The sequence below is a fragment of the Myxocyprinus asiaticus genome, chromosome 6 (genome assembly GCF_019703515.2).
Source record: "Myxocyprinus asiaticus isolate MX2 ecotype Aquarium Trade chromosome 6, UBuf_Myxa_2, whole genome shotgun sequence".
NCBI classification, from domain to species: domain Eukaryota; kingdom Metazoa; phylum Chordata; class Actinopteri; order Cypriniformes; family Catostomidae; genus Myxocyprinus; species Myxocyprinus asiaticus.
The window spans coordinates 22,936,731-23,079,664 of NC_059349.1; the positions used below are offsets into that span (position 1 = coordinate 22,936,731).

Below are 142,934 nucleotides of genomic sequence, written 5' to 3' on the forward strand. Positions count from 1 at the left end.
ATGTTAGACTGTAACACATTGTACAATGGTCTCCCTCAAACTGCATTATTCTACCTACAGCTGGTTCAAAATGCGGCAGCCAGACTCTTAACAGGGTCAAAAAAGAGGGATCACATTTCCCCTGTATTAGCGTCTCTACACTGGCTTCCCGTGAAAATTAGGGTTGATTTTAAAAATCTGATTTATGTCAACAAGTCACTATCTGGTCTCACGCCCCAATATATTAGTGACCTTCTCCTCCCGTACTCCCTCACTAGAGCGCTCAGGTCTTACAAATGACGTCAAACACCAGTCATGAAGGTAACATTGCCTCTTAAAAATAGTAGGCTAATAAACCTGTTTCCACTGGGTGTACGGAGTAGCCTACACAAATGTATGAAGCAAGTTTTATTTTAATGAAGCTGCATTTCTTGCAGAGAATCCCAACCCACCTTTAGCACCGCGGGCAGCTCCGAAAAACATGGCAACTGAACCTGCTCGAAAGACAAGAGATCCAAATCTCCAATCTGTGTTACTGGAGAAAGAAATTATGAGAGTAGAGATGGAGACGGAGAAGTTAAGGGTGGAAAAGTAGAAGCTTAAGCTCAAGAAACGGAAACTTGCCTTAGAAATCCAGCTATTACATAATAATCCCATACACCCCATTAATCTAAATAAATATACTGTAAATCCCTGAATAAACATAATTAAATCAATCATTAATTCTAACAATTCAGCCCTGCTAAAACAAAATCTTCAATGAGCTTTCTATCCCCATTTATAAACAGAGGATTGGTGCGGTCTCTCATTATTCTTTCACGCCTGAAAGCCCGCTGATCGAGTAGCCTGTATATTAGTCGCGCCATTCAATCAATGTTTTTATGTAGTTTTTGTTTTCACTGGAAACAAATCAAGACTTTTCACTTTACACCTACCTTTGATTAGGCATAAGATTTAGTCTCAGACGTAGCACTACACCTAGATGGTGCAACAGGTATAAATTCTAAGAAAGACTCAAGCCGCATTTTACATCCAACCTAACATTACAACCGGATGTACATCCAACTGGTGAAATCGGCCCCTGATCAACTTCTTTTGAGGGTTCCTCATTGCTGCTGTAGACCTAAGGGTGATCGTGCCTTTTCTGTGGTAGGTACTAATCTCTGGAACAGTCTCCCTTTCCATATGAGATCAGCTTCTTCATTAGCCATTTTTTAAATCTTCTTTGAAAACGTATTTTTATTCTTTATCTTTTGAATAGGTTGAAATATGTAATACATGATGCTGTATTTAAAGGTATTTACTGTATTTATTTATTATTATGTTATATATAGTATCTATATCTATATATATTTTTCATTGTATATTTATTTGTTTGATCTGTAAAGCACTTTGGGTCAACTTCTGTTGTTTTTAAATGTGCTCTGTAAATAAAGGTTGACTAAAGGTTGACAACTTTGAGATTGTGAGGTCAGTCTTCTCATGGGCTAGATTTGACTGTCCTTTTTGTTAAACTCACTTTTGACATCTGAGGACAATAGCTGACCATCTCTGGCATAACTTATGCAGAAAATGGTACAGTACTAAAAGTTTACTAAATAATTTGAAGTAGCAAATTATTATATGTAATAGTCATAATGAAAAAACTGAAATTAAACAAACCTCTCTTTTCATCTTGCACAACAAGCAGTTATTCCTCCATGACGCTTCGAGTTGATGAATGAGGAAACTGTGCTTGTCTTGTGGAAAACAATGCCTCTGAAACTTCTCAGTCTTTGTAAAAGTTCCACAAGAGTTTTTCATGATATAAATGAATAATTACCTTTGAATACTCTATGTAGATTCTGTTTAGAATGATAAATGATTCCTAGTTTGTTTGTATTACACTTCATTAGCTGTCTTTTTGGCAACCTGGCCAGCTGTCTTGTTGACAAATGAGCAGTAGTTTTACTTTTGAAATTTTAAATACTTGAAGTTGGTGTTTGAATTTTGAATTGTGTTTGGGGGGAAAATAATGAAACATCAAAAATATTCTTAATGGGTAGCTAAAACAGAGAGGGAAAACTTTTACAAAGCTTGTTATTCAGGCACAGTAAACTTACTAATGGCAACACACTCCGATCTAACCTTTTGTGTTGTGAGTTTTTGATTGTAACATCTGCTGACTTCATAACAACAGTATGCTATTTTACACTGTGCAAACTGACTGTGTCCTCATATGCCACTTTGAATGCCATTCTGTAGTTCTTTAGGCCTGATTCTAGTTCTGTAGACATAAAGTTGTTTTGCAGCTAAATTGTCTTCAGTCAATTAAATTTTAAAATTTATAGGGTGGCAATTCATTACTGGATTCAAGGTGAATAATTATATTGATCACATTGACAGAAATTAACAAAATGTGTCTATTCTTTAACATTTTTAAATCTTGTTATTTGTAACTTCTGTATCTTTCATATCATTAAAGGAGTTTTTGGGGGGCAGTGTCAGAGATTTTCAACAGATCTTTGATCTGCCTGTAGATAGATAGATAGATAGATAGATAGATATTTTTAAATACAATTATTACTGTTTCTTTCTGCTTAAAAGTTTAGCAACGAGCAAAACATTCAGCACTATGTGCTTGAACCCCTAAATATAGTTGCAAGCAGTAATTAACGGGTTCAAGCAACATAGGCCTTTAAGTGCATGTGCTAAAGATTTTAATAATTATTCTGATAGCCATTAAACACCTAAAATAGAGATAAAGCAATACAATTTTCTGCAATCTCAGTTAAATAACCATAGAGATATAGTGTTTTTAACATGTCTGACTGTTATAGCGCCACCTATTGTCCGATCCACACCAACTTTTGCATGCTTCTTTAGAATCACGTTTCATTTCATTTATTTCAATCGGAGCCTTTGTTTAGGGATTATTGGCTTTTGGGTAAACTGAGCCATACCCAAATGTTTAAATTACCCTATTATAGCCATTCTAAATAAATACAAATTTCTACGTTTTCTTTTTATATATATAATTATTGATCTAGGGAGTCCAGAGAATTGTACTACACTGGTTTTGTCAAGGTTGAGTGGAAAAACCTAGGACTAGTTTACAAAAATATTTTTTTTATATAATAATCTCAAATATTTAATGAACAATTATATTGACACCTATGATTCTTGAGGCAAAGTTGTTCAGAATGAAGAGATCTATCATATTATATGAATATCATGTGTCTGTGTGAAACACTGCAGAATATACAACAATTCACAAGCATGTTCTGAACGCGATAGCGCAAACATTCATAACTGGTATAGTGCCACCTTTTGTCTGATCTCCACCAAATTTCTTCAAAATGATATCTTGCATGTGTGTGCTAAATTTGTGAAGTTATTGGCTTTTGTACAACCTAGGCCATACCCATATGTTTAAATGACCCTGTTATAACCATGCAAAATAAAAAGTTCAACTTTTTTTATATATATTTATTGATTTAGGCTGTCCAAAGTTTCTTCCTGTACAGGTTTTATTGATAACACATAAAAAAACTAGGACTAGTTAGCAAAAGTAGGTTTTTTTAAATAATCTCAAATATTTAAACAATTTGATTGACACAATGGTCCTTGAGGCAGAGTTGTTCAGAAAGTGGAGATCTATCATATGGTATGTCTAACGTATCTGTGTGACACACCGCATAACATTCAGCAATTTACATGCATGTAAAACGCGATAGCGCCTCCCGGTGGCCTTTTTTTTTTTTTTTTTTTTTTTTTACATTTTGCGAAGAGTGAAATATGCCCACCACATGTCGTTCCGATCGGTGTTTGTTATCTTTGTCAAAAAGCTGCTTTAAGTTGATTGGTCGATGGTGGCCATGTTTTTCGAGATATGCTTATGTCCTCATATACCTTGATGGCATCTTGGACAAAGACAGTGCGTGCAAATTTACAGGTTGATCGGACCAATGGCTCTGTAGTTAGAACCATTTTTAGGTTTTTCATTTTTATAGCGCCACCAAATGACCGAGGTGTGCAATTTCATGTGTCCTCAGAATGACCCCATACATAATTGTACCAAATTTGGTGATAATATCTCATTCTGTTCATGTGTTATAACCAATTTAGTAAAAGTGGCCACGCCCACTACATAAGTTTTGGCATACCTTTGCGACAATGAATCGAAAGTTCATACTTTTTTTTTTTTGGATAACTTTTCATATCGGGACTCTGCTAAATCTTTCTGCACTGGTTTGGTTCTGATTGTGCAAAGGCCTAGGACCTAGCGGGAAAATGAAAGGGTGGAGCAAATTTTTGACATCTGAATCTTTTTGGTATTACAAAAGATTCGTCATGAAGGAATCACAGGAAATTTTTCTAGGTTTCTAGGCCTTACGGTTCATTTATTATATATACGGCCCAAAATGTGATATTTTTTGTTATGTTTTGTTCACTGTAGCGCCCTCCATTGGCCGATCGGGCCAGAGTACTATCATCCCCCAAAGTTTCAAGTCTCTAGTCTAGGCCTTACGGTTTGGTCTGCATGATACGTTTTAGGGGAGAAAAAAATAAAAATAATAATCCTTACAATTTCAGCACTTCGGGCTTTAACCCCTAATAAAAATCTTAGCAAAAACAAGAGTTTTCAGCCCTTCAGGCTTGAACCCCTAATTACTGAGTGCACATTTAAGAGATAAAACGTTTGCTTTCTGCCATTTCCATTTAATATTTTAATACACATTCTTTCCAACAGATGGAGGCAAATGCATAGATGAAGTAGAAAGCAGTTCCACAATGTACTCTTAAGGTTTCTAAAGAGGTGAAGTGTTAAATTATATGCCTCATAAATCCTAGTCATGCACCCTCAAGGGGACATAATTATACCCTTAGGACCTATTGTGTACCTTTTAAAGGTACATTTATGTTTTTTTCCCCCTCTGGGAACAAAAACATGTTCCTTTATGTCTCCTCAAGGGTACAAATATGTTCCCAAAACAAGGGTACCAGCCTAGTGACAGTATGTACCTCAAATGGTACCTTTTTTCCTATGAGTGTGGGCCAGAAAAAATTTACACACACTTTATGCATATGCAAACTTCTCATAATTATAATTCTCCCTGAATTGCACAGGGATTGTGATTTATAAATGTTTAATGTTCAGCTTTCTACTTAAACCCTTCTCTGATTTTTATTTTGCACATTTATTTCAGAGCTGGCCGTGATGATATACAGGTTCCATATATATATATATATATATATATATATATATATATATATATATATATATATATATATATATATAAAATGTACTGTGCAAAAGTTTTAGGCACTTGTAAAAAATGTTGCATAGTGTGGATGTCCTCAAAAATAATGACATAAATAGTTTTTATTTATCACTTAATGTCATACAAAGTCCAGTAAACATAAAAAAGCTGAATCAATATTTGGTGTGACCACCTTTGCCTTTAAAACAGCACCAATTCTCCTTGCTACTCCTGGACACAGTTTTTCTTGATTGTTGGCAGATAGGATGTTCCAAGCTTCTTGGAGAATTCGCCACAGTTCTTCTATCTATTTAGGCTGTCCCAATTGCTTCTGTCTCAAATGTAATCTCAGACAGACACGATGTTCAGTGGGGGGCTTTGTGTGGGCCATGACATCTGTTGCAGGGCTCCCTGTTCATCTATTCTAATTTTTTCTATTTGCAAAAGTAATGCTTGTGAGTCTAACATTTATATTTCCTATTGACACACTAAAGCCGAAGATATAAATAATCATCTTAAGACAAACGCTTTTGTGAAACATCTAATGTGCCTAATACTTTTGCACAGTACTGTGTACAGTATACACACACACACACACACACACACACACAAACACACACACGGTCAAAAGTTTTGAAACACTTATGCTTTATTATAATTATTTTTCTGTACATTTTAGAATAGTAAAGTCATTAAAACTATGGAATAACATAAATGGAACAATGGGAATTATGTTGTGACTAAACAAAATCCAAAATAAATCAAAACTGTGTTATATTTTAGCATCTTCAAAGTAGTCACCTTTTGCCTAGAATTTGCAGACATGTACTCTTGACATTTTCTCAACCAACTTCTTGAGGTATCACCCTGGGATACTTTTTAAACAGTATTGAAGGAGTTCCCATCTATATGCTGGGCACTTAGTGGCTGTTTTTCTTTATTATTTGGTCAAAGTCATCAATTTCAAAAACTTTTTTTTTTTTTATTACATTTTAGTTTTATAATTAAATAAATTAATATAGTGGCACAATTATATTTTTGTCTACAAAACTAATTTCAAACATTTAAGCTTACGCCTTCAGATCAAAAGATTTTTAAGATCATGAGAAACATTTCAGTCAAGTGTTTCAAAACTTTTGACCGGTAGTGTGTATACATGTATGTATGTATATATATAAATATATATATATATATATATATATATATATATATATATATATATATATATATATATATATATATATATTGTCATAAGCACAGCAGTGAAATTAAGCATGTGCAACTTCTTGAATTTACTCACATTCTTTTCAAAATTCAGCTTTGATAAATGCATGTAATTAGGCATTTAGGGAGGTGTCATTGTTAAGCTGCATGTGCTTCTGACAGCAGGCTCAGTCACTGTGGATGAAAAGTTGAAAGGAGTCTCAATTGGAAAGAAAAGTGTAACAGTGTCTAATCAATCAGTATGCCCAACCAGTCAACCATAAGGCCCTGCCTATTCGCCCTGCATGCTAGCCAATGGTTGCTGACAGAATGAATTATGGACCTGAAACCCAGCATATAAACTGCAAGGTCCTGCTTTCCTCCTGAGGCTATGCTGACGTCATCATCTCAGCTGTGATCAGTGGAGTGATGAACTTCAGCCTGAGGAGTCAACAGACCACAGCATACTCTTATTACACACAGTTTAGTATTCTTAAACACACACACATAAAAAAAAATAAAAAAAAACAGACATTTGTTTTGTCATGTCAATGGTTGACTTAATTTTACCCTCATAAGCAAAAGCCATCTCATATATACAAAAAAAAGTAGATACAGAAAATGCAAAAAAAATATCAATATCTCTATATCAAGTGAAAGATCTGTTTGGAATCCAAGGCCGTTTTAAAGGGGACCTGTCATGCTTTTTATTTATTTTTTTTTTGATTATTTTCCTTGAGGTTCACTTCTAATGTTAGTAAAGGGTTTTGGACAACAAAAACACATAATATGGTATCAAATTACCTTTTTCCACCCTGTCTCTGGCCCTCTGTTTGAAACGCACGGTTTTCTGTGCTGTGCCCTTTAAGACTTTAATATACAAGCCCAATGTTTTATGACTGGCTAACATCTTTGAAGAGCGTCACCCTCCACCAATATTCGTGGAGTTGTTTTCATTTGTTAACATTAGTTAACATGAACTAACAATGAACAATACTTTTACAGCATTTATTAATCTTGGTTAATGTTAGTTTCAACATATTGTAATACATTTTAAAAATACATTTTTAAAATCGAAAGTCATATATGTTATCATTATTTAATGCACTATGAACTAAAATGAACCAACAATGAACAATTGTATTTTTATGAACTAATATTAACAAAGATTAATAAACGCTGTAGAAAAAAATATATTGTTAATTGTTAGTTCATGATACCTAATTCAAGGACACTTCTTCATTATGATTTTGAAACACACATTTTGGCATAATCAAGGTAAGTGAACCACTTAGTTCGGCAGCTTTCCCTTTTGCAGGTTGAACTTCAGGACTCACAGGTAAGTTATTTCCCATGGCAGACTCTTTGACAAGTATTTCCTCAGCAACAGACTCAGGTATGTATAAGTCATCAACAACTGCAGACTCTTGGTTCACTGTCATATTAGTCTCATGTAATGGAATAGCTACATCCGTGTTATCTAGCTGTCACACTAGAAGTGAAGGGTACAAAGGATTCACCTACAACATCAAATGTAGGTCTTAGACAATAAACTTCCTCCTCTTCAGAATCGTGAATTTCTTCCTCCCCTTCAGGAATTTACTTACTACTACTTAAACTACTCCTTCCCACTTGTCTGCCAGCTTGTTTTTTCCTTGCAGTTGAACATTCCTGAATAGGACTCTGTCTCCCTCTTGCAACTGTGACACCGTTACACGTTTATCATAACGGGATTTATTCCTTTATGCCATTTTCCTCTATTTTCTGTTGCAATTCTGAAAATTTCCTCAAGATTTGATTTGAGACTCTTCACATATTGGGAATGTGATACTTCCTCCTTGTCCCTCAGAGTTAATCCAAAAGCTAAGTCCACTGGAAGCCTAGGTCGTCGTCCAAACATCAACACATAAGGGCTAAATCCAGTGGTTTTTTTCCGAGTTGTAAGCATGAGTAAGGGGCTTTACAAATTCCTTGCAACAGCTCTTTTTCTTAGTTTCCAGAATTCTAAGCATATTTAAGAGAGTCCTGTTGAACTGCTCAACAGGGTTCCCTCTCGGATGGTACGGTATTGTCCTGACCTTTTGCACTCCAGATACTACAACAGTTCTTTGATTAGACGGGACTCGAAATTAGGCCCTTGATCACTGTGAAGATGCCTGGGGTAACCGTAATGGCAGATGAAATGTTCCCACAGACACTTCACAACTGTTTTGCCTTTTGGTTCGGTGTAGGAATAGCTAGCACGTATTTAGTGAAATGGTCAGTGATCACTAACACATCCTTGGTGTTACTGCGATCAGGTTCCAGAGTTAGGAAATCCATGCACACCAGTTGCAAGGGACGAGCAGGTTGAGATATTTACAAGCGGTGCAGCTTTTTCAGGTAAGATTTTACTTCTTATACACCAACCACATGTCCTAATCTTGTGCTCAATGTCAGAGGCCATTTTGGGCCAATAGAACCTGCTTCGAACTAGGTCTAAGGTGCGATCAATGCCCATATGTCCAAGACCATCATGCAGATGTTTGAGGACATCGGAATGAAAACTTTCTGGTAAGACAAGCTGGTACATAGTCTTTTCAGCAGTGTTCCTTCTCCTGTATAGAATTCCAGACAGTCTTCCTCTCTGAGGAGGTAAGGTAATCTGGGAAGTGCATTTCTAACTGTGGTAGTTGGAGATTCCCCAGTTTGAATTTGTGCGATGACCTCTTGAATGCAAGGTTGCCTTCTGAGCTATGGATTTCAGAATGAGACAGCTGGGGAATGATTTGTAATCCTCCACACTAATCTTTCTGTGCATAAGCATCAGGTATGGCCATACCTTGCATCGCCAAAGAACTGACAAAAGCAATGGGTAAGTTATTAGAAAACTCTGGCTTTTGGATGAGACGACTGTCACAGATGGCCTGCACTACATCATTACAAACTTCTTGCTCACCATAATTTGTCATATGCTTTTCAACAAACTTGGAAATACGGTCTTGTTCCTTCTAGGTGATTTAATCAGTTAAGTGTTAAGGACGAGACAACCCGTCTGCGTCCTTATTCTGATTCCCGGACCTATACTGCAACTTGAAAATTTAAGTTGAAAGTGCAGCTCACCACATCTAAAGTCGCATCAAGCTTAGCAGTGGAAAGTACATAAGTTAGGGGGTTGCTGTCCGTTACCACCATGAATGAGCTACCATAGAGATAATCATTAAATTTTTAGACCACCGCCCACTTCAAAGCAAGGAACTCCAATTTGTGAGCAGGGTACTTTGATTCACTGCACGAAAGTCATCGGCTTGCATACGCAATAACCCTGGCCTGCCCATCCTGATCCTGATAAAGGGCTGTGCCGAAACCCAACATGCTAACATCAGTATGCAGAATGTAAGGTAACCTCGGGTTAGCAAAAGCCAATACTGGCACAGTCTTGAGTTCTGCAATGATTAGATAACACGCTTCCTAACAACCGGTGGTCCATCTGTCACAAAAAGGGTCCTTTGGATTTCTGTTCCTGACATCACTCTTGAAGTTAAAGATCCTCCAAGTAGGAGGGTATCCAGAAGTTAACTCATTAAGCGGCCTAACTTTCTTAGAAAAATCTTTCCGGTAGTCTATGCACAACCGAATATTGCCACTCTTTTTCCTAACCACAACGATTGGCGAGGAGAAAGGGGATATAGATTCTCGAAAAACTCCTGTGCTGAGCAACTCCTAAAGATGCTTTTTAACGGCCTCCCGATCTTCAGGATGTATGGGTCTGGCCCGATGTTTGAAAGGTGTTTTATCCGCAAGATTGATTCTGTGCTTGACCTTATCGATACATCCAAAATCCTGGAAATGCATAGAGAAGACTTCAGGCATGCTTTGCAGCCTTTTGGCAAGTCTTTCCCTCCACTTAGGTTGGATAGGCGAGTTGCCAAAATTGAATTTAGGAATAGTTTGGGTGACAGATTCTGCTACAGTCACAGGATTAGACTGTTCGTTGGGAAGTACAGACTGTACAGCCTTCAGTTCAGCTACAACACATTTAGGAGGGATTGTGATGTCATGAGCGGTAGGGTTGGCGATTACAACGTGTAAGTGACAATTTTGTTTCTCTCCAAGCCTGACCACACAAGTTTTAACAATCAGCACTCCCAGCAGAGGGGAAATTGAAGGATGTTCAACAATCACCCATTTATCAGAATGTGACTCTTTGACAGCTACAGTCCCACACAGGATTGCACATTGGCCAGCTGGAATCACCTGAGAGTGTTTTGCAGGTAAGTGCACCAACCCAAAATTCCCTTCTGTACCCTGCATTTGTCACAATTGTAATGTCTTTAGTACTTTTTTGTACATAGAAGAGAAGTAACGAGCTTGCTGCCTCAAAAATCTTTGCATAACTCATCCATTGTATTAGTACCGACTAACACTGACAGTTGAGAATTGGAATGAAGGTCGGAAATGATCAAAATCAAAGTGAGTACCTCTGTATCAACTCCCACGAAGTCCCTCAGAAAAGTGATGGTCACCTCAACAGCTGAGGTAAGGAACACTTTGACTGTTGGCTCCCTCAATCTCCAACAGGCTATTCAGAGAAATAATCTGTTGGTCAGACAAGTTCTCATTGTAAAAGGACAGAGTAATGTTGGTGAATTGGGAACCTGTCGAGTAAACAGTCACACTTTATTCGTGCGATGTCTATTTGAGCAGTGCATTTAGCTCCAATTAGTCCTCTGGGTAAAGCAGAACATCGTGGCTTGATTTGGGCTTGAACCATCAACACTTTACAGGGTTTGGGATGTCCTAATTTAACTCCAGTGCCTGTTTGTTCCGCAACAGGAACTGCGTCTTGTTTAAATGGAGCTTGGGGGTGCTATCTCGCAACTCCCACTCGCTCTGACGCCTCGCAAGCTGTTTCCTCCTTTCTGACACTAGTGCAGGGTTTGGGTCATTGGAACAAGAACTGGCAATATGCCCATCTTGATCGTACCTGAAACAATAGGCTGGTTTGGGGCTAGCCAGTTGCGGCTTGTCTGGGGTCTTTGACCTTTCTTTGGCAATTCTAGGGCCTTGTTCATTTGGGGTCTTAATGGCATATGCTCTAGGGTTTGGCTTGTCCTTCAGCTGTTTTGAAGTCAGAGAGGCAAGTTGACTGAAGCTCAGCTACTTGACAGGCCAATTGAGTGGTAACAGAACTGAGTTGAACTACATTATCTGCTACGGCTGTTTGCGACTGCATTACAGCACGCTGTTTAGCAATTCCCAGGTGCTGCTTCATCCGCTCACTCTTGGAAGCATGCCTATTTTCCTCAGTTTGCAACAGCATCATTAATTCTGCAAAGGATGGGGGTGAAAGCTTCCTCTGCTTAAGCTGCAATTTTAGAATCAGAGGATTTTCACAGCATCCTCTACAGAAATCTTTTAGCAGGTGTTTGTCTACTTCTGAATCGAGAACTCCCCCTCGACTTACGGCTGACTGCAGTGCTACATGTAACCTTTGCAGGTAACTAGAGGGCTTTTCACCTGGGTTCTGGTAAATGTTCATGAATTTGGCGAATAACTCATCACCGTCTTCGACTGGAGCAAAAGCTGAATCAAGAAGTTGAATGTAAGTAATGGGAGTGGCTACATGGCTAACAGACTTGACAATCTCAGCCGCTGGGGGAAGAAGTCTCTCACAAAAAAAGAGACCGTTGGGTCTTGGAAAAGCAGTTCAGCACTAGTGCGGCAAGTTTCATAATAGACTTCACTAGGTGGATGAGGAATTCGCCCAGAAAAGGTTCTGAGTCTTAATGGTGAATTCCCGTGGGCCGCCAAATCACTGCTGCGCACAAGGTGTTCCACTTCAACCCTCTGAATGTCAGGGGGATTTGGGTCACTGGCAGAAAGCAACAGGGTTAGTGGGGTTGCAGCGGCCGGCATCCACAGAACAAAGAATCTTTGCACTGCAGCTACTGTTAACTGAGGCTGCTTAAGTTTGAGATCAGCCAATGTCTGGACTACTGGTTCAGCAGGCCAAGTGTCACAGGTTTCAGTAATGACTGGCTCGGGACATTGCATAGGGGTCAGGGTTTCACTGATATGTGCTAGTATGTCCTTGAAGATTTCTGCGTAATCCTCTCCACTTTAAGCTCTTCAAGGTAGGTCTGAGTTGGATCTCTTCCAAGCCTTTGAGCATAAACACTCGGTAAGGCTGCTACATGGATGGAAACACTAGGATTACTCCTTGCCTGCAGAACATACGGCAACAACGGTTGGAGATTTTTCACTGCCTGGCCAGAGTTGAATTCCACAATTAGGGATTTCTCCAAGCTAGGGTCACTGAATGGAATGATCCTAGTAATTGATCCGTAACCTTTTGCAAAGTCTAATATTTCCTCATAAAGTTCAGTTTCTGTTATGCTACTAATCAGTATTGTATTAGGGATTTTTACGCCTTTTCCTCTATGATTTCCATTTGGCTTCTGTTTAGGTTTTCTTTTCCCTACACTTAATCAGTTTCGGATTCAATGCTTTTTTTATTTTAAGAGGGACATTTTCTAGAGTATGAGGTTATCTTTTGTGCATTTCTGCCTCCTGGCTGGCTCGCCAGATTATGTAACACCCGTGTGTCACCAAAGTTACACACAGTGTAAAGAGAAACAGTTAACCCTCTGGGGTCGACAGACGCGCTGGCACGTCCTGCTGGATTTTTTCCTCATAACAGCGGAAACAACTTAAAATACTCTGCCATTTTTGGGGATACAGATAAGTGTAAGACATCATTAGAAACTATAAAGGGTTTACTTTCTTTTGTGTACACTCACAATAACAACAAAACCTTGTTTTTTTAAAACAAAGAAAATAAACAGGGTGCGCTTTCAGCCGTCTCTGTCTCCGCGAGCATCTTTCTGAATTACGTCACAAAAATGAATTGAAACTCCACCAATACTTATCACACAAACATGAAACATATGTCTAAAGAAAGCTTAACATGTCTACTTTTAAATAAAACAATTCAAATTTAAAACAAATATTATCCTGCAATGTAATCTGTATGAAACAAAGCAATGTACAGTTTCTCCTGGCTCAGCTAATTATCGCTAATGTGATCACACCCACCAGCAGAGCGTGCTATTCATACAGTAATGTGCTGAGGCGATCAATGCAAAGGGTAAACGCCCCCAACAATGCCTTAAAAAACATCGTTCATTCACTTTTCTGCGTGTTTGGAAGATGGCACGCTACACAGGTGAGGAAGCTCCTGAATAGTGATGAAGAGTTCACATTTTCATCAGAAGAAGAGCGGGACTCTGACGATGAACGTTTGAAGATCGACTTGATCCAGCTGAGGATACAATTTCGGATGAGTAAGTCATTTAGTTTTACTTACATTAGTTGACATGCTATTTTATATAAACATGTACATATTTTACTAGTTGGACTATTTCCAGACTAACCAGCCAGTATTTAGTATTCTTTTTTGAAATATGTCCTAAAGGGTTTTAGTTACATTTAAATGTTGTTTTGGCTAAAGCAGGTATGTAAATTGTATGCTGTATGATATAAATATGATATGTAATATGATAGAAAAATAATATGAATGTTTAGATTATATTTTAACTAGTGTTTATGCTGCCTCATTATCATCAACGAAGCTTGTGCTTGCAAATATCTGTTCAGGTGTAAATGTGTAAAATGTGCTGTAAATATGCCCATATTAGAAAATCAGCATATTAAAATGATTTCTGAAGGATCATGTGACACTGAAGACTGCAGTAATGATGCTGAAAATTCAGCTTTGATCACAGGAATAAATTGCATTTTACAATATATTCAAATAGAAAACAGTTATTTTAAATTGTAAAAATATTTCACAATATCAAAGTTTTTGCTGTATTTTGGATCAAATAAATGCAGCCTTGGTGAGCAGAAGAGACTTCTTCAAAAAACATTAAAAAATCTTACAGATCTAAAACTTTTAAATGGTAGTGTAGGTCTAAAGTTAAGTCTTTATGTAAAGAAAATGTATAGTCAGATTACTTCTTTTAACTTAAACTTGATTTTGTGAATAAGCTACAAACAATACATTCAATCATTAAGTCTCCTCACATTCATTCTCTCTCAGGGGAGGGTCCTCAGGTGTGAATTACATCAATATTCATGATCATCCATGCCTCCTCGCATATGGCCTTTCTAACACTAAAAGTGTCTTATAAAAGTTAAATGACTATATTGTTTTGTATGAATGAGCGATCAGGATGGTTTTTATTTTGTAACAAAAACTCTAGGCTACAAGATCCAGTTCTCAAGTCTTGTGAACAAATGCTTAGTATGTTTATATGGTCTTATTTCAGTGACGTAAAAATTTTGTTTTTTCAAAAAACACGTTATTTTCTCAAAAATACAAATACATACGTACATGTTGTTCACATATTATTGTAGCCCAGTTTGTGCTGAATACAGTGTTATCAGACTTTAGCCATGTATATGTTTTTGAGCAACTGAAAAAAGCACAAATGCATGTCAAAACTTCTCCAGGGCCCAAAACACCCTCAGTTTGAGGGTTAAACAACATTACTCTGAGCAATAGTATTGGGCCATCAGAAGACTCAAGTTTGCAGAAGGCAGAGGAGCACACATCTTGAATGGGGTAACTCAAACATTTGTTTATGTAAAGAAGTATTGGGAAGAGACAAACAAAACAAATCTGACAAAACCATACAGTTAGTGTGCTTACAAGTACTAGGTGATTTCAAATGGTATTCTATCGGTTGGACTTCAATGAAATAAACAATGAAATTAAATTTACATAAAACAGTAAAACTCTAAACTTAATTTGGTTAGATCAAATCTTCAGATGTCAATTTCCCTCTGGTTTTTAGAGGTTTGTTACATTTATTCTAGTTTAAATCCTATTTTTAGAATTTCTATTTAGTTAACGCCTAATTAGGGTAAATTCTAATAATAATTAGTTTACGGTTCCTGGGTTTATCCTAATTTAGTCTAACCTTTTATTTGGAAACCCACACTCTGACCAGGTAAATATCATACAACCACATGAACACAACCCGACAATACTCCTTATTAAAAAAAATTATAATAATAATAAAAAAAAATAAAAATAAAAATTTTGCCACAGCGGATTAGGTTTCAGCTCAGTTAACATTATAACCCAATCAGAAAAATAAAGGCCCTCACTCTTTTGTAAATTTTCGTATCAGTTTAGAAAACACTCTAAATCTTAGACTTTGAAGGAAAGGAACCTTATAAGTTTATCCAGCCAGGTGAACGGTGGAAATCCTGGAAATTACACTCCATGCTCCGTCTCGTGGGGGGCTCGCCATCTTCTTTTTCTCACTTGTGGTTTGAATTTGTTGATTCACACCAAGCGAACGACATCCAAAGTAGAATCCGTGTTATAAACAACATTAATAACCTGGCCTGCACACAACAGGACAATACTCTCAGTTCCCTTACAATAAATCATCATGAGCTTGAAAATTGTACTAACTCAATCAACATTATTCACCATTACACAATCCACAATCTCTGGGTTAGTTTTGTTAGCTAACAGCATGCACACAGCATACATCACATATAATGTGAAATATATCAACTTTTCGATTTATACATCAGTTCAACACATACAGTATTTAACATTTTTCAAATTTAAACATTGAACTCACCGATTCCCAAATTCCAACAACAGTTAATCTTGTTGATTTCTTCTCTGCGTTCAACACGGTTGAAACAGTATTCAGCTCAAACTCCTCACTCATCTCTAATTTTATGTTTAACATTTAAAACAATCAGCCAAATGGTAAGTTTAACAATGATACATTTTTTTAGACAGTTTAGTTTTGATTTAAAGTGGTTTACCTACCTAGTTCTCTTCTTTATCCTTTGCTGGTTTTTTTCTCCGATGCTGCTCTCATCAAATCTGCGAAAATTCTGGCTCCGTCTGCTAATCAGGGTGGAGTCACCGGTAGTGCAGGTTTAACCTAGGTGGTCAGCTCACCTCTGTAGTGACATTCCGATTTCCTATTGGACAAGCTTTGCCGCCATGTGTTTCCAAATTAATTTTATATGAATAAAATTTACATTTATTCAAAATTTCAGAGGTTTGACTCTTTATTTCACTCACAGTTTTTTCTCTGTTATATATTTATATTAAGATATAAAGGTATTCATTACACCTTAATTAATGTTAATGAATGGAACCTTATTGCAAAGTGTTACCAAGTCGATCTCAAGAGAGCATGAGGATTAACATATGGCAAAGATATATTAATTCACATACTGTAGTTTTGGCCAATGCTGTAAATGATCAGAACAGCCTACAATTCGCTCTTCAGGCCATTAATCAATCTCAATATCTTGAATGGCCTCACACATTGGCCTCATACAAGTAGTCCTTGATAGAAAAGAACCCTGTGTGCTGAAGCACATCAAATGGCTAAATCAAGTTGTGAAAAAAGTGCCTTGAGAAATTTTAATGTCATTGACCATTACCAACACAAGTTCATTTTTGATGGCTGTATTTTTAGACAGGGTTACATTTCTACTCCGGTTTCTCAAATTTGTTCCCAGTTGAAGTAAAAGTGGCAGCATCAACAGATGCTTTCCAAACCACTGAAGAGAATCGGATGTTGAGATTTGGAACAACAACACAAGAGTACTTCATTAAACACTGCCAGACAACAAACATGGTGCTTCTTCTAGCTGCATCTCAAGACTCTTTAGATCTCTCCATACAATAAATTCTTGAAAAAGCTCTTTCATCAACAGCTAACTGACTCGGGAAATAGGACAGAATCCAATACTCTGAACTGCCTTGCTGATACTATTTGGTGAAATTATTGCATTGGTTTATGTATTTCTTTAAAGCAAAATGAAACAAATATAGAGTGATTCTGTATACTTGAAAGTTTGAATGTGCATAATTTACCATTACATTTGTACCGAATTAGCATTTACATAAACAAGAACTGAAGAAGGTGCAAAGAAGGATGCAGCTGAGAGCAGTCAAGAACATCTAAAGTCAATAATATGGAAATTAAAGGCCACACACACAGATACTTGTTTAACTGAGATGTAAGATGTGGAAATATTGCATAACCTCCGCATCTTCTTAAACACATGGGCCAACATATGAGAAATCTCACCCACACTCCCAGTGCATTAATTATTGTTTCTCGCATACATCAGAGGCTGACATTCAGTATGTCCTTTAAGTTAGCATATAAAGTTATATTTTCTTCCCTATGCTTTCCGTAGTGCTTTGACCTTGCTTTCAATATAAAAATAACAGTGTGTTGTACATTAAGAATAACTGCCCTTGTCTGTATTCAGAGGGAGTGTTAACACACAGTTCAATATATGTGTCCCAGCAGCTTCACCAGCAGCTGTGTGAATTACTGCTAATGTGTGGTAATTAGCACTGATTCTGGGGTCCTGCACACAGTAGTTGCACAGTGTGTGTGTGTGTGTGAGTGAGTGAGTGAGAGAGAGAAAGAGAGCAAGAGAGAGAGAGAGCTCTGTGCCATCCTTTGGCATGCCCTCAGTTCAGTCCACTCCACTCTCTCTTTCTCTCTTTCTCTCTTTCTCTCTCTCTCTCTCTCTCTCTCTCTCTCTCTCTCTCTCTCTCTCTCACTCACTCACACACACACACACACACACACACGCGCTGTGGTTGACTATGTTAATTGGTCTCCTGATTTTATTTTATGGATCAATAATGTATTATGTATGTAGGCATGTATCTACTTACTTACCTACCTATATACATATACTGTATATCTGTTTGTCTGTGTTTGTCAGATAACTGTAGATAATGTGTTTGAGGGCTGTGTCAATGATCTGATAGATATGGTGTTACCGAGGGCCTCTGACTGTCAGCTGAGGTCCAGCTGAGAACCATGGAGAACAGACACCTGGAAACAAGCCACTGTAGATTTTATATAAATACACAAACAATGCTTGAATGTAAAATAAATAAAGACATGAAAAATTTTATTGCTTCCTGGCCCATCCTCAACAATAACAATGCCCTCTGAATACACTATTGCTGTTTTGATGTTGTAGTTTTGGTACATTATTGTCTTAAGATATATATTGCATCCATGGTGTGTTCATTTTCATAACTGCAAATTTGATACTTTAAAGAAATGTTTTGGGTTCAACACAAGTTAAGCTCAATCGACAGCACTTGTGGCATAATGTTGATTACCACAAAATGTAATTTCAACTTGTTTCTCCTTTTCTTAAAAAAAAAAAAAGTTACAGTGAGGCACTTACAATGGAAGTGAATGGGGCCAATCCGTAAACATTGAAAAACGTCTTGGTTACTGGTGTAACCTCTGTTCCCTGATGGAGGGAACGAGACGTTGTGTCGATGTAGTAACACTAGGGGTTCGCTCTTGAGAGCCCCAATCGCCTTTGCTTTATTCAGAAAAGGCCAATGAAAATTGGCGAGTGGAATTTGCATGCCACTCTCCGCCCCGGACATACGGGTATAAAAGGAGATGGCGTGCACCACTCATTCAGAGTTGTGCTGAGGAGCCGAGAGAGAGTCCCGGCCATGTCAGCGGTCGGTTCAGCGCCGCGGCAGGAGGGACACAACGTCTCGTTCCCTCCATCAGGGAACAGAGATTACACCAGTAACCAAAACGTTCCCTGTCTGTCACTCACTCAACGCTGTGTCGATGTAGTGACACTAGGGGTTCCTATACGAAACGCCGCAGGCGCTGAACCATGTCGCGAGGTACGGAGGAGTGGACACGGGTAGGCTTCTGTGTGCCTCGCAGCGAGCGCTTGACCACGTCGTGACCTTCCAGCAAGTTAGGTAAGGCATCTCCCAGGTCCCAACAAGGGTGGGAGGAGGCACTTACCCGAGGAAGCTACAGGTGGTAGCCTTTCCTGATTTTTGTATTAAGTCATTTCCCGCCGAGCACCTGGTAGAATAGCGCTGGGGAAGTGCTCTTCCCTCTCCAGGAGGGAAAGCACTATGGAGACCACATCCTACCGGAGGGAGGATAACATGTGGAGAATACCTCACACGGACATACCGATGAGGTAGTTCACATATGGAATGAGGGTACACAGCAACAGTGGCCAAGGCAGAGCAGAACTCTGATGAGGGGAGACACAGGGTTCACCTGAGGGGAAACCGAACAGTGGAAATGCATCATACGGGATTACCGAGGGGGGAATCACCATGTATGGAGCACTGAGCCCAAGTACACGGGCTCACCTGAAAAGGGGCATACCACGAGTACTGGGCCTAGCAACATCACTCCTCTGCCAAGTTCGCCAAAGAATAGTGCTTAAGGAATTAAAGAGGTGTCCAGTGTTCACCAGTTAAGGGGAACTGTTGTGGACAAGATAGCGCACATTATCACCTCAAGAGGGGAAAGGCGCAATGCAAGCAATACATCCGACCAGCCGCCTGGCCTACCTGTTGTTAGCCCGTAACACTCGGGTCAAAACTGGTTCTATGCGCAGGTTTTATAACCTCACAAAGGTATTGGGTGTAGCCCAACCCGCTGCTCTGCATATGTCTGATAGAGAGGCGCCCCTCGCCAGTGCCCAGGAGGATGCAACACCTCTGGTGGAGTGCGCCCAGACTCCCAAAGGGCACATTAGGTCTTGTGATTGGTAAGTCAGAGAAATAGCATCCAATCCAATTGGACAACTTCTGTTTGGAGACAGCTCTCCCCTTCTGCTGCCCTCCAAAGCAGACAAAGAGCTGCTCCGAGCATCTAAAGCTCTGCGTGTGGTCCAGATAGACGCGAAGGGCGCGAACTGGACACAGCAATGACAAGGCCGGGTCTTCCTCCTCTGAAGGGAGTGCTTGCAAGTTCACCACCTGATCCCGGAAGGGAGTGGTGGGAACTTTGGGCACGTAACCGGGCCGGGGTCTCAAGATCACATGAGAGTGTGACGGCCCAAACTCCAGGAATTTGCTGGTGACAAAGAGTGCCTGCAGGTCCCCCACCCTCTTGATAGAAGTGAGCGCCACCAGGAGGGCCATCTTCAGGGACAAAGTGCTGAGCTCGACCTGCTCCAGGGGCTCAAAGGGGGCTCTCTGTAAGGCAGGTAGGACCACAGAGAGATCCCAAGAGGGAATCAGGCGCGGTCGTCGAGATAATTGAGAATGCAAATGCCCTTCTCCCTCAGTGGGTCCAGGGCAGCCTCTGCAACCTTGGTAAAGACGCAAGGAGACAGGGACAGACCAAAAGGGAGGACCTTGTACTTGTATGCTTGTCCCTCGAAGGCAAACTGAAGAAAGGGTCTGTGTCGGGGAAGGATCGATATGTGAAAGTACGCATCCTTCAGGTCGATGACTGTGAACCAGTCCTGATGTCGTACAGATGAGTCAACATCTTGAACGAAAGCCTGTGTAAGGCTCTGTTCAAGGCACGCAGATCCAGGATTGGGCCGCACCAGTAGCACAAAGGCGAAAGGACATCTTTAAAAAGATGGCAATCGTTTGTGCAAGCTCTTTTAGAGAAATTATACTCCTTTGGAATATACTCTTTTAACACCTGTGGACTCAGCCGCCGAAGCGCCCAGGGGAAGCACAACACTCGATCATGTGAGGGCGACTGCTGATATGTGCCGTAAATTCCAACAGCAAGGAATAAGGTGATGGGATGAACACGCACACACATGCGCTCGGCTCCGAAGAACAAGACTGAATGAGTGGTGCACGGCATCTCCTTTTATACCTGTATGTCCAGTGTGGAGAGTGGCATGCAAATTCCACTCGCCAATTTTCATTGGCCTTTTCTGAATAAAGCAAAGGTGATTGGGGCTCTCAAGAGCGAACCCCTAGTGTCACTACATCGACACAACGTCAGGTGAGTGACAGACAGGGAACTCACTGTTTCAAAAGCAAAGCCACAAGACGTAAACAATATGCGTGTTAAAATTATTTTAGTTAACAAAATCGCTTACTAATCTTTACTGTGTAAAGTTAACACAGAACAGAAAACACCAAAACAACCATAAAAAATTACAGTTTAAACAGCTGTACAGCTCAAATAATACACAAGTTTTAACAGAAGAATTAATGTAAGTGCTTTTATAAAATTATAAGACTCAAATTTTTGCTTTAAACCCTCCAAAATTTGGCCCCATTCTCTTCCATTGTAAGTGTAACTGTTTTTTTGTTTTTTTTTTAAGAAAAGTAGGGAAGAGTCAGAAATATTTTTTTGTGGTGATCAACAATATGCCACAAATGCTGTTGATTCAGTTTAACTTGAATCAGTATTGAAACAGAATATTACTTTAAATTCATCAACTGCAACTTTATTTCTCATATTTGTGATGGAATTCCTTTGTTTTTTAGACATTACAACTGCAGCAAGAGGGGGCCTCCAAAATAAGCTGGTGCCCTGGGGCCTCACAGGACCATAAGCTGCTATTTGAAGATGCAAACTTTGTGCAGGTTTTTTTGACCAGACTTTGGTAAATAATGCTTTATCCTTCAGTGCACTGGAAAAGTATCTAGAAAAAGGGGGAAACTTGATTCAGTAAGGTCAGTTAAGGCCACAGGAGACATTAGCAGTGAAGACATCTGTCCATAAATAGCTCTAAGCAGTGACAGGCTGTTTGTGGCCCTATGTGTTCTCTTTTGGGGTGTTTTTTAGTCTCGGGCTTCAGCCTCAGATTGCATAATTATGGACTGCCCACAGTCTGTTTGCTGACCGTCTGATGTACACTCACTGAGAACTTTATTAGGAACACTATGGTCCTAATAAAGTGCCTGACATGCAGGGTTGGGAGGGTTACTTTTAAAATGTATTCCACTACAGATTACAGAATACATGCTGTAAAATGTAATTTGTAACATATTCCATTAGATTACTCATCGTCAGTAACGTAATATACACTACCAGTCAAAGGTTTTGAAACACTTGACCGAAATGTTTCTCATGATCTTAAAAATCTTTTGATCTGAAGGCATATGCTTTTGTAGACAAAAATATAATTGTGCCACCATATTAATTTATTATATGTAATAAAAAAAATTTTTTTTGAAATTGATGACTTGGACCAAATAATAAAGAAAATCAGTCAATAAGTGCCCAGCATATAGACGGGAACTCCTTCAATACTGTTTAAAAAGTATCCCAGGGTGATACCTCAAGATGTCGGTTGAGAAAATGTCAAGAGTACATTTCTGAAAATTCTAGGCAAAGGGTGACTACTTTGAAGATGCTAAAATATAACACAGTTTTGATTTATTTTGGATTTTGTTTAGTCACAACATAATTCCCATAGTTCCATTTATGTTATTCCATAGTTTTAATGACTTTACGATTATTCTAAAATGTGAAAAAAAAAATAAAAAAAAAAAATATTATAATAAAGAATGAGTAAGTGTTTCAAAACTTTTGATCGGTAGTGTATATACTTTGGATTATTTCTTCAGCCAAGGCAGATTTTTTTCAATTGTTTTTACTTCAAACAAGTGAAAAATGTGGAAAAAAATTTGACAGTTCAGTAAAACAAAATACACTTATATAAAAAATGTATGCTCTGAAAAACCTTAATATCTTACGTGTGCAGTGTAGCTTCTCAAGTAAATGTCACGTTTATGTGTTTTGTTCTTGTTTTCATGTCTTTTATTTTAAAGTTTAGTTCCTGTTCCTGTTCAGGTCATGTGGTGTCATGTCATGTGATTTCCTGTTCCCTCATGTGATCTTGTCATATGTTTCCTCTGTTCATGTGTCTTGTTTTCATTGGTTCATTGTTTTATTACCTTGTTATCAGTCTTGTCTTTTCATTGGTTAAAGTTAATTTAGTCTTGTTATCTTGTTTATAGTTTAGCCTTGTGATTGGTTGGCTTGTTTACCTGTTACCCATGTCCTTGTATTAAAGCCCTCATGTTTGCCATTGTGGATTGTCAGGTATTGTTTGTGAATGTATCATTGTTGGTTCTCTAGTCTAGTCTAGTCTAGTCTAGTCTAGTCTAGTCTAGTCTAGTCTAGTCTAGTCTAGTCTAGTCTAGTCTAGTCTAGTCTAGTCTATGTTTTGTTTCATAGTCTACCAAGTAATGTCAAGTTTAGTTAAGTCAAGTTCATGTTTAGAGTTAGGGTTTCTGGATATCACGATTTATAATAAACTGCACTTGGGTTCATCACACATCATTGTCATCATCGTCTTTGTCATTGCCAGTGTCAGCAACGTTACAGTAAATTTATTTGAAGGATTTATACGTTTTTTGTTTTTTTTTTTATACAGGAAAAAAATTCTTATTAAGAGTGATATTTTTGCAGTACATCTCTGCACTAATATCAAAGGTCTTACTAAAGGAAAAAAAAATATCTTATGTGGATTTTCTTAGAATTCATTCAAAAATATAATCGGTAACAGGTGCATCAAATGGCTAGAAATACCATTTTACCTTGACATAATGCTTGATGTTCACGTGGCAATTTACACAAGGAACTATTCCTGATGCTCCAAACTTACTTTAAAACCCCACAGAGTGTACACAACAACAACTTCTTCCAATCGTTTGATGATTCTGTTGATAGAATGAGGCAGAAAATGTATAATTTGTAGCTTTTCTACATGATGCTTCAAACTACATTGGTTTGTAGGATATTTCTCATATAAGCATCCATTATTCTTGTAAAAATACCCAAACCTTACTAAATACATTTAGAAACCAAATAGCCTTTTAATCGTGTATTTATTGGATTTAGATTTCATCTGTCATAGCGTTTCTAACACTTTTTTTGTTTCTATAGATCCTCTATTGCTTCAGATCCACCTTTTCACTCATAATAATGTGAGAGCGAACTCTGTCTGTTCGTTTGAATGTTAACACATTCCACTTTACCCGCTGTTCAAACGCTCCTCAGATCGCGTCATTTAAAAGCATACATTTTCCAAATGAATAGACTAAATATAAAATGAAACAAATGACAATAAAATGCAAAGTATTCTCTATATTTACCAAAATTCTTTTTGAAAGTAACTATTCTGATTACCAACAATTTAAATTGTAACTGTAGTGGAATACAGTTACTCATGTTTAGTATTTTAAATACTTAAAGCCATTACATGTATTCCGTTATTCCCCAACCCTGCCGACGTGGTCTTCTGCTGTTGTAGCCCATCCGCCTCAAGGTTCGACGTGTTGTGCCTTATGAGATGCTATTCTGAGTTATCTGAGTTACCGTAGCATTTCTGTCAGCTCCAATCAGTCTGGTCATTCTCCATTGACCTCTCTCATCAACTGGATGTTTTTTGTTTTTGGCTCCATTCTGAGTAAACTCTAGAGACTGCATGAAAATCCCAGGAGATCACCTATTACAGAAATACTCAAACCACCCGTCTGGAACCAACAATCATGCCACGGTCGAAATCACTGTGATTACATTTTTTCCCATTTCTGATGGTTGATGTGAACATTAAGTTAAGCTCCTGACCTGTATCTGAATGATTTTTTTTTTTTTTTGCATTGCACTGCTGCCACACGATTGGCTGATTAGATAATCGCATGAATAGGTAGGTGTACATGTGTTCCTAATAAAGTGCTCAGTGAGTGTATATTGCACAACCTCTGGAAAGTACTTTCTCAATCTGACAAGCTCTAATCTGATTGGTGGACTTTACGCAAGTTCCTGGAAACAAAGTTGTGTTTGCATTTTGCAAAGAACCGGATTGAAACAACAAGTGCTTATGAGGATCAAATAATTATTGTATATGCCAACTGATTATTTTACTTGTTTTCTTTGAGGCACTTAAGCAAGAGGCTTTTAGCAAGTTAGATATCCACAAGCAAAATGTAATTTTCCGTTTTATTAATTAATTTTTTTAAATGTCATTGAAATAGTCTGTACTTATTACTTTTTGATCACAGAGTCTATATGCATTTTCTTCTATTTTTTTATGCTGCTGTGTTTTCTGTAAAAACATTCATAGAAACTGCCTCACCATTATTTGAAATGAGTTTTTCATGCTGGTCTTTTGTTGGTTGCTTTACATTTGAGTTATTCAGACAGGAAATAACTTGGACAGTGAGTTAGTCTTGGGTGGAATGAGCTGCAAAATGAACCAGACCTTTTGCTATTTAGTCAATAGTTGGAGTTTAGGTCTATCTATTCAAACATTATGTATGTTTTATGAGTGGGTTTAAACTAATGCAGCATCTTAGGGTCTCTGGAATATGACTTCTCATCTGGACATTTATTATTTAAATATACTGAAACATTGTTTTTATTACTTTTCACCTCCTTGTTCTTCTGCTCAGTTATGGATTGACATATTTGAATCTTTGTCACATTGACCTGAAAAGATACAAAGAGGATTTAAGATAATTACTTTTATTATTCACAGGGCTAAAGATTATATTTTCAACAGTTTACCTCATACTTTGGTGTCATCTAATGTTATTGCTATGGTGATACCATGGCAACCTGAACATTGCCAAAAATAAAGAACCTCCATTCCAATTAACTATAATGAAATATTAGAAGTCTTCACTGCCCCGGGAGAATCTATAAAACTTCGGAAATGTTAATTCCTTAATAACAATGTTTCTATCATAGCCTTATAATTTTGACCTTTTTATAATGCTTCACTCAGTTTATTCACTACTGTTACAATTGTACAGTTAGGTTACTGTAAGTATCCAAAAATGGAAAGGATTTAGTGTCAGATTAGTTATAACCACATGTGAGAGGTGTTGTGCCCTGAGGGCTACACTTGATTGTGCATGCTAGCTCAGACAGGGGCAGAGCACATCAGATGAATACGTTCTTCTTCCTTGTACTGAAGACACAAAATAATGCTGCAACAAACATGACTCTCAAAAACAGAATTCCTTTTGTCACTGACACTGACACTAGGGGTCCCTATACAAAACGCCACAACTATCTGAACTGTGTGTGACGGGCAGACCGCTGTGTGCCTCGTAGCCAGAGAACCAGGCCGTCACGTAACCTCCCCTAACACTCTTATGAGAGTCGAACGGTCCTTCAGGAACAAGTCGACTGCCTAACAATAGGGACAGGCTAGCCCAGCCGAGACCTCTTTTCCTCTCTTTTCTCCCCAAAAAGAGTGGAATTTGTTAACCGACTGGGAGCCATAAGTGTCTCCCAAGGAAGACGCAGTTTACCGACAGGGAAAAGATTTTGCGGAAGATATCACATGGGGTCACCTTCGGGGAACCAGCACATGTGGAGCACCTACCTCAGTACAGGGTCTCATTAGCGCATGTACTGAGCCGGCAGCGAGTTTTTCCGCAAACTCAGCTGCCAGAAGGCTAAGGAGGAAAGCCATCCAGGGATCACAGTCTGTGAACATGACTGGGAGTCAAGTGCGCACCTCAAGGGAGGGGAAAGGTGCTATGCGCAAGCGGTACACCCGGCCAGCTGTCCCGGAACTTACCTGCTCGTGCCTGCCAATACACGGGATGAGACCGACTCAACCCGGAGATTGTAGAACCTCGCAAAGGTGTTGGGTGTTGCCCAGCCCGCTGCTCTGCAGATGTCTGCCAAAGAGGCACCACTGGCCAGGGCCCAGGAGGCCACCACACTCCTGGTAGAGTGGGCTCGTTACCCCGCTGGTGATGACACATCCTGAGCCTGATATGCAAAGACCCAGTGGGCGATCCTCTGTTTGGAGACAGCGCTTCCTTTCCGCTGTCCCTAAAGCTCTGCGTGCGATCCAAATAGATGTGTAAAGCTTGCACCGGACAAAGCAATGCCAAGGCTGGGTCTGCCTCCTCCTGGGGCAGCGCTTGCAGGTTCACCACCTGATCCCTAAAAGGGGTCATGGGAACCTTGGGCACATAGCCCAGTTGGGGTCTCAGGATCACGTGACAGTAACCCGGACCGAACTCCAGGCACAATTCGCTGACAGAGAATGCCTGATGGAAGTGAGCACAGTCAGGAGGGCAGTCTTCAAAGAGAGTGCCTTAAGCTCAGCTGACTCCAAGGGCTCAAAGGGAGCTCCCTGTAGACCCCGAAGGACTACAGAGAGGTCCCACGAGGGGACGAGGCGTGGTCTGGAGGGATTCAACCTCCTAGCGCCTCTCAGGAACCTGATGATCAAGTCGTGCTTCCCCAAGTACTTACCATCTACTGCATCGTGATGAGCCGAAATAGCGGCTACATACACCTTCATGGTGGAGGGTGACAGCTGCCTCTCCTGCAGGAAGGAAAGCACCAATCCGACTGCGCATCTCTGGGGGTCTTCGTGTCGGGAAGAACACCACTTAGCGAACAGATGCCACTTCAAGGCATACAGGCACCTCACAGAGGGCGCCCTAGCCTGAGTAATCGCGTAGTCCAGGGGGCCAGCTGTGTGTCAGCGCATCTATACCGAGAGGTGCCTCGGGCAGGGCAGTGGGAGGATTGCCGGGAAGCAAACAGGACTAACTGTGCTTGACCGAATCAACTCCAAATCAGCTGGACCACCTGAGGGTGGAGTCTCCACTCTCCCCTGATTGTAACCTGATGTGACAGCGCGTCCGCTGTGGTGTTGAGGTCGCCCGGGATGTGAGTGGCTCGTAGCGACTTGAGGCGCTGCTGACTCCAGAGGAGGAGACGGCAGCAGAGTTGTGACATGCAATGGGAGCGTAGACTGCCTTGATGGTTGATGTATGCTACCGTCGCTGTGTTGTCCGTCCGGACCAACACGTGCTTGCCCTGGATCAATGGCCAGAACCTCCGCAGGGCAAGCAGTACTGCCAACAACTCTAGGCAGTTGATGTGCCAACGCAGCCACAGGCCAGTCCAGGAGCCGCTGTCCTCCATATGAACGCCTTAAGACAGTTCAGCACCGACTGCGTGCGCTTGTTCGTGAGGCGCGCTGTCATCGAGACTGATTCCAACTCCAAACCGAGAAAAGAGATGCTCTGAAATGGAGATAGCTTGCTCTTTTCCCAGTTGACCTGAAGCCCCAGTCGGCTGAGGTGCCGGAGCACGAGGTCTCTGTGTGCGCACAGCAACTCTTGAGAGTAAGCTAGGATTAGACAGTTGTCAAGATAGTTGAGGATGTGGATGCCTACTTCCCTTAGCGGGGCAAGGGCGGCCTCGTGAAGACGCGAGGGGACAAGGACAGGCCGAAGGGGAGGACCTTGTACTGGTACGCCTGGCCTTCGAAGGCAAACCGCAGGAAGGGGCCTTGTCGAGGTTAGACCAAAACATGGAAGTACGTGTCTTTCAGGTCTACTGCCACGAACCAATCTTGATGTCGGACACTCGTTAGAATGCGTTTTTGCATCAGCATCTTAGACAGGAGTCTGTGCAAAGCCTGGTTCTGTACTCGCAGGTCTAGAATTGGTCGCAACCCACCGGCTTTCTTCGGTACAATGAAATAAGGGCTGTAGAACCCTTTCTCCATCTCGGCTGGACAGACTATATCGCACCCTTGCGCAGAAGGGTAGCAATCTCCGCACGCAAGGTAGCGGCGTTCTCGCCCTTCACCATGATCCTGGGCGGGTGCCTGGCGAACTGAATCGCGTAGCTGAGTCGGACTGTCCAGGTCAGCCATCGCGACGGGTTGGAAAGCACGAGCCACACACCCAAACTCTGGGCGAGGGGGACCAAGGGAATTATCATGTCGAACGTACCGGCGGGTGGGGCTTCACGGTGGGGCGGAGCTTGAGGTGCCATGTCGAGGGGACTTGAGCTCCGTGGCTGTGCTGAGTCCAGGGACAATGAAGCACTTACCTGGCTCCTGCCGCCCACCATAAGATTGGCCGAGGAGGGGGGAGGAGGAATCTCATCCCCGTAGTCCACTGGAACCAATCCTGTGTGTGCGTGTTTGTGCCACAGCTGGGCGTACAGGGGCGGGGGGGTCTGCTGCTGGAGCGCCATACCTGCCAAAATGGGACAGTGGACAGTGGTCGTGGCGACGGCCGTGCGCAATGGACATGTGACCCAGGAGATGAGGAAACCATTCTTTTGTCAGGCTTTTGGGTGCCGAAGCCTCCTGGGCATGCGTCGACAAAAGATTCTCCTTCCGGCCCTTCACCAGGGATGGAGTGGTCTGTCGACCAGCTCCAGAGAAGCGGGTCACCTCGCCCCTGGGTCACCCGACTCGGGGGTGCTTAGAAGCCTTCTTCGGGTTCTTAGCAGCCGGCCGTGAGACGGGTGGCGTCTGCTTCCTGCGGAGGGCTCCACACCGGAGCCGGGCCACAGGGGCAGGATGCGGTGGAGCCGGTGTTGTTGCTGCAGGAGGATGCCCTTGGCGACGAGCAGACAGGGTGCGGGGTCTTAAGCCGTGCCGGGGCAGGATATGTTGTAAGGCCTCCGTCTGCTTTTTCACCGCCAAGAACTGCTGGGCAAAGTCCTCGATGGCATCACCAAACAGGCCAACCTGGGAAATGGGGGTGTCAAGGAACCGTACCTTGTCCGCCTCTCCCATCTCGACCAAGTTGAGCCAAAGGTGGCGTTCCTGGACCACCAGGATTGACATCGTTGTACCGTGACCTTCGTCGCCCGGTGAGCGAGGTTGGTCGCTGAGCGCAGTTCCTGCAACTACCCTCGTGCAGCTCTTTTAACACCTTGGCTTGGTGTACTTGCAGGAGAGCCTTGGCGTGCAGGGCGGAGGCAGCTTGTCCAGCGGCACCGCAGGCCACAGTCGTCAGGGATGACGTAAACCTACAGGCCCTGGATGGGAGCTTCGGGCGCCCGCACCAGGTGGTGGCGCTCTGCGGACACAAGTGCACCACGAGTGCCTTATCCACCTGGGGGATCACCGAATACCCCCTGGCCGCTCCACCATCAAGGTAGTGAGAGCGGGGGAGCTGAAAGACCGGGACCGGGCAGTAAAAGGTGCCTCCCATGATCTTGTCAGCTCCTCATGCACTTCCGGAAAGAAAAGGACCGGGGCGGGGGTCGTCGAGCCGTGAAGGTTCAGGGGAGAGTGGAAGGTTCCACTCTAGCCCAATGCCCGTGGCCACCCGGGAAAGCATGTCCATCATTTCCGTGACGGCTTGAGACTAGGCAACCATTCCCGAAGGAGGGAGCCCAGCCGAAGCCTCTGCGTCAGACTGGACGAGCCCGCTCTCCGATAACTCATCGTCTTCCTGAGCTCCGAACGAGAAGTCGAACTCACCCTGAGACGAGCCGGCGGACTCGTCCGAGAGCCCGATTGGGGCAAGCGAGCATGCTGGGGAATGGGAGGTCCGTGGGGGGATACCCGGCGGAGGTGGTCCCATTGATGTCCCCAAATCACCCCCAGTGCTAACCGACATGGCCTCAAACCTGTAGGTAGAAGGACCGGTGTGGGGAGCCGCTGGGGTGGCTTGCTCTCTTACAAAAGCAAGCCGTGACCGCAACGTTGCCATGGTCATGTTCTCGCAATGAGGACATGACTCATCCACGAACGATGTCTCCGCATGGGCAGTGCCCAGACACGTAAGACAGTGATCGTGGCCAACAGAAGCGGAGAGATAATCGCAACCAGGAATAACGCACAAATGGAAAGGCATCTTCAAAAAGATCAGTGTGTGCTGCTCTTTTTGTGAATGAAAATATACTCTTTTAGAATATACTCTCTTATTTTCGCTTTGCCGAAGCACCCAGGGGCGTTCTCTGCACTCCATGGGTGCAGAGGGGTAGAAGCCGCTGAAATACGCCGTAAATCCAGCAGTTTTGAGGTACGTCTTTGGAGGGAATTGAATTCAGCGCACTGAATACAACCGCTCGGCTCCGAAGAGAAAATCTGAATGAGTGGTTGCATACCAGCTCCTTTTATACCCGTATGTCCGGGGAAGTGGCATGCAAATTCCACTTGCCAATACTCATTGGCTTTTTTTCAAAAAAGCAGAGGTGTTTGGGGCTCCCAAGAGTGACCTCTAGTGTCACTACATCGACACAACGTCGAGTAAGTGACAGATAGAGAACTAGAATTACATGTTCACAAAGTTAGGACAACAACAAAAAAAGATTTATTTATTTTCCAAAATTTTTTTGTTTAACATAAGATCATAAACATATATAAAATTATTCATGAATAATTTGAGTCTTTTTTATTTTATTTTGGGGGTTTCTCTGTAAAATGAGACCAATTTTTTTGCAATTAGTCCAAAGTATGTGTGAATGGTGAGCTTTTAAATTTTAGTGTGAAAAATTGCTGGTGGCAGCCCAAAAATGCACCAGAGATGCACTGTTCCGTTCTCTTTCACACAAAAAGAACTTTGGAATTACAATGTTGTTTAGACATGGTCCGTGGTAATGCCATGTTTTTAACATGTGCCATAGTAAAATGGTATTTTTGGAAGTACTTTGGAGTACCTTGAAAATATCATAAAATACTGTATACATAAAATAATCATTCAGTGCCATGGCATTACCCTGGTAACACCACAGTGTTTCAAAGTACTGATCTTTTTCTTGTCTCATCACTCTTATCTTCACTTTCTCTCATCTGTGCTCCCTCACCATCCTGTCATCTCTGCTGCTTTCTCTCTGACCTCATCATCCTATTTAAAGAACTGACACTTTCTATATACTTTCACTTAATTTCCTTATATATTACTGTAATGTTGTTTTACTATATTCTGTGATTAATATTTACCAGCAGTAATGTGGCAGAACCATGGTGTAATGATGGTACCAATATAATAATACCATGGTTCTGAATGTTTACCATGGTAGCCTGCATGTCCAAAAAAATGTCATTCCATGGTACTTCAAAAAAAATGTTATTAGTCTAATGGCTTATTCGGCCCTTTGGAGTAAGTAGGGCACAGGGATGATCACTTTTGATTGGAATTCGCCCGAATCTGCTGTAACGCGGGCTGTTAAAGGCCTAATTTTCTTTAATGCTTCCGGGATTTACAGAAGAAATCTCACATTGACACATTATTACTGTTATTGTGAGGATATTAAGAGAATGTAATGTATTACACAATGTTTTACAAATGGCCAGTGTAATTGCATTTTGTATAAATTTAGAGTTGGTTCCTTTTGCAGTGTCTATTGTTAAAAGCAGAGCATACCAGAGCAAGGCCAGTCAAACCACAAGTGGAGTGAAATTAGAAAGAAAAACTAAATGATGAGCTTAAACAAAACCGGACACCACATCCCTTTGGAATTATATTCACAAAAAAATTATATCACAAGCTTATTAGATTTTTACCATTATTTTTACCCTGACCAAATGCCTTACAGACCCTGGCTCTTACAGTGAACTTAAAAAAAAAAAAAAAAACTTTAATATTTCAGACCAAGATACGTAATTAAATATGTACTCTGATGTATAATTTCTTAAATCTGGATGAGGCACACAAGGATGTTCAAGGTTGATACAACAAAGAACAAAGACAAATTGAGGAGAAAAAAAAAATTCTTTATTGAGGAAACAAACCAGTACAAAAGAGAATTTTTATGCCATTTCAACTCATTTTTACCTCTGATAATGTTCTATTTGTGACTTTAGTGTGTGTTTGATGGGATATTTGATGTTTAATATTTCTCTAGTATACAGTGTAAATGTATTCTTTTCTACCTTTACAATGATTCTGTTATATTGTAACAGAATAATTATCCTGTAATTCTTGTATGTATCTGATTTGTTCAGTATTAGGAGAGATCATTTCAACATTTCTCATGAATACACTAAAAAATAAATAAATCCTTGGCTGAACTTGATTCAATCATGGGCAGTGGATCCACATATTTGAATATGTGAATATGAGTATTATGAAATTAAAATGACCATGTAATTTCAACTTGAATACTTCAAGTAGATGAAACTTAACTGAATCAAGTAAACCCAACAAAAATTAGCATGTCAAAATAACTCAAATGAAACTCTTTTAGTGATATGCTAGCTAGTGATAGAAAATGTTAGCATGCTAAATACATGCTGGGGGGAAGCACTACTAAGTGCAACTTGGTCAATATGTTATTGTTAGTACAGCAGTTGCTCAATGGATAAAGCAATATGTAGGCTGGTCAAATTGTAGTTGTTCTCAAACAAGGCTCAAGCTCCACTATTCAACATGATGGTAACCCCCAAAACTGCAACATAACAGAAATTCTTCTAAATCTCAACATAACAAAACATTAAACACTAACAAGTCTCCCCCTTTACAATCATCTTGCACAAAGACACGTAAAATAACACTTAATTAGAACAATTACTCTCCCTGTCGAGTCCCATGCAAAGTATGCTGGGAACTAGAAATCCTCTGCCCAGTTTCAGTTAACCAAACAAAAATAAAATAATGTTGACAAGACACTTTTTTAGTTGAATCAACCCAGCTAATTTAAGTTCCTGTGGTTATATGAATGTTTTGAATAATATGAACAAGGGAGGACTGAGTAAATGACAGTGAAAGTTTATTTATCTTTTATTTTTTTGAGTATACTGTTACAGTATATTGCTGCTATCAAATATGAAACATCTTACAACTGCATCAAACTAAGATAAAGAAGCAGTTGGTCTTTATTCCTTGATATCAGTGCATTTACAGAGACAATCCATGCTTTTCTTTACTGCGATAAAATATAGTGGGCCATATGGTGATTTGTTGGCTATTTGAGAGTTCGTGTACTAAACATGTTTTTGACACATTTGCATGATTAGGAGTTGTAATATTTTGAATAAGCATGGTTCAAGGAGGAAAACTGAGCTTGAGTGAACACATGAGGAACATCACAAGCAATTCTAATAATTCTAACATATACTGTTAGTAGAGCAGCCATCTTATTCGCTGAATTTAACTGGGCAGAGCAAATAAAATAGCCCTTTTGTCCAATTATGTCTTAGACACTTTTTAAGAGCTACCTAGACTGAAAGTGAAAAGAGTTTTACAGCAGTGAAAGAACTGGCATGTAAAAGCAAAAATATTTAAAGTACATTTTTATTCTGCAGCAAGCAGGCTGAAAGAGTGCACTCTCTTTGGACTTTATGCCACAAAGCTTGGGGGCTTTTACAATGACAGAGTGAAAGCGAAAGAGAGAGAGAGGGACAGAAGAATGGTCTGGAAATGGTCAGAGGATGGGCTGCCTGCCTCTCTGTCTCATTGAATCAGTCAAGTATCTGAGGACTCCAAATGCATCCTCTCTTACAATGAAAGTTTTCACTGCAGAGATAAAACAGAAAGCACAGAGAGCTTTATTCTATGAATACACAGGCCATTAGTACTGTACCCTATGAATGCACAGACATAATGTATTTTTTTTAAATCACTCTTTGAACTGAAAAATAATTTTCTCACCTAAATATGTAATACTTAGTTACTTTAAAATGCACTTGACAGTTAGTAAATTTTGTATTTCTCTAAAAATACTAATCTTAATATGTTTTAGGATTAGTGCAAAACTACAGTGAACAATACTCATGGATCTCAGTCTGATAAATAGTAAGTTATAAATTGTTCATAATATATAATAAAGGCATACACCATAATTCTACCCCAAAAAATCAGACTTGTTGGTCTCATCGGCTGAGTTTTTAAATAACTGAGTCATTCGCCGTGAAAATGCGCATCTTTAATGAGCATGACGTATCATATAGTGTGAAAGAATATTGCCTACTGATAAGCTCATTTAGAGCTTTATAAGTAGAAGTACTACTGTATAACTAATACAGTAACTAACAGGTAACCACCCAGATAGCAAACAAGCATTGAAACAAAGTCAACGTTAATGTCACTGAAACTATGTTACAATCTAATGTAGGTTCTAAATCACTTTTGCACACATAATGTAAAAACAACATTGAAATTTCAATAAGAAATCAATGTTAATGTCATTGAATCAACATTAGAATCTGATGTTGATTTGACATCACTTTGATACAGAAATGTTAAAACTGAAATTACAATCTCACCAAAAAAATGATGGTTAGGATGAAAAATCAACATTGTATCATCGTGACCTTGCTATCTGGACTATATAGTGATGATAATATAAGGCTAATATCAGAGCTGGAGTGGCTAATCAGGAGGACCGGGTGAATTATCGGTGGGCCGCCCATAAATTGGGCCAGCAGGTCCGCATGTTGATTAATAAACTTTCAGTCACGTGTCGCATAACAGTGACCGACCGTCCATATTATCTGGTATATAAGGGATCAGAATTGCATTCTGTATTAAAGCGGACACAGTCTCTACTGTATTTTATCGTCTCACACCCAAACAAATGAGAGAGTGGGCTCTCAAAACATTGGCTGTTGCGCCATTACACGGACACTTCACTTGACAGCGGGGGAAAATCACAGAAGATACAGCGAGAACAGATACTAGCTGAATGGATGAACGTGCTTCAGGTAACAGATCATCACAAATTCAATACTGACTTTTGTCTCACAATCTCACTCTGTTAATCCTCATTCCTTGCAGTGCAAAATGATGATATCAATATTCTTTACTGTCACAAAATGAAAGAATACTTAAAGTAAATCAATACAGATGCAACAGCATGACACTGTATGAAAATAATGGGACTTTACAGCTTTCAAAAGATTAAACTCAACCAAACAAACTACCCAGAGTGCCTTTAATGTTGTTTTATGCGCTCAAGCCCGATCTTCTTAAAGAGACAGTAACCATATTGCCAGTGTCCATGACATTTAAATTCCAAGTAAAAGAAGTCTTTTTGTCATTTTTAGTATTTTTTAACTCTGTTGGAATTGTTTTTTTTCTTTTTTTTTTTTTTAATGGCATGTAAAAAATGTGAAGACAATCACTCAACCTTCAGTAAGTTTGTTTCAATGGATCTGTTGCTATGTTAATTAAAATGTCTGAAATACAAAGCTCAGCTTTTAGAAAGCTAAAATCTAAGTGATTTAAACTTAAATTTGAAATGCCACACCTTTCTGTAAACATGGAGAGCTAACAATTTTCTAGTAATTGCAAATATTGTATATTTTTGCCATGTTGTCATTTTATCGTTATCAAATTGGCCCTGGCAGAGATGATCAGATTTTCTGAATCTGGTACGAATTCTGTACTATAAAATATGGTGACCAGCAAATGGAGTTATTACTTCTTCATCTAACTCTTAAAAATTAATTTTGTTGGTGGAACCAAATGTAGTCAGGTTGATTCAGTCATGTGAAATAATATTGTCTACTTGAGGAAAAAAAAAAAAAAAAAAAAAATGTTAATTTGGATGTTATGAAACACTTTGTGTGTGTGTGTGTGTGTGTGTGTGTGTGTGTTGCTAATGGGGGCACCAGCATGCCAGCAGGTAGGTAGGTCTATACTATGCTGGCCTTTTCATTAGGGAATGCCTTGTGTAGAAAAGAAAAGTGGCTAGTTTGTCTTTGTTACTGCAAGACACTAAGCCACTGAGATGCCACTCAGCCCTGTGTCCCTTCATCCACACTGCAGAGTTACAGCTGATTTACTCTGACAGGGTGAGCAACGTGCTGACACCATGCCTGCCTCTGCTCTCTTATCAGCGAGAGAAGTGAGAGTAACTGCGTGGATGGACGAATGGCTACGTGGATGCAGGGAAAACTATCATTCTCAAGGTCTGACTGAGACTGGCCACTGCACACCTCTGAGTAATAACATGTTTTACTATCTGTCAGACTGTTATTCTGACCTGCCTATAGTTCATCTGTGCTCAGTGTTCATCCATAGAGCTAACGACTCATAGGGATTAAATGGTAACCTCATTTTATTGATTTATGAACTGCTAAATATTACATATATTAACAATTCTCCAAAAAAGGAGTTTTAACAAATATTATCAAACATAACATTTCACCATGTTCATGATATTTAAGGCAAAAATGTATTAAATTAATTTATAGTCAAAAACATAAGCAGTCTCTTCTCTTTAAATTCCTAAGTGCAGATATAACATGCATTGTGCAGGGTTCCCCTTGGGATTTTGTTTCAGATTCGAGAATCGATCAGCAAATAAAATCATTAAGACTACTTTTTATCATTTTAACAGTTCAGAAGAATCAAATCGAATGATTCAGCTCAAACAATTCATTTGTGAATCAGACATCACTATCATCAAGCAGCATTCAGTTTACATTTTCAGATATGTTATCTGTTGTGGTGTTCAGTCGCAGAAGTAGTTAAAGAGTATGGAAAAATATATCGGAGTAAAAGTGTTTATTTTGTAGCGAAGTGAAAGTTATCAGAAATATTTATACTTCAGTAAAGTTCTCAATATTCAAAACAGTTACTACAGTACAGTAACTAAGTATTTGTACTTCATTACTATACACCGTAAGTTTCCAAGACTTTTCAATTGAGAGAGAAATTAAGAAAAAGATGGATTGTGGAAGGGAGAAGGGTGCAAAATTTACTGTCACTCCCTCAGGTGTATTTGAAACCACAGCAGTGTTGACTAGTTTGCTATAAAAAAATTTGTTTTTTAAATAAATAAAAATCAGTGCCAGGGTTATAAAACACAAAGTATAGTGATATAAATATACATTAAATAATGTGCATTAAGAGAGAAAAATTTTTCTAGATTTACCCTGCTAAATGAAAGCAGAAATACGTAATCAAACTGTGAAAAGGGCCCATTAGGACATGATTAATAATATTTGGAATGACAAATAAATAGGTCAATGATGCATTTCCATTCATCTCAATGGCATTTTGTTTTTTTGTTTTTTTTGTTTTTTTGGACACTCAGTTTCAGAAAAAACTTTTTGAGCCAATTATCTGAGCAGTAAACACAATGAGACCATTTACCCTGAAGCTGCAGGAAAATTATGTCCTGACAACACTGATTGGCTGATGGTACCACAAGATGTGCACAGCCTAAAGCTCTGACGTCAATGGCAAAATACATTTCATGCTTTTAAGAGCCCTACAAAAAACTGGTCACTGGTGAAACATCTATAATATAATGAAATATCTATGCTTGCAAACAAAAATGTATTTTATTAGAATACATGGATAATTTTGAATGGCTATCAATGGAGAAACAAATATTTGCCAGAATTAAGGAGTAGTTACAGCATATACCAGCAGGGGCTAACTGCCAAAACTAACCAGCCAAATGGTTGGATAAAACAGATGTTGAAATTACTCTTTGTAAGGCCAAATATTAGAAGTTGTTTCTAAAGAAGTAAAGATTTTGCACAACAATGTGAGCACAGTTGAAACTGCCCAGTTAAAATAAATGTAATCAAATTTGCTTTTATTTGTATTGATTGTCTGCTTAACTGAATTTCAGTCATAACAACTCTCTGAAATATTTAGCATGTTAATGTGCATATGACATATTGATAACAGAGCAAGTAAGAAGACTTGAACATACACAGACATGCTGAGTTACTGTTAGCATGTGGCCATGCTGCTGGTGGATGGTTAGACAAATCACAAGATGTGCTGCATCGAGCATGTAGGACATGCTGCTGCACAATTAGACATACATACAATCCCAATATAGCAGATCTAGACATGTGCTGCTGGGGAGGAGGAGGGCTTCAGAGAAAAACTCTTGCAGCGTGCTGCAGTGAAACCGAATTATCTGAAAAACTGAGAAATGTAAATGTTAGACAAAGAAGGACTAAAGCTGTTGATTGGCTTCCCGATTACATGTCAAAGGACCTATCAGCTTGCACCATGCGAGCTGACTGGATTAAGATATTACATGTGAGTGAGCCGATTGGCTAATAGATAAGTTCAAAGAACCTATCAGCTTGCGCCATGTAGAGTTTCGTGCCTGAACTTTGGTCATTTCAACTGAAATAACATAATGTGATTCTAAATTAAAGTTACTTCTAACTTAATTGTGATGAAGGAAAGAATGGAAAAATTAGCATACACATATAATAAAAGAAAATATGCTTAAATACTGTTAAAAAAAAAAAAAAAAAAAAAAAAAAAAAAATTAAGTACTTCTCATTCCAAAAAATATCGGTGCCCTTTTTTATCCTTCCGCCCCTGCTGAGGTCTGTGCCCGACACTGTTTTCAGATGCATGTTTCTTATTCACCTGCCTCTGCTGTGTGTGTACAGGACTGCACCACACTTTGTGATTTAACCAATTATGACATGTTCCTAGATCAACATCATTTTCCTAACCATAACCTTCACTGTAAATGTGGTAACCTGCAACTGTTACCTTTAAGATCTATTTCTACCTGATCTAACCTATAAACATTAGTTGGTGTAACCTAATGTATTCAGGTTGATTAAGTGATGTTAAACTTTTTTGACAATTAAAACCAGTTAATTTGGATGTTAGTACATTTTTGGATACCATTTCTTTTCAGTGTTCCCCTAAAATTAGAGGGTAATGATTTGTTGATGAGTATTTTTTTAAGCCCCTAACCCTAGACCTAACCCTAAACCTATAAACCTAACCCTAAAACCTGATTTGTTGATTGGAATATTGTTCCAAGACCAACAAGGATGTTAATGCAAGAACATGTTCTACTTGAGGAAAACATGTTATGCCAACTGACAGTGAGTGACGCAATGTGACAAAATTAGAACTTTCCATTTATGATCCCATAGTGATTATAATGAGATTGTTCTAGTTTGTCTCTAGCAGTATAAATGGGTAAAAGAGCTACTGTAATCACACAGCATGCAGTCACATGGGTGGAAATTCTGCATTACTCACAGAAGAGAACTTTGCATACAGAATATGAAATACATGCGCCTGTGTTGTTCTCTGCTATGTGATCTACAAATTAATAGAGACAGATGAACAGTCGAGGATAAAAGAGATGCTGCAGCCTGCTGACACATCAGTGAGTGTGACACATCAGAGTGTTTCTCATGAAGAGTCAGGGCAAATTCACTGGTCTTCTTGATAGCCTTTCTCAACACGACCTTGCAAGGTCATTAATTGAACTAGTGGTTGTTTACTGCAACGAATCCTGTAAGACAGTTCACACTGTGAATTCGGCAACAGTAGGTCGAAAGTTGTTCAACTGAAATCGGTCAGTACTTACGAAAAATCTAATCCTCCATTGAAACCAGTATAATCAGTGACAAGCGCAATACAGAGGTTGCATTTTCCCCTCTAACATTGCATTTTTACTCCACTGATGGTTAGGTTTTGGTTTGGGTTTTGAGATACTGTTTATAAAATATGCATCTGTTTTCACTGTATTACACCTGTACAGCTGAAAACAACTCGCTTCACAACTCGCTTTTGGCTCCCCTCTGTGGACATTACACCCAGAAAATTGAGCTCACACATGCCAATATGCCCAACAACACTTACTCCTTTGGCCACTTGGGGCAGTGTTTTGAATTTTGGTTGGCACAGACAGATTTCAGCTAAAGAAAAGTCAACCTACCTTTTCCGATTTCACTGCGAGATCAGTCTGTATGGCGCTACAAGACTATTGCGACTGACAATTATAAAATATTTTTTATATTTTCTTGCGAAACATTTTATTTTTGTCAGAATATATGGCTAATTTTGAATGGTCATCAATGAAGAAAGATGCTTTTTGCCAACAGAGCGGTGTAGTTATAGCATCTATATGCAGCAGCTAACTGGCCCATGCAGATCAGCCAAACCCTACATTTGATATGTGCTCAAAAGACTATTTTTATTAAAAAGTGACTTCATTTTTAAAGTTAATTATAATTATTCAAATATATCTCATACACTGTTATATACTGTATCTTTTTATGGACAATGACTCATGCCCTTGCAAAGTCCTTCCTTTGAATTAAGCTAATTTTATGAGAAGACTGAATGAAACATTCAGAAATAAAAACAAGATAGATTCCCCCTGGGTACAGAGTTCTTGAAATGTCATTCGAAACATCCTATGCATTTTTTTGTCTGTGGGAGACTTTGATTGTAAATGGGGCAGAGGGGAGGCAGTGGGCATTAATACTGGGACTCACCCACCACATATGAGCTTCATTAATGTAGGAGATGAAAGCACAAATCCAGGAGGACCCTGAACTCTGAGCCAGCGGCCTCCGACCTTGAATCCAACATTCTAACTGGACCAGCAGCTGTGTTCTCATATACAGCCACAGAACTGATACACTACAACCCAGCAGAGGAGAAACAACACATATTCCACTGCACAAAATGTTCCTCCTACATCACTCTTTATAGGTCATTATTAGATGTGAACTTTTGGACTAAAAAACCCTAAAGAGGGTTATGAACTGAGAGCTGTTGTAAAAATTATATATATATATATATATATATATATATATATATATATATATATATATATATATATTTTGGTGCTGAAATTTTATTTTTATTTTATCCTATCTTTATTCTCTGTTGGTTGCTCATGATAGGAAAAGCACAGAGCACAGCAATATCAGTTTAAAATGTAATGTAAAGAAATCAAACTATAATTAAAGACTTATTATTGGGATAAAAGGCATCCCAACTTTAATTTTGTTGGGACGCGGGATATGATTTTGAAAATGTTGACTGTTCCGGTTTTATCAGGACATCTGGTCATCCTATCTACCAATGAACACAAAAGGAGTTGTTAGGCAGAATTTTAGTCACCATTTACTTTTAATGTATGGAAAAAAATTCAATGAAACGAATGATGATTGAGGCTAACTTTCAGCTTAACACCTCCATCTGTGTTCAATAGCAGAAAGAAAGTCTTATGCAGGTTTGGAACAACAAGCAGGTGAGTAAATGATAACAGAATTTTCATTTTTGGGTGAACTATCCCTTTAATACTTAGAAAAACCCTAACCAGTTTAAAGAATATCAATACTATGCTTCTTGCAAGCACTGTAACTAATACATTTGAAGAAACTTAAGTAGAACAATCGTAGTAACACTCTCTCACTGAAACAGCATCTAATTAACAAGATCACTGGAAGTCTTCTAATTTTTTATCTCAACTCTAAACAAACAGCTCTTTTGCTGCTGTAAGCTTATCATTTCAGACTAACCATTGAGTTCATTCACATATAATCTTGTGTTATCATGAGTATGCACACAACAGTAAATAATCAATGAAATATAATATGAGATAATTTATCTTCAAACAAAATAGGAAGAACATAATCACAGAATATGAGAGATCATTCATAAAAGATATAGTGTGACAGTGAGTCTGGGTAAATATTTTATTAGTGTTCGACACCTTAAGCTCAGGGAAGATCTGCTTTCTTTGCTAGCTCAGTCTCCGAGGTCATTGGCTTCTGACATCAACACAGAATTGTTTAAATATATTGTCCAACTAATATACAATATTGTGCATTGTAAAAAAACAAAACAAATGTTGGGCTTTTTCACACAATCAAAATTTTATTCGCAACATTTGGGTTTTGGGCATCAAGTCCTGTTATAAACCAAATGTTAAAGAAAGCATGTAAGCCATCTAAGTAAACATATTACAAAAAAACAAAAACAAAAACATTTTAAAGCTTGCAAACATTTAAGAAAAGGACATCACAAATTAAATCAAACAAACAACTTCACTGCTTCCATTACAGGACCATAACCTTAATCATATACTGTATATCTATACTGTAACAAATACTGATGTGCAGTTTTTTCCAAACCTGTTGGGAAAAATGACAGAACTGTCACTAAAAATAACCTTGAATTAAAGTCAATGTAAAGTCAGCTAATGCAGTAGCTCTTTCAATTTTCAACTTCAATTTATTTGTAATGCGCTTTTCCAAAAAAACTTTTTTTTTACACATAGTTCCGATGCATCAATTGATGATACAAACAGTGTTCAAGGGGTTCAGGACATACAGTAGTACTACATAAGTGAAATAAATAATAAATTATTTACACCACCATGAGACACTGGGTTTACTGTATTCAAGCATTAATTTTAAATCTCATCACTGGCCTGTGAGAGATCAAACACACGCTCAGTATGGTGTAAAAAATATAACTCTGCAGAATGTAAATTCAAATACTGCAGATCTTTGATGCTACAAGGTCTATGACACAGTAAACATACATTTTCCCAAAAAATATTTGGACATATTAGCCACACTAAAAAATGAATGAATGCCTTTGCTTTATATAATAAAATATCAAACCAAGAGGCATGTACTGAATTCGAAAAATAGCAAAAACACATTTCAAACCACATATTTTAGAGAAAAAAAAAACTCTGTTAGGTTTCAAATGATAAAACAATAGTGATATTGTTCAAAATTGAGGACAAGCATATTTGGCTGTCAAACATTTGTGACATACAGTATATAGATAATATGATGGACTACATCTGTTGTTACTCTGCTACGACCTAGGAACTTAAGGGGAACCGACTTTGAGACATTGAACCAATGACCTTGGCTCAGAAAAGTGTAGTTCAAAAGTTAAGCATGATTTTTTTAAAGTTATCTAAAGCAATACATTTACCACATTTTTAATTGTGATTTAAGTGTTACTTTTGGGGCCACTGTATTTGATTGTGAAATTGTAAACATATCCAAATGCAAATATTGCCATATATCTGTATGAACTAAATGATCGATACAATGAAGGTCCATCCCCTCTATCTTACCAGCTCTGTCTTTCTCTCCTTAACAGGTACAGGTATTATCAAGCTCAGGCTGATGATTGTTTGGCAAGAAAAAAAAAAAAAAAAAAAAAAAAAACACATTCTCTAACCCACTAGAGACTGCATACTCAGAGAGGCGGCATCAAGGGCAGACTCACAAAACACACACACGTTTGTGCGGCTATCCTTATGAGGACTCTCCATAGACATAATGATTTTTATACTGTACAAACTATAGATTCTATCCCCTAACCCTACCCCTAAACCTAACCCTCACAAACTTTCTACATATTTACATTTTCAAAAAAACATTTAGTATGTTAAGCGATTTGAATTATGGGGACACTAGAAATGTCCTCATAAACCACATTTATAACATAATACCCTTGTAATTACCAGTTTGTAACCTAACAAAATTTCCTCATAATCCACCAAAACCCGCACAAACACACACACATTAAAGCACACAAGTGACACATCATACACAACCAAGCATGATTACCCAATAAAAAGCTTTTTTGTGAGTACTGAAATAAATACCAGTCACAATTAAATCCATCAGCCCTGCCCAAGGTGCTCTCTGCTATATTGACACCAAAATCAATCATGATTTTTTTGCTTATCACCTCATGTCAGCATCAGCCCACCATAAAATCTCAGCTGTAGTGAGTACTGTCTCAGTCTACCACACATCTGTCATGTTACTGCTAAAAGTAACACTTACAAATTCCCTTGACACAGATTGTAAAGACGAAGGGACTCAAACAAAGATCTGAATATACTGTACACTCACTGAGCATAAAATGCATAAAATCATGCAGATACGGTTCAGGAGCTTCGGTTAAAGTTCACATCAACCATCAGAATGGGGAAAAAAAATGTGATCTCAGTGATTTCAACAGTGGCATGATTGTTGGTGCCAGACAGGCTGGTTTGAGTATTTCTGTAACTGCTGATGTCCTGGGATTTTCATGCACAACAGTCTCTAGAGTTTACTCAGAGTGGTGCCAAAAAAAAAAAAAAAAAAACATCCAGTGAGTGGCAGTTCTGCAACGGAAACTCCTTGTTGATGAGAGAGGTCAACAGAGAATGACCAGACAGGTTCGAACTGACAGAAAGGATACGCTAACTCCGATAACCACTCTATAAAGTTGTAGTGAGCAGAATAGCATCTCAGAATGCACAACACGTCGAACCTTAAAGTGGTTGAGCTACAACAGCAGAAGACCATGCCAGGCACTTTATTAGTACCATAGTGTTCTTAATAAAGTGCTCACTGAGGGTATAAGATTTGATGTCACTAAACTGGCAATCAAAATCTTTGGTAAATCCAGTTCTTCCTAAAAAGTGCTTAAATCAACCCAGTAACTTGAAAACAAGACTTTGACTGATAAAAAACCTTGCTGACCATTACTCCCAGAAGATGCTTAAATTCAGCCAGTCAGATTAGCGCTTGCCAGATCAAGAAAGTACTTTCAAGTTTTGTGTATGCATCAGACAGTCAACGAACAGACTGTGGATGTGCTGTCATAGGCTGAGACTTGGTAACATGATACATTTCGGTGGGAAGAAAGAATTGTGAAGAGAAGTTATTCCAAACATCAGAGAATCTCTCTAAAGAACCAGACTTGTATGAGAAGTGATATTTCTTATCAGGCAAAAGCCTCTTTTAGAGTCAATTATAAAAATTCAACTAAGGATCCACACACAATTTTATAATCAAACTGGTCTTATAGAATCACATTACTATACCTACATTTTTGCTAAATGAGTTTTACGTGGCTCATTGTACATACTGGGGCAGTCTGGGGAAATAAACACTTGAGGTGCTACAACAACAATTGCTTTTATTCCCTTTTACACAAATCACAAGTTCCTCATACAATGCTATCTTATGACATCAAAGCATTTACTAAAGTGCATGACTTGTAAGACGATACATTTTAACATTTGCATTACATAACCAACTGCATTTACAAGCATGTTCAGCACAATCAAATTGCACGTTTGCTCAACTGATGCAAAGGTTTGGGATATGAGTCCAGGAGAGCACATAAGTCAACACGTGAGCCGAAAGTGTCATGGAAGCATCACAAAATGATGTGTTGCTTCAGCAATTGCGTTTTTCATGTCACTCTTACTTTTATGACATTATCAGTTAGGTTTAGGTTTAAGGTTTAGGGTAGGAAGGTAGACTTTGTTGCTTTAAAACCCAACAGAGTATTAACCCTCAAAACCTCACCTGTTTTCACCTCACATTTGCTTTATGACACTATTGGTTAGGTTTAGGTTTATGGTAGGGAGGTAGGTTTTGTTTATTTAAAACTCAAAATTGCACTAATTTTAAAAACCGAATCTAAATGGAGAGAACATTTAATGCGCTTTTAGTGCCACACATTGGACATTTCACCTGGGAACTGCTTTAATATAATTTTGCAAAAATGTCGCCACAGTCACGTAATTTTCACGAGATCAGGATGGTTATAATAATACATCAGGATATGTTTAACACATTTCAATGACATCATGTTACAATTCCACATTCACTCTGTACCCTGCATATTCAATTACAAAAATGCTAACAGTTATATATTTGTATAAAAATAGGGATACAACCCCAGCATAATCATTTTCAACAAAGAGTAACAAGGAGGACAACAAGGTGATGTGACAAATTTTTCAGATACTTGAAAATAGAAGTGTTAAAATAGCACATATCGATGCTGCACTCAAAGTAAGATGTCACTTCAGAGAGCAGCAACATTATCCACAGCTTTTTGGTTGCTGTCTTGTCATTGTCATGTGATCTCAGCATAAGTGATGGGATTCTGAAAATCAAACAAAATGCACAGTTAAAAATCTATGAAAAATACTTGGCATAATCCAGTTGCATAGTCAAATATGTTCTCCTGGGACAATACAAAGCAGGTCAGGTAAGACTTAGCATAGAAGCAAGACTTAGCTAGAGGTCTACTGGAATTTTCTGGCATTTAAGACTTGTGTAAAAGAATTAACACACTCAAATGAAAATGAGTTGATTTATACCTCTCCATTCCATTGCAAAGCTAAACCTGATGTACACTATTCTAAGGCTTTTGGAATAAGTAAAAACAACCTTAAAGATTAATGATGCAGCCTTGAAATAACCTAGTGTGGTGTGAGTGCTAGCCATGCATTGCAGGTGTATATGTCTTGGGCATATGGATAATCTTGAAGAACTGCTTCACAGAGCCCCTGGACTCACCCTTATACGATATCAAAATCATATTGAATGATTAATCAAAGATGGGTGGAACCCCAGTTGCTCAAAAACTGATTGCAAGGCATAATAGAGGTCAAAGGTGACAATATCTGAAAGTGGACAGTGGGTACATGACCTAAAGGGGACTTGCTACCTGTTGAATATTGTATGGCAGTCCTGCAGAACAATGCTGTTGAATACTGAAATGATCTACCATGTATTGATCTGTGGGTCACTAGGAGCAGAGTTCCCACATCTTTTGACCAATGAATTTCCATGACTTTTCTAGTTGTTCGTGATTACTGGAAAAGGATTTTCAAAAGTCATTTTATGGACATTGCGCCCTTGAAAAGCAATTTCTAGATGCCGAAATATTTTTTAGGGTTTCCATACCTTTGGACCAAATAATTTGCATGATTTTTCCATTTCCTTTACAGTCATTCATGATTACTGGATAAGTTATCTTAGCATAACCAGAGAAAGGTATATTCACTGCAGAAATTTCCATTGCTTTTCTAGGCTTAGAAAAATCCCAAGGTCAAACTTTATATTAGGTGTTTTTAACTACTACTTAACATTAAAATACATACAATGTACTTATTGTGTAACTACATGTTGTTCTGCTAAATTTTCACAAGATTCACCTTTGCTCATACTGTGGTTGAGGTACGGTAGGTTTAAGGGGTAGGGTTTAGATTATAGGGTTTAGGGTAAGGGTTGAGGTAGGGTTAGGTTTAGGTTTAGGATTAGGGGTAAGGTTAACAGTGTAACTACGCAAGTACAATGCAACATCATGTGTGTACATAATAAGTACATTGTGTCGAATGCTTAAAGGAATAGTTCACCCAAAAATGAAAATTTGTTGATAATTTACTCACCCTCAGGCCATCCAAGATGTATCTGAGTTTCTTTCTTCATCAAAACAGAATTTAAGACTTTTAGGATTTCATTTCAGGCCTCCTCCTCTAAACAATGCAAGTGAATGTACTCCATTTTTTGACGGTTCAAAATGCATATTTAGGGTGCATCAAAATAATCCACATGACTCCTGTCGACAAGTAAAGTCACACCAAACGACCATTTTGAACAATACACTTATACAAATACAAACCAACAGCAAAGACAATTAAACTTTTGTACAACGCTGCTTGTTGTAAACAATGACGCGCTTCCTGCCTCCTCCTCCACGTGATGCGTGACCTTACCAACGAGCTTACATCATCCCTCTCATGAGCGCACGTCACAGAGATGTACGGAAGCGAACATTTGTAGTTAAAAAGTATACATGTATTGTTTTGTTTCTAAAAATAATCAATCGTTTGGGTTCGACTGGAGTCATGCGGATTATTTTGATGCACTCTAAATATGCATTTTGGACCGTCAAAAAATGGAGTACATTCACTTGCATTGTTTAGAGGAGGAGGCCTGAAATGAAATCCTAAAAATCTTAAATTCTGTTTTGATGAAGAAAGAAACTCTTGGATGGCCTGAGGGTGAGTAAATTTTTGGGTGAACTATTCCTTTAAAGTACATATTAGTTGATGACACATAATATAATGTGGGTTCAATCCCAATATTCAAATTCCCTGATATTTTCAGGATTTTGTTGACTATTGGAAACCTTGTATTTTAGAGCTGAGCATAACTAGAAAAAAAATTACCTTCACTATAAAAATTAGGTATGTGGAATTAAGATAACTGATAATTTACAGCTTATTGTGGCCAATACCGATAACCGATATAAAAATAAAACAAGTTTTCATTTTTAATCCTTTAACCTGGAACTGCTAGCTAATTCATTAAAAGCTTCTCATTTAAAAAATTTGTAATTTAGACTTGCTGCTATTTAAGGTTTGGCGGATGTAATATGAACCAGAAATCATCCCATATTACAGATGTATGCTGATTTGAATGACAAATAAATGAAAATACACTTGCATAAATTGTATAGTGCCCATACAGTATTTACAGTAAGCCTGATGACTCGCTAACAGAGAGAGAATAATGAACTTCTAACAGCTGTAGCAATGCATGAAACCAAAATGAGGCAATGAAACAGCATGTAACGAACATTAAACAACAAAACACACAATACTAACCCTAATCTCTGTATACATGGTGTAATATGTATGCTAGCAGCCAGACTGCGAGTGCAGCGGCGGTTTGTGTGTGTTATGTTTGTGCGTGCATTGTACTTATACGTGTCTCATTCACAGACGCTTGTTACAGCGCTCATCTGTGACAGTTCCACTGTATAACTTATGAAATGTGAACACAACAATCATAATGGAAATAGGTAAAAACCAGTCTCAACTCATAAAATACAACAAGCACATTCGTTTCACTCACAAACTAGTGTTTTCATCCATCTCGAGTCGCTCTGTGGGAATTATTTCAAGATCAATGTACCGTGTTAGGCTGCGTGTTGGACTTCTTTAATCACAGTGCTGTAAGTAACGATGTGCTATTTCCCACATTGTTTATGTTTCATGAAGTAATAAGCGAAAATGATTGCCAACAAGTAACATATATACATACATGTTTTTGTCACGTTTTCGTTTATTGCCTCATGAAACAAACAGAATATGGGAAATGGCATGTTGTTACTTACTATGACTAAAACCAGCCACCAAAAAACGTAATAAGGTGCAGAGATGTTGAAATAAGCCTCACAGAGCGACGTGAGCTTGTCTTTCACTCACAGAGAGACGTTGTGTGCACACGTGCACTGTCACTTGAAGCTGCCTGAGTCCCTGCCTGAAGGAAAGACGCCATCAGAGATTCTCAGCCACAAGCAAATAAAACGTAACAAATTCCATAATCGGTTTAAGATTTTATTAATTTTAGAGCTGTCAGAATTAACACATTAACACCTGCCATTAATTTAAAGTTTATCGCATTCATTTTTCATAATCACAGAATAAACCAGCATAAATGCTAAGTTTATGGAGTCATTACACTGACACACACCACATCACACACATAACAGTGCTTCCATGTCAGTGATCAAATGATGTGGAAAAGAACTCTTAATGCTACTTGATATACAAAACAAGCCCAGACAGGACTTGTGATAGAAATCAAGTATAGTTCTTTCAATTAGTCAAATTCTCACACAGACTTCTGGAAATGTTTAATGTAACTTCTATTTGTGCTATTTTAGAGTATCTTAATACTTTGGTAGGCTTTGTTTGGAAAATGTTAATGAAGTATTAGATTGTTTTATATTTGTTTTCTTTCCTAAGATGGAAATGAATGCATTTTGACAGGAAAAGAAGTATACTATATATAGAGTCAGATTTAAGCACTTTCAAAATCTGAGATTAATCACGATTAACTACAAAAAATGATGCAATTCATCGCGATTTAAAGTTTTAATTGACTGACAGCACTAATTAATTTCCATGACTTTTCCAGTTCTCAGAATCACGATTTTAAAATTCCCTAATATTTCCAGGTTTTTCATGACAGTGGGAACCCTGTATGTAAAACAGCAGTTTCATGATTAGGGCTCTGATGTGTCCAATCTATGGCATTCAACTGTACGGCGATATTAAGGATGGCAGTGAGGAGGACACACATGATGTCCAATGCATTTAACAACAGCAGTGTTCTTCTTATTAATGCTCATCTTCCAGTGATTTTGTTTGCTTTCAGCTCAATGCTTTTAATATGGGAAAAAACTTTAGTAGAATAATGATAATGGAAAAATCATATGAGAACATCTAATAATAGTTTTAGATCAAAAGCAGAATTTAGATACATACTCCAGATGCATCTGTCTGCTTTCTCTGAGACTAGAAGACAATCCCAATGACTAACTCTGATCTCTTGTGACACAGATACAAGAATTACTGGCCCGAGGCAAAAGAGGTTGAATGAACATACTGGAAAGAAATATTGGGATTTATTAGGGAAAGTCATATAACATTCTTCAGAACATAATATTCAGAATCAAAAGGCTTTTCAATGTGTCATCAAAAGCCTTTATTTTTCTGCAAAGGATTGAAATGAAGGGGGATTGAGTCCAGTATTCAAAAGAGAAACTAAAAGGAAAGCACTGTTTTCTAACAGCTGTTATTCATTATCAATTCTGACGTTCTGGATCTGGGAACATCTATGATCTCTGACATTTTGCACTCATAATTTTTATGCCCTTTTTACCAACACACGGTTTTACATTCATGACCATATAAGAGTTAAAAATGTAATGCTGCAAAAACTGAAAACTGCCAAAGGCAATCTGGAAGCAAAAAGCATACGATGACCCAAATAAGGCTGACACATTGTTTTGCAAATCTTTTAAGTGTGGATGAATGATCTTGTAGAGGACCAATGTAAGAAGACCATCTAAATTAGTCTAGTGCAGAAGTTATTATTATTCATATAATTTATTAATTATAATTATATGAAAATTATATGATAAAAGCCCCTAAATGAAATGGGGGGGTGGGGTGGCATAGGGAATCTCAGGGGGGGGATTCCCTGGTGGGGGGATTACTTCTGTAGTAGCAGTTGGGGTTGGACAAATTGCAGACTCGCAAAAACATGTTTCAAGCTTCAAGTGCTCTAATCATAGAAAAGTTCCTTATGTAATTTGCATACGGTTCAAGGGGTATAATTAAATGTAAAAAAAAATATCAATAATTGAACTAAATTAAAATGTTAAATTGTAACGAATGAGGCTGGTATTCATTCAGCCAACCGCCAGAGGGAGCCCTCTCCCGAATACTAGCCATGAACTGTTTCTTCTACGTTTACTTCCTGTTTGCACTGTATAAATAGCCATACTTTTCCATAGATACTTTGCAAAGTATTGCCAGTTATTTCACTGCCTTACCGAGCATTTTTCCATTGCCTGTTTCATTGCCTTCTTGTTATGACCATTGTGCCTGTCTTATTGGATTACTGATTGTTTTATTAAATTTTTTCTTTGTTTGCCTGGTTGGACTGATTACTTGTCACTACTACTTCATCGACTATGTCTCTGCCTGTGTATTGGATTTGTCTGCTGAGTTTATTAAACTTCCTGCATTTGGATTCTACCTTCGCCTCTATGTCGTGTCCCTTACATAAATAGACAGCATTAGTTTTTGATGATAAACTGGTAACTTACTATATTAAGGCATTTTAGTATAAGGTATATATATATATATATATACAGGTGCTGGTCATATAATTAGAATATCATCAAAAAGTTGATTTATTTCACTAATTCCATTCAAAAAGTGAAACTTGTATATTATATTCATTCATTACACACAGACTGATATATTTCAAATGTTTATTTCTTTTAATTTTGATGATTATAACTGACAACTAAGGAAAATCCCAAATTCAGTATCTCAGAAAATTAGAATATTACTTAAGACCAATACAAAGAAAGGATTTTTAGAAATCTTGGCCAACTGAAAAGTATGAACATGAAAAGTATGAGCATGTACAGCACTCAATACTTAGTTGGGGCTCCTTTTGCCTGAATTACTGCAGCAATGCGGCATGGCATGGAGTCGATCAGTCTGTGGCACTGCTCAGGTGTTATGAGAGCCCAGGTTGCTCTGATAGTGGCCTTCAGCTCTTCTGCATTGTTGGGTCTGGCATATCACATCTTCCTCTTCACAAGGTCGGTTAAGGTCAGGCGAGTTTGCTGGCCAATTAAGAACAGGGATACCATGGTCCTTAAATCAGATACTGGTTGCTTTGGCACTGTGTGCAGGTGCCAAGTCCTGTTGGAAAATGAAATCTGCATCTCCATAAAGTTGGTCAGCAGCAGGAAGCATGAAGTGCTCTAAAACTTCCTGGTATACGGCTGCGATGACCTTGGACCTCAGAAAACACAGTGGACCAACACCAGCAGATGACATGGCACCCCAAACCATCACTGACTGTGGAAACTTTACACTGGACCTCAAGCAACGTGGATTGTGTGCCTCTCCTCTCTTCCTCCAGACTCTGGGACTCTGATTTCCAAAGGAAATGCAAAATTTACTTTCATCAGAGAACATAACTTTGGACCACTCAGCAGCAGTCCAGTCCTTTTTGTCTTTAGCCCAGGCGAGACGCTTCAGATGCTGTCTGTTGTTCAAGAGTGGCTTGACACAAGGAATGCGACAGCTGAAACCCATGTCTTGCATACGTCTGTGCGTAGTGGTTCTCCCCCACATTTTTGAATGGGTTTTGTTTCACAATCCTCTCCAGGGTGTGGTTATCCCTATTGCTTGTACACTTTTTTCTACCACATCTTTTCCTTCCCTTCGCCTCTCTATTAATGTGCTTGGACACAGAGCTCTGTGAACAGCCAGCCTCTTTTGCAATGACCTTTTGTGTCTTGCCCTCCTTGTGCAACGTGTCAATGGTCATCTTTTGTACAACTGTCAAGTCAGCAGTCTTCCTCATGATTGTGTAGCGTACAGAACTAGACTGAGAGACCATTTAAAGGCCTTTGCAGGTGTTTTGAGTTCATTAGCTGATTAGAGTGTGGCACCAGGTGTCTTCAATGTTGAACCTTTTCACAATATTCTAATTTTCTGAGATACTGAATTTGGGATTTTCCTTAGTTGTCAGTTATAATCATCAAAATTAAAAGAAATAAACATTTGAAATATATCAGTCTGTGTGTAATGAATGAATATAATATACAAGTTTCACTTTTTGAATGGAATTAGTGAAATAAATCAACTTTTTGATGATATTCTAATTATATGACCAGCACCTGTATATATGTATATGTGTATATATATATATATATATATATATATATATATATATATATATATATATGGAAAAAAAAAAACTCATTATGTATTAACTCATGTCCATGAAGGTTTGTGTTTGAATACCTGGGAGGCTATGTACTTCTCCATGGTGTGTTCCATTCTCGGTTGACTGATCATGGGACCACTGGACACACTCTCCTCTGGCGGTATCTCATCCAGTAAGGGCTTTCCTTTGAAATTTTTCACCACACACACCACCTAACACAAGAGCACCCGTAGGGAAAATAAAAGAGGGAAGTTTTACACCTCTGAAAGGCTTTTTGTACAACACATAGAAATTTCAAGCTTTTCTCAGGCTGTAAATGATGGTTTATGTAAGTCTCAAAAGGGCAAAGACGCTTGCATGATTTGATGCCCAAAGTAAAAAGGCTCTGTGCTCTTTCAAGAGAGAGGAAGCATGTGAGTCCATGTCCTGGAGGAGATTAATCCATTATCGCATCAAAATGAGGATTTTCAATGAGACACTATGGGCAATATTCTGCTAGACTGCAGCATAGTGCAAAGAAGGATTTCAAAAGGAGGACATCTCAGAGCATCCTCCAGCCTTGAAGTCCTCTGTTAAACTACACAGATGCAGGAATTAATTTTTCTGTTCAGCGTAGGCTGCCTTTATTATTTTCTCCATCAAATAGGTTGCAGTTCTGGTTTAATTGTATTGGAAAAACAATGCTAAATGCAAATAATAAAATGTTACTTACCATATAATCATGCATAATTAAGCTAAATAAATTGGCAATCCTTTTTTGACAATATTAACTGTTAAAAGGGAGAAAACATGTCTGGGCACCCAATCCCACAACTCTACGGTACACTGCAGCAAATACATCTTGGTAGATCCAAATTTGTTAATCTTGGTTCATATTCATATATATATATGAATATATGAACTGTTGACACAAGGCAGGTTGGGTCCATGGATTCATGCTGTTGGTGCCAAATTCTGACCCTACCATCTGTGTGCCTCAGCAGAAATCGAGATTCATCAGACCTGGCTACATTTTTCCGGTCTTCAACTGTCCAGTTTTGGTGAGCCTGTGGCTACTGCAGCCTCAGCTTTCTGTTCTTTGCTGACAGAAGTGGAACCTGATGTGGTCTTCTGCTTTGTATACCATCCGCCTCAAGATTCGATGTGGTGTGCATTCTGAGATGCTATTCTGCTGACTACAATTGTACAGAGTGGTTATCCGAGTTACTGTAGCCTTTCTGTCAGCTCCAACTTGTCTGGCCATTCTCTGTTGAACTCTCTCTTCAACAAGGCATTTCCATTCACAGAACTGCCACCCACTGGATGTTTTTTGTTTTTGGCACCAAACTGTTGTGCGTGAAAATCCCAGGAGATCAGCAGTTACAGAAATACTCAAACCAGCCCGTCTGGCACCAAAAATCATGCCAAGGTCGAAATTACTGAGATCACATTTTATGTGAACATTAATTGAAGCTCCTGAACCGTATCTGCATGATTTTATGCACTGTGTGGCAGCAGTACACAATTGGCTGATTATATAATTGCATGACTAGGAGTACAGGTGTTCCTAATAAAGTGCTCAGTGAGTGTATATCAACCTCGAAAACTGCAAAGGTAAAAGAACAGGACATTTTTAAGGACATTTTTATGGACTTTTGCATGATAAATAACTTTGGTATTACAGCAAATCCAGCAAAACCACTGCTATATAGGTTACAGAACTAGTAAAAAAAATATCTAAAAGAAGGTAGGCCTAATAGACATTTGCAAGAACACCACACATTCACACAAACACACTGCAATGTTACCCTCTACTGTCCATTTGCATTGGTCTACCTTCTGATGATGTGCTGTTTCAGGAGACTGCATGATTTGATACGATCATGAGTTTAGTGTCTACATCAACCTTTCTCCCTACACCCCACCCCCCCCCCCAACTACAGAAATAGGTCAGTGCATATCTCTGCCTCATGAGTACAGCACCACAAAAAATAAAACATCTAAGCTTCCACAAACTGACAGCTCTAACAATGCGAGCATGAGCTCATACTATCTGACCTTTTTCTATAGTGCACAATGGGTTTCCCATCTTTGACTGTACACATTCCACACAACAGTGTACAAAGCACAGTAAAAACTGTTTTGTTGCATTGCAGAGGAAGCCTCATATTTGCCTTATCCTGTGGCTTGACCTAATTAACTAGCCATATGTAATGTATGTGGATGTCCCCCTTAGTTCAAATTAGCGTTTCAAACCTTCAGTGCCATTTGTGACTGCTGATAATGGTATGGATTTTTTTTTTTACTGAAATCAACTCACTGGTAGATGTTTGTCAGGTCTGTCAGAGGAAAATCTATAGACAGAGTTTTCAGTTGATTACCAAGAAGCAGGGCCGGCCCATCCTACAGACAATATAGGCAGTTGCCTAGGGCTCCGACGTGCCTGGAGGGCCCGCAAATAAGTGCGTAGTCAATGAACATTTCATATATTGGAAACACCAGTGACTTTATTTTGAAAATCTCTGTGGCTCTTAGTATTTCATAGCTCATGCATTCATTGCGATCAATGCACGTGGACTTCATAATTTAACATACAAATCACAATGACACTGATAACCAAAAGTAAAAACATATTGAGAATTAAACGAACTCTGAATAATCACCAAATGACAAATAACTGAAAGCTACAACAAATACAATAACAGCAGTGATCAGCAAACAGTAAAGCTATAAACAGTACACAGTAATCTGCTTAATTGAATTATACCGCAATGAATTACTGGGAACTTCTTATCACAGCCCTTACAAAAATCGAGAGATCATGGCAAATTCGGCACTGATCATTTTCACACGCAATTTAGCTAAACTTGCAGCAAATTTTCCATTGTTGCCAAAGATTTGCTGCAGGTTCACCACTACCGGTGAAGAGCTGCAAACATCTGGAAAACATTTGCGGCGAATCACAAGCTCATTTGCATGTGAATATGAGTGGAAAATTTGCGGCAAGTTTTCGGTTAGTTTGCCAGAACTTTAGATTTTTTGTAAGGGAGTATTTTTAAACACAGATCGCAGACCTTGCTGTATAATGCTCACGTCTGACAGAAATAGAGAAAATAAGTCATAAAAGTATTACTTTGTGACTATTTGAGTCTTTGAGGCATACTTTGTTTAAAGTATGGCAGAAACAGTGCTTGTCAAAGGGCTTGTCATGTTTTGTATGTGCGAGGCGTGGTGCGAGTGCGAGCTGCGAGGCGATTGGCTGTGTTCTGCAACAGCTATAAAGTCGTTGAAAAACGTATAACGTGCGAGAAAGGGCAGCCATTGGAGTTTCTGGTGCCCCCCCAGGGAGTTGGTGCCCTAAGCAGACTGCGTAATATTCATATAGGGAGTGGTGGTACTGAGTATCGATAACACCAAAGACAGATTCATTTCAGTACACAAATGCTGTCTTGTTGGCAGCTGCTTTCCAGCACTCATGTATATGCGAGCATGCAAGAAGAGCACTCGCGACATGATTGCAACTCTGTGTCTGGTCAACATTCCTGTCTTGGTGAGATATTGGAAACTGTATAGAACTGGTCTATCCAGAAGCACCAAACATTTACATAAATTACCCTGGAAACAAAAAGTATGTGCTTGAGGAATTTGCAAACATTAAGTCATTAGCAAAGACATTTGAGTTTTTTGCAAAACTCTTTAAATCAAGACACAAATCTAGCAACACATTTTTTCATCATAAGTACCTATTTTAGCCTATTACAGACAACGTTGATCATTTCACTGTCAATCCATGGGGCGGAGTGCCAGTGGATTGTTTTTCTGCCAGTCAGGGCGGGGGCATCAGAAGTGTCTGGTGGGGCTCGAGCCAAATCTATGGGGGAAATGCCCCACCTAGCCCCCCTTAGACCCGGCAATGGTATATATGTCTTCTATAAAAGCACTTTGTTTGTTTGCTATTATGGCTGTCGATTTAATGCGTTAATTCGGTGCGATTAATTATACAAAAATAACACAACGCAATTAATCATGTCCCCGGACCATAATAAGGAATATTCCTCATATCTGAGCAATTCAAGCTTAGAGTACCATCTGTTTTCTCCAGGGGGCAGTAAGCGAGACTTGCTGTATAGGCAATGCGCAGCTTATACAGACAGAGAACAAACCACAGTTACAGAGGGTATGAGGATGACACAAGATTGCGTTCAAACACAGCTTGATGGAGCGCAAATCCAAATGCAGAGATCTCAAGATGTGTTTTTCTAAGTTTCAAACTTCCTTTAACTTGACACAGCGACCTAAAAACTGTACGTTTATGACGTGACGCAACCGATATATATATATATATATATATATACACACACACACACACACACACACACACACACACACACACACACACACACACAAAATATAAAGTAACTGTATTCCGCTACAGTTACAACTGAAATCACTGGCAATTAGAATACAGTTACATTCAAAAAGTATTTTGATTACTGAAGAGATTACTTTGCATTTTATTGTCATTTGTTTCATTTAATATTTAGTCCTTTCAGATGGAAAACATTTATACATATAAATGATGCGATCCAAAGTGCATCTGAACAGCAGTGAAACACTTTCTTATGATGTGTTACATTCATACGAACAGACAGAGAAGTAAGTTTGAAGCAAGTTTGGAGCAGAAGAAATAGAAATAAACCTTGTGTAAATTGTCAGCTTTAAGCGAAGCTAAAATGCGATTTCTAGCCATTTTACATGCACGTTACCAGGCACGATCATATTTTTTTAACAAGAAAATTCACATTAGATCATAATTTCTTTTTTTCTAGTAAGACCTTTGATATTAGGGCAAAAATCGTATTCTTGATAATAAGTTTTGCATTGTTTTCCTCTAAAAAAAAATATCTAAAAATCCTTAAAACAAGATCAATTTGATTTATCTTGTTTTAGAAACAACGCTGCATAAGATATTTAGGTTTTTCAGATAATGTATTTTTAACGTGTATTTTGTCTTACTGTACTGGCAGAGTTTTAATAGTCAAAACAAGTGAAAAAAATCTACCAGTGCTGAAGAAGTAATCCAAAGTATTTAGAATACGTTACTGACCTTGAGTAATTTAACTGAATATGTTACAAATTACATTTTACAGCATGTAATCTGTAATCTGTAGTGGAATACATTTCAAAAGTAACCCTCCCAACCCTGTATATATATAAATATATACAAAAAAAAGTTTGCATACCCTGGCAGAAATTGTGAAATTTTGGCATTGATTTTGAAAATATGACTGATCATGTCTTTTATTTAAGGACAGTGATCATATGAAGCCATTTATTATCACATAGTTGTTTGGCTCCTTTTTAAATCATAATGATAACAGAAATCACCCAAATGGCCCTGATCAAAAGTTTACATACCCCTGAATGTTTAGCCTTGTTACAGACACACAAGGTGGCACACACAGGTTTAAATGGCAATTAAAAGGTTAATTTCCCACACCTGTGGCTTTTTAAATTGCAGTTAGTGTCTGTGTATAAATAGTCAATGTGTTTGTTAACTCTCACGTGGATGCACTGAGCAGGCTAGATACTGAGCCATGGGGAGCAGAAAAGAACTGTCAAAAGACCTGCTTAACAAGGTAATGGAACTTTATGATATAAAAAGATATCCAAAGCCTTGAAAATGCCAGTCAGTACTGTTCAATCACTTATTAAGAAGTGGAAAATTCGGGGATCTCTTGATACCAAGCCAAGGTCAGGTAGACCAAGAAAGATTTCAGCCACAACTGCCAGAAGAATTGTTCGGGATACAAAGAAAAACCCACAGGTAATCTCAGGAGAAATACAGGCTGCTCTGGAAAAAGACGGTGTGGTTGTTTCAAGGAGCACAATACGATGATACTTGAACAAAAATGAGCTGCATGGTCGAGTTGCCAGAAAGAAGCCTTTACTGCGCCAATACCACAAAAAAGCCCGGTTACAATATACCCGACAACACCTTGACACGCCTCACAGCTTCTGGCACACTGTAATTTGGAGTGACGAGACCAAAATAGAGCTTTATGGTCACAACCATAAGTGCTATGTTTGGAGAGGGGTCAACAAGGCCTATAGTGAAAAGAATACCATCCCCACTGTGAAGCATGGTGGTGGCTCACTGATGTTTTGGGGGTGTGTGAGCTCTAAAGGCATGGGGAATCTTGTGAAAATTGATGGCAAGATGAATGCAGCATGTTATCAGAAAATACTGGCAGACAATTTGCATTCTTCTGCACGAAAGCTGCGCATGGGACGCACTTGGACTTTCCAGCACGACAATGACCCTAAGCACAAGGCCAAGTTGACCCTCCAGTGGTTACAGCAGATAAAGGTGAAGGTTCTGGAGTGGCCATCACAGTCTCCTGACCTTAATATCATCGAGCCACTCTGGGGAGATCTCAAACGTGCGGTTCATGCAAGACGACCAAAGACTTTGCATGACCTGGAGGCATTTTGCCAAGACGAATGGGCAGCTATACCACCTGCAAGAATTTGGGGCCTCATAGACAACTATTACAAAAGACTGCATGCTGTCATTGATGCTAAAGGGGGCAATACACAGTATTAAGAACTAAGGGTTTGCAGACTTTTGAACAGGGGTCATTTCATTTTTTTCCATTGTTGCCATGTTTTGTTTTATGATTGTGCCATTCTGTTATAACCTACAGTTGAATATGAATCCCATAAGAAATAAAAGAAATGTGTTTTGCCTGCTCACTCATGTTTTTTGTTTTTTTTTTCTTTTTTAAATGGTACACAAATTACCAATTCTCCAAGGGTATGCAAACTTTTACAAACTGTATATACTACCGGTCAAAAGTTTAGGGTCACTTATTCTTTATTATTATTATTTTTCACATTTAAGGATAACAGTAAAAGTCATCAAAACTATGGAATAACATAAATGGCACTATGGGAATTATGTTGTGACTAAAAAAAATCCAAAATAAAATCAAAACTATGTTATATTTTAGCATCTTCAAAGTAGTCACCCTTTGCCTAGAATTTGCAGACATGTACTCTTGACATTTTCTCAACCAGCTTCTTGAGGTATCACCACGGGATGCTTTTTAAACAGTACTGAAGGAGTTCCCATCAATACTGGGCACTTATTATCTGCTTTTCTTTATTACTCGGTCCAAGTCATCCATTTCAAAAACCTTTTTTTTTAAATAATATTTTAGTTTTGTAATGAAATAAATATGTTGGCACAATTATATTTTTGTCTACAAAAATAATTTCAAACATTTTAGCATACGCCTTCAAATCAAAAGGTTTTTAAGATCATGAGAAACATTTCAGTCAAGTGACCCCAAACTTTTGAATGGCAGTGTGTGTGTGTGTGTGTATTGTGTGTGTGTGTGTGTGTGTGTGTATATATATATATATATATATACACACACATATATATATACATATATATTTAAATATAACTATTTATAATTATTTAATCATTATATATTGAATTATTTTTATTTGAGGGGGTTTCAAAGCAAATATTTACGTATGTGATTAATTAATCGACATACCATGTACTTAATTTTATTAAAAATGTTAATCAATTGGCACCCCTATTTGCTATATTTATAAAGTTTTTCTTCCTTAGTGTAAAGATATTTGGTAACACTTTGTAATAAGGTTCTATTCATTTGCAGTACATTAATTAATTCATAGTTGAATAGTTCTATTCAATTTCAAATTGATCTGAACAAGTATATGAAATACAGTTGCAATTTGAAATGGACTTACTTGTAATTCTGAGTTTATATTAAGTGTCAGATGTTACCTTACCATAAAAACAGCAATGGCTGCTCCGATGATGAAGCCAGCGATGACATCAGACCAGTGGTTGCGGTACTCCACCACACGATTAATCCCCATTAGGAAGGCCAGACAAATGAGCCCCATAGAGAGCACTGGCTTGGCCAACCGTGTCCCTTTGGCCTTCACTGAGCATGTGATGTACATCTGAAGAAGCACAGAGCACTCAAGATGTAATACATCTTCATTCAAACCTCTGCGTAAATGCTTTTCATAGCTCAATCATTCCCTGGTTACGTGTGGGCATGTTTGTCCGAGTACATGGGCTACATGAGTTTTGGCTGAAACAAATGGGCTTGTGTGCGTATGTGTATGATTTAATTTCAAACACCAGAGGTTCATCAAAAACACTGATTTTCACAAAAATAAACTTCATGGTAAGTTAATATGGACTTTTTACTCTGGTTTGTGTATACAAACATTGAACATGTTTAATACCGTTAATATACAGTACAGGTGCTTGTATATGCATACATTACACAGAAATGCATTGCTAACACTTTACAATAAGTATATTATGTACTGTATATTAACATTGATGCATTAAATATCATGGTAACACTTTACAATAAGGTTCCGTTCATTAACATTAGTTAATGCATCACATATCATTAACTATTAAACAATATAATATTACAACATTTATTAATCTTAATGTTAGTTTATAAAAATACAATTGCACAACACATTGTTAGTTCATGTTAGTTCATAATGCATCAACTAATGTTAACAAACTTTTAATTTAAAAAATGTATTAAAACATGTTAAAATTAACATTAACCGAGATTAATAAATGCTATTAAAGTACTGTTCATTGTTAATGTTAACAAATGGAACCTTATTTTAAAGTGTTACTGATATTATGAACTAAGAGTGAACAACCATTTTTACATAATTTATTAATCCAGGTAAATGCAATTTATAAAAAGTTAGTTCATTTAAGTTCACAACACATTAACTTGTTAATTTATACAACTTTTAATGTTACTGTAAAAATGTATTTGTATGTTGAAATTAACGGTAACCAAGATTAGTTAATGCTGTAAAAGTATTATTCATTGTTAGTTCATTTTAAATACGGTGTTAACTAGTGTTAATGTATAGAACTTCATTGTAAAGATTTACCAACACATTTGTATGGTTCATCTACATCATTTACTTTATCCAAGATTTGTAGAGCACAGACTAGAAGGGTGGCATTTAAGGACTAGTCTGGTGGTACTTGAAGAGAACCTTTGTTGTCATTGCTTTTGTACTTTGTTCCCAACTGCAGATTGAGTCAAGCCTTAGTGGAAAGAGGGAAGGTGGAAGGGAAGATCTGAAAGAGCTGGGCAGTATGAGGGGGGCTGACATCCATCTTACTGTGAGGGGTTGATCAAGTATAACTCTTAGTGCATTAAGCAGAAGCAGCAGTGGCATTCAGACAGCCTTCCTCTCCATTCTCTGTTCTATCAAGCTTCCATCTAAAACGTTGTTTACACATTTCGGGAGATCCAGTCACAAGTGGACAGCAGGTGTAAATGGAGTTCAAAACGTGTTGTGACCCCGATCACCCAAACAACATGTGGTGGTGGTAATCGAAAACGCATGTGACCATATTGCATTTGTGTAAATGCTAATACATGAAGGACTGCCTAGTCACCAATCAATAATTGTGCAAAGGGTTTTTAAACTTTGCTGGTTGTGTGTGGCTTTAAAAGAAAAGAATTGTCAGATTGAAAATTTGGAAAAGCATATATATTTAATATTGATAAGTGTTTGCGAAATGAATAAATGTAGATCATGTGAAGCATACACATCTAAAATGTATTCAATACAGCTTCTTGACTAAACTGAGAATTCTGATTGTGGAAAAATTTAAATTCAAGTATTTTTGAAGGCAGTGTGCTGACTTTGTGTTTTTCTTTACTTTTCTATGCTTTATTAACATGCAGAGATACAATAACGTCTTGTATTATAAGCAGACCTGAATTTGAAAACCTTACAAGTGGTCACAGGCGACACATTTTAGTTGCATATACTGCAAATACCAAGTATAAATGCCACTTGTGATAGGATCACCCCAGACAGATTACAGTAATTCCACTGACCAGGTGCAAACAAAGCCTAACTGTTCCATGTTCATGTTCCATCAAACAATTTGACTGATCATCTGGCAGCTCACATCTTAAAGGAATATTCCGGGTTCAATACAAGTTAAGGTCAATCGCATTTGTGGCATAATGTTCATTAACACAATAAATAATTTGGACTTGTACCTCCTTTAAAAAAAATTAAATAATAAAAATAAAGCTGGGTTACAGTGAGGCACTTACAATGAAAGTGAATAGGGCCAATACAGAAACGTAAAAATACTCACTGTTTCAAACAAGATCTGGTGTGATCAGAGGAACGTACATTCTATCAAGTCTTTCTGCTCTCCTGATCTGGAATTTCTCATGCTTCTATGTTGACCATTCTGACTACCAAGGGAATTCACAGCGGTCATTATCACAGCTGTGTACATCCCCCCACAAGCCAACACAGACCGGGCACTCAAGGACTGTATGGGATTATAAGCAAGCAGGAAACCACGCACCCTGAGGCTGCATCATTGTGACCGGGGACTTTAACAAAGCCAATTTTAAATCAGTTGCACCAAAATACCACCAACACATCAGTTTTAACACACGAGGGGACCGGGTTTTGGACCATTGCTACTCTCGCTTCCGGGATGGCTACAAATCCCTTCCCCGCCCACCATTTGGCAAATCGGACCACTCTTCCATTCTGCTTCTGCCCGCTTACAAGCAAAAACTGAAACAGGAAGCATGCACCCTCAAACAAGCCAGTTATGCCCTCTGAAAAACTATCAGAGCAGCAAAACGCCAGTACAGGAACAAGATTGAAGGACAGTTTAACACCACCAACTCTAGAAGCATGTAGCAGGGAATTAACATCATCACAGACTTTAAAGGGAATAAAAACTCCGCCGTGAACACCGCTGCCTCTCTCCCGGATGAGCTAAATACTTTTTATGCACGGTTCGAGGGAAATAACACAGCCCTCGCAGAGAGAGCTCTCACAGCTCACTCTCCGACTCTGTAGCGGATGTAACCCGATCCTTCCGACAGGTGAATATCCGTAAAGCCGCGGGTCCAGATGGGCCGCGTCATCAAAGCGTGCGCGAACCAACTGGCTGGTGTTTTTACGGACATTTTCAACCTTTCCCTCTCTTTGTCTGTAGTCCCCACATGCTTTAAAATGTCCACCATTGTGCCTGTACCAAAGCAATCCAAAATTACTTGCTTAAATGACTGGCGTCCTGTTGCTCTGACCCCCATCATTAGCAAATGCTTTGAGAGACTAATCAGAGATTACATCTGCTCTGTGCTGCCTCAATCACTGGACCCATTGCAGTTTGCTTACCGCAACAACCGCTCCACTGTTGATGCCATTGCATCTACAATACACACTGCTCTCTCCCACCTGGAAAAAAGGAACACTTCTGTGAGAATGCTGTTTGTAGACTACAGCTCAGCATTCAACACCATAGTGCCCTCCAAGCTTGATGAGAAACTCCGGGCTCTGGGCATAAACAGCTCGCTGTGCAGCTAGATCCTGGACTTCCTGTCAAGCAGACGCCAGGTGGTTAGAATGGGCAGTAACATCTCATCACTGACCCTCAACACTGGAGCCCCGCAGGGCTGTGTTCTTAGCCCACTACTGTATTCCCTGTACACACATGACTGTGTGGCAACACATAGCTCCAATGCCATCATTAAGTTTGCTGATGATACGACGGTGGTAGGTCTGATCACTGACAATGATGAAACAGCCTACAGAGAGGAGGTGCACACTCTGACACGCTGGTGTCAGGAGCACAACCTCTCCCTCAATGTCAGCAAGACAAAGGAGCTTGTGGTGGACTTCAGGAGAAAAGACAGAGAACACAGCCCCATCACCATCAATGAAGCACCAGTGGAGAGAGTCAGCAGCTTCAAGTTCCTGGGTGTCCACATCACTGAGGAACTCACATGGTCCGTCCACACTGAGGCCGTTGTGAAGAAAGCTCATCAGCGCCTCTTGTTCCTGAGACGGCTGAGGAAGTTTGGAATGAACCGCCACATCCTCACACGGTTCTACACCAGTACTGTAGAGAGCATCCTGACTGGCTGCATCTCCGCCTGGTACGGCAATAGCACCGCCCACAACCGCAAAGCCCTGGTGCGAACTGCCAGACACATCATCGGAGGTGAGCTTCCCTCCCTCCAGGACATATACACCAGGCGGTGTGTGAAAAAAGCTCGGAGGATCAGAGACTCCAGCCACCCGAGCCATGGGCTGCTCTCACTGCTACCATCAGGCAGGCGGTATCGCAGCATCAGGACCCGCACCAGCCGACTTCATGACATTTTCTTCCCCCAAGCAATCAGACTTTTGAACTCTTGATCTCTCATGATCAACATCAGCACTGCCCTTTATTAATCTTATTATCTCACACTGGACTGTCATAAATTATATTCTCTTAACAACACACTGGCAACTGACTATCAACCGACAGCCTGAATGTCAATACAGTACAATACAACCTACTGTACATTTGATATATACTATATATACTTTTTTTTATTGTATAATGTGTATTCTATATTGTGTGTATTGTATGTTATTATTTGTGTATTGTGTTGTGTGTAATTATGTGTATATTAGATTTTAAATTGTGCTGTGTTAATTTGATGTTAGTGTAAATTGGTATATGTCTCATCACTGTCACGACTGCTATGTTGCTCGGAACTGCACCCAAGAATTTCACACACAATTGCACTTGTGTATATGGTTGTGAGACAATAAAAGTTATTTGATTTGAAGACGTTAAAAAAATATACGTGTTCTGTGTGAAGTTATATCCAGTTTTACAACTTTGTTGCCATGATGACATTAACACTAAAATGACCATGATAACGATTTAAACAACCTTACAGCTCAAATAATATACAAGTTTTAAAAGAAAAATTAATGTAAGCACTTTTATAAAATTATAAGCTTCACATTTCTGCCTTTAAAGAGGTCATGTCATGCATATTTCTTTTATTTTATTTTCTTCCTTGAGGTTCACTAATAATGTTAATGTGCTACCCTATCTTTGGCCCTCTGTCTGAAATGCTCTGTTTTATGTGTCCTTCAACTTTAAGACAAGCCCAGTGTTCTGATTGTCTAGCACCACTGAAAAGTATTTTACAAGAACAAAATAATAAAAACTTGCAAGCGATTTACGAAATCCCTTAAAGCATTCATATATATATATATATATATATATATATATATATATATATATATATATATATATATATATATATATATATATATATATATATATATATATATATATATATATACACATATATATATATATATATTATATATATATATATATATATATATAGAGATATTATTTTTTTTTTTTTATGAGTGCATGGACAAGTGCTCATGGAAAGATGTGTTTTTAGCCCTATTTTGAAGATGGAGAGTGTGTCTGTTTCATGGATTGAGTTGTGTAGGTCATTCCACCAACGAGGTACAGTGAAACTGAAGGTCAGGGAAAGTGACTTGGTGGCTCTTTTTTTTTTTGGTACAACAAGGCGCCGCTCATTAGCCGACCACAAGCTTCTGGTGGGAACGTAGCTCTGCAGGAATGATTTTAAGTACGCTGGAGCAGACCCAAAGAAATAAGCGATGTTTGCTGGCTAAGGAATCACCTTTGATCATTTTGCCGCTTAAATACAGGAAAATGGGATAATACACAGCAGATGAAAAAACAGACAGCATTGCTATCATATACTTCATCAGTTTTTTTGTTCCGCTCTGCGTTCTTCTGCCATATTTAAATAATTTAATCTAAGGAATTGTGTAGGAATTATGTATTTCTTTGTTAAGTAACCACAATCCCCTTCCCTTTGGAGTAATTATGTTTTGCTTTGTTTTGTTTTTTTCGATAAAAACGGCTGACTATGCATTTCCTTAAATATCAAACAAACACAGCCAGATGAAACATTAGAATTACATTTGTCATGCTCTTGGGCTTGAGAGGATATTTTTAGTTCTGAAACTTACAGTATGTTTTTATAGCACAATGACCTCTTATAAGTCAAGAATTCAAGGAAAGATCATGGACGTTTCTTTTCTAGGAAAGATAAAGGAAAATTTTATTCCTCATAACCCCTTTAAACCCTATAAAAATTGGCCCCATTCACTTCCATTGTAAGTGCCTCACTGTTATCTCGATGTTTTCTTCTTTTGAAAGGAGGGATGAGTTGAAATTATTTTTTGTAGCAATCAACATTATGGCAAAAATTCTGTCGATTGAGCTTAACTTGTATTGAACCTAGAATATTCCTTTAAGATTCCAACACAGGCAAAATGGGGTAATTAGGTAACAGAGCCCTTAGGCATGCTTGATCTATTGATTCTCCATAACTCTGTGCCATTTGGATATGACAGATGAAAGTTATTCTGTCTATTGGGAAGTTATTAATTGGATTACTGTCATAGGAACCATCAAATTAATCTCTTAGAAGGCTAATTTGGACGTCCTACAATCTACCTTCAGGCTGTTTGCATCAAAAGCAGCCCTCTCTGAATTTAAACCATTTGTGATTTATTTAATGACTCAAATTATCCAAAGTAATTAATTTGACTGGCACGATTAAGGCTTCAAGGTTGTCAGGTGAAGTATACTTTCAACATGCTTTTTTATTTGTTTCCTTGAGTGTGGTCTACAGACAAGTAAAACTTGCATCAATGCACAAAAACTTTATATTCAACTTGTGACATTGCTTGAAACTTGGATCTAACTGCAGTGCAGATGCATTTAGAACATCAAAGGATTTCTACATTGCCATAGGATCGCATTAAATCTTATACAGGTCACTTCAGATCTTAAGTTTATCAAAAATCAGACAGCAAGAAGCAAGGTCTTCTATTGAGTTAAAGACTTTGTGAGAGCTGATTGAAAATGAAAATCAATTTTCTCTGGTCAAAATAAGCATGGTGCAGCAGGCACAGGTCCTGTAGCTTGTTGGACTTTATGAAAATGGAAAAAGTCTTTTTTCTACGCATAACTTCAGAGTGGTACCATTTTTAAAAAACATGTTATGAAATCTCATTCATATCGGGATCATTACCATAGTCTGGATCACAAAGCATTCTACAAAACTGGTGGAAAATCTAGAACTTGAAGGAATGTTAGAAAAAAATAATTAAATTTTCTGTGCATGCAAGATCCTCCATCGTCACCTCCCTCTATAAAAAACTCATGATTCATCTTAAATTTCTCAAGGACTCAACATCTTTCATGTCACTTTGAAGGCTCAATTATAATCGATTATAAAAATGGATATCAACATCTATAAACAAAAATGTTTATGTTATGAATGTAATTTTCATACAGCAAATACATATTAACATGAACACAATTTAATGCTCTCAGGCATATTGCGTCTTTATATACCTTGCAAAAGTCATACCATTTCTCTTTTTATATATATTAGTTATAATTTAGTTTTTTTTATATACCATCCTCTTTCTCTGATAGTTAGAATTAAATGGTCTGTGTTTTTTTAAGTCTGGACTGTTCGTTTAAGACACAATGTAAATGACCTCTTCACATGTGAAATGAGTAACAGCACTTTGCTGCGTTTACTCATGGGTTTACTGTCAGATTCAATATGGTTTGCACTGCACAATCTTTCAATAACAGCCTGGTGTCAGCCTCATCACTGGGTTTTGACAGGTTCGCAAAACAATCTACGCTGAAATACTATAACACTCAAACTGCTAAACTGTTAAAGGTTTGTTGAACTTTTCCTCATTTTACTTTTATTGTTAGGTAGGAGTGAAACTCTCAATGATAAAGTTTGATTCCTTTAATATTAAACTCTCATCAGTGAGCTACTAGCAGACATAAAACCCTCACAACTACATTAATTCTACAGACGTAACCACAGCTGGTTTTGTATTAAGCTTCCACAAACACAATGCAACCGGTGCCAAACAAAGCTCTATGTTTAATCATAGAAAATTAGAGCCCTATTGATCCTTTTGGAAAACTATTGCTGACTCCAGTTTGCCAACTTTTTAAACTCTAAAACTTTTTAAACTACAAAAGTTTACGCTTAAAATGTATTTTGTCGTATTTTCTTAAAAAGAATCACAAAGTGAAATATGATTTCTGTAAGTCATCAAATACAACCATCTTGTTTAAGCTCCAATAACTGCTAGTATAAACCCCAAATAGCCAAAAATGTTATAGCTGCTTTTACCTTAGGAAGTTTTCTAAAAAATTGCCATTTTTACTTTACTGTGAGCTTGCTTGGCTGAATAATCCAATGTTATATCTTAGATGTCCAGAACAAAATATGCCATCCAGAAGGAAAAGCCTGCATAACAAATTATCAGAAAAATTTGTTTTCGACTATTGATGATAAAATGTTATACATCATCGCAAAGGGGTGGATCTCAGCCTTCTAATGACACCTAGATTAAGCTTCTAGTCCACTAAGAGGCTAAGATATTCAATGAAACAACAAGAGTGGTGATTAAACTGAAAATTAGTAATATCTGTTAGGGCTAAAATGCATTAGAGCGCCACCTACATTTCAGATCTGTATATTGTGATGGAATGTGCTAGAGAAAAAACGTGTGCTCTCAAACTACTTTTATGTTTGCAAATATCTAAAAATATATGCACAACATCATTGCGCCCTATTGTGAAGGAGCTTCTCTCATGCACTCATAAACATGCAAAAGAGAGCCATGGTAGAAGTCAAGATTTTCACTGTAAAATAACTTCAATTTCAGGTTGTTTCTCACCAAAATCTATCATAGAAGACTTGGAATATTACGTATGTGTCAGCCGGACTACTTTTATGACACCCTTGGGCCCTTTTTTAAGCTTTAAAGTGAGTCACTATCAACTGCCATTGTAATGAAACCAACAAAGGGGACATTGTTTAAATTAGTAGTTCACCCAGAAATGAAAATTCTGTCATCATTAACTCACCCTCATGCCATCCCAGATGTGTCTGACTTTCTTTCTTCTGTAGAACATAAACAAAAACAGATCACCTCTGTAGGTCCATACAATGCAAGTGAATGGTGGCCAGACCTTTCAAAAAAAAAAAAAATCACATACAGGCAGCATAAAAGTGATCCATAAGACTCCAGTGTTATCACCTACAGTAGTGGCCAAAAATATTGGCACCCTTGGTAAATATGTGCAAAGAAGGCAGTGAAAATAAAACTGCATTGTTTAGCCTTTTGATCTTTCATTCAAAAACATTTACAAAAATCTAACTTTTAATTGAAGTAAAACAATTGAAAAAGAGGAAATATCTCATTATTAAATAAATATTTTTCTCCAAAACGCATTGGCCATAATTATTGGCACCCTTTTATTCAATACTTTTTGCAGCCTCCCTTTGCCAAGATAACAGCTCTGAATCTTCTCTTATAATGCCTAATGAGTTGGAGAACACCTGGCAAGGGATCGGAGACCATTCGTCCATACAGAATCTCTACAGATCCTTCAAATTCAGAGGTCTATGTTGGTGGACTCTCCTCTTCAGCTCACCCGACACATTTTCTATGGGGTTCAGGTCAGGGGACTGGGATGGCCATGGCAGGACCTTGATTTTGTGGTTAGTGAGCCATTTTTGTGTTGATTCTGATGTTTGTTTTGGATCATTGTCCTGCTGGAAGATCCAACCAGGGCCCATTGTAAGCCTTCTGGCAGAGGCTGTCAGGTTTAGATTTTTTATCTGTTTGTATTTGATAGAGTCCATAATGCCATGTATCCGAACAAGATGTCCAGGACCTCTGGCAGAAAAACAGCCCAACAATGTTCAAGATGAAGCACCACATTTAACCGTGGGCATTGGGTACTTCATCTCTGTGTACGCCAAACCCATCTCTGGTGTTTGCTGCCAAAAAGCTCTTTATTTGTTTCATCTGACCATAGAACCCAGTCACATTTGAAGTTCCAGTAGTGTCTGACAAACTGAAGATGCTTGAGTTTGTTGTTGGTGAGAGCAGAGGCTTTTTTTTCTTGAAACCCTCCAAACAACTTGTGGTGATGTAGGTGTTGTCTGATTTTTTTCTGACCCCAAGACCCAACTAATTTCTGCAATTCTCGAGCTGGGATCCTTGGAGATTCTTTGGCCACTTGAACCATCCAACTCACTCTGCGTGGAGACAATATAGACATACATCCTTCTCCAGGCCAATTCTTAACATCTCTAGTTGATTGGAACTTCTTAATTATTGCTCTGATGGTGGAAATGGGTATTTTCAATGCTTTGGCTATTTTCTTATAACCACTTCCCATTTTGTGAAGCTCAACAACCTTTTGCTGCACATCAGAACTATATTCTTTGGTCATACACTTTGTAATGGATGACTAAGGGAATTTGGCCTCTGTGTTACCTCATATTTATACACCTGTGAAACAGGAAGTCATGGCTTAACAATTTCATGTTCCTAGTCACCCAGGTGCACTAAACAATTTAAAATATGAATGTGAATATACTTTAGATATATTTTACTCATAAGAATTTCTAGGGGTGCCAATAATTGTGGCCAACGTGTTTGAGAAAAATATTTATTTAATAATGAGGTATTTCCCCTCTTTCAGTTGTTTTACTTCAAAGTTTAGATTTTTGTGAATTATTTGAATGACAGATCAACAGGATAAACAATGCAGATTTTTTTTTCCACAGCCTTCTTTGCTCATATTTACCAGGGGTGCCAATATTTTTGGCCACTACTGTATGTCTTTAGAAGCGATATGATAGGTGTGGTTGAGAAACAGTAAAATATTTATGCCTTTTTTACTATAAAAAACCTTTTTTACTTTCTGAAAGTGAAAGTGAAAATGGAGATTTATAGTAAAAAATAATTATATAAATATTTATCTGTTTCTCACCCAAAGCGATTGCATTGCTTCAGAAGACATATTAAACCACCGGAGTCATATGGATTATTTTTATGCTGCCTTTATGTGATTTTGGAGCTTAAAACTTCTGTCTACCATTCACTTACATTGAAAGGACCTACAGAGCTGAGATATTTTTGTAAAAATCTTTGTGGTCAACAGAAGAAAGAAAGGGGATAGCATGAGGGTGAGTAAATGATTTGTCATTTTTGTTAGAACTATCCCTTTAAAATTCTTCCTTTTGCGTTCTGCAGAAGAAAAAATCATACAGATTTGGAACGACACGAGGATAAGTAAATGATGACAACATTTTTATTTTTGGGTGTACTATTCCTTTAACTGCAGGGATAGTCCTCAAGGAGCAACCTGGTGCTAAGTGCCTTTACTCAATAGTACAATGGTGACAGGGGAACACAGCAACCATCCATGCCTTCCAGGGAATGACGCTACACTACACAACCACCACCAGCTGTACTGGTGTCAGTTGAACTGTATATATTGCATTTCATTAACTCCAAACCTATACCATTTTATGCAAACCTGTCCTTCTAAATGTCAAATGGTGCTTTCTTACTTACAGCAACATACAGAGCAGCATAAACACTGATTGCTGCCTCTTTGGATGGAAAGGATTTGCGAGCATGCAGAATATCCTCCTCATTGCCTGTGCAGGCTTCCTTTTGGTTGATGAAGCGCACCACTTGTTGGCACCCCAGCGCAGTGTAGTTGGGTTTGCATACCGTCAGGAAGTATGGAGACAGATTTCCTGTTACCACCTGCCCTGCATTGACAAAGATGTCAGTGACAAAAAGGCCAAAGGCGTACACACCTGGGGGAACACAAAGATATAAATGAGGATTGGTGAGTAATAACATTCTTGCATTTTGTATCCATTTTTAAACAAGGTTAGAATACATTTTATTAGTAGGAACACTAATATACTCACTGAGCACTTTATTAGGAACACCTGTACACCTACTTTTTGTGCGATTATCTAATCAGCTAATCGTGTGGCAGCAGTGCAATGCATAAAATCATACAGATACAGGTCAGGAGTTTCAGCGATTTCGACTGTGGCATGATTGCTCATTCCAGATGGGTGGTTTGACTATTTCTGTAACTGCTGATCTCCTGGGATTTTCACACACAACAGTCTCTAGAGTTTACTCAGAATGGTGCCAAAAACAAAAAGCATCCAGTGAGCGGTAGTTCTGCGGACAGGAATGCCTTGAATGGCCAAACAAGTCTGAGCTAACAGAAAGGCTACGGTAACTCAGATAACTACTCTGTACAACTGTAGTGAGCAGAATAACATCTCAGAATGCACAACATGTCGAACCTTGAGGTGGAGGGGCTACAACAGCAGAAGACCACGTCGGGCACTTAATTAGTACCACAGTGTTCCTCAAAGTGTTCAGTGAGTGTATGTTTTCCTATATCAATATATGCTTTCTGTGTATCAGATATACATTCCATGGCCAAAAGTATGGGGATACCTGGACACCACACCCATACATGCTTGATTAACATTAATAGCTTCAAATCTTCTGAGAAGGCTTTCCTCTATATTCTAGAATATGGCTCAAGAGCATTAGTGACACAAGAGCATCAGTGAGGTCACTAATGCTCACAGTCTGTGTTCCACTTCATCCCAAAGTTCTTAAACGGGGTTAAGGTCAGGGCTTTGTGCAGACCAATCAAGTTCTAATTCCACACCAGATTCCATAAATAATTTCTTTATGGACCTCGCATTGTGCACAAGGGCACTGTCATGCTGGAACAGAAAAGGGCTCTCCCCAAACTGTTGCCACAAAGTTGGAAGCACACATTTCTCTAGAATGTCATTGAATGTTTTTGCATTACAATTGGTCTTCACTGGAGTTACTGGAATATCTAAATGCAAGGAATGTAAGGGGATGTCCACATACATTTGGCAATGTTCTATGTAAACATCTTACAAAATCAGTGATTCAAAGATTACACTAGTGAGAATAAGTCATTGCCTTTTTTTTTATTAAAACACTAAACAAATCCTGAAAAGTTAAAGATCAATGATGCCAAAATGCAAACACATCATACACCTTCGCTCTTGGCAAATTGCAGCTCATTCACTCTACATCTTTCTCACAACCACAATATTGAGCAAGAAAGCACATGAGAGGTACTGAAATACAGATGTAAGTGTAGAAATGAGTTTGGAGAAGCTGCAGACTGAAACTAGTTCACAATGAGCGCTACTGCTTTCGTTTTACTCACACTGCTCCTCCATCTGCCCCCATGTTAACACGCTTATTCATTCTGCTCCAGTGTAGTCCATTTTTAACCAGAAACATTATGTAGCATAGGACTGAATCTCTGTGTATATGTTCACCACTGGAAAATAGTGTTCTCACAACAATCTTTGTAATCATATGGCTCCTAAAACCACATGATTGCACACACAAATGAGCAGCGAGAGAAGCAACATCCACTGAATTTACTGTGCTGGAATAATGGAGAAACTATGTAACATTTCTTAACACTACCTGCATTAGTAGAAGTACAGGGTTTCTTGAAGGGTTTTCTTGAATTTGTGAAGGGTTCATGTTCAGGACATTTCAGCAAACAAGGCTGTAACTACATACAGTATTCATAAGTCTTGCCTTCATCCCAAACATAAAATGGAAAATGTATTTCCTGTTTCCTAGTTTTTTAAGATACTCTTTAAAATAATATATTACTGTCCTGTTTCAATTTCTTTTTGTATTATGATATTCATCACAACATCAAAAAGAAGAAGTGTGTAATTTTTTTATGTTGAAGTAAAACTCTCTCCTATCTCAGCTTTATATGCAGAGTCATTTATAAGCCATTTATAGATTGATTTTCCTGAAAAGTACACACTATGGCTCTGTTGTGCTGTCAAAAAATTACTTCAAGAATCCTGACCAGCACATCAAAGTTACATTTAGTTGGCTCAACTAATGGCGTGAATTAGGAGCGGGACTATCTTGATGCCCCGATCAATGGAAGACAGGGGGAGTGTTTGGAAAAACTGTTTGAAAGCAATTATTGCAATTATGTTTGGTGACATTAGTGGCACAGACATTTAGCTTTAAGAATCATTCATTGAAAAACCCATTTTGCTCAACTGCTAATTTGAATCAATGCCTTCAGGAGTGTCTATGGGAGTTACAGCCCTGGGGGCTAATATCTTGTCTAGTCTGATCTCAGGGCAAGCAGCAACTGTAGTTTCTTCTTCAACTTCTCTCTGCAGAAGAAATGTTGTAAATAATTAAAGCGAATGCTTTGAAATGCACCATGAGCATTTCATCTGCCCCACACAAAAAAACGTGCAAGTACGCGTCTGAGACTGAGATGATGATCTGCCTTTCCTCTGCTGCTAGCACAAATGCACAAAGGAAAAGAAAAAGTTGAAATCTGCATCTGTCCTAATTAATGTGTTCCAGTCTATTACGACATACCAAGAAAGCGAAATGTCCGTCGGACCAGAGGGTTGAGGTAACAACAGTCCCCCATCACAATGATCTTCTCCCTGTTGTCTAGATCCTCAGAGACATACTGCAGCAAGAACAGCACTGACTCTGTCACTGTGATCTGAAGACAAAAAAGCACCAAAAGTCAAACAAGAAACTTTTCACATTAAAGGAATATTTCAGTCATGACAACTCTTGAAAAGATTTAGCACATCACTGTGGGTATAACATATTGATAGGATATTAGTCATGGCGGACTAGATCTGCCACGCTGCTGCTGCTGCAGAGCAAGTACGGAGACTTGCTACAGTTGGACACATACATAAACATACACATAGCAGCTGCCGCTGCTGCATAATTTGAAAAACACAAGACCTGCTGTACTAAGCATGTATGACATGCTGCTGCACAATTAGACATAAATACAATCCCCATGTAGTAGATCTAGACAGGTGGAGCTGGGGAGGTGGAGGATTTCAGAGAAAACGCTTTGAGTGCGCTGCAGTAACCAGCTTACTTTCAAAGTGAGCACATTTAAATGTTGTGGAAATGAGAGTATGCAAGTTGACTGGCTACCTAATTACATGTCAAAAGGCCCTATCAGCTTATACCATGTGAGCCGATTGGCTTAACATCCTCATGTAATTCCAAACATGTATGACTTTCTTTCTTTTGTGGAACACAAAACAAGAGATTTTGAACAATTGTACTGGTTGTATTGCATGGGGACTGAGGCTTTCAAGCTTCAAAAAGGATGCAAATGTACTATAAAAGTAAAATCAAAAAAGTGGTCCACACAAACCATGCTCTATATTCCAAATCTTTTCAAGGCATACAATGATTTGTGTAAGGAACAGGTCGAAATTTATGTCACTATTTCTCTCATGAATGTACCAAGGGTAGCTAAGGCAGATCAGCTTTTCAGTGAATAACTTCTTGGTCTGTTCCAAATACAATGCTACTGAATCGTATTGCTTCAAAAGACAAATGTACGACTCGTGGACAACTTTTATGATACTTTAAAGTGCTTTTTTGTCATTTTGGAGCTTGGCAGCCCCAGTCCTCATTCACTTTCACTGTATGAAAAAGAGAGGCCAGAATATCCCTCTAAATTCACCTTTGTGTTACATGGAACAAAGAAAGTCAAATTATTTTTGAACTAGAATGGGGTTGTGGGGGGACTATTCCTTTCATTTTAAAGTTAGGTTGAAGAATTTTTTGTTTTTCCCTTTATCTTTGCTTTATCTTTATGAAGTGTGACCTAGGATAAAGCTAAAATATTTTTTTTCTGGGCTTGGAAATAGGCTGTTTCTGGATATTTGCAACATGGGAACAAGACCATTTCATGAACACAATGGAAATGATTAGAGGTCTGATTTTGTGCAGGCCAGATGCCAGCTCCCAGCAAGGTCCTGAAATTGATTGTGGAGGACTATGCCAAACTGGCAGGAGGCAGCAGGGTCAAAGCATGCATAAAAAAAACGCTCATAATTAGTGCTGGATGTGATTTAAGGAATAAAGCTGTTGAAGGCAATGAGGGGTTTTGTGAAAACTTTTAGTATTCATGTAGGCAAAAACAGAATATCATTAATCTAAATCCCTGTGTCATATCTGGAGTAAAAAACTTGGGAAAAATTATTCTAATGGTTTAGGAGTTGGCCTGCTAACGCAAAGGCTGTGGTTCATTTCCATTTATGGGCAACCCAGGAACAACTCCCATTTACTGCTCTTTTACTGTTGCCCTTGAGCAAGACATTTTACTTCTCTGCATATTACTTTAATCACTTGGAACAAAAAGTGGCTGCCACGAAGCAACAAACTAATCGGTTCACAGCATTTAGACGAATTGGACTGCTAATGGAGAGATTTCTCCAAATATTATAGTCCTTCTTGAGTGCACTTTTAGGCCTGCTGTAGCAGATTTTGGCACACCTATTCGAATACTTTTACCAATGTAAAAAAAACAGGCAGTGACAGGTGAACTTTTGCACTTAACGCTTCAGCAAACTTGCGGCTACAACGGCAATAACATCTCAACATAAGCACAACCGAGCGGGCTTTTGGAGTGCAACTCTGAATCGAGAGTCTAAAAATATATTACTTTGGCATCACTTCTTAATATAACAGCATGAATCTCTACTCTGTATTGAGTAAATCTGAAGTATATATAATATGGTTAAAAAGACAAACTGCATTCATTAAATGTAGAAACATTTAGGAATTTAAAAGTTAGAAGCTTCATTTAAATAGTGTATGTTGCTTGATTCCATCTCTAAAATGTTTGTTACACACTGACATTTATTTACATAATTTTTGTTTCACTTGCATGACACATTTTTCTACATCCTCATCAGAAAACAAAATGAACTGTAAATATTTTCGGTCATTGAACAAGAGATGACAACAATTGCTACAGAAGAAATTCATATTTCTTAACAAATGCATTCCGGAACTGTGAACGTGAACTGACATCTGCTCACTGTTAATAGAAATCACGCCGTCCTGGCCCATAAATGTCTAACAGCGCTAGCGTGATGAGTGAGACTGTTTCTCTAACTTATGGGCCATCCAAGAATTGTTTATTTATTTTTCATCTGTTTTTATGCAACATACAGCCCAAAGTAAGCATTCCGTGAATCTGTCTTCTGCCTCAAAATCCAGATGGCACCGAGTCAAGAGGCTCCCACTTAATCAGATGGTCAAACAAACACACATCTATAAAAAAATCATTGAGTTTTAATATCTAAAACAAACTTAGGCTATGTTCCCAATAACTTTATTTATTAACAGGTTAGACTCTTGAATTGTAGCGTTCAAACAAAAGATAACAGAAGTCAAGCATCTTTTCTATTCTCGAAATAGCCATAAAGTTTGTAACCATAGAGACAGTGATTCAAGTAATTATCAAAGACGTTGACTTCCATAACACCAGAAAGTCTTACCACAATTTATAGAGAAGTTACTTAATAGAAAATTCAAATTAAAAAGGAAGATCATCTGTCAAATCTTAATTAACCAACAACAGCTTTTATTTTTTGCTGGGTGTAATAGAGCACAGTATTGGAGTTGCACCCAGACCACAAAACTGGTGGTAGCAGCTCTGGTGGAAGACAGTGACTGGATCTAAAACCGTCGGATGACACAAAGCTTGTATCTCTGTCTCTGAGAGTTACTGGAACCCCACATGAAAAAATGCGATATACAATACAAGTGTTTGTGCATTGTATGACATCACAGACAAGTAGTTGTCCACTCAGATTCCGTTCACACACAGGCTAACTGAACTCACTCTCAAAATTGGATTTTGAGTCCTGAAAATGTAACTTTGGTTATAAAATGAGGTTGTCATTGTCAATAACAACCAAACTGTTTGTCACATAACTGCATTTAGTACTCTAACGCTGTGTTCTAACCAGATGTGACAACACTGTGGCAGACAAAATAAGATACCTTTTCCATGTTAATCACAGTTTTTGTCCTAACCAGAGGGACAGGACTTTCTGTCGATCGCTTGGTTTCTGTTTCTGATTCCCTGGTAGAGCTCACCGAAACATCAACAGGAGTACCGCGTGAACATGAACAGTAATACACTGAATTAGAAAGAGGTTCAAGGAGTAACTTTACCCTGTGAATGTGTGTGATTGCATATTTATCCCTATGGGGTAAGGCTGTCAAATTAAAATTCTAAATTCTAATGTACATCGAATTGGGCTTGGCACACATAAAATTCAAATGCACAGTTTTTGCATTCAAATGTGCTTTTGAATTTTATGTGTGCCAAGCTCTGACAATGACTTAGTGAAGGGTCTTTGGTTGTTTTGTCTTGCTCTCATATCAGTGTCTTGCAGCACAAGGGCCTGTTCACACAGAACTGGTTTTGTATCTGTCTGTGCTCTTTTCCCGTTGTTTCTATATGTATATTTGCAAGATGGAAATCGGATTGCATCGGATCGAATCGATACAAGATCGTATTGTGATGAAACTGGCGATTTACACCCCTAATATTAACACGATATCACTGTAGTAACACAGTGGTTAGTTGCATTAAAACTATGGTTCCTGCCAAAAAACATGGTTACTACAATATAACTATTGTAAACTATAAAGGAATAGTTCACTTAAAATGTAAAATTCTCTCATCATTTACTCACCCTCATGCCTCATTATATGGACCTACAGAGCTGAAATATTCTTCTAAAAATCTTAATTTGTGTTCTGCTGAAGAAAGTAAGTCATACACATCTGAGATTGCATAAGGGTGAGTAAATTATGAGAGAATTTTCATTTCTGGGTGAACTATTCCTTTCATTTTACCCGGATCAAACCTTTCAACTTCCTTACCTTCACCGTGACCAAATCACTGAGAGGTAATACACTTTTATTTTAATTTTATTTATTATTCTAAGTATTATTAAAGGAAATATTAAGAGTGGAGACAGGAAACAGGATGGGCAAAAGTGGGACAAAAGGGCAAATCGAACCCGGGTCATCCACATGAAAAAAGCATACTCACACCATCTTTACACTAGGGATGCACCGATCTGATACCTGGATCAGTATCTGCTCCGATACTGAAGCTTTTAGACGGATTGGGTATCGGTCTGACCAGCCCGATCCAAATCCGATACTGTGTGTTAGTCATGTTCGTTACTGTCAAGCTCCAAAAATAACATAAAAGAACCATTAAAACATAATTAAAGTTCATATGACTCGTGCATTTTATTCAAAGCCACTTGATGATGTGCGATAGCTCTGTGAATCAAAAAAGGCGGTGTTTATGCACAGCGCCAGCGCGTTAGTGAATGGTGCTGCTCTGTTGACACAAACTCACGCACAGGCTGGTGATGCACTTGCGGCTATTTTTAGCATTCACAGCAGTGTGCAATATTTAAGCGCTACTCAAAAAACAACATCTCAGATGTAGATGCTCAATAGTTCACTTCACTTATAATATGCATTTAGAACGGCACCGGAGGTGCATTTTACCAGAATTTATAAGAAGCGAATTAAACTACTGTGAACTTGCCTACAAACAGACACATACACGACTTCCTGGAGAGTTCAGAATGTCAAAATAAAAGCGTGAGGGTTTTAAAAGTGCACGATTTAAATATATTACTGTTGTATTTAAAAAAAAAAAGCCAATAATAAAAATATTAATAACAATTTATTATTATTATTGTCATCATTAGTATTTGTTTACAGTTTATAACAATATTTCAGTTGAATGGGTTCCAAAACATAACTGTGTGAATGAAAAGTGGACTGATGTCTTACAACTAAATTGAACAAAAAAAGAGATCTGAATCCCAAAAACAAAAAAAAAAAACACTGGTTTCTTTTCTACTGAAGACTGGAATTGGAAGAGAAAATGTTGTATCGGTGGTATCGGTGCATCCCTACTTTACACACTACACTATTGCAGCGACAAGGGCGCAGTTTGTCTTCAATTTCTGTGTTTCCACCAGACTAGTGCAAATAGTCACTAGTCTATTTGTTGTTAAAAGTCCATGGACATGTTGTGCATCAACTACCTATTTATTGAACTCATCATACCTTAACTCTCATCTTGGCAGTAAGCCTTATTTATTAATAAGAAATCTTGCAGTGCAATTGTAAGACATCTCTCAAAGTATTCCTCTAGTTTAAACATCTCCGATAAGCTACAAACTAGTCACACTCACACTGTTAGCTGATTTATCAGTTGCTTAATCAAAATGCAGAGGTCCAGCAAGCCAGCCTTTGAGTCAACATCTAGGTTAATATTGTAGAAGAAGCCATGCACATAATAGAACCCCAGGTGAGCTGATAACTGACCTTTACTGTCCACCACAGAGCATGCTTGAGACCAGATCGCAGTTTTCACAATTGGCTCAAAAGTGATGCTTTTAGCAAATCAAATTGTCATTTGAGGGGTGATTTTGTGTGGGCCAGGCAAAGGGGTTTCAGATTGAATAAATCCACTGGAATTCTAATGAGGGATGAAAGCAGGGAGGCTCTGTGGTGATCCTGGCACTCTTTAATTGGTCCTCGGAGCTGCCAATAGCTTGTTCATTATAAATTCTCTCTCAGAATACTGTAGAAGGCAAGTCTGGAGCCAACAAGTGACTTCTCAAAGACTGAATCCAGCATTCAGTGTGGCCAACCCTGCAGGCATTAACCCATGGCACCCTGCAGAGTTTTCCACTTGAACTTCAAAAGAAAACTTCTTCAAAAAAAGAAAACTGAACATGCCATGACTGATTCTGAGGGGGAAAATTAGCCTAGTTATCCCACTATGAGATGTGAGAAAACACTGTTTGGCTGTGGTTGGTGAGAAAACTAGTGTTAGTGTAGTAGACAACACTAACTGAAAGGTCACTATTCAACACAGTTAAATTATATCTAATATTATATATGCAAAATAATTTGAATAGAACATTCTGCTATGATAGATTTGAAGGAACAAAATGAGAGAGTACTGCATTAGTTATACAATGTCATGATTTACAAATTCATGTGTTAACACATGCATTGTTTTTAATACATAGGCGTACTTTTTAATGTAACGTATATCATTATTCACTGAATATGTTAACCTAAACTTTGCAGCCAACTGACTCATTCATTGCAGACTATTATCTACAGAAACATCACGTTTGACTATCTCTACAAAGCAAGTTGTTTAACATTACCTTCAGCTATTAAATAAATAAAGGAATTCCCTATGACCACAAAACAATTACAGAAAATGCTCATATAAAATACACTGTCCTTACAAAACTCCTTTTATCCAATTTACTCACCACAAGTGCTGGGACTCCTGCCACCACCGCGTACAGGATAGCTGGTGGGATCGCACTGGACTCCTCTGGTCCAAGATAGGGCTTCGTATAAGCATTATCATGACAGAAAAAGCCCTGGACGTGCACGTTGAAAGTATCGGTATACTCAAAGTAATATGCCAGCATGACAGTCCCTGCCATGATCACCAGCTGAAAGTAAAGCATTGTCGTTCAGGGTCAAATAAGATAAAAGCATGAAAAAAATTCTATGAAAAAGTAAAGGGTCCTCGGTCTGCTCCTACGAAGATCCGGGCATGGTTTCCTCTTGTTCCACCGTCACCCCTCATAAAATCCATCAAATGGAGTGCGCGAGCACATTGTGTCAGGGACAGAACCCGCCGATACTCTGTGGTCTATGCGAATGAATTGAGTACAAGCTCGCGCAGCCACGTGCGCTGTGGGCATGACTCACACTAATTAGTGATGACGGGATGCCTGCAAAGAACTATGCAGTTTTTTATATATATTAAGCGTGTTTAAACGCATTATAGATGTACGAATTATTTATGCTCTTTTACAATACCAAATCATTTGTATACTTTTGTTTGACTTGGTTTCTCAAACCTCTGCTTATCAGCATAAGGGCTGAATACTGTCAAACAATCTCCTCTTCATAAAGTCTGTTTAAAAAGTCAAATTCTACGAGACAAACTTACAGGTGCTCAGCTGAAGCTATAATAATAAAATCATTCCAGGAATGACAGGAAAGGTGTAAAACCATTCTACAATCATATGGTTAGAAAAAAAAAATGCACACATTATTTGTCCTCGTCAGACTGTCATTTAGAAATACACATAGGAAGACTAAAAATAAAGAAAATAAATGGCTTCAATGTTTTTTGATGAAGGTTTAAGAAGCAGGAACTGTGCGTTGCTGCCCTCTTGTGAATCTAGGGAGCAGTAATTGACCCATTTCAGGTGTTGAAAAAGATTGTGCAGTGTTTCTTTTTGAAAAATAAAATACATTTTGAATAGAAAAAGAAATATTTCATTAAATAGAAATCTAACTTTTAAATAGAACACAACCTATTAAACAGGGATTACATTTTAAATGTAGCCAACTCTTAATTCTCAATATAATATTTATATATTTATTAATATATTATATAGAACTAACTATTATATCAATTGCTCTCCAGTGAGTGGCAAGAAATGGAACCAATGAGCTAAACTTGCTACAAACAGCAAAGACATTATTAGCCTTTAGATTCAATGGGTAAATTTGCATATAGGCTATTGGCTAAAGATTTAAATTTATATTTTACAGGCACGTGTGCAGGCATATGCGTAATTTTAGGTAGGGATGACAGTGACATGTCCCTATCAACTTTCAGAAAATCGAAAATGTCCCGACCAACATTTGGACAATTTTACCACACAGAAAATACTTTAACTACAGTATGTTTTTATTTTTTATTAAATGTCCTAAGTATAATTATTAATGTGTAAATTATTGTCCTACCTCTTCTTTTTTTATGCTGGATAATACATTTTACAGAATGTCACTTTACGTCCCTTTATGTCCCTTGAACATTATTTTCTCGAGGTAAATCTTCTTGAAGAAGATAACATTTGGTTTATCGCATATTGCTGCATATTATCCAAGTTTATCGCATATCATATTTTTTCTCCTAACCGTGCAGTGGTCAGTTCTTAATTTGTTTATTCTTTAGAAATTCTTAAAAACAAAATGCTAATATTTAATATGGTGGGGCTGTAACGTAGCTGCTGGCACTGGCAATGACGAAGACGAATTGAAGAACTCAAGTGCAATTTATTAAACAAAAGTGAAACCCAATAAATCCAAAAACTATAAACTCAAAACATGAATTTGACACAAACTTAACCAGACATGAACAACATACCAAACATATACAATACTTGACAATGGAAAACATCAGGGTTTAAATACATTGACATGGGAGAACAAACCAATGAACAACCAGAACTCTAAACAAGATAATTAAACAATAAACCAATGAAAACAAGACACATGAACATGGAGGGAAAACAGGAATCACATGACTAGGAAACCACATGACATGAACCAGGAACTAGAATTTTCAAAATAAAAGACATGAAATACAAGAATCAACAAAATACACATGACAGGGGCAGAGAAATACTGTGAGAAATGATACTTGTTATATGACATAATAATGTTATTTTGCCTATATTACCAGACTGACTTTCTCACATTTTCTTAATACCAAAATTCTGAATATTATCCTTGCTATATGTCTCTACCAACTTTCAAACCAAACCTACACCCTTGTGTGCAGGTACAGTGTTGATTTTCAGGTCAGGAGTGGGTATACAGTCACACACACAAACAAAAATGTGACTTAAAAAAGTAAAAGCTCAAAGCCTAAAGTAAACCAACGTGAGGAAGAAGACAACAAAATAAAGTTTCCCTACAGGTAACGTAGATGACTAAATGAGTGCTAAAACCCATTATAAATGATTGTAAGATGAATACAATTAATTAGATAAACTAAATTAATCATATTAATCATTAAAATATATGATAAGTTACACATTTATGTTGAGTGGGTTTACTTTGGTTTGAAAAAGCTTAAACATTTTTATATATTTTGTTTATTTCTTCCCTCTAAAAACAGTATTCCTTTTACACTGTGACAACCAACTCAACAACAACCTAACTTTAGTTACAACAAAAAGGCTTTCATTTGCATCTTCTGGGGTTATCTTAATGTTTCTTCCCCCAGAGATATTGAACTCCAGACTTGCCATCATTTTACCATTAAAATGATCATTTCTTAATGTTTCTCTCATTGCTTAATTTAACAAATAAATTGTTTGTAATTTGTAACAAATGACTTTTGTAAAATAAAAAGTATTTGAAAAATTCTGCATCATATTGCATTACAACCTCCGGAATGGATGTGAGTATGAAAACAATCATTCTAACTTTGAAATCAGTTGCAGTGATTAACAGTAGATAAATAATTACCTGTGCAAAAGCTGCCATTCAGCCATGATTAATTTAACCCACGGTGAAAGTGTCCAATAACAGGTCTGTTACAGAGATTAAAGGTGCACTCAATAATTTTTTCCTCATTAAAAAGGTGTAACTCCTAAAGACAGGATTGTAATTTTGCAATATATGTAGGAAATCATGACCACTTATATTAAAATGAAGACTCCACTTATATCAGTAACCTTATAAAAGCTGTTTTATTCTACATGGAGAGATTCTGCATGGTCCACATATGGGGGCTGCCATGTTAGAATCACATGACCAGCCGAATACTACTTGCTTAATCTCAGTAACCGTCCTGCTATTTGACACTCACTCACTGATTAAAGTAATCATGGCTGACTGTTTATACTAAATTTCTACAATGGCATCTGAAACTGAAAACTATTGATTTTAAATGATGCTGCATCCAAGCCGCTAGGTGTCAGTGTAAGTCCAAGATGACACAAAGACAAAAGTTACTGAGTGCACCTTTAAGTGAGTAGTATATGACTGGTTATGTGATCCTAACATGGCAGCCCCATGAGTGGACCCTCTCCATGTAGAATAAAACAGTTTTTATGAGGTTACTGATATGACTGGAGTCTTCATCTCATGTGAGTGGTTATGATTTTATACATATACTGCAAAATTACATTTAAATTCTTTAGGAGTAAAACGTTTTTAATGAGGAAATAATGACTGAGTGCACCTTTAATTGACAGAAATCTCATAGTTTATGATGCTCCATGACTAAAATCTGAAGTCCTAATAGTCTTTCATAGCCACGGTTATCAGCCAATGGAAATCCAGCTTGTGGGGCCATGAAGCTCAAGAAAAGGAAACTAGACAACTTTTAAAGCCACCTACAAATCGAGTTGCAGTCTACAGAGACCTGGGCCTCATTTCCCAAAAGCATCGTAAGTCTAAGTATATCACAGAAATGATTGCACGAATCATCTTAGAATTACGGGCTGTTTCCAAAAACATTGTAAATTATACTTGAAAATTGTTGTTGGTCTATGTGTAGTCTGGAGTAATCATAGAGCACTTAAAGGGATAGTTCACCCAAACATGAAAATTCTCTCATCATTTACTCACCTTCATACCATCCCAGAAGTGTATGATTTTCTTTCTTCTGCAGAACATAAACAAATATTTTTAGAAGAATATCTCAGCTCTGTTGGTCCAAGTGAATGGGGTCCAACACTTTGAAGCTCCAAAAAGCACATAAAGGCCACATAAAATTAATCCATAAGACTCCAGTGGTTTAATCCATGCCTTTTAAAGCAATCCAATACATTTTGAGTGAGAACAGACCAAAATACCACTCCTTTTTCACTATAAATCTTGCCATTGCAGTCCCTAAGCATGATCATGATTTCAAGTTTTGATTAAACTTCCTAGTGTTTGACATGCGCAGAGCACTAGATAGTAAAAGAAAGCGTAATCGAGCTTGAAATCATGATTGCCAAGGAGACTGCAGATGTCAAGATTTATAGTGAAAATTAGTACAATTTTTGTCTGTCCTTAACCAAAATTGATTGGATCTCTTCAGAAGACATGGATTAAACCACTAGAGTCTTACGGATTACTTTTATGCTGCCTGTATGAGCTTTTTGGACCTTCAAAGTTTTGGACCCCATCACTTGAATGGAGTTGTATGGAACTGAGATATTCTTCAAAAAAAGCAGAAGAAAGAAAGTCATACACATCTGGGATGGTATAAGTGTGAGTAAATGATGGGAGAATTTTAATTTTAAAGCATTGTAGGGACATAGACGTATGCAGACACCTACAGGACAATAATGAAATTTCACTTTATCACTTTAATTTAATACAGTTAATGTTGAGTCTTACACCTAATGCAGTTTTATACAATTTGACCATGATACTTAATTTAAATTTTGTTTATTTATATTTAAATAGAATATAAATATAGTTCTTCTACCTGTCATATCAATTAGCCTATATAGGTCTATTTTTTATGTATAACGATATACAATTATATAATTTAAATTTAAAATCACTAAACTGATAAATGAAATAAAATAATAATTAAAATACAAATATTAATGATAAAATAACTAGGCCTCAATCGATTAATTACATGAATTTGTGTGCATGACCACATAGTGGGTACAAAGTGGCCACATGATTGTATTACAATTTAAATTCAGAGGGAATGGAGATGTTATAGTTAAGGATATAATTACCTATCTTGTCTCGTCTTCCCACCTTCCTCCTATTCTTCAAACTCCTCATCTTCCTCTCTGACACCCAAGGGCACTTTCGCCCGCTCCGCATCCAGGCCGAGTCCTACAGGGATGCTTGAGGGTGCTAAGCATCCTCAAACAAACGCTGGAGCACCCCTAATTAAATATGTAAGCTATAATAATATAATAATTTGATTTCTCCTCCTGGATGAAGCGGCCTATACCTGCTGGTCAATCCAAACATTAACTACTAGTGAAACATAAAAACTGACTCCAGTGGTTGGGAATAGCAATGTACATTTGGAAAAAAAATATATAAAAAATTAAGCAAAGGCAGTGTAATTTGTGGATTAAATATTAAGTTGTTTTGGTAGCAGTAGACATTATATCATTAAAAAAACAAACAAAACGTAATTACGTCACATCTCCGCTTTATACATAGCACCCCCACTATTTTCAGAAGCACCCTCAGCTATTTTGATCTGGAACCGGGCCTGACCGGAGCGTTGTTGTGCTGCATTGCTGTCATCGGTATGATTTTGGATGCATATCTCCGCTTGATCATTGAAATATTGCAATAGGCCGACTGACAACAGAGCAAACATAACTATTTTTTTATATATATAGTTTCAACACAAATCACAGATAAATTTAAAATAAAATGTTGCAAGCGCACATATGATGAACAAAGCAGTGACTGTGTAAAAATAATAGATCGAATTACACAAAACAATACCAAAACTACATCCATCCATCCTCTATAGCCGCTTGTCCTATGCAGTGTCGCTGGTATTACAAAACTACACATTTAGGCTAATTAAGTAGTTAATTAGTTTGAATATTTCAAAGAATAGCTTTAAATAATTCCCAGCAAGGTAAATTACAAGTATTTATAAAGTGATTTGCAAAGCTATAATTAAATTACAATTATGAGCCAGATATGGTCACATTTCAGCACTTTCCTTATGGACAGCAACTCTTTTGGAAGCACTTAAAGTGCATTGTTGCTCGGTGGAGGTAAGTGCTGTTTTGATAAATTCACGTGAAAAAGGAAAGAATGTTTGTAACTTTGCACGCAGAGATTGCTCGTAGGAGCTAATTAAGAGACATCGTGATCAGAAATGAGGCCCTGGCCTCATCTTCCCACTGAAGACCGCACCCAGGGGCATAGATTCCAGAGGGGAAGGGGGGAGGTAACCCTCCCCAATAATCAAAACAAGTAAGTACAACCCCTCCAATATTTAGAATGCAAACTCCCTCCATGAAAAATACCATGGTGATATGGTTACTGTAGTAAAATCATGGTTAATTTTTGTTTGGTAGGGTTAGGGTTAGGGATAGGGGTTGGTGTAGGGCAGGGGTCGGCAATCTATGGCACATAGAGGGGTAATCACTGGCACGCCAGCAACGGTGAGAAAGAAGTAGACTATTTTATTTATATAAATTCTGCACCTGCATTCCAATCTACATCTTGATGTAATCTTTCTCATGATCACGCAGCGTGTTTTCATGAGCTGAATGGGAGGCTAAACAAAAAGTTAAAATGTGATGAGACTCGTGCTACACATGCAAGCCATTCGCGCATCACGAGCCGGCAGCACTTCACTTTCGGTTAATCGCACGAGTAAACGTGCCCGCTTTGCTCCGGTCAGTCTGCACGGATGACAGCCTACATTCCGTGTTTCAATTGTTTCTTTTTGCTTTCAGAACAACACATCATTGTTACAACTCCTGAGCTGTAGAGGTTGCTCCATTTGACTTTTCACAGAAGACTACAACACCCACATGCTTGACAACAACTCCCATGGTTCTCTGCAAACCAATCACTAATCTCCACCTCAACAGTTTTTCTTTTAAAAGCCAGTTGATGACTTTAATCAACATGGTGCTTTCTCTCTATTGTTTGATGACTATGGGTTTATAGCTATTGATAGTGAGAATGGGGATTGTGGTGAACAGTAACTTTGTATATTCTTGAGTTTGTATAGTTTGTATGATGAAGGATTGTTAATCAGTTCTTGTTTTGTTGTTGCAGTTCTTTTGTAGGGGTGAGTTGCCTTTTTCTCTTCTCTTTTCTCCTGGTTTGTTAATTAAGGAGTGTTAGAATTGTGTTTGATTTGGTTAGATAAGCAGTTTTTGTTTCTAGTTAAATCTTCTTTTATTTATTATTTTGGCCTTGACTCACTCTGAAGCTATTTAACTTTTCAATATATATATATATATATATATATATATATATATATATATATATATATATATATATATATATATATATATGTTGTGTGGCATGAGTGGCATGTGTGGCATTTAGGTGTTGGCCTCACTGTAAATTAAGAAAAAAAAAACCCTGAGTGGGACTTCTAAACATCTTGTTACATCCTCATTTTTTTAAATATATCTGAAGGGGTTTGTAACATTAATGGGGGCTCGCCCGCGGGGAAACACAAGGTTCACCTAAGGGGATTTTCACCTTTGAAAAAGGGGAAAGGCGCAATGCAAGCGGTACACCCAACTGGCCGCCCGGTCTACCTGCTGTTACCGCGTAACACTCGGGTCGAATCCGAGTCTATGCGTAGGTTATAAAACCTTGCAAAGGTACTGGGTGTAGCCCAACACGCAGCTCTGCATATGTCTCCAAGAGAAGCCCCCCTTGCCAGTGCCCAAGAGGACGCAACACCTCTAGTGGAGTGCGCCTGGACTCCCAAGTGGCACAGCAAGTCCTGAGACTGTTATGCAAGGAAAATGGCATCCACAATCCAATGGGCTAATCTCTGATGGAGACAGATTTCCCCTCCTGCTGTCCTCCAAAACAGACAAAGAGCTGCTCCGAGCATCTAAAGCTCTGCATGCGGTCTAGATAGATGTGCAGAGCGCGAACTGGACACAGCAACGACAAGACCGGGTCTTCCTCCTCTGAAGGGAGCACTTGCAGGTTCACCAACTGGTCCCGAAAAGGAGTGGTGGGAACTTTGGGCACGTAACTGGGCCGGGGACTCAAGATCACGTGAGAGTGTGCCGGCCTGAGCTCCAGGCATTCGCTGGTAACAGAGAGCGCCTGCAGATCCCCCACCCTCTGGATGGAAGTGAGCGCCATCAGAAGGGCCATCTTCAGGGACAGAATGCTGAGCTCGGTCTGCTCCAGGGGTTCAAAGGGGGCTCTCTGTAGGGCAGGTAGGGCCACAGAGAGATCCCAAGAGGGGATCAGGTGCGGTCTGGGAGGATTCAACCTCCTCGTACCTTTGAGGAACCTGTTGATGAGGTCGCGCAGTCGTGAGGGTCTCCCATCCAGTGTATCATGGTGAGCTGCTATAGCAGCTACGTACACTTTCAGGGTAGAGGGAGACAGCCATCTCTCCAGCCCTTCCTGAAGGAAAGACAGCACAGGCCCGACGGTGCATCTCTGTGGGTCTTCCCCACAGGAAGAACACCAGTTAGTGAAAAGATGCCACTTCAAGGAATACAGCCGCCTCATAGAGGGGGCCCTGGCCTGAGTGATAGTGTCTACCACCACTGGCGGAAGACCTACGTGGAGATTCCAGAGGTCTGGCCACAGGTGCTGGAGCATGCCCTGCCCCTGAGTGAGAAGGTCCTGCCTCAGGGGAATGCGCCAGGGAGGTGCTACTGTCAGGAGCATCAGATCCGAGAACCAAGTCCGGTTGGGCCAGTACGGTGCAACGAACAGCACACGGCATTGCACATGGCACCCCAGCCCGAGTTCAAGGCCAGTGACCACAACACGCCTTGAGACCTGCTCTAGGGGAACACCTGCCCGTAGAAATGCCAGGTCCGACCAAGGGCTGAAAGTCTGACGGCACTGTGGCGTGATGGTCACATGCCGGTTGCCGTGGCACCATGTCCACCTCGGGACTCAAGTCTGTAGCCAGTGCTGAAGCGGTCTCATATGCATCAACCTGAGGGATGAACCGCCACCGAGGATGCCATATGCCCCAGGATCCTCTGAAATTGTTTCACTGGCGCCACTACCTTCTGCCTGAAGGTCTTCAGGCAGGTCATCACTGACTGAGCACGTTCGGTCGTAAAACGGGCCCTGAGATTGGCCGAATCCATCTCCATACCAAGAAAAGAGATGCTCTGCACAGGGGAGAGCTTGCTCTTCTCCCAGTTGACCTGAATCCTGAGTCGGTCGAGGTGCTGAAGCACATGGTCCCTGTGCGCACACAATAGATCTAGAGCTAGGATTAGCCAGTCGTCGAGATAATTGAGAATGTGAATGCCCTTCTCCCTCAGTGGAGCAGGGCAGCCTCTGTGACCTTGGTAAGGACGCGAGGAGACAGGGACAGACTGAAGGGGAGGACCTTGTACTGGTGTGCTCGTCCCTCGAAGGCAAATCAAAGAAAAGGTCTGTGTTGAGGAAGGATCGATACATGAAAGTACACGTCCTTCAGGTCGATGGCCGTGAACCAATCCTGATGTTGTACTGACGCCAGGATGCGCTTCTGCGTTAACATCCTGAATGGAAGCCTGTGTAAGGCCTTGTTCAGGACATGCAGATCCAAGATTGGGCGCGACCCTCCCCCTCTCTTGGGCACGATAAAATAAGGGCTGTAGAAGCCCTTGCGCAACTCGGCTACAGGGATGGGCTCTATTGCTCCCTTCACCAGGATGCCACTGAACCGGGGCAGGCATTTGGCAAACTGGATCGCGTAGCCGAGGCAAATCGTCCTGATGAGCCACCATGAGGGGCTGGAGAGCTCTAACTAGGCCTCCAGTCTCCGTGACAGCGGCACTAGGGGGACGACTGAACTTACCGTGCCCAGGCAGGGTGGTTTGCAGCAAGGCAGAGCAGGCATCCCACCTGGAAGACAGCCCAGGGAGGACATCCTGCTCCGCAAGCCCGCAACGGTGGCCGGTGACTGGGGCAGGCGAGCGGCCCCAGCGACCAGCACACTTACCTGTTCACCGGCTGTCTCTTGACGGAGAACGAGGGAACGGGAAGTACTCGTGTTCGCCTGATTGATTGGAAATACTTCCAGCACCTGGCCATTGCAAGTGCGCTGGCCCAGGGAATGAGGAAACTGCTCTTTTATTGACCATGTGGGTGCCGAGGCCCAGAGGGCACTCGGCTATGTTATACTCACCATGTGCTGGCCCAGGGGCGATGATGGGGCTGGAGAGATGCCCCGGGCCAGACCGGTCAGGAGTAGTCGCCATATCAGGACCGCCTCGAAGCCCGTCTGAGGTTCTTGGGGGCCGGCTGACGGGCAGGTAGAGCCAACTTCCCGCGGGAGGATCTTTTTCTCTGAGGTCGGCGTGCCACGGCAGGATGTGTTTAATTGCCTCGGTCTGCTTCCTCACCGTCGAGAACTGATGGGCGAAATCCTCGACGGTGTCGCCAAAAAGCCCCCCTTGAGAGATGGGCGCATCAAGAAAGCGGACTTTCTCGGCGTCTCGCATCTCCGCAAGGTTGAGCCACAGTTGCCCCTCTTGGACCACAAGCGTGGACATCGTCCGGCCCAGGGCGCGCGCCGTGACCTTCATCGCACGTAAGGCGAGGTTGGTCGCAGTGTGTAGTTCCTGCATCAGCCCTGGGTTGGTCCTACCCTCGTGCAAATCTTTTTGCGCCTTGGCCTGGTGGACCTGCAGAATGGCCATGGTGTGTGGGGCGGAAGTAGCCTGACCTGTGGCCTTGTAAGCCTTCGTCATTAAAGAGGAGGAGAACTTACAGGTCTTGGAAGGGAGCCTTGGTCAGTCGCGCCAGGTGGCTGCGCCCTGCAGGCATAAATGCACCGCTATGGCACGCTCTACCTGGGGAGCTCAACATATCCCTTAGCCGCACCGCCGTCGAGGGTATTCAAAGTGGATGAGCCAGCGAAGCATGTACGGTCAGTAAAAGTTGCCTTCCACAACTTCATTAGCTCCTCGTGCACTTCTGGGAAGAAACAAATCATCCAGCCGCGAACGCTCAGGGCAGAGTGGAGGGTTCCACTTCAGCCCGATGTTCGCAGCCACCCAGGCAAGCACGGCTGCCATCTCAGCGTCCGCCTCATCCTGTGCTCTACCGCCCGTGGGTGGGAGCTCAGAAGATTCGGCCGCTCCCAATAGCAGAAGCCCACCCTCCGATGATGCGACCGAAAGCTCATCCTTGTCACCAGCCATGAACGACACATTAAAACCGCCCTGAGGCAAACCGCTTGCATCGCTCGACAGCTTGTCCGGACAGAACGAGCGTGCTGGGGGATGGGAGGTCCGCGGGGGCTGAGCTGGCGGAAATGCTCCCATGTCCACATCCAGATCGCCCACGGTGCTTGCCGACCCGGCTGGCTGAGCGTCAGCCCAGGACGGACCAGGTTGGGGAGCAGCCACGGTGACTCCTTACTTCACGAAGAAGGAAGTGAGCCGTGACCTCAACGTTCTCATGGGCATGTTCTCGCAATGAGAACACAACCCTTCCACGAAAGCCGCCTTGGTGTGCTGGTGCCACAGACACTCAAGGCAGAATTCATGGGCATCCAGAGGGGAGAGATAACGGCCACATCCAGTAGCGCAAACATGGAAGGACATCTTTAAAAAGACGCCAAGTGTTTGCGCGAGCTCTTTTAGAAGGAAAATATACTCTTTCTTGAATATACTCTTTTAGCACCTGCAGGCCGGGGGAAGCACAGCACTCAGCCGTGCGAGGGTGACCGCTGATATGCGCCATAAAATCCAGCAGCTTAGCAAGAGGTGAGAGGACGAACACACACACACATGCATTCGGCTCTGAAGAAAAAATCTGAATGAGTGATGCACGCCATCTCCTTTTATACCCGTATGTTCAGGGCGGAGAGTGGCATGCAAATTCCACTCGCCAATTTTCTTTGGCCTTTTCTATTTTAAGCAAAGGTGATTGGGGCTCTCAAGATCGAACACCTAGTGTCACTACATCGACACAACGTTGAGTGAGTGACAGACAGGGAACAACAGTTTCCATTCATTGTAGTTTTGATCCATTTATTTTTGATGGATTCGTGTCTGAAAATGACAAAGCTTCAGATTTGCAACCTATTCGTATCTTAAGAGATTCTGGTCGTTCGCAATCTGTAATGCTTACCGGAACCGTGCCCCTGACTGAGAAAAGTGCTTGTGGTTACAGTGTGCTACTGCATGGAGTTGGAGCTGAAGTTGTATCCATTCCACTCCATTCTGTTTATGTAAAATCTAGCCTTGCGACAGGTTTTTTTTAAAGTAGCGATCTGCCTTCAACTCCCAGTGTAAGGAGTAATGTTAAGGAGTAATGTTGCTGATGGGTAGTGATATTGCGGGAGGGAAAGTTTGCCCTGTGTGCCCTGTGAAAGTTTGCAGTATATATTGAAAAGTTAAATAGCTTCAGAGTGAGTCAAGGCCAAAATAATAAATAAAAGAAGATTTATAAAGCGATTAAATTAGGAGAACTCCACATATCTTACTGCGATTATCATTACTCTGATTATCAGCATAATCGCAATATCATAATTGCAATATTCTGTTTACATGAGCAACAGTTTAATTGCAGTATTGCCGCATTGTAATCGCATTATGAGGGTGCATGTATGGCAAGCCATTTTAACATTTAGTCCTTAAAACTTACTAGTATCTATTTTGATGTTACTAGTACTTATTTTTTGTGACTAGTAACTATTCCATTAGATACTATTACTTATTCATTAGGCACTAGTACAATTTATTCAATTGACCTGTTTCAGTGACGTCACTTTTTCCCTGAGCCGCCATATTTGTGACCATCAGCAGGAGGAAACAATGGCAATGAATGGAAAAAAACAGTAAAACTATATCAAGAAAAACCTAAAAAAAACACTTTTGATCCATGCCAAGTCCCAGGAAAGGTGTGTTGAGGTCTGCACAAATATTGCCAAATTTGACTTTCGCAGACATTTAAATATATTTTATACACGATTCATCTCTGTACACCGGTGAGTCTGATGTGTGGCCAGCGAGTGCACACGCCTACCGGTACATCACCTGAAACATCTGTCATTGAGAAGTTACAAATGTTTGTGTTGTTTTCTGCTCTGATTTGGTCACAATATTACAAAACATCTGTGATGATCAAGGGATGTAAGAGCTGCCATAAACTCATGAAGAATACAGAGAAAGCAACTGAGGCATATACTGAAGAAGACTAATATGTTTACATTGTAGTCTGATGGTGTGAATAAATTCTGTGCTTCATAATCTTATATGTTGTTTATCCACTAACATTAGTATATACACAATAAATATATACTATACATAGTCACATTATAGTGCTTTTTCATTCATTACAACGTGTTACAATTATCACATACCTTTATACAGTCTGGGTTTTGTGAATAGCATCGTACTGTGTGCATTTCCAGTTTAATTGTATCCGAATCGATGATGTTCTAAATATAACTGACACGTGTACAGTTAACTGACATGTCTGAATAAATGAGCAAAGACCCACAAGTGTTTTTATATGTGGTCTCCCCCTTCATCACTGCTTGACTTTGGTGAAATGAAACCGTGTCACTTAAAATATGGAATTTTGGTCACAAACATGGCAGCCCGGTCATATAGTGACGTCACATGAAACGGGTCAATAGATACTATTACTTATTCATTAGATACTAGTACTTATTCTAATAGTGACTAGTATTTATTTAAATGTTACTATCCTACTAGTACTCAATTTGTAATGACTAGTAACTATTTTAACCCACAGATATCCCGAATTTAAAAGCTACTAGTATTATTTCCAGAGCACATTTACATACTATGCAAATAGTATGTTGAATATAAATGCAACTTCACTCTCTCTCTTAAAAGGGAAGTATCACTTTTACACCCAGTGTGCCTACTGTCACTTAGTGGTAGAAAACCGAAACATCAACACTGCTGAATGAACAATTAATGGCACAGACATTACAGAACTGCTAAGCAGCATGATGAAATAAATTAATTAAATGAAAAGGGTATCATGTTTTTTATATATCCCACAAATTCTTCAGTAATACAAAACATGGCTAATTTAATTATGAAAGGCAATTATAGTCCATTACTTCATATTTCTATTGTAGATTGTCTTATTTTTAGTCCATGATTGCACTTTTCCTTAACAATTATGTGCAAAGAATTACAGTAAATTACATTTTACATGATTACAGCAACAAACTAATTACAACAAACTATATGACTGTATATAGGCACGGATACTACATCTTTTTCCGTGGAGTATGCTTCTTTCTGTGTTCATAATCTTGTTTTGTATTTTTCCATTCATAAATCCATAATTATTTGCACAAACACACAAAGGCAGACATCGGTCTGACCTTGGATCATTCCTAGGAAGAAAAAAATCGGCCTATATGTGTCAGCACCTCTTTGACTTATATGCAATCAGTCAGTGCTTATTGTTTCACTCAGTCCATAATGAAGTAGGCCTATACAACTGTAAGTAAAAAAAAAATTATAAGTTCTATTCTATTCCAAATTCTGTTTGTTATTAGTAGATGAACTGTATACTTAACATTTATGAACAGTAATCTTGGCTTTGTTCTCTCTCTCTCTCTCTCTCTCTCTCTCTGTGCCTCCCTCCATCCCTGGCAGGGAGATGAATTTATTTTTCACTTCAATGTTTTACTTAATTGTCACCTCATGCTCTAGTTCCCCTATTCTTGCCCTGCTTCAATAAAAAAATGAAGAAAAAAAGACTAAACTAATTTGTTTTCTTTATGAAGTAAAAATAATAATAATAATAATAATAATAATAATAATAATAATACAAAGGCAGCAGCTATTTGCACTAAATGAATAGAGATATTCGTTAGATATTCTATTTTCTATTAAGTGTAAATAGCAACAAAAAGCATCTTCTTTGCACTATGTGCAAATAGTGTTAGAAGCTATTTGCACTCCAAATTAAATTATAAAAAGCAGTAAAGGGGCATCACTGCAATGTGTTTGTTGTATTTATTTAGAGTCCCACAGACACCCTTCACCAACCCCTACCCCTAAACCTAACCTTCCTGTACAAAAATTAACCATGGTTTTACTAGAGTAACCATAGTATCACCATGGTAATTCATAGTAACCACAGAATTAAACATGGTTACTATATAAACACCATATTACTGTAGTAACGCCATGGTTAATTGCTTGACAACTACGGCTTTTGCCAAAAAACATGGTTACTACCATATTACTATAGTAAAACCATGGTTAATTTTACCCAGATCATACCTTCCTCTCAATTTTTTGACCTTCACCGTGATCAAATCACTGCGGGGCAATAAACCTTTATATTCATTTTTATTTATTATTATAAGTAGTATTAAAGGAAATATTAAGAGTAAAGACAGGAAACAGGATGGGGAAAAGTAGGGAATCCAACCTGAGACTTCTGCTTCATAAAACATTGATTTGAAACATTTTATAATTCTTTGATTTCTCTAAAGAATAATTGTAAAGCTGGCAAGACATCTTTTCTCTTGAAAAAATAAGTTGTACTGTAGATTTGAGATGTATATCTATCTGGATTTGATGAATAAGAGATGCAGACATGCAAAATCTGTGGTATAAGGCTGTTAGTGCATTATGATAAAGTATTGCCCTGTGTATCTGTTTACATTTTTTTTTTTTAGCCATTTATCTAATGAATAAGTGCTAGTATCTAATGGAATAGTTACTAGTATCTAATGAATAAGTACTAGTATCTAATAAATATGTACTAGTATCTATTGAATAAGTACTAGTACTTACTTATTAAATAAGTACTTATTAATAAGTACTAGTATTAATAAGTACTAGTATCTATTGGAAAACATACTAGTAAGAAGTGAATAGGTGATGTCTAAACCACAAATTCCCATAAGAATCAATGGCAAAAAATTATAATGTGTTGCTAGTAACAATGGAATATTTACTATTCACTACTGGAATACATACTAGTATCTATTGAATAAGTAATAGTATCTAATGAATAAGTACTAATCACTATTGGAATACATAATAGTATCTATTAAAATAATACTAGTATCTAATGAATAAGTACTAGTGTCTGTTGAATAAGTACAAGTATTTGTTAAATAAGTACTAGTATCTAATGCAGGGGTTAGCAACCTTTTTGACATGGAGTGCCATTTTTTATTTTCCTGGTCAATGGATGTACCGGCCATCCATTGTCCAAAATATGTGCAAAATCTGATGATTATGATATAATCATGATCCTGAATGTGAATTTTCACAGAACATCTAATGAATAAGTACTAGTACCTAATGAATAAGTACAAGTATCTAATGGAATAGTTACTAGTCACTAAAAAATAAGTACTAGTAACATAAAAATAGATACTAGTAAGTTTTAAGGGATAAATGTTGAAAGGGTTTGCCATAGTGCATGTAAACGTAGCCACTGAGCACTTCCAACTTCCCAACCATCATCACCACCAAGTCATGTGGCATTGTCATTAAATATCCACTAGATGGTGTATGCGCCCACTGAAACAAAATTAGTTTAAAGAAACTGGATTCCTGTTGGATTGTCATGATTTCTCAGTTCATTGATTGTCAATCTGAAAGAGTTTAGTAAAACATTTAACAAATAACACTCCCAAAGTTGCCATATGCTGAAAAAATTTCAATAAAGATCAGTCTTGGGCCTACATTTTTTATCTACTGCATAGGCTACAGTAGCCTACATAAAATGAGAAAGTAAGTATTAATGTGGAACTTTTGTTATTCTTAAGACAACATATGTTCATGCATACAGTAGCCTATATTTGACAGAACCAAAAAGCACAAAAATGTTTGTATTAAAATCTGAATAATTCTGGTCACCTTAGTAATAACTTGAGACACCAACAATGCAAACTATTGTGTTCTGAATGTTCACGAATAGGCTATTTAAAAAAACTATCTTCTTCGTTCTATGGCATATTTGAAACCATTCGACAATAATGATACAGTAGTTTGATTGTGAACAAGCGTGCACACCCCCACCCGTACACACACACACACACACACACGTGCGCGCGCTTCGGGTAAAAATGGGTTTTTAGCACACCTCTGACGTCATTTGGTGAGCATATTGCCTTTAATCAGAAGGTTGAAGGTTGGCTTGAAACATTAATCGATGGAAAGACATTGTTAATATCTCCATCAGCAGCGCTCAGGGGATGGTGGTTGTGTTGTCATGGTTTCGGAGTCATGCTGGATTTGGCGATAAAGGGAATTTGCCAGGTTTGATACAGCATATTCCCCTGTGTCTGAATCCACAGTAAAAGCGCACTTGGGGATGGAGAAAGCGGTAGCTTAAAGGAGCGCAATTAATCACACCAGTTGGGCTTCACTGTTCACTGTTAGTCATAGAGGGACATGCCTTTAAACATGTCTGCAAAAGAAAGACTCAAAGGCAAGATGACCAAAGACAGCGTTACCTTGCTGCCCTGCTTTTATTTCGTGGAGGTAAGTGAATTTAATGATTCAGAGCGTTGGTGTGGTCGTAGACGACCTGTTTACGTAAATGTCTTATTTCTTATGTCTTATGACTCCTTTATACTAGACAGTAGATTAAATGGTCTCGGTTAACGCGCTTGTCACGTTCAAAATCCAAACAAAAATGCAGAAGAGCACATTATCCACAGCCAGTGGCTATTCTGCATTAGACTCACGTTAACTTTACATACGTGTAGTATTGGCCATGTAAATGGCACAATACATTGTATTTGAAGGGAAAATATATTGTGTAAAAAAATATTTACACGCAAAAATGTTTGCTGGCTCGTGTGCATCATATCGTGTTGTGCATCATGGTGTCTGCAATTTAAAAACATTCTTATTCTGATCATGGTACAGTGAGTAGACAGTATTTAAAGGCATAGACACTATATGACCATAAAACTAATGAAATGATGATTATGTCAAATAATAGAAAGACATGATTCTGCAAAATAAAACCTAAAAATAGTCATTCTTTATACGTTGTTGTTATAAGTTTGTCACACAAAAACCTCCCTGCAACGTTATGGAAAGGTTAGTTTATGGTTATAAAAAATATAACCTAAAAATTATGTTCATAGAACATTAAGGGTTGGTTCCCAAAGAAATGGCCAGATTGGAACCTTGCACTAACGTTAGGGGGGCATTCTGTGTTTGCTTGGCTATAATTACTTTATGTCAAGGTGAAGAGAATCATGCACAGGCTTATGAAGTGGGACAGGTATAATCTTCTGTAAATGTGGTTTGATGATGGTATCAAGGGCAAATGCTCTCTGTCACAGAATTCATAGGGCACCATTTAGTTTAATGGGGTTAAAATATGGAGAGTTATTACATGAATCTGATGTGGCCTAGATATCCAAAGGAATTTAGCACTGATCACTGGTGCCATGGAGATGATGGTGTCAGGAATAGAGAGGCTCAGGACCCAAACGCAAAAATCCAACATAAAACTCCCACAAGGGGGGAAAACAATTAACATAAACTACCCGAAGGGGAAAAAACAAAGGAAATATAATCGAGGGCTGGGGCAGAAGGCATCGGGCAGAACAGGGCCGACCGGGTAGGGATGAACAGGACAGGAAACTAGACTGACCGACAGACTGACTGACTAAAATAAACAAACAAATACACAGGACAGACTGGAAAAGATGACTGGAAACAAGACGAACTGGCACTGGACAGCAAACACAAGGAGACTAAAATAGGAAGAGAAATCAAATGGGTTAACAGGGGACAGGTGAGGTAAACAAACTAACAATAATCAAACAAGGAGGCGGGGTATGACATAAGACAGAGAGATGCAGCAATACAGAAACAAAACAAAGCCACGTGCTTTCACAAGACAGCAAAACACCCGAATGGCATGAGCGCACATCGCCAAGACAGTAAGGCAATATATGCCCATGCCAACCAACAAACAAGACAAGAGAATGCATAGCAATGCCAAACAAAGTGATGCCACACATTCTCACACTAAACAAAACCTGAGTGTACATCGCGAGGCAAACGCCACGCAATGCACACAACAGGTGACAAAAACAAGACAGGACACCTGTGCGAGAGTTCGACCACCCGAAACCTCAGACCAAAGTGACCGAACCTCAGCACAACGTGAAGACAGCTCGTGACCTGGGCGCGCAGCGCAAAGCGAGCGCAACGTGCATCCATGATCGCAAGAGACAGACATAGATTACTGACAAGAGCGCATGCCACCAAGATGTCAAGTGTAATGCACTCCTGCCAATACAGGACAAGACATGGAACATGAGTGTCTGGATCCCGACACCGAAACCGAACCAGACAGAAGGGTCAGGATCCAGACACCATGCTCCAGACATGAAACAAGACCGACCGAAAACACAGACAGACATGGGACGATAATGCCACGGTCCTGTCGGACAAAAACCCAGACTGACAGAGTGACAGGACCGTGACAGATGGTGGCAGTCCTTGATCTGTCATGTGACTTGTATATTTATAAAGCCCCAAAGCTGAATTGCTTACTTCCCAAGTATTAAAGAATTGTAAACATTCTATTGTATGTATTAAATATCATGGTCATGAACTATAGATACTGTCTTTCTACTCTGTGAAAACATTTAATGAGAAATGAAGGCATAATGAACTAATGGTAGATGTAATTTGTAGCTATATAAAAAAACAAATTCCTAGCACTTTTTATTTTATTTATTTTTTTACATGTGAATGCCTTTTCCTTGTAGACAACCATTGTGAGTCTGTTATCTGAGTGGGATTGTTAGACTGTAAAAATGTAACAATGACTGGCGCAAGGCTTTAATCATATATGTTGCTGATATAAATATATGGCATGTATAAATTGAGATTTACATATTATCTTTATGTCATTTGGGTACTGAAGATTTCATGTGAAACAAGTGTGTTTCTGTCTGCAGCTAGTCTGGATAAGTCCCATTTTTGTTCGGATAAGACACAGAATCAAAGCTCTCTGGCAGTGCTCAAATGTGCATTATGTCCTGTTCCCAGGTGTGACCTGGTTGCCTTCTATAGAGTTGCTGTGCTGCAGAGACCTTTATTCAGTCCTAAGCTGAGAATGAATTAAAATAAAGTCAATTTAGTTTCACATCATTAATTTTACTAATCTGTTTTACTTAACCAAAATGAGCTAATAAAATGGCCAAGTAGTAACATGTTCTCCCAACAAAAAATGCCATGCATGCTTTTGACAGTTAATTTTGGTTAAGCTGAAATGGTGTACTGTATGGTACAAAACTTTCAAAATGCTTTTCTTTTATCCAAAAGCAATGTGCACTTTACTCTTTTTAGTTTTGTTGAAAAAAAATGTTTTTTTGTTTGTTAGTTTTTTTAAGATGTGGGAGATTGTTGCATTATAATCTTAATACATGATTCTCAGGTTTTAATGTTTTGCAACTTTGAAAATGCTTAGGCTACACAGCGTTTTCTTCTGATTTTTGGAAATGAAGTATCAGAGGTGGGTATTAATGTGCTACATTTACTCCGTTACATTTACTTGAGTAACTTTTTGGAGAAAATGTACTTTTAAGAGTAGATTTAATGTGTACTTTTTACTCTTACTCAAGTGAAATTCAAATGAAAAAAAATGTACTCTTCATTACAATGGGGGACGTTACTGTCGTTACATTACTGGTTTTAATTTAATGAGTGTTATTAAATACCTAATTTATTGAGAGATTTTTGAATGGGACTTTTACGGCACCGGATCTTTACAGCAGCGCTCTGTCACTCGACTCAATTTCATCACTGCAGCAACAGCTGTAAGCATTCAAAACAAACACTTTTTTATTTCACACAATGAAAATGAAGAATTACATTTAAGCGATGCCTTCATTCAACACCAAAACAAGCGGGAATTGAATTACGGATTCAACTAAGAAAAAACGTTGCGGTAAGTTGTGGTGATAATGATAACGAAACAAGGCTTGTTTGTTATGGAAATGGTTGGTTTCAGCATGATTCTAAACCTACGGGCTCTGTTGATCTCAGTTTTTAAGTATACATTTTCTTATATCAGTGCTCAACAATATATCAGTGCACATAAATCCATGTTACAAACTGTCTACAACAGACGCGAGCGATGTCGCGTCACAACACCATGCGGACACATCCATTGTAGACAGCGTCATTGATTATAATGGGAGCAATTTGTTTTTGTAACATCGTGCCACACCACTCACGTCTGATGTAGACAGAACATTATTTTGCTCTGCTGATCACGTGCTTAATAATGCAGCACGAACATACAGCCATATGCATTATAAAGCACACATGTGATGTGTTTTTCTTAAGGACAACTAAAATAAGCCTAAACATGCTTCTAAACAGAGATAAAGTGCAACTTCACTTTTTATTGCACAAATCTAATGATCTAAATTCATTTGTCAGTGTATGTACTGTAAGCTACAGAATATACTGAACTAAGAATCCATGCAGGATTTTAAAAAGTTGTGAAATAGCAACATTAGGCAGTAATAATGCATGATCTTGCTTTGATTCATAACTAAGAATATACAATATTATACATAATAGTATAATTGAGCCTGTGAGATGTTTAGTTTTTTCTGTAATAATTGCTAGGAACGTTTCCAAACTTTTCTTCTAATTTTCAAACCCGATCTGTCAAGCATCCTTAAAGTGATAGTTCACCCATAAATGAATATTCTGTCATCATTTAGACTCATTCTCATTGTTCCAAACCTTTGTGTCTTTGTCTTCTCTGGAACCAAAAACAAGGTGTTAGGCAGAATGTTAGAGAGTGACATCCTCAGTCATCATTCAATTTCAAAAATGACAAACAAATGGAAGTAAATGGTGACTGAGGCTAAATTTATGTCTAAAATCTTAATTGTGTTCATTGTGTCCAAGTCATACTGGTTTAGAACATGAGGGTGAATAAATGATATCATAATTTTCAGTATGTTTTTTGGCTACTCTACCCACCTCTGTGAAGTATGTATTTTAGTAACTTGTATGTTAAAAAATCAATGACAAATATTTGAAGCTTAAAGGAATATTCCGTTCAATACAAGTTAAGCTCAATCTACAGCATTTGTGGCATAATATTGATTACCACAAAAAAATCAGTATTTTTCTTTAAAAAAAAAAAAACCTGTTCCAGTGAAACACTTACAATGGAAGTGAATGGGGCCAATTCGTAAACGTTAAAATACTTGCTATTTCAAAAGTATAGCCATAAGACATAAACAATATGCGTGTTAACATGATTTTAGTGTGATAAAATCGCTTACTAAACTTTTCTGTGTAAAGTTATAGCCAATTTTACAACTTTGTTGCCATGACAATGTTATGTCAACAAACCCTAAAATGACTGAAAAAATTATGATTTAAACAACTTTACAGCTCAAATAATACATGAGTTTTATCAGAAGAATTAATGTAAGTGCTTTTATAAAATTATAAGCTTCACATTTCTGCCTTTAAACCCTCCAAAAATTGGCTCCATTCACTTCTGTTGTAAGTGCCACACTGTGACCTTGATTTTTGTTTTTTTACTTTTTTTTATTAACATTTTTATTGATTCCATACACAAAAACCAATAAACACAACATAAAATACGGAATCAGTTATATAAATTAAAACCCCTCCCCCCGAACATCCCACCCGACACAAACACACATTACAGTGGTCTCTTACAATTATAACAAAAATTTAGAAAAAAACAAAAAAACAAAAATACTTTCAAAAACAAGAGAGCACTTACACATCAAACTAAAAATTAAAAATCCCTCTCCACTTCCCCTCCCCGAGAACCCTCCAAGAAATCCATATATCCACCCCACTTCCTATTAAACAAATCCCACTTTCCCAACCTTCTGTAGATTGCCTCCTGAAATGCCGCAATCTCACTCATCTCCCCTCAACCTCTCAAGTGGCTATCCCCAAAATATATGACCTCCCCATCACCCAAATTGCAGAGTCTGGGGCAAAATGAAAACCGTGTGTCCAACACATCACACATCAATCCCTGAATTTTCAACCAAAATTCCTGTATTTTAACACATCCCCAAAAAACATGGGTTGTGTCCCCGTCTTCTGATTGGCATTGCCAGTAGGTGGGTGTGTCTTTAAGACCAAGTCTATACAATCTAGAGGGGGTCCAATATAATCGATTCAAAATCTTAAATTGCATCAGACGTACCCTTGAATCTCTGATGTAGACTTGATGTTTTTTAGAATCTTAGCCCACACTCCCTCCTCCAATACCAAATTTAAATCTCTCTCCCATAATCTTTTGAGAGAAGCTGAAGCTCCATCCCCCAGACTCAACAGGGAGTAATACACTGATGCCTCATGACCTTTTCCAAAAGCAGTTATCACCACTTCTAGAGTATCTGCCCTTTAAGGGGGGTGTATGCTACTCCCAAAAATAGTACAGAGCAGGTGGCACAGCTGTAAGTACCTGAAGAACTGAGATCTAGGAATCCTGAAATGTTGGACCAAATTTTCAAACGATCTCAACCCACCACTCTCATATAGGTCACCGAGTGTATTAACACCCCTCTCAATCCACTCTGACCAGCGGAAAGGGGACTCACCAATACACAACTTTGGGTTTAGCCATATGCTCGAGGCAACATTTAAATAAATGTCTGAATTAAACACTCTGGACACTTTTGTCCATAGCGCATGTAGATGCGAGATAACGGGGTGCGACTTAACTTCTCCAATTTGTTTAATAGAAAGGCTTTGTAATAGTAAAATAGGGGCAATACTTTCTGTTCAATTCCAAACCAGGGAGGGGCTCTCTCAGGTGGAAGTGACCAATGAACTAAATGTCTGAGACCGAATACATAATAATAAAACAATATCTTGGGTAGGCCTAGCCCACCTTTGTCAATCGGTCTATGCAACTTGTTGCAATGTAACCTGGGACGTTTTCCATTCCAAATGAAGGACTTCACTATGCTATCAAATTGCTTGAAATAAGAGAGGGGGACATCTACAGGGAGAGACTGTAGTAGGTAGTTGGATTTTGGAATACAGTTCATTTTAATAACATTAACCTTCCCAATCATCGATAAATGTAATGAAGCCCACCTACTCACATCACTCGAAAACCTTTTTATTAAAGGGTCAAAATTAACTCTGACTAAATCACATAATTTTGCTGGGAATAAAATGCCCAAATACTTAATGCCCTGTTTGGGCCATTGAAAGGCGCCCGGCTGAAAAGCCGTTACTGGGCAGTACGCTGTCAGAGCTAAAGCTTCAGATTTAGACCAATTAACTCTGTATCCAGAAAATGTTGAAAAGAAATTAATAATTCTGTGGAGACAAGGCATACATCTAGTGGGGTTGGAGACGAATAATAAAATATCATCTGTGTAAAGTAAAAGCTTATGCGCCACGCCTCCCGCCGTCACCCCTGGAAAATCATCCTCCTTTCTTATTGTGGCTGCTAATGGTTCCAGGGCAAGACAACAATAATGGGGAAAGAGGGCAACCCTGCCGAGTGCCCCTATTCAGAGTAAAATAATCTGAAATTAATCCATTTGTTTGTACCGCCGCTACAGGGTGTCTATAAAGTAACGTAAACCATCCAATAAAAGTATTTCCGAACCCATACATTTCCAGCATCTTAAAAAGATAATCCCATTCTACCATATCAAACGCCTTTTCGGCGTCAAGTGAGGTGGCAGCGAACGGAGTCTGATCATTTGCCACTGACCACGTGATATTAATGAGATGCCTAATGTTGTCACAAGAGCTGCGGCCCCTAATAAACCCCACCTGATCTATATGTATAAGAGATGTCATAACTTAATCGGTTAGCCAGAAATTTTGCCAAAATTTTTATATCTAGCTGGATCAGGGAAATTGGATGGTAACTTTTACACTCGCTTGGATCTTTGTCCTTTTTAAGAATCAGACTGATCCGGGCTTGTGTCATGGTTGGGGGAAGCTTTCCATTCTTTAATGACTCTATAAACTTCTAACAAAAGTGGAGCCAATTCTGTTGCATAAGATCTAAAAAATTCAGCGGCAAAGCCATCTGGTCCCGGAGACTTGCCAGTAGGCAAGGCCTTAATTACCTTGCCAAGCTCCTCCAAGATTATCTCAGATTCAAGAGAATTTTTTTGCTCAGTCGTCAGTTTAGGGAGTTCTAATGGTTCCACAAATTTTCTAATATCTTCATCAGTAGACGAAGACATGGAACTATAAAGATCAAGATATAATTCTTTAAAGGCATTATTAATATCAATGGCCGAGGTAAAAATTTCACCACCAGCAGATTTCACTGAGGGAATGGTAGAAAAAGACTCTCTCTGCTTTATATATCTAGCCAGAAGCTTCCCTGCTTTGTCCCCAGACTCAAAGTATGACTGTCTTGCCCTGAATAAGCAAAACTCCACCTTCCGTGACAAAATAGTATTATATCTGTATTTCAATCGGGTCAATTCTCTGAGGCCATCAGATGACATTTGGCGCTTCAGTTCTGCCTCGGCACTTTTAATATTCTCTTCCAACTCCACGAGTTCTCGTGCTTTGGATATTTTGGTGAATGAGGCATAATGTATGATCTGACCCCTAAGAACCGCCTTAAGTGCCTCCAAGCCATGCCCACAGAGGATACTGAGGACCAGTTGGTCTCCATATAAACATAGTTTTCGGTCTTTAACATTTGTTGGAAATCAGGATTTTGCAAAAGGGATACATTAAAGCACCAACTATATGATTTATTTTTCTCTATATGTGGCAACACCTCTAAACTCACCAGGGCATGATCTGACACTAAAATGTTTCCAATTGAGCAATCAACAACAGATGAAATGAGGGATTTAGATATATAAAAAAAATCTATTCTAGAATAAATCTTATGGACTGATGAAAAAAAAATATATAATCCCTACCAGATGGGTTCATAAGTCTCCAAATATCTGTAAGACCAAGATTTTTACACATCCTGTGAAGCGTCAATGTTGCTCTAGTGGGCTTGCACACTTTTGCTTCACTATGATCAAGGACTGAGTACATCAAAAGATGAAAGTCTCCTCCCAATATTATATCATGAGGGGTGCCAGCGGCTTGCAACATCCCTTCAAGATCTATAAAAAAGCCCTGATCATCAGCATTAGGTGTGTAAATATTAGCCAAAATCAACCTTTGCCCTGAATTTCTGCTAAAACTATAGTGACTCTTCCTAATTTATCTTTAATCTGTTTGAGAAATTTGAATTGTAGGTGTTTATTTATCACTATAATGACTCCCCTGCTCTTACTTGACCCAGCACTAAAGAAAACATGCCCACCCCATTTCTTCCCAAATTTTTCCGCTTCCTGCGAGGAGAGATGTGTTTCTTGAAGAAACACTATATCACATTTCTTACGCTTAAGAAAAGAAATAAAATTTCCTTCTTTTTATGGGGTGCCCCAACCCATTCACATTCCATGTGGAGAGAGACAATCCATTCACATTAACATTTGACATTTTGATATAATAGAAAAATAAACTGTTTGTCAAAAATAAGATTATACAGACCACATTCCCCATTAATGCAACAATAAAACCCTGAACAAAACAAACAGAAAAAAGAAAAACGTGTGCATTAACCCCGCGCACAACAGCGCCAACCGGTGTCAATCCCTCTAAACTCAAAGAGCCCATATACGCCTATGAGAACCCCCGTGACAACTTTGCCGTCGGATTGTTCAAGTCCAGTGCTTCTGTACAGATTTTGTGAGGCAAAATTACATAACAGAAAATACTTTGTAAAACAGACCCCAGCCAACAGGCAGAATAAACAGACAGAATGTGTAGATTCATTCACAGAACCGTCCTGAAGGTGTGCTCCTCCACAAAACAAACATAAAGCCGCTCAGCCCCCTCGGACAGACAAACAAGTATTTCAAGTGAACCAGAGTGCAGCAGATGATGCAATCATTCCAATGTCCCGTGAAAACACTCCACAAAAACAAACTCCAGCCAACAGGAGGCACAAGCACAAAGAACGATCAGATTCATCCACAGCTGACCCAAAGCAGCGCCACTCCACAAAACAATCTCCAGCCACCAGGCAGAGCCAGCACATAACGAAACAAAACAGGCATCCCGGTTCTTCGGATGATCAAGAGTCAAATTCACTCGGAGGCCACACAAAAAAAAAATACATCATGACTTACTCCGTCAGCTTCACAAAAGACGTCCTCCGTGTGGGCATGTAGATATTTTACGGTCATCCATAGTGTCCACTCTCAATCTGGCTGGGAACTTCAGTGCAAAAGCGATCCTCCGTCAATGCAAAAGTTTCTTGAAGGAGAAGTGTTATTCCAAAAACAAACTCCAGCTTCTAGGCAGAGCCAACGCAGAAAGAAACAAAAATGGCGCCCAGCTTCCTCAGACAATCAAGTTATGTACAGCGAGTCAGTCCACTCACACAAGCAACATGCAGTGGTTCACTCACCCATAGTTTCCACAAAGGACAGTGCTTTTTGGGGGCATAAATATACTCTGCGGCCATCCCCGGTGTCCATTTCCAGCACATCCGGAAACATCAACGCAAAAGCGATCCCCACTGATGCAAGAGCTTCCCACATTCCTTGAACCGATCGCGCCTCTCTCCTGTTGAACTCGCCAAGTCCGGGAACAAGAAAATACCATGATTCTTCCAAGAAAGCTCTCCCTCGCTCCTCGTCTGGCGCAACACGAGATCCCCATCGGATGATCCCAGAAATCTGGCCAGAATCGATCGGGGCCTGTCTCCCTCAGCAGATCCGTGAGCTGGGACCCTGTGAGCCCACTCGACCCCCAGTCCACGGCCTGTCATGTCGAGCAGACTTGGGAAGAGCCCGTCCAGGAACCCCACCATATCTCCACCCCCCTCATGCTCAGGAACTCCAACAATTCGCATATTGCTCCTTCGATTTCTATTTTCGAGATCTTCCAATTTTTCAAAAATGCATTCCAAATCTATTTTGGACATGGGCGGATTAGCAGATAATTCCCTTTCCGATGACTCAAGATAATCGATTCATTTCTCAACTTCTGCGACTCTTGTGACCAACTCAGAGAATTTTGTTTCCATCACTGTAATAGATCGACGTATTACAGCGAGATCCTCCAAGTCAGCAACAACCTTCGTCAGCATCACCGAGATGTTGGACAGCTGACGCTGAATTCCTTCTCCCGTCGCACTTTCCAACTCGAGTCCCAGGCTCGCAGGCCCGTCAGAGGCCTCAGCTTGAACACTTAAGTGTCTTTTAATGTCTCCAGAGTCTGAGGATTTTGACTTCTTTGCCATGTTTACCTCAAAGAGCAAATATGTAACTGGGTGTATCGAATCTCACCGGATTATAACATGAAAATAATTAAAAACTAGCAAAGTGCGCAGAGCTCGCCGTTTACACGTCTGCTCCTTGCATGGCGTCACGTGACCCACGATTTTTGGGGGGGTTTTTTTAAGAAAAGGAGGGACAAGTGGAAATTATTTTTTTGTGGTAATCAACCTTATGACACAAATGCTGTCAACTGAGCTTATCTTGTATTGAACCTAGAATATTCCTTTAAGACACACCAAAATATACACTATATTGCCAAAAGTATTCGCTCATTTGCCTTTAGATGCATATGAACTTAAGTGACATCCCATTCTTAATCAATAGGGTTTAATATGATGTCGGCCCACCCTTTGCAGCTATAACAGATTCAGCTCTTCTGGGAAGGCTTTCCACAAGGTTTAGGAGTGTGTTTATGGGAATTTTTGACCATTCTTCCAGAAGCGCATTTGTGAGGTCAGACACTGATGTTGGACGAGAAGGCCTGGCTCGCAGTCTTCACTCTAATTCATCCCAAAGGTGCTCTATCAGGTTGAGGTCAGGACTCTGTGCAGGCCAGTCAAGTTCTTCCACACCAAACTCGCTTATCCATGTCTTTATGGACCTTGCTTTGTGCACTGGTGCGCAGTCATGTTGGAACAGGAAGGGGCCATCCCCAAACTGTTCCCACAAAGTTGGGAGCATGGAATTGTCCAAAATCTCTTGGTATGCTGAAGCATTAAGAGTTCCTTTCACTGGAACTAAGGGGCCAAGCCCAGCTCCTGAAAAACAACCCCACACCATAATCCCCCTTCCACCAAACTATCACAGTACCATGCTGGAATTCACTGAGCTCCTGAGAGTGGCCCATTCTTTCACAAATGTTTGTAGAAGCAGTCTGCATGCCTAGGTGCTTCATTTTATACACCTGTGGCCATGGAAGTGATTGGAACACCTGAATTCAATTATTTGGATGGGTGAGCGAATACTTTTGGCAATATAGTGTAATTTACTGCTATGTATATAGAAACTGATTGCTCAACTCTACAAAAAGTTTTACAAGTAAATTTAAATTTAAAAGGAAAATTATAAAATTATAGTAAAATTATTCTTAAAATTGATCCAGAAAAATACTATAGAGTTTATGAGTATCAGTGCAGATACATGCTATTGTAGAATGCAGCATCAGTTGAAGCAGTTCAGAGAGTGCAAGTGTTTTTTTCTGCAGATGCTCTCCTCATCTTAGAAGGAGGTTGATTACAGTAATTAAATCCCCCCCCCCCCACCTTTAATCTTCATACTGTCCGTCCAAGTTTTCTAATTATTCAGTACTACGGCACATTTTTCCTTTGTATAGCACAGCACAACACATTTTCTCCTGGGAGCTGCAGCACAGTGTAAACATCTCCAGCTTATCCTTGCTCATTGAGGTACTATGAGGTATTATAGGGTGAACCATGTTAATCACAACAGCAATTCCCTAAAGCACTTTCCTGTATTTTACACTGAGAATAACCTTCATTGTCATGTAATCGCACATCTTCAGTGTAACCTTAGCATGAACCCAGCACAGGTAGAGACTGTAAAAAGCTTCAGGGCTGTAACTCCAGCAGTTTCATGCAAACCCTCAGGATAACTGATCATGCCATAATGAAACAGAGTGCTTGACACAGCCATGGTAGATGGCATGCTCAGTCAGGTTTTAGAAGCAAGGATGTCCCAATGCATTTCCAGATTTAGCTGTGGTTTTTACTGTGCAAAATTAAGTGATCTAAATCTAAATGTTCTTGTAACTCAACTGAAAGAACGTGGCACTAGCGATGCCAAGGTCATGGGCTAAATTCCCAGGGAACACATATACTGATAACATGTATAACTTAAATGCAGTGTACTGTAAGTAACTAGTGACTGCCATACTGTGACAAATCACGAACGCTCTTAAAGATGGAGGAGGTGGGAGCTGGGTAAACAATCCAAAACGTAAAACTTTTATTAAAAACACTTTTCAGTGTGACACAAAATAAAATTGATTTTCAGCACACCATCCTCGACCCACACACACAGCTTTGTGTGTCTCTCTCACTGTTAGTTCTGGCTGCGGCTTTATCTCTCGCCTGCTAACACCATAATCGCCAACAGCTGAGAGAGATAATTCTCCCCAGGTGTCCATCCCGGCCTCGCTCCACACCATCTTCACTCGGCCATGCCCTGCTCGCCACACATTCATATCAGTATAAATCAGCGGTTCTCAAGATTCTGCATTAGGACATCAATTGGCGAACCAACACTGTACCAAAGTTGGCAATTGTACACAAAAATGTCCTTAAAATCAAAAACTTAAATGTATTACTGTAATATTACCATGAACTGCATAACGATATGTAAAACTAGATAGGAAAAGTTCATCAATAAATATTTTGATGTTGACTTTACAAAGCCTAGTCTGAAAGTGTATGACAGTTCTCTGGCTTTCTTGTGAAGGAGGAAGCAGGAGCCGGTCAAACAATCCACATGAGTTTTTAATTTACACTCTTTTCAGTGTAACACACAAAAGGATGCTTTTCAGATGAATACTGCATACACACACAGACACATAAAGCTTTGTGCGTCTCTCTCTCTCTCTCTCCTCCGGCAGTTTGGACTGCCCTTTTATCCCCCTCCAGCTCTCACTGCAACACAAAACAGCTGTTAGAGGTGATTTCCCACAGGTGTCAATCCTTACCATTCTTCCTCTCCATGCCCACATCACCAAATACCTTCTCAGGCCTGTCATTTCTGGAGAGGAAATCCACAACTGCCATCTGCGACCCCGGCCTGTGGAGCACCTTGAACTTAAAAGGCTGGAGAGCCAGATACCAATGGGAGATCCGTGCGTTGGTATTCTTCATGCGATGGAGCCACTAGAGCGGGGCGTGGTCCAAACAGAGGGTGAAAGCACGCCCCAACAGATAGTACCTGAGGGTGAGGACTGCCCACTTGATGGCCAAACACTCCTTCTCCACTGTGCTATACTTAGTGTCTCTCAACGAGAGCTTATGACTAACATACAGCATGGGGTGGTCCTCCCCCTCTATCATCTGTGACAGTACCACTCCCACCCCCTGTCCGATGCGTCCATCTGCAAGATGAAAGGGTGAGGGAAATCAGCAATAACGTCCAGCTGCAAAGCGCAGCTTTTACCCGAGTGAACGCCTGCTGACATGGCTCCATCCACTGGACCGGATCTGGTGCCCCATTTTTAGTAAGATCAGTCAGTGGGCTGGTGATGGTCGAATAATTAGGCACAAACCTACGATAATAGCCAGCCAGCCCCAGGAACTCTCACCTCCTTTTTGGTCTTAGGTCTCGGGCAGGCTGCAATCGCTGTGGTCTTATGAATCTGGGGATGCACCTGCCCATGACCCAAGTGGAAGCCCAGATACCATAATTCCACCCACCCAATTGCGTACTTCTTTGGGTTTGCCGTGAGTCCCGCCCATCTCAACGATCTCAGGACAGCCCTCAGGTGCCGCAGGTGCTGCTGTCAATCGTTACTGAAAATGATGATGTCATCCAGATAGGCAGCGGCATAAGCAGCGTGCGGTCTGAGGATTCTTTCCATGAGCCACTGAAACGTAGCCAGGGCCCCGAACAAACCGAACGGAAGTGTCACGAATTGGTGTAATCGGAATGGTGTGGAAAATGGCATCTTTTCACGGGACATGAGAGTTAAGGGTATCTGCCAATATCCCTTCGTTAAATCCAGTGTCAAATAAAAGCATGCCACGCCTACCCGATTGAGCAGTTAATCAATCTGAGGCATTGGGTACTCATCAAATTTAGACACCGTATTTACTTTTCTATAATACACACAGAACCAGACCGAGCTGTCACTCTTTGGAACCAGCACCACCGGGCTGGCCCAGTCAGTGTGGGATTCTTCTATTACCCCCATATCTAGCATGGCCTTTAATTCTTCCTGAACCACTTCTTTTTTGTGCTCAGGTAATCGGTAGGGATGACTACGTACCACTACCCCTGGGGTCGTTTTGATATGGTGCTCTATGAGCTTCGTACGGCTGGGAAGAGGCAAGAACAAGTCTGAGAATTCTCCTTGTAACCTGGCAACCTCCATGACTTGTGACGGTGAGAGGTGGTCTCCGCAAGTGACCAGGGTGACTCACTCGGTGGCTTTTAAGTTCCTCTGGTCCGAGCAACTCCCTCTCAAGGACCACCATCACCAAAGTTATGGGGACCGCCTCTCTCCATGGTTTTAGGAGATTGAGGTGGTAAATCTGACATGCTCCGTCCTCTATCTGTTAGTTTAACCTCATAATTGACTTCCCCAACTCGCGTGTGACCTCAAAGGATCCTTGCCATTTGATTAATAATTTAGAGCTCGATTTGGGGAACAATACAAGGTCTTTATCTCCCGGTGTAAATTCCCTTTAGCTGAGTACGCCTATTATACAGCCGGCTTTGACGTTCTTGAGCCTGGAGCAAATTCTCCTGTGTTAATTGCCCCAGTGTGTGGAGTTTTGCTCTCAGGTCAAGAATGTATTGAATTTCATATTTACTGTTTGAAGGTCCCTCCTCCCAGTTGTCCTGTACGACGTTGAGCACGCCACACGTTCGACACGCATACAATAACTCAAATGATGAGAACCCCATGGAGGCTTGAGGGACCTCTTGTACTGCAAATAATAGAGGCTTAAGCCACTTGTCCCAATTTTGAGCATCTTCGTGCATGAACTTATGAATCATATTCTTTAGGGTCTGATTAAATCGTTTGACCAAGCCGTCCTTTTGGGTGTGGTAAACACTGGTCCGAACTGATTTAATCCCCAATAATTCGTATAGTTTGCGTAGTGTACGATGTCCGCGTGCCGTCCACTCTAATGGCCCGACGAGGTTCATGCCAATTCTTTCAAAGGGGACCTCGATCAATGGAAGGGGGCGCTTTTGGGGTGGCCGCTGGATTCACCAGCTGACATTCACAGCATGTCACACACCACCTGCGAACATCCCTGTGAATGCCCAGCCAATAGAAATGGGCCATCAGATGATTTAGTGTTTTCTCCTGCCCTAAGTGACCCGCCATCAGATTATGATGAGCCGTCTGGAATAGCATTTCCCGACAGCTCTTCGGTATTAACAATTGGGTTGTACCTTCTTTTGTCTGAGTGTCCTGCATCACTCGATACAACCGATCCTTAATAATCGAAAAACACAGGTATGAGAGTGCAATGTCTGGCTGGAGGCACTGATCATCAATCACTTTCATTTGGTCGAAGGCATGCCTAAGGGTCTCGTCTTGCATCTGCTCCAGAGGGAAATCCCCTGCAGGGAATCCTCTAAGGGCGGCCTCCCTTGCGTCGTTCTGAAGTGGAGCTGACGTAGACAGCCCTGGCACTGCCTCCCCAGCCAGCGAATCACACACCACACACTGATACACTTTGTTACAGGACCCATCCACATAAATTCCCCTAAATAAAGTTGTAAATTCTGGCCAATTCATACACAGAATTAGTGGATGGGAGAGGTGGGGACTAACCACAGCCTCGACACCATGCTTTTGTCCCCAAAATTTAATTATGACCATCACTACAGGGTAATTTTTAATATCCCCTTGCACACACCTTACCTTCACATGCCGGCTTGTATCACAGGTATCTCCTGCTTGATCAGGGGCAGCCTCTGTCATTTCGGGGATCCGGACCAATGTCTCCACCTTCATTGTGGGGCATTGGTCCTGGAAGTGCCCAGGCCCCCCGCAGCTCCAGCAGACCGGACCAGACTTCACACCCACACCTGTGACAGCAGATTCACCAGCCTCTGGGGAAGAGTGGAGCGGGTTAGGGAAAACCGGCGGGTTGAAAAGTCCATGGGACCGGGGAACCGGTTTTGGGGTTATAATTCCCCGTTTCTGGGAATAGGAACAGAATGAGGAGAAGGAGAGTGGGAGGAAGAGAGAGATAGAGAGAGAAAGAGAAGAAGAGGGCTCGCCGGCCCCCGAATACACTGCCAAATCGTCCTCAGCCAGCTGGATTGCCTCCGTCAGTAACGACGGGCGATGGCACTGGACCCACTCTGCCGTCCCTTTCAGTAGCCTGCTGACAAACTGCTCCAGTACCACAAGATCGATAACAGCTCCGGCGTCGCAATCCTCTGCCAGCAACCACTTTCGACAGGCATCACAGAGCTGTTGGGCAAAGGCAAACGGGCGACCAAATTCGCTGAATGGCAGCATGCGGAAGCATTGCCAGTGTTGTTCCGGATTGTGGCTGACCTTCTGCAAGATGGCCCGCTTTAGGTCCGTGTATTCCAGGATGCTCACAACTGGAAGTTGTTGGGCCACAAGCTGTGCTTTGCCAGACAGCATGGGCAGCAGTCGGGCTGCCCACTGGGTGTTGGGCCAGCCCCATGCTTCAGCCACCCGCTCGAAGAGCTCAATGAAGGCTTCAGGTATATCTTGTAGCCCCATTTTCGCGAGCGTGATGTTGGGCGTGGCCATGGCTGTGGCCGGTGTCGCTGCTGGAGTACTCCCCTGGGCCATCAGTCTCCGTAATACCTATCGGTCCTCTGCCTGGGCTTGGAGCAGGACCTGGAAACGCTGTTCCTGCTCCGCACATAGGTCCATGAGGGCTTGATGTTTCATCTGGTGGATGTCGGCAAGAGTCTTGATGACTTTAACTAATGGCGAGGACACCATGACGTCGTTTTCTTCCTCCTAATCCAGGGTTTTGGCACCACTGTGACAGTTCTCTGGCTTTCTTGTGAAGGAGGAAGCGGGAGCCAGGCAAACAATTCACATGAGTTTTTATTTTACACTGTTTTCAGTGTAACACACAAAATTATGCTTTTCAGCCGAATAATGCATACACACACACATATAGCTTTGTGCATCTCTCTCTCTCTTCTCCTGCATTTTGGACTGCCCTTTTATCCCCCTCCTCTCCCAGCCTCGCTCTCCACACACGTTGCTCGGCCACGCCCACATCACCACAAAGTGTAAACTAGTTTTAAAAGTTTTAAAGTTATACAGTACAGACATTACAGTAACAACCAGAAAGACAGACAGACAGAGCAATCTGAAGGTCTGTGCCAAGATTGGTGGATATAGCTGTATTACAGGTGCATCTCAATAAATTAGAATGTCGTGGAAAAGTTCATTTATTTCAGTAGTTCAACTCAAATTGTGAAACTCGTGTATTAAATAAATTCAATGCACACAGACTGAAGTAGTTTAAGTCTTTGGTTCTTTTAATTGTGATGATTTTGGCTCACATTTAACAAAAACCCACCAATTCACTATCTCAAAAAATTAGAATACATCATTTTTAGTGAATTGTTGGCCTTCTGGAAAGTATGTTCATTTACTGTATATGTACTCAATACTTGGTAGGGGCTCCTTTTGCTTTAATTACTGCCTCAGTTCGGCGTGGCATGGAGGTGATCAGTTTGTGGCACTGCTGAGGTGGTATGGAAGCCCAGGTTTCTTTGACAGTGGCCTTCAGCTCATCTGCATTTTTTGGTCTCTTGTTTCTCATTTTCCTCTTGACAATACCCCATAGATTCTCTATGGGGTTCAGGTCTGGTGAGTTTGCTGGCCAGTCAAGCACACCAACACCGTGGTCATTTAACCAACTTTTGGTGCTTTTGGCAGTGTGGGCAGGTACCAAATCCTGCTGGAAAATGAAATCAGCATCTTTAAAAAGCTGGTCAGCAGAAGGAAGCATGAAGTGCTCCAAAATTTCTTGGTAAACGGGTGCAGTGACTTTGGTTTTCAAAAAACACAATGGACCAACACCAGCAGATGACATCGCACCCCAAATCATCACAGACTGTGGAAACTTAACACTGGACTTCAAGCAACTTGGGCTATGAACTTCTCCACCCTTCCTCCAGACTCTAGGACCTTGGTTTCCAAATGAAATACAAAACTTGCTCTCATCTGAAAAGAGGACTTTGGACCACTGGGCAACAGTCCAGTTCTTCTTCTCCTTAGCCCAGGTAAGACACCTCTGACGTTGTCTGTGGTTCAGGAGTGGCTTAACAAGAGGAATACGACAACTGTAGCCAAATTCCTTGACATGTCTGTGTGTGGTGGCTCTTGATGTCTTGACCCCAGCCTCAGTCCATTCCTTGTGAAGTTCACCCAGATTCTTGAATCGATTTTGCTGGACAATCATAAGGCTGCGGTTCTCTCGGTTGGTTGTGCATCTTTTTCTTCAACACTTTTTCCTTCCACTCAACTTTCTGTTAACATGCTTGGATACAGCACTCTGTGAACAGCCAGCTTCTCTGGCAATGAATGTTTGTGGCTTACCCTCCTTGTGAAGGGTGTCAATGATTGTCTTCTGGACAACTGTCAGATCAGCAGTCTTCCCCATGATTTTGTAGCCTAGTGAACCAAACTGAGAGACCATTTTGAAGGCTCAGGAAACCTTTGCAGGTGTTTTGAGTTGATTAGCTGATTGGCATGTCAAAATATTCTAATTTTTTGAGATAGTGAATTGGTGGGTTTTTGTTAAATGTGAGCCAAAATCATCACAATTAAAAGAACCAAAGACTTAAACTACTTCAGTCTGTGTGCATTGAATTTATTTAATACACGAGTTTCACAATTTGAGTTGAATTACTGAAATAAATGAACTTTTCCACGACATTCTAATTTATTGAAATGCACCTGTAAGTATAAAAATGGATATTTACGAATTGCATTTAATTATTTGCATTTAGTATAGTTTTCTTTTTTCTGCTGCCCTATCAGAACAGACCTGCTACCCATTTTTTAATCGTAACCCACCAGTTGAGACCCACTAATATAATTTCCTTGTTTTCTACTCATCTTGCATCTTTAGTAAACTTGACTCATCAAATATGTCATATCCCTTCTGTTTTCTTTCTATAGCTCCCGATTCTGGTGTCCTCAGTGGTCAGCTTGTATTTCTTGGAGTTGACAGACATATTTAAACCAGTGCGTTCAGGCTACAGCTGCAATGACCGCAGTCTCAGCATGCCGTACATTGAGCCCACAAAGGAGGTCATCCCCTTCCTCATGCTTTTTAGTTTGGCTTTTGCTGGGCCAGCGGCAACGGTAAGTGCCAGAGTGGCACTCACACTCTTATTTAGCCTAGAGAGGGCTTTTTTACTGAGTCATTCAGGCATTTGATCTCTGTTTAGATGTACAAGAATGAATATTGAAGTAATAAAAAAATAATAATTCATTTTTGATGATGTGGCTCCAGTTTCTGTGTACTTACCTAGATTTGGGACAGATAATTGTTCTCTGTTGTATTTGACTGTAAATTGTTGCTAGTTTAGCACATACCATATCTAAAAGTGGATTGTGAAATTTCTGTGTCAATAGCAGCACTAGAAAAAAATGTTAAATGTAAAAATAATGACAAGTTCAAACAAGTTTTCACGAAACACTCTATCTGTCTGCCATTGGTTGGCACATGACATTGGTCAATGTTGCTTTTTCAGGCTGGTCGGTATGCTCAAACAAACAGAGCAATGTTCTAAAAGTGCCACAGTCTTTATACATTTCATGGAATCAATCTGCCAATGGCTTACCTTTATTTGACTCTGCACATTAAAGAAATATTCTGGGTTCAATACAAGTTAAGCTCAATTAAGCATGTGTGGCATAATTACCACAAAAAAATTATTTTGACTCGTCCCTCCTTTTCCTTAAAAAAAAAATAAGAAAAAGGTTACAGTGAGGCACTTACAACGGAAGTGAATGGGGCCATTTTTGGAGGGTTTAAAAGGCAGAAATTTTAAGCTTATAACTTTACAAAAGCACTTATATTAATTCTTCTGTTAAAATGTATGTATTATTTAAATTGTAAAGTTGTTTAAGTCATCATTTTTACAGTCCTTTTAGGATTTTTTGGTTTACAGCATTGCGTCATCATGGCAACGAAGTTGTAAAATTGGATAAAACTTTTAACAGAAATGGTTAGTAAGTGATTTTGTCACACTAAAATCACGTTATCACGCATATTGTTTATTTCCTGTGGCTATACTTTTGAAAGTATTTTAATGTTTATGGATTGGCCTCATTCACTTTCATTGTAAGTGCCTCACAATGGAACAGATTATTGCTTTTTTTTATTTTTTTTAAGAAAAAGTGGGACAAGTCGAAATAATTGAGTGGAAATCACTATTATGCCACAAATGCTGTTGATTGAGCTTAACTTGTATTGAATATTCCTTTAACCAGGGATTGGAGGAACACTGAAAAATGCTTTTCTCCCAGTCTGTCCAAGCTGCTCTTCATTTGGTCCTGCTGGTCTGGCCAAGCTGGTGTTCAGCTGGCTTATCTGGTTAGCCTGCTGGTCTCCCTGCCTGATCAGCTAAAAAGTGTCCAAAGCCTCTCTAAAACCAGCAAACAGACCAGGCTGATCTGCTGGTCTTCATCTGGTCTAGCTGGTATCACAGACTTGCCAAGTTAGTGCACACTGCTTTGCTGGTTTATCTTCCTGACTAGCCAACATGATCACACAGGAAATCGACATTTTGCTTCCGAAAGTTCATGTACCCTAAAATAAACCCCATTCAGCCAATTACTGACATGCACCATCCACCCTCAGTCATTTTAGCATGAACACATTTTTATCTAATTCTACTGATAGAATTTAGTTTTTAGTCCTGTAGGAACCAGGAAGTAATTGCGCTCACATAAACAATGGTGTGTGCGGTTCAGAGGTTTCATTTTTGCTTTAAAATTAAATTTTCACTCCACTGACAATTAGGTTCATGTTAGGGTTTGGGTTAGGGGATAAGGGGTAGTTAATAAAATATACTGGATCATTGTGAACCATCTAAAAAAAGTCCCCAATCTCCCTCTAAAACCAGCAAATAGACCAAGCTTTTCTTAGACCGGCAAACCATCGTAGGCAGGGTATGCTTTTCAATAGCTTAATCCTGTGCATTATTGATTTGTCAGCCACTGTTAATGTATGAAGACTTATATAAAAATAAATAAATAAATAAAATGACCACATCAGCCCAAACATTTGAGTCATAGTTTTGACCTTTGACCTACATCTAATGACTCAACTCAACACAAATGCTTCAAATGCCATGTGATGTTCCACCTAAATCACTCAGATGTGTTTTGGGCTTAAGTATGGTCATTATGGCTAAGTCTGTGTTAGTGGGTGGCATGTGAGTGTTTGTCCTGCTGGTAGCTCCAGCTGTTGTGGTATCGCCACTAGAGCGCTGCACTTCACTATAGGTGGATGGGAAGTGTGATCTCAGGGGGGTATTATCTCATGCTCCTCTCTCTCGCTCTCGTCATTTTCAGAAGATGCACCCTTGCAGAAGCATTAACATATACATTTGAAAGAAAAAGTATGTGAATCCTAGCTGTTTTTCTGCATTAGTTGGTCATAAAATGTGATCTCATCTTCCTCAAAGTCACAAGTGTAGACATACAACAGTGTGCTTAAGCTAACAACACAAAAAATGTTAATCTTTCATGTCTTTATTAACCACATCCCATTAAACATTCACAGAGCTGTGGAAAAGTATGTGAACCCCTAAGCTAATGACGTCAACAAAAGCTAATTAGGGTAATGAGATGGCAAACCTGGCATCCAATTAATGAATCGAGATTGGAGGTGTGGGTTAGAGCTACTTTTACTTATAAAAAGCACTCAAGCATTTTGAATTTGCTATTCACAAGAAGCCTCTGCTGACGTGGACCATGCCTCGCAAAAAAGAGATATCAGAAGAACTACGATCAAGAATTGATTCTTTGCATAATGCTGGAAATGATTACAAAGTTATCTCGAAGAACTTAGATAATCATCTGTCCAAAGTCAGTCAAATTATCTATGGAGACGATTTAGTACTGTAGCTACTCTCCCTGGAAGTGACCGTCCAGCCAAAATAACTCAAAGGGCACACTGCAGAATGCTCAATGAGGTAAAAAAAAAAAAAAAAAAGAACCCTAGAGTGACAGCTAAAGACATGATGGAATAATTGGAACTGGTTAACATCTCTGTTCATGAGTCTACTATATGGAAAAAATTAAACAGTCATGTTGTCCATGGCAGGACACCAAGTAGGAAGCCGCTGCTTTCCAACGCAAATATTTTTTTGAAAATGTTTGCCAAAGACCACCTTGACACACATACATTTACAATTATTCATTTGGCAGATGCTTTTATCCAAAGCGACTTACAAATGAGGAATAATACATTATAAGTGATTCAGCTTAAGGAGACAGTAGTATGAAAAGTGCTGCATTACAAAGTTTCAAATGCATCAAATTAACAGTATTCAAGAGTGCAACAAGAATATATAATTTTTTTTTATAAGTGCATGGTCAAGTGCTCATGGAAAAGATGTGTCTTTAGCCATTTTTTGAAGATGGAGAGTAAGTCTGCTTCACGGATGGAGTTGGGGAGGTCATTCCACCAATGAGGTATAGTGAAGCCGAAAGTCCGGGAAAGTGAGCGTTGTGACACTCCACAACGCTACTGGGAAAATGTTTTGTGGACTGATGAAACTAAGGTTGAATTGTTTGTGAAGAAGCAGCAGCACTACGTATGGCGTAAAAAGGGCACCGCAAACCAACATGAAAACATAATCCCAACTGTAAAGTACGGTGGAGGGAGCATCATAGTTTGGGGCTGCTTCGGGGAAATAAATTCCCAAGTTTATCAAGATATCCTACAGGATAATGTCAGTGTGGCTGTGCACCAGCTCATTAGAAGCTGGGTGATACAGCAGGGCAATGACCCTAAACATCGAAGTAAATCCACTACAGAATTGCTTCAAAAAAAGAAAATCCACCTTTTGGAGTGACCCAGTCAGAGCCCAGACCTTAATCCAATAAAGATACTGTGGAATGACCTCAAGAGAGCACTTTACACCAGACATCTTAAGAATATGGCTGAGCTGAAGCAGTTCTGTAAGGAAGAGTGGTCCAAAATTACTACTGAACATTGTGCAGGTATAATCCACAGCTACCGGAAACACTCGGTTGAGGTTATTGCTGCGAAAGGAGGATCGACCAGTTATTAAATCCAAGGGTTCACTTACTTTTTCCTCAGCACTGTGAATGTTTCGGGGGATGTGTTCAATAAAGACATGAACGTTTATAATTGTTTGTGTGTTGTTAGCTTAAGCACATTGTTGTTTGTCTATACTTGTGACTTCGATGTTATGACCAATTAATGCAGAAATCCAGCTAATTCCAAAGGGTCCACATACTTTTTTCCCACTGTACATATATATATATATATATATATATATATATATATATATACAGTATATACATATTTCTGCTTTTCATTTACATGGTATTAATAGTTTATCCATTGCCATAATGGAGCCCCCCCCAAAATGAATGAATTGCTAGATCGGACAGATAACTTAATTACAACATGGGAGTTAATGTGTCTGTGATTCTATAAGAAGTGACACCTGTAGGCCACTAGAAATAACAGGGTGTTCTTCATGTTAAGTGCTGTATGTTTGGTTAAACACAGATGACCATCTTCCCCCAGATTATGATCGGGGAAGGGATTCTGTATTGCTGTCTGGCCAGAAGAAATCTCAGCATCAAAACAGAAGCTAACATAAATGCTGCTGGCTGCAATTTCAACTCTTATATCCGACGTGCTGTGAGGTTTGTGGGTGGGTGTATATTTTTCTGCCATCTGTAACTTTATAAAAAAGCCTTGATTCACCTGTATCACCCAAATGTGTTTTTCGTCTTAGTATGGGCATTATGACTGATATGGCAATGTACTGATATCCCTCAAACATTATGATTATTTAAAAAAAAAATACAAAAAATTCATTCCTTATCCTAAGTGTAAACTGCTGCAATTAATTCAGTCCGAAACACTTAACAGAAAGACTCCATTTAAACTTTATTTTTATTATGGAATAATACATTTCCGTCTTGGATGTGCTGTCTATATGTTTTTTGTAAGCATCATTTTAAGAAATTTAAGATTAAATGTTGAAAATCTTGATGTACATTGATATAATATACAACATTCGAAATGTAAACACAACAATTACATCATTGTTATAATAGCATACTGAATTGTGTTTGGTCTTCTTTTTTGCATCTATTTGCAGACTGAATTGAGATTGGTAGTGTCTTTATTGCATATATTTAATCATTTATTGCTGCCTTTACTCTGCACAGTCACTAAATGTTCTAATTTTTGTGTCAAAGTGGCTCTGATGCTGCATTTCAATTTGAGTACAACCAAAGCCAAAAAACTAATCTTATCTAAAACTTTAACACTATTCTTTTGCTGCCATACAAACTCTGCTATTTCCTTCAGGAAATGCAAATCTACTTTTGTCTGTTTCATCTTTTTTTTTTTTTTTATTAGTTTAAAATTCTCTTGTAAATGAGGTCTGATATTAAAAATGAAAGCTCCATCTATTTTATCATACACTTATGAAATCGTCCTACTACTTATGAAATCTACCGCTTGCATTTGCTTTGAATTACTGAGAAAAGGCTGTGCATGTGTGTGTACTTGTGCGATTGTGTCTCTTGTTATCAGGGGTTCATGTGTTCGGCCTGTGCATCACAGCACTCATCACAGATATTATCCAGCTGTCCACAGGATACCATGCCCCCTACTTCCTCACTGTGTGCAAGCCCAACTACACCAGCCTCAACACTTCCTGTAACGAAAACTCTTTCATTGTGGATGACATCTGCTCAGGGCCTGATCCAGCGGCCATCAACGCTGGCAGGTCAGTAAGCATTATCTGTATCATATTGTAGTTCTTCAACCCTAATGCTTAATATGCACAATAAAGGTCTAAATTTGGACAGTGTGGGTAAGTATGTGATTAGTCATGGTTATGATTGCAAAGTCCGGTAGCACATTTTTTGACTGCATTAAGATTAACCTGTGTTCTGGATAATTTCACTCTAATAGAAGTCTTTTAAGACATATCAAATTACAGTTTATTTGCTCAGAGTTCAAATGGGCAACCCTGTTGGAAAAACTAGCATAGATGGTCACCAGCACATACTTTGTGTTTTGGATGCTGATGTGCTCATGCACCTGCCAGAATTCGTAACCAACTTAAAGAGATAGTTCACTCATAAATGACTCACCCTAACGCCACCCCAGACGTGTATGACTTTCTTTCTTCTGCTGAACACAAACGAAGATTTTTAGAAGAATATTTCAGCTCTGTAGGTCCTCACAATGCAAGTGAATGGGTACCAAAATGTTGAAGCTCCAAATTCACATAAAGGCAGCATAAAAGTAACCAATAAGTCTCTAGTGGTTAAATCCATATCTTAAGACGTGATTTGATAGGTGTGGGTGAGAAACAGATTTATATTTAAGTATTTATTTATTTTGTACTATAAATTTCCACATTCACTTTCTTCTTCTTTTGTTTTTGCCGATTTGCATTCTTCATGCATATCGCCACCTAGTGGGCAGGGAGGAAAATTTATGGTAAAAATGGACTTAAATATTTATGTTTCTCATCGACATCATATTGCTTCTGAAGATATAGATTTAACCACTGGAGTCTTATGGATTACTTTTATGCAGCCTTTATGTGAATTTTGGAGCTTAAAAATGTCGGTACCCATTCACTTGCATTGTGAGGACCTACAGAGATGAGATATTCTTCTAAAAATATTTGTTTGTGTTCAGCAGAAGAGAAAGTCACATCTGGGATGGCATGATGGTGCGTAAATTATGAGAACATTTTCATTTTTGGGTGAACTATTCCTTTAACCAGCAAGACATCCTTGGTCAATTAGCTCCACAAGAAAGGCCATGCTGGTTGACCAGAATATTTTGCTGGTGAACAACATGGCTATGCTGTTCAACCAGCTAGATCAGCACCAAACCAGCATAAACCAGACTGGACAAGCATGGAAATTCAAGCTGATCTTTTCAGGTTTGGGGTGGTTTGATATTTTTTTAGCATTAAAGATTTCTCCTCATTTTAAAGCTAACCCTAAAACTGAAACGTCAGTGATGTTTAGCAATATACACACACAAAGATTATGAATTATATTTCTAATGCATGCCTAAGGCATTTTCATTTGACCTGCTATGCAACAGCTCTGTACACCAAAAGGTCTGATTATATCACTTGATTAGTATATAATCTGTTGTCTGCAGTAAACAGTTTGCAGAACAGTGAAGGCAACAGAATGAATGTGGCGCTGTCCTTTGGCACATGGTGTTCCTGTAAAACCCACACAGAGTTCAGTCTTGGTGCTGTGCTCACAACTCGGCTCACTATTCCAGCACACCCACACACATCCATTTGCGCAGCTCTGCTTTTCAATCTATTACTCATTTCATACACTCTCAATAGCCCCAGTTATAGCTATTTTGTGCAGATATTTGTAATAATGTAAAAACTGTATGTAAAGAGGATTATTATGGTCCATACACGAAGTTACATTAAGGCTCACTATAGCATTATACAGTTGTTTGATGTACATTGAAATGTGTCTTAACAATATCAACATTTCTAGCAGACATTTCCAATGGTCATGAGTCGGCTAGTAGATTAATAAGGTCAACGAGTTTATCGAAATATTTTTATTTTATGATTAATTTTGCTGTTGATACGGTGGTGCTTTAATTAGCATTCTGACAGCATTCTGTGCTTAGATTGTTAGACAGTTTGTATGGTAAAAACCTCTCTAAAAAGTTGCATCTTTAAATAAATCCCTTTAAAGCACCGCTAAAGCCATACAAGTGCAGATGGATATTTTTGCCCAGGAGTGTTGTATTTTCTCATTTTACTTGTATACAGTATTAATTATACTGGACTTCCTAGTCGATTTTTAAATTGGTAGTTTTGCAGCGATCTAATTTGGCACACTATAAGAATTGTTGGCAATATCATAACACTATTTTGGGCTCTATTTTCGTAAGCGCGCAAAGAGCTGCGCTAAGTGCAAAGAGCTGCGCTAAGCGCAAAGTCCATGCGCTACATCTTATCCAATTTTTGTGAGAATGCTAATTCTAAGTGTAATTTTCGTGCCAGTGCAAAGTGGGTGTGGGTGGAAATGGACTATATAATAGGACACAGATGGTGCTGGAGAAGAACCTCCAAATTAAATTGCACTTGACCCAGCCCATCAGCGCCTTGCGCATCCGATTTTGCCAAACCCACTTGCGCCGAGACTTTGCTCATGCTTGCACAAAAATTTCAAAACTTCATGGCCATGCCCATTGACTTTGTGCTTATGACTTATGGCATAGCACTATGCTTAGTGCTAGCGCTCTTAAAATAGGGCCCTATGGATGCAGTGATCTGTGGCTTTCTGTTCCTGTCTGTCTTTTAACATTATTCGGACATTAACATTACCTCAAATATGTTCAGTGTTAAAAAGGTCTCATAATCTAAAAAGACTGTCTGTCTCTCATTGCAGGAAGTCCTTTCCATCTCAGCATGCCACTCTGGCAGCCTTTGCGGCTGTGTACATCTCTGTAAGTAATCCACTTGACACATGGCACAGTTGACTCATGAGATATGTACATGCATGCCAAAAAAGGTACTGTCTTTTCCTCTACCATGCATTCACTGAAACTTCAAAAAGTTGGTCTCCTGTGTTGTGAGCATCAAAGTGCTTCTCTTCCACAGATGTACTTCAATGCCACCCTGACTGACTCCTCCAAGCTCCTGAAGCCACTCCTGGTTTTCTCCTTCATCATCTGTGGCATTATCTGCGGCTTGACTCGCATCATTCAGTTCAAGAACCATGCCGTGGATGTCTACTGTGGCTTTCTCATTGGAGGGGGCATAGCCGTCTACCTGGTTAGTCTTGCTGTCATAGAACCTGTCAAAGGCACTGCAAGGTTAATAAATACTTTCATAATACTGTGACCGTGTCAACACTGACTCAAGAGAAGAATCATGGAAAATTAGCAAGGAGCAAAAAGACAATGCTGTTTCAATGGAGTTATAAATAGCTCGCACATGCGAATCCCTTATGGCACCATTTCTGCTCCCCACCCACACACACCCTCACATTCTTCCCACCATTTCTTTCATTTTCTCTCACTCTCTCTCCTTCCTCTCTGCTCAGTATGCTCTGAGGGCTATGTACACCTTGTGATTACTAACACTGACAACAATGCCAAAACTCCTTTAGGAGAAATTAACACAGTTAAGGTAAATCAGGTCCTTGTTTTATTGTTTGCATAATGTATGTTAATTTGGCCAAGGGATTAGCTATGTAATGCTATTTTACTCACTGAGTGTGAAGTGCCACACTTGGTGTACTGCATATTCACATGCTTTGTGTGCATTAATATGAGGAAAGTTCTCAACACGTTTGTAATAGTGACATCTGTTGATTCATATTGAGATACATGAGATGCAAGAGACATAAGACATACATGAGACTGTGTGTGAATGTGCAAATGTGGAAGTATGCATTACTGTGTGCATTGTACAATGCAAAATGCAAAATAATGTGCAATATGCTGGTTCCAAAAGTCAAAATTATATGACCATAGAGGTATTTATTATTAACTATAACGTAAAAACTAGGGCTGTCAATTTAACACGTTAATTCAGTGTGATTAATTATTTAAAAAATAACACGTAAAATAACTAATTATGCCTAAGGACCGTAATAAGTATGGGTGTAAATATTTGCAATGAAAACAATTCAACGGTTCCTTATATGACAGTTACAATGCATTGGAAATCTGAAATTTGTATACGATTAATTTAGATCCAATTTGATTATTTAGAGCAATTCATAATTATTTTCCAAAAATATGCAGAAAAAAGATTCTAAGTTTTTACTGAACATTCTTAATTTAGACAGCACAGACATGAAACAAGACTTGAGCACTAGAGTCACAAATGCAGTTAGGACCAATTTGGCTTTTGTGTGGCTGCAAATATGAACAGAAAAATAAAACTAATGTTACATGCTATGATTTATTATAGATCTGATATTAATAAAGTATAAAATTATGAAACATGATTGATGCAGACACATACACAAACAGATGGTGTGCATAGATTGCAATTCATCAATGCATTTTTACACCCACAGTAATAAGTAATGTTCACCTTTCTGTTTTGACAAGTGTCAGTCAGCAGGGGGCAGTATGCGCAATTCCAGCAAAACAGGTAACTCGCAGCTGTACAGAGAAAGCACCACGCTTTTACTGACAGCAAGCAGACAGTACAAGAGGAGGACAGATTCTTGCATTCAAACACAGCTTCAAACTACGTTTAACTTGACACAGCATCCTAATTTATAATGTGACGCAACATACGTGAGACGCTTCAAAACCATCTGTCTGCTGCATGTGTACATAGATGCGTCCTTAGAAAAGCCCTTATAATAAATCTACCTTGAGCAAATTGGCAAATTCAATTGCAAAATTTTTCAGATGTTCTGTGATATAAAACAATATATTACCTTTTAAAGACACTTTTTGTATTGTCTAATCACTGCTTTACTTGTGTGCCACAATGTGTAATGTATTTTAATCATCTAAATGATTATAGTTATTAAATATTATTTTACAAGTATTTAATCATTATTTAATGTTATTTTTATTTGAGTACCTTGCTCTGCAAATATAGATACATGCAATTAATTGCAATTAATTAGATTAATGAATCTGCATATAATGTAATTAATTTGATTTAAATTTTTTATCAATTGACAGCCCTAGTATAAACCTTTAAAGACAGATCTACCGTGAGCTCAGAGGTAGTTAATAGATGGTATATGCTTCTGTTGAAGCCATTGGTCAGTGTTATTTTGACTTCCCATGAACCCATGATTCTAAGGAGGAGAATCAGAGAATCACAGCAAACAAATACAGCAAAAGAGCACAGTAGTGACCACCTACTTCCATAACGCACTGCAAACTGTGACTGTCTCCCTACACTCTCAAACTACTTATATATTTGTATATAATATACATGAATATTTTTGCAATGTACTTTACATTTTTATTACGTCATTCACAAAGTCATGCGTCATTGCTTCATGGGATTGTAGTTCGTTTCCTTATTAAAAAACAGTAAGTACACAGTTTTACCTTTTTGTCTGATTTTAAAATACTTCTTTGCTTCAAATCAAAGTTTGTAATGTTGTGATTCACCTTGGAGATGGTTGATTTAGTTCATGGCTTCAAACTTTTTTATGAAGTACTTGAATGAAATAAATAAATGAATGAGAAAAATACTCCCAGAACCTAGACAGTTGAAAAAGTGGGTGGGCAATGTTGCATACTATATACAGTACAGTGTTGTCACGATACCAAAATTTCATTAGTCGGTACCAATACCAGTAAAATTTCACGATTCTCGATACCAATGTATTAAAGAAACTTTACTAAAATGAAAACAGAACAATTGCATTTCAACATACCATTGCATTTTTTATATAAAATAAAATGCTTCTGTAAAGATCTTCACATTACAATCTAAAGCACAACATTGGTCTTATTTTTTGTCAAATAAAGTGCTGCACTACAGCGCATCACAGTATAAATGAAAACATTAATAAAAACTTTTATTCAGTACAAAACCACTCTTGCTGGTAAAATATTGCTTAAACATTATTATTATAATAATTATTATTGTGTATATACATTTTAGTGAACATTGCATTTTTCTATACAGTATAAACATGTTTCTGTTGCATGTTTTTATATGAAGGCTTTTCAGTTTGTGTGTGTTTTTGACGGTAGCTTCACAGCTCTGGATAAGCAGTTGTTTAAATGGCCCAGTGTGATTATTAAAGCACAAATTCTGCAATTTAGTTATATAAACAAAGTCTGCAGGCACAAAACAATTCACAGTGAATAAGCGCTCTGTTCTGTCATCTATTATAATATGCACAGCATGCGTGATGCACTTAATGCTGTAATTTTAACATATTAGCGGATTCACACTTTCACTGTAAAGCATGCAGCACATGCAGACAGTATAATTATTTAATTAAATTGCATCCTTTTGCAGTTTAATAGTCACATTGGACCTACCATTATTTTAATTATATTAATTAGGCATTAATTTTTCCCCAAATTTCTCAAATTCGTATGTGAGCATTTGAAAGAAGCCTTGTGTCATTCAGACAGCGTGGCGGCTCAAATTGAGTCGGTGCTCGGTACTTCATAAACACTGGTATCGTGACATCTTTTTAATTTAGTTTCGACTTGGTACCGAAGTACCAGAACTTTTGACATCCCTATACAGTACAATACAGTACAGATAAAGGAGATTTTAGTACAGTAGTAAAATGCTGCCTTGTTGCTCTACTTCAGGGTCTGTATGCAGTCGGGAACTTTAAACCTAGTGAAGACACATCTCTGAAGACACATCAACTCCAACTTCTACAGCATCAGCATCACCGGCAAACACAACCATCACAACCTCCACCACAGCCCCAGCCAGTGGTGCCTCCACCTGCCATGCGGGAGCCGCTGAGACCCCTACCCAATCTGAACACAGATCCACCGCGCTTACTACCACCTAAGAGTCTGAGCATGCGGGAACGTCCCACCTCGGCGCGCTCGGAAAGCATCCTGCTACGTGGACCCTCCCGAGAGCACAACTCCATGTCAAGCTTGAAGAGGGCAAGCACGGAGTTGGAGTGCATTACGCCACCCAGTCCACTCTGCAAAGAGAGCTTTGTGACATTCAGTAACACCTTGCCTCGCGTACATTCAACGGGAGTTGAGGAACATGTGCCTCGCCGCCACGCAGCCATCCATGCCTCCATGGACTCCACACGTTCCAAGCAGCTGCTCTCACAGTGGAAGATCAAGAATGAGAACCGTAAGATGTCACTGCAAGTGATGGAGGCTGAGGCTTGCCAGTCTCCCCAACGCAACATGCAGCTCCGCTGCAGTTCTGAACCTTCTGCCGTGGGCTTGGATGGTGAGCTACGTGGTGGACCCCCTGGGCAGTACATGAAGCTTGCTGCCAGCGCTGTGCCACTAGCCAATCATAATAACACTGGTGGCCTGGCAGGTGGAGCTAGGGTATCCATCCAATCACGGCCAGGCTCCTCCCAACTGGTACATATCCCTGAGGAGACGCAAGAGAATGTGAGCTGCTCCCCTCAGGAGGACAGTGGGGAAGTGGATGATAGTGGGGGAGGGGGTGGGACTGCACGCTCTAAATGGCTGAAGGTGGCCGAGAAGAGCACAGTCTGCAGGAGTAACAGCCAGCCCCGTATCATGCAGGTCATCGCTATGTCCAAGCAGCAGGGTATGCTGCACGGTAGTCCTAAAAGTGAGGGCAGTACCGTGAGCTGTACCGGCTCCATCCGTTACAAAGCCCTGATGGATCAGGAACCCAACACGGGCATTGTTAGAGTGGAGGCCCACCCTGAGAACAAGCCGGTGGTGAAACCACCATCCACAGATGGCAGTGGATCGTGGAGGTGGAAACCACAGGAGCGCAGCAGCATCCGGCAGTCCCTCGAGCTTAACGACCTAAACCGAGACTCTGAAAGCTGCGAGTCGTTGAAAGATGGTTACGGCTCCATAGATGGCAACTGGAGCCTACCTGACATGAGCAACCCCCATCATCCCCATTTTCACCATCACCACCACCAACCAAGTATCACCACCATCCGAGTCACTCCAGTGGAAGGGAGCAGTGAAGCCACCTCTGAAACTCTCTCTTCCACCTCCAGTCGAGATTCCACTCTACGCAGGAAAGGCAACATCATCCTGCTGCCCGACAGAGGGCCTAGTCCAGATAATGCCAGGAACTTGCCTCACTTTTTCAAACCTTCCCCAACACCTCCTCCCATTTTGACTTACAAAGAGTAAAAGAAACCTCTTTCCCCACTGTTCCCAAGAGTTGCCTTGGTCTCTGAACTCTGAAGACTGGAGGCTCCATTGGGGTACTGAGTCATTCTGAATGTCTCCATTCCCTGACCACTAGACAAACCTGCACTCTCCAGAACATGAAAGGCAACGTTGTGCATTTTTAATCAACGTTGTGTAGGTCTTTTGTTACTAAAACATTTAATAAGTACAAAATATTCAATCTGAGGTCATTTAGTAAAGGTACTGTGTAATTTGCTTATTTTGTTTTAAATAGCATTTGGATTAACTTTGTTACCAGATCCCTGTTGTCTGTTGTCTCATGGCAATGTGGGTGGTTTCAAAATCCGTTTCATAACACAACTTTGTACATTTTTATATATTTTCTCAACATAAATATTTGTATGTACCATTCAGCCCATTTCATGGCAATTTAATTGCTTGTGGCTAATTATTGTTTTCACTATGTTGCAATTAAATAATTTAACCAGATGTTCAATCACACTCATAGCTTTTAGATGAACAGGAGAATATTAATGTGATGGATGTTTATTGAGAGTTCCATCAATGGTGTATTAACCAAATGGATGTTTTGTATAGAGGGGCTTGTTTAACCATATGCATTGTGTGTTTTGGTGACCATGAATGAGCTATTTAAATTCAAACAGCTGAAAGCACTCTTTGCTGGCACAGAGACAGTGAATTTATAGACACTCCAATGCAGAGAACAATACATTCTTAACACATTAATGTAATATTGCCTTTTGTTTTACAGAACTTGGTTCCACTCACCAGAGAGCACTATTTAACTCATAACTATTGATTTGCAAGTCTCTATATGTTTAATTAAGTGTGCTTGAGCACAGTTATAATTGTGTTTTATGGCTCATTGCTGTACAACAGTGATGTATTGTGAATCGTATTCACTGTTTTTCCCCCATTTTGCCTGACTGGTTGGGGTTATATAGCAGAGTTGCACCCTACTCCTCATTTTTAAGCGTGTTGGCATAAACAAATGACTCCAAACCACTGCACATTGCAGAGAAGCACTTCACAATATAAGAGCAATAGGAGGATCCAAGCGTATTAGTGGGAACTCTTTGCTTATTTTTTTAAACATTTTAAAAATACTAATAATCACATTCTTAGAGTGCCTCAAAAACAATTATTTGCTTATTAGTTAGTGATCCATTACTTGTATCTTGCAGTGACTGTGCAAAAAATAGTACAGTTGTCACAGTAATGGTACTTAATTTTTATGGTGCACAATGGACAGATGTCTTAAATGGACAGATGTCTATTTTGCCTTAAATAACCACTATCGTTGCTAACAAATGGCACTGGACAAATGGCACAGTCCTTGAGTGCTCATAAAATAAGAGGTTTTAATGAAATACACAAAATAGACAAACAATGTTAGGATTCGTACTGTGTAAAGTTTTTTAGCACATTGTTTACATCCTTCTTAGGACCATCATGTAATCTATACATAAATATTGCCAATAAAGAATGTATGATCAACCCAGTGATGGATAAATTTAGTTAATTTAGAGAATAATTTACATGATGTTGGTTGGTTTGTGTTTCCTTTTTTTATTTATTAAACATAGATTTCATTAATTTACATAAATACATATTTTTAAGTCTCTGTTCTACAAGAGTGAATCAGAACCAACACATTTAAAAAATTTATATACAGTATGCTTGTATAGTTCAATTGTACCCCACATAATGGCGTTAACCCGTTGTTACATATGCATGGTGATTTAATACTGTATGTAATGTAACTAAAGGGTTTGTTTTGTTTTGCTTTTATTTTGTATATGATGCCTTTAATAGTGATGGCTGGTACCTTGATTTTTACTGTAATTCACTCTGCAGAATCAACTGAATAATCATGAAATATTTGTACCCTTGTAAATAGGTATTTGTAACTTTGCCAGCAAACTTGTGTGATAGTGTACTGTAAATAAGAGGAAAAGTAATCCGTTAAGATGTGAGAGAGGTCACTAGGTTATTATTTGAGTGTCGCAAAGACACTTGCTTTATTAGTGCTCAAAACCAGATGTGGTACATGAGAGAATTTTTTTTCTGTGGAACATTAAAGACATGTTGACAGATATTTGGAAGTTTTGCCTTGTGAGGTTTTGCTTAGCAGTGTATTTTGACTGAGGCTCAAATGTCTTAATAAATATTGAAATAAATGTTTGGTATCCAATACAAGCCAAAACAAGCATTTTTTTCCCCACACACTATCTTCTTGCATGATGTCACCTGTGTCTGACTGTACCTCCACCTATGTCTGGGTGAAATGTCTTTAGACACTTCCTGAGAACTTAAGATAAGATAATGTGTGTAATTTTTGCAGCACCAAACTGAATAATTATTGTATAACACTCCACAATTTTGCCATTGGTAGAGCAAACAGTCCTGCCCCAAACTCACTCCATTGGTTGAGCCAGTAATTGACATATTGGACCCCTTAAACTCAAGCTATTTTTTGGAAGTCCAATAGTCTTTACACTCTTTGGGGAAGCCTACCTACGAATGCCTTGCTTTTAGTTGACAATTGCATTTATCTAGGATAGGAGATTGTATTCATTGAAAAATTATGCACTTCACCTTGCTCTTGTGTTTAAAAGTGTGTTGCTGTAGGGTCCAGCAAAATAATGGCTCTGTTTCAGCCATCTGTTTTCAAAAGTTGCCTTTGTATATGTCCTCTAAGATTACGTCAGCCTGTGTGTGCTAGAGCCAATGAAGTGTAATATCCATCTCTCTGTCCTGTATCCAAGAATTGTCAGTCCACCCTTAAGGTATTTCTTAAGAAAAAGCACTGACCAGCTTAAGCTTTAACAGATGATCCCATATTATGTTCACAGAATCAAAGGTCTTCCCTTCACAGTCACTTTGTTTATATCCCCTGTCAAGCTTAATGTTTCAAACTAGGAGCATGGCATTTTGGATAAAACACTCTAGGAGTGTCAAAAGTATGGAAAGTGGGTCTGGTTAGCATTGCTGAATCCAATCAGTGGACACAAAGTAGGTCAGAAAGCTGACCTAAATTGAGGAAGAGAGTCTTAGTCTCCTCCATCTCATGTGGTATCCCCTGAAGACCAAATACATGGTGTTGAAAGTGGAGACTGAGATGGTACTAGTGAGTGAACAGCCCTGTAATATATCAGAGACAACAGGGAAACAGAGACAGCTTAGAGCAAAACTTATTAACAATGCTGCAGAATGACTCCTATGTACAGACCCCTAATCCATTACTTTCAAGCTTGTCACTGGGCCTCGCCACATTGAAGCCATGAAGCCATGGGCCATTGCTCAGTAAAAATGGTGCAACAAGAAAACATATCACATGTTACCTGGTTAATGCAAAAAACAGAACAGCATATGTTAAAGGGAAGGTAAGCAATGTTCAAGCCCCTTCTCATCTTATCATTCCAGCATACAGTCTTTAAAGTCCCTTTCATTTATTCCATAAATCTGTCATTTTAAATTTAAATTATCCTTGTAATGTGTTATCTGCATGGCATTTGGCAGAGAATAGCATAGCATACATACAAACCATCTGTCCCCTAGATTACTAGGAACCTGGTTTATCCCCATTAACAGTTACAGTAGACTGTTTATAATTCTCAAATAATTCAGATTTTCTTAATGCCACAATACACATGTCTGTACGATTTCAATAGAGCCCAGTATTACTTTGCTCTTTTGTACATTTTTTGCTATTATTATAAGTGGTGCTTGCTTATGGTAAGGTGCCACTATTACATTGTGCTGACCTTGGTTTAGGGATTTTCCAAAATCCCTAAACCAATTGTTTGCTTCCGACAAAACTTTGGCATGGAATTCGTCATGCATTGTTTTACGTACACCCATAAATTTGGTGTTAAATCAACTGGCTTAATGAAGGAGACTTGTGTCTCTACAAAACAAAAATGGGCGTTTCCCAAGCAGTGGGCGTTTTCAGTCCGGGATTGACTGCAAAGCCCATTGACTTAACATTGAAAAGGGCGCAAAGGGCTAATATTTCCAGAACATGGGGATGGCCTCTTTTCACGTGGGGCAGTAAGGCAAGTTTAGTGACACTCTAGCAACCACCCACAACACCCTAACAAACACCCAGAACCCCATATCTCGGCACCCAAACATCATAGAGACATGGGGGTGGGCTCTTTTGACTTGGGGCAGGTTTAAGGTAAGTTTAGTGACACCCTAATAACCACATAGCAATGACTTGCAAGTCATTTTAAATCAGTGTCTCTTGGTGTATTGATGAGTCAATTAATGTTATGACTGAGAGCTACATACGATTGTGTTTAAAACTTGCATACTGTAAAGCAAATGGCACTTTGCTTGCCTTTCAGCAATTAATTTGATCAAAGTAACTTTCAGTGAATAATTGGTGGGCCATTCCCAGTCTGGAACAATCTGGGGTTAATGGTAATGCTCTTGAGCACAATGGTGCTTGGAGATCTCAGAAACTTTCCAGCCTGGTGGCGACACCTGCACACCAGCATCCCATGCTGGGGACCAGCAACCAAAGCACAACATAAGCAGGTGACCAGCAATTCTGGTAGATTTCTTCTGGTTAATTGATTCCTCTTATTAGTGGTGTCTAAGCAATGTTTGGTTATTATAGAGGCCTCAGGACTTGAGCCTGGTTTGATCAGAGGACTCTACAGTGTTGGTTCATCTGAGGACAGACTGAAGGAGACAGATGGAGGTGTCATCTGGCAAAGACAATGCATCCACAAATCAGCAGCAGGGGGGAGAGACAATGTCAAGTTCATATCATGGCTGTCAGGCATGACCTGTCAAGGTGATGTCAAGGTAGAAAACAATAGTTCTTCTTCTCTAACAGAGAGGCACAGACATGACTATCAAAAAGTCTCAACACATCAGGCCTCTCCAGGGGCTGGTTGCACCAGCTATACGTAAGTTACAACTTAGCCTATTTGTGGTGTAAATGGGCACTAAGTCATAATTTACGCACTACTAAATATGTGAGCATTGCACCATTAAACTTAGGTAGAATATAACCCTACATATAAACTAAATATTTACGGATGCCTCCAGCAAGGAGTAATGGATGGAATAAAAAATTGACATCAGTGAGCTCGTGTTTTGGTTGACAGCTTCAGTCCTTTCAACATATATGATGATGTTGGCATTTACACTCATTTACATTTATGGGAGAATACATTATGTAAAAAACGTACTTCTTCAGCATGAAACCGATCTAACGGTGCACTTTCCTGTGTACGCCGCCCGGTGTCATGTTTCAACATATACTAAATATACAGTGAATAAATGTCTATTTTTCCAGCCTGTTGTATTAGTATTTATTTATTTATTGCCCCTTATTCATTTAGATAGTTACTGAATATTGTTATTTACATAGGCTAAATATACCATTAATGAAATCTTGTTTTATTACGTATTGCATTTCAATGGGGATGTAATTTATTACAGCTGACGGTTACGTGAGCAAACAAGGTTTGAACATCAACTGTAACAAGATCTAACTGAAATACACTGCTTTTTAATACTTCTGTGTACAAATTTGAAGGCTGCTTATTGGATCAATACAAGAAAACGTCATATTATGTGACTATGCATTACATTACGGAGAGCTTACGACCTACTAGTTAAGTCTTGCCTTAAGAACAGGTGGTGCAACTAAATTTTTGACTTATTTACAAATTAACTAGTAGTTAATAAGCCCTTAGTGTGAACTTTATGTCTCAGCTTAAGTGAGACCTTATGCAAAGCTGGTGAAACCCTACCCAGAGTTGTATTAAATACAGAGACAGTGAGGGTGAGGAGACAGACCACTCAAAGGAAAATTAATGGACAAAATTGTAACACTTAGTATGACAACTGCAGGAATACACCGATCAGCCACAACATTAAAACCACCTGCCTAATTTTGTGTAGGTCCCTCTCGTGCCGCCAAATCAGCGCCAACCCGCATCTCAGAAAAACATTCTGAGATGCTATTCTTCTCACCACAATTGTACAGAGCGGTTATTTGAATTACCGCAGACTTTGTCAGTTCGAACCAATCTGGCCATTCTCTGTTGACCTCTCTCATCAGCAAGGTGTCATGTGTATTTTGTTGATTCATGTCTTTTATTTTGAAATGTTTAGTTCCTGTTTCCCTTGTCACGTGATTTCATGTTTTCCCTCCATGTTCATGTGTCATGTTTTCATTGGTTTATTGTTTAATTATCTTGTTATCAGTTCTGTTTGTTCATTGGTTTATGTTCCCCCATGTCCATGCCTCATGTTTTCCATTGTGTCTTTGTCAAGTATTGAATGTGTATGTGCATAGTAATGTTGTTTATAGTCAAGTCATGTTATAGTCAAGTTTATGTTTCATGTTTGTAGTTAGGGTTACTGGTTATCACGTTTGTAAATAAACTGCACTTGGGTTCTCTCTACACTTCGTCATTGTCATCATCATTGCCAGCAGCCAGCCAACGTTACACAAGGCATCAACAAATCCCAGGAGATCAGCAATTACAGAAATACTCAAACCAGACCATCTAGCACCAACAATCAACCATGCCATTATTTAATCAGCCAATCATGTTGCAGCAGTGCATAAAATCATTCAGATACGGGTCGTTAGCTTCACTTAATGATCACATCAACCATCAGAATGGGGAAAAAGTGTGATCTCAGTGATTTGGACTGTGGCATGATTGTTGTGCCAGATGGGCTGGTTTGAGTATTTCTGTAACTGCTGATCACTGATTTTCACCCACAACAGTCTCTAAGATTTACTCCGAATGGTGCCAAAAACAAAAAACATCCAGTGAGCAGCAGTTCTGTGGACAGAAATGCCTTGTTGATGAGAGAGGTCAACAGAGAATGGCCAGGCTGGTTTGAACTGACAAAGTCTATGGTAACTCAGATAACCACTCTGTACAATTGTGATGAGAACAATAGCATCTCAGAATGTTATTTTGAGATGTGGGTTTGCACTGTTTTGGTGGCACTATGGGGACCTTCAAAATATTAGGCAGGTGGTTTTAATGTTGTGGCTGATTGGTGTATAAAGGTCCCATCTTTCAGTTCAAAAAGCCAATCTACTTTTTTATAAAAACGTTGCATGTTTATTTTAATCTAGAACTCACATGTTCATTAGCTAGACCAGTGTGATTTGAGCTAAAGAAGAAAAATGTATGATACCATTGTTAGATTTTATTGCCAATTTGAAATATACTGTTGAACCATAATCTTAACAAACAGTTTTAGAGATTTTGGTCTTTCCCCATGCAAGTAGATAAAAGCTGTAATTGTATGCCTATTACCTATAAGCTGCCAGGATGTGGTATTTAAATGGTCACAGAGTGAACTGATTAAATTTACTTAACATTTTCTTGACAATATGGTTCTTGTGGCATTTATTCTAAATGTAATGTATTCTCAGGTAAAAATGTCATTATTTAAATATTCTTTGTTTGACTTTTGCCATAATTTTGCCTTAAAAATGATCTCTCTGCTATGGTGCTTTGCTGAATTATTATTATTTTTTTATTTGTTTTTATGTTTTTGTAAATATTCACAGTGATGTATACATGTTAATAATGATTTTAACTGATGAAGCTCTACATGGTACAAGCCGAAATGGCTTGCATACTCCATGGTGCAAGCTGATAGGTCCTTTGACATCTGTTAGCCAATCAACTTCTTTGTCTAGCATATAAATTGCCTCAGTAATTTCCAGATAAGCCGATCTCACTGCAGAGGGCTGCAAGAGTTTTCCCACTGAAACCCTCCTCCAGCTAAGCAGCACTTGTCTAGATCTGCTTCAGGGGTATTTCATGTATGTCTAAATGTGTTTTCAGACCTGTAGCTCATTTGAGTTGTTCCAAAACATGGGCCAAAATTGTTACAATGCTGCATTTTCTTCTTGGTTCAGTTCGCTTTCACAAGGCAGCATTTAAAATCAAATCAAAATTGTGTTAATAAAAGTCACATGTGTGCAAGTGTTGGACTGATAACTAAGCCTTGTCACTAACACACTTATGGTATTACCCTGCATGCCATACAACATAGAATGTAATATATAATCACATATAAATCACTAAAGAATAAATATTCACAGACAGCGACAGTTAGCACATACGTCCATCAAACACATGCTAACAGGAAATTATTCTAAATGTCAGCATTTGCTGAAAACAATGCACGCTCACTGTCCTATTTAACCATCACCAGACACTGAATCTGCGAGGCAAAGAACTGCAAGTTTACCATCTCTGTGAGGTTGCCATGGCAACTCCGCAGAGACTCTGGATAGAACGAAAGTGTTTCCAATCAATGTCCCCCCCCCCCAAGATGAGTGTGAGTACATTGTGTAGCTGGTGGCCATGGCAGTGCTGCTTATGAATCTGAGAAATAACATTTACCCTAGTTTAGACACCATTGATACCTTCATGCTTGATCAGCAAAAGGTACAAAAAGCTTGTTCAGACACCTTGAGGTTACCAAAAGGACAGAACACCTACGCTATCCTCGGAAAAGGATCTTTATTACACATAGTAGCTCAAGCCACTTAAAATGTACATGTCTCTAGTCCTCCTGTTACAATCCCACATAATGGTGCAAGTTAACAACGGAGACAGGCAAATAAACCTGAACTTTTAATGGAAGTCAATCCATTATTGTGAGTCTGGGGTTTAAACGCAAAATGAAAACTCCCTCACTAACTCGAGGTAATTGTATTTCTGTTTTCTGCAGAGTTTTTCCTAATTTAATGGTATTGCCTTGGGAGGTGAAAAGAGCTAC

General features: G+C 39.2%; 2 protein-coding genes across 4 annotated transcripts; one reads left to right on the forward strand and one right to left on the reverse strand.

Moving 5' to 3' along the window:
- Positions 1-16,376: 16,376 nt before the first annotated feature.
- Positions 16,377-83,229, reverse strand: plppr5a (phospholipid phosphatase related 5a). 3 transcript variants are annotated; one of them, XM_051700425.1, is made up of 6 exons: positions 82,850-83,229; positions 76,053-76,185; positions 73,167-73,417; positions 61,590-61,766; positions 53,858-53,992; positions 44,718-46,605 (listed from the first exon to the last, which is right to left on the reverse strand). In XM_051700425.1, the coding sequence occupies exons 1-6, from the start codon at positions 83,051-83,053 to the stop codon at positions 46,576-46,578; spliced, it is 930 nt and encodes a 309-aa protein (XP_051556385.1). In that variant the 5' UTR covers positions 83,054-83,229; the 3' UTR covers positions 44,718-46,575. The 3 variants fall into 3 exon arrangements, with proteins under 3 accessions (XP_051556386.1, XP_051556387.1, XP_051556385.1); XM_051700426.1 differs by lacking the exons at positions 44,718-46,605; positions 53,858-53,992 and adding an exon at positions 16,377-16,403; XM_051700427.1 differs by lacking the exons at positions 44,718-46,605; positions 53,858-53,992 and adding an exon at positions 34,427-34,449.
- Positions 83,230-100,143: 16,914 nt separating this feature from the next.
- On the forward strand, positions 100,144-136,341 carry plppr4a (phospholipid phosphatase related 4a). Its single transcript, XM_051700406.1, has 7 exons — positions 100,144-100,507; positions 120,227-120,412; positions 124,845-124,974; positions 125,868-126,063; positions 128,735-128,792; positions 128,947-129,120; positions 132,609-136,341. The coding sequence occupies exons 1-7, from the start codon at positions 100,418-100,420 to the stop codon at positions 134,124-134,126; spliced, it is 2,352 nt and encodes a 783-aa protein (XP_051556366.1). The 5' UTR covers positions 100,144-100,417; the 3' UTR covers positions 134,127-136,341.
- Positions 136,342-142,934: the final 6,593 nt, after the last annotated feature.

Coding starts and splice junctions, on each gene's coding strand:
- plppr4a (XM_051700406.1), top strand. CDS start 100,418: ATGCCTTTAAACATGTCTGCAAAAGAAAGACTCAAAGGCAAGATGACC. Junction 126,064..128,734: donor GCGGCCATCAACGCTGGCAG/GTCAGTAAGCAT, acceptor CTCTCATTGCAG/GAAGTCCTTTCCATCTCAGC. Junction 128,793..128,946: donor TTGCGGCTGTGTACATCTCT/GTAAGTAATCCA, acceptor TCTCTTCCACAG/ATGTACTTCAATGCCACCCT.
- plppr5a (XM_051700425.1), bottom strand. CDS start 83,053: ATGCTTTACTTTCAGCTGGTGATCATGGCAGGGACTGTCATGCTGGCA. Junction 76,186..82,849: donor CAGGAGTCCCAGCACTTGTG/GTGAGTAAATTG, acceptor TTTTGTCTTCAG/ATCACAGTGACAGAGTCAGT. Junction 61,767..73,166: donor ATGCTGCTCTGTATGTTGCT/GTAAGTAAGAAA, acceptor GTGCTTCTTCAG/ATGTACATCACATGCTCAGT.